The following is a 142,639-nucleotide window of genomic DNA, read 5'->3' on the forward strand; positions in this document are numbered from 1 at the left end:
GACAAAGAGGAAGCAAATACCCCACTTAACTAATGGGTCACTCATTCAGATTTTCTACCATGTGTAACATTATAGGGAACCTACATATTCTTATTATGGTGCTCTACTATATTAGCTATGCATGATTCACAGTTTTAAAAACTCCTTCTTTATCTGGCCCTTTATGCAGCTCTTCAGTTAAGCCTCTGGCTGAATCCAAATGTCCAGACTTCACTGCACTCGCAGACTTGTGGACTTTACAGGCGTCTTCCCAGGAAGTCTGCGAGTGCTAAAGGCTGTCCAAACCCGTAATTCATCAAATCCACAAGGGGCCCCAAGCAGACTTCCAGAGAATCCACTTGGGATGCAGAATTTATCAGACTTTGCTTACCCATAATTCTGCAGCAATAGGATATAAAATGATGATGTAAGAGAAGATAATACCGATTATCATTAATAAAAGTGATACTGATAATAATAATAATGATAATAATAGTAGTAGTAGTAATAATAATAGGCTATGTAAAATATTTCACACACACTTGCTTTTTCACTTTTGTTGAATAAAGTCAATTATGTAGTGAGGTATAAAGTACACACAGAATGAAAGGCCCTGAGGTTTAATAACTTGGACTTGTTTATTATAATGTTAAACTAGATAGGCAACAGTTGGTTTTATTTTCCATGGCCAAGTCCTGTCTCAGAGTGCAATTTTTATTCCTTCATGGCCCAGTACCCTGGCAGACTTGATGTGGTGATGGTGAACACGTCACCGCACATGCAACTGAAGTCCACTTGTCCTGGAGGCCTGCCAAGGGGCCACAGTATCAACGTCTTGTTAAGCTACTGAAGATGAAAACACAACATTTCCTGCTTTACTGCTTCATAATAAAATATATTAAATGACTGAATAATGGGAGACTTTTATCATTAGGAATTTTACAGGGAATGAAATATGTTCCTCACCAAATTATCAGTGCTTTGATAGTGATAAAACAACATATGGAGCTCTTTGTTCAGTGTCAGCTGGGGCTGAAAGTAGAAACAAATGTTCAGAGCAGTCTGAAGCAGTCTGTTTTTTGCTCAAGGGATTACCTCTACCTACGTTTACCTAATTATTTTACACTTTGGCTACGTTTAATATGAATATCTGACATTGTAACATTACATATATGACTGAAAATAAGGAAAAGGATAAAAGGTCCCATTTAACTTCTTTTAGCTAATATTGCTAATAAACATAATAGGTGTTAATGTGTGTGCTTCGATGCCATTTTACCCTAACCCTGTAATATTTATTTAATGCTTTTATATATTCTTTGAAGTGTATTGTTTTTCTGCAGTTTTACTTTCACATTCAAATTCTAGGCTTTCATTTTTATCGGGTAGAAAAAGCTTCAGTTCCCAGATAACCTTATTCTTTTTAAAAGCAGTGACAAGTTGAGCTGTAGTGCCCAGACAACATCCTTCATAGAGATAGATAGTTTTTTTTTCCCTGTTTTTGATGACAGGTTGGAGTGAATAGAGATGCAGGGGAGCAGAAATGATTCAGTGTGCAGAAGATTACATGAGGTACATCTTGAAAAGATAAGTTTTCCTACAAAAGAAAATAGGGACTGACTGTTGAATGGAACATACTTGCCAGATAACTGGGACTGATTGATGGATTGAATGATTATATTTTTAGATTTCAACCTTTCAGCATGTGCAGAAAATGATCAGTGTGTGATGGGTGGCCGACAGATGACCTCCAGAGCTGTGATTGGCAGATATTTGAAGCGTTTGGATGTTTTGACACGTAGTTGGACGTGTTTGTCAAGGAGGTGAGAATTAAATCTGTAAATGCACAAGTTCCTTATCACCCTGACAACACCATGATGACCGCTCATCAGGAAAGAAACCCATTACATGTGCAGTAAATACACTCCATGGGAGGATTTGGAAACAATCAAACAAACAGCCAGACAAATACACATCCATAGACTGATTTCCATCCCTAAGCAGAACAATTTCTAAAAAGTCGTATACTGTATTTGCCACAAGCCCCCCTGCAGCAGACTGTTGTGCACTGTAGTATGAAGCCACCTGCGGTATAGTAGCTTCACACTGCTTTGAGACTGTCACTTTCATGTGTTAGTTTGTGTACATACTGTATTTTTAAGCTTGCATACATCCTACCTCTTTTTTTCCGCCACTGCTTCTATCCCCTATTAAAAATGGATGAGAACTTTATTTAGTGTGAGGCAATTCACTCTGCTTGTGAACCATGCCGTTGCTCAAATCTATGAGTTGTGTGTGTGTGTGTGTGTGTGTGTGTGTGCGGTTGGGTTCCTCCTGAGCTGGTGGGGGTGATGAGATAAGTGGATGTGGGGTTACCGCTGGGTTAAACCAGTCTACTGTCAGGTCAGCCAGAGTTCAGAAGCACAGAGGCTAGAAAGCAGCAGACAGTAGCGTAGCTCAGGTAGACGAGACACTGTGGTTTACAAAGACAAGACCGCTGAGGTGGAATTCCCCTACTGAGAGTGGGTTTAGGGGATCGTAATTAAATCCATGGGAAATCTAATCCTTTGAAAATGAAAGTTAAAGATAAGAGCTCACTTCAGGAATGAGAAAACAAAGTAAAATCTTGCAATTTACCAGTGTGACATTATTCTGTCTTCTCCATGGGCACCTATGGGATGAACCACAGTCAGACACTAGCTACAGTACAACTCTGCTGTGATGACAAAAAATGTTCTTCTCTCACAGCTTCTCGCTCCCCTTTTCTTTATTTTACTTCTTAAAACTGAGAACAGGCAAAGTGGTAGCTGTAGTTCTTTTTAAATTGCAATTTTAAAAATACGCTGGTACTCTAAATCAGCAACCAGCAAGTCATCCACATTCAGTGTTTTGGAAATTTGTCACAAGAATGATCAATTGAAGGGTAAAAGTTACTAATGTGTAATACCAAGCATTGTTGGACAAGAGACTTGAAAAATGTAAAATGTTAATCCCACTTATTTTACTCAGGGCTGCTTCAATTACTCATTTATTTGATTGATTGATTAAAGAAAATTTCTCTGCAACTATTGTGATGATATGATAATCATATTTTTAGTATTCAGTGGCAGCAGCTTCTCAAACAGAAAAAACATAATGAAAGTAACCACTAGTTTCAGCCCTAATCTTAGAGATTCATATTAAAAATACAAGAAAACTATTTTGATCTGAGCTGTGTGACATTTTTGAGATAGTTTGCTTTCTATTTTGTGTTTTAAGTCTCCCACCCACATACCAAAGATGAGAGAAATATGCAGATTTTTTTATTTTGTGAAAAATTTGACTAGGCAATCTTCTAACTGGATTTATTCTACTTCTAACTGTGACAGTAGGGTCACATCTTAATTCCTATCTGCATGTCACTCACCACTGCGTTATAAGTGCAATTAGCTGCTGTGAGGCTTGGACTCTTAAGATGGACAGTATGGGGAACAAATCACCACCAGAGAAGAGAGGCGGGGAGAGACAGACAGCCAGAAAGATATGGCGTGATGGATAGAGGGCATAGAACAATGAAATATGCATCAGGGCTCTTGTGAAATTTTAATCCAGACTGTTGACTGGAGGTTGACCCCATTGTGACCCAACACTTGCAGGAGTGAAAATATCCGCTGAGGGAGGCGTGGGGTTGGCGGTGGGTGCAGGAGCAGGGCGAAGAAATTGTGAGGAAGAAGGGAGTAATGAGGCTGGCTGGAGGTGTAGACGGGTAATTTTATCTGTCTGAGTGGCTGAGTGTCTGCTACATAAGAAGCTGGGAAAATCTGTTAGAGCTTCTGAGGATTTCCCAAGATAAAAAAATACTATACTGACTTATACGTATATGCAGTTAGTTCTCAGCCATTACTTAAAAAACATACCATAAAAATATATAACTGAGTTTGTTCTCAAAAGGAAACGTTGGTGTTTATGTGAAATCCTTGAAGAAAATGTCAAACAATGTCATATGTATTTTTCTCCTATAATAGAATAGTTCAAAGGGAACATGAACAATTCTTTCCCAATACTTCCAAACAGCACTAAAACTTGAATCTGGGCTGGTGGGGCTGGTGGGGCTGGTGGGAGGGGTGGGGGGGGGGGGCTTTCATGCACACAAAAAAAGCTTTATCCCTTTGTGCATATAGTAGCAGAACATTTGACCACATCCCCAGGAAATCAGCCTGTCACAGTGTCTGGCTTTGGGAAAAAGATGCTCATATCTGCAAAGCTTGATTGAACTGCACAGAATGATGATTCTGATGATGAATGCAACTCAATTGTGTTTTTAGTTTTGAATGTTTTTTTATTACAGTTAATGCCTGAACTTGTGTCCTTTTTTCCCCTTGGTATTCATTATTTCCATTTATCAAGTTGTTGTGTTACTATAAATACATTTGTGTTTGCAAGCATAAAAAGCAATGTGTGTAGGTTTTAATCATACTGTACATCAGTTAAACTTTATTGTGTAATGTACCTCCAAAGTCCGATCAGATGAGCTTAAGGACCCCTTAATTGACAAATATGTGCTTGATTCAAACTGGATGTATTATTAAAAGTGGATAATACAACATTTCTTTCAAACAAACATGTATGAGTACAGAGCAAAGTTTTGAAAAAAAGTCTTTATTAGTTACATTGTTCAACAATTAAAAAAACATCAACTTTCAAATGAAGAGATAGTCTGTAGCCTCACCCTTTTATACATTAATGTATAGGTGTGTTTGTGTCTAAGATTTTGCAAAGAAAAAAATTAAAGCTGCAAGCAGCAATGGCCGGGCCCTTGCTACCCTGCCCCGCCCGAAACACCAAAATACATCGTAATGCCACGCCGATTAAATTTTTAAATTGGTAAATCAGTAACCCGAAGCTGTGTCAAGCTTCGGTCTCTGATGCGTCAAAGCCGCTGCGTGCTGGAATGGGGAGGGTTGGTGTGGTTTCAGCTGGCCACCCGCCCATTCTACGGCCCCGGTGGCTGCAGCAGGGGTCCGTTCTGCATTTCACCTGATGTGTGATAGCCACTGGGGGCTAGACTGGGGAAGGTTGGCGTGGTTGCAGCTGGCCACCCGGCCACCCGGCCACCCCAATGCCCAGTGGCTGCAGCAGGGGTCTTCTCTCTCGAAAAACGCAGGTTGGGGTGGGTTAGCCATCTTAGCAAACTCTTCCAACCATTTATCAGTTATGCTTAGTTAATATTTATTCATACTTTTACAGTAGCCATATATCAGTTTGCTACATTTGACCTACAATTTCACAGTTTGAATTACTTACTACTTCAACTTATTGATCACAAGGAATTACTTTTGATAACAATCATAAGTTAACATTTTTCATACATTCAGCCAATTCTTCAGTGATGTCTTTTTTTGAAATAGCACAGCTAATCTGTAAATGTTTGGGTTTTTTTACGTCCTTGGGAATCACTCCTGTACATGCACATGTGTTTGTTCTTAAACGTCTATGTGCATCCCTGAGTGTGTGAGTAAAGGTGTGTGTGCTACCTATACCAATGGCTTTAACCGCTCCCTCAACCTCTGGCGCATCGGCCCGTAGCCTCATTAATAACCCGCGCGTTTGCTGAATGGGGCTCTGGCGATCTATTGCGGTCTATTGCGGTGTTTTTGTTTGGCCCTGGTCACAGTGATTCCTGGGAGATGGCAGCACCATAAATCTACAGCTTATTCATGGAGCTAACCTGACCTTTACAGCAACACAGGGAACAGAGGGGGAGGCAGAGAGAGAGAGAGGTAGAGATGGAAACCAAGCGAGAATAGTAGAAAAGGCCAGGAAAAAGAGAGGAAAGGGAGGGAATGGAGAAGGTTAGAAGGTTTAAAGGTAGAGCTATAGGGGGATGAGAATGATAAGAAAGGGAAAGAAGGGATAGAAGATGAGGGGAAGGTGGTGAAAGAGCAAATGCACAATGGAAGAAATGAAGAAAGAGCCGGTTGGGGGAAATGTGCATGATAGAAGAGATAAAAGGAAATTCACGGGAGAATCAGAGGGAGAAGAGAGAGACAATGGCAGTCAGAGGATGGAAGTGGTGGGACCGAGAGGTTATTATGAGACCAAAGCAATCAATGAGTGTGAAAGTAAAGAGGTATAGAGAGAAAGGGAGATGGAGAATTCTATGCCTGTGTGTGCGCTATTACTATGTGCGTGCATCAGTCAATGAACCCCATCTCTCCTGGACCTCCATCACCTGTCACGTCTTTAATAAAGTCTCCATGTTGGGGGTTTTTGGTTGCTCCCAGATGGTCCTGCATATCTCTACATGAGCTGTCTCACACCTGACCAACTAAAGTATAACGTGCTTTGAGAGTAGATACAGCTGTGTGTGGTATCGAGCTTTTAAGTGCGTGTTTATTTCTGTGAGTATACGTGTATTGGGATTTCAGTGCAGCGCGGGTGCACAGAACAAGATCAATTGAAATTATTCTCATCATTATCAGCTCATTTGTTCAGGTGTTTCTTTCAGGTCATGTCACATAAATGTATCCCCATGTGAAGACAACTTTCTGCTAACATAGGTGGTCATTTGTTCATGTCTGGCACTATAGGTTTAAGTAAATTATAAACAGAGTAATGTTTAATGCTCAGTGTTTCTAACCAAATGCATGAAGTGTGCATGTAATATTGAAGCTTGCCAAATGCATTGAAGGAATTCCTCCTGCATAAAATATTTGGAGCTTCAGTGTAGCATTACTACACTTCTTTGCACGTTATCACCTTCAACTGTCAATCAGCAGAATTATATGAAGCCATTCGTATGAATGTGTATTGCTTGTTTGTGTGTGGTACAAAAAAAAGGGACCCACTAAAAATACTGCTCCATAGTTGAGCAGTATTTATTGTTGGAAATCATCATTCAGTTGTCATTTAAGTTAGTACATGTGGTATAATTAATGCAAAACAAAAACACACATAGCAGGTAATTAGCATTAATTAATTTTGCCAGAATATACATGATGCTATTATAAAATTATATAAATTATAACCACTTTGAAATCTGAAGCTCTCATTTATTGCACTGCACCTGTTGTTCTTGTGCAATTGTAGTCACTTTTCCTTGTTAATTATACTTGAACTGAAATGTTATGATTCTAGTATATTTTTGTAAAACTAATTAACTTGTCTTGTCATTTTAATTTAGTTCTTTAGTAAATCACGTTGTTTAATTTCAAAGAATAACCCCATAAACTGAAATGTGCAGCAACTTAAATTTTTGCCTATAGGTTGAACCTGGAAAATGCTCATGATACACCCACACAAACATACATAAACACGAATGCAAACCCAAGCCTACTCCATTACTGTGTCTCATTATTATCTCAACGATACACTAACCATTTGTACCTAATTGCTTTGGCAATATTGTTTCTGAACTTTCACTCCAATTGAGCTCATTAAACTGAAATTGCATAGAGATATAGGTTGATTTGTGAGTTAGCAGCATGGTGAACTGATAACTCCATTCCTATGGAAACTGCTCTGCTCATTGGTATTCTGCACCTGTCTGCCACATAGACCCGTCATAGATCCAACGAGTAAAAAGAAAAAAAGGAAGGGGGGGGGGGGGGGGGGGGGCCATTAAGAAGCAATGACTCCTCTGCTGTAGAGCCATGTCACACACACACACACACACACAGACTCACACTCACACACAGTCTTTAAGATTCCACAGATGAAACACCACTACATACAGTTAGCCAATTAGCTACTACACCATTAGCTTCAATATCAACTTCGCTGGGGAAGAAGTCATTAAGTGGTCTGTGCAGTAAATGTGTGGACATAACTGTTTGTTGTTTACCAGGGAAATGGACTCCAATGTTTGTTTTCAAGTCGTATTTATGGAGGAAGATCCTGGTTCTGTCAGAGGATTATTTTCTCTTGGGTTGTTGTCTTGGGGATCTGGCTGCAATTTCAGCAAAATTAAACGATTTGGAAACTCAAATGAGATCCCCACAGACTGCCAGGAATGGTGGAGGCTGTGGTAAGGCAGAAAGTATAAACACAAAGCATAAGCACACAGATACATCCACAGACACTCAAGCAAGCATCCACAATTTCTTGCATTTGTACATACACTGCACTCAGGTTTACAAGCTATCACACACACATAAACACACACTCAGTTCAGACCTCTTGTGTATCCGTCAAGAACAATTACAGGCAGTCTTCTCGGAAAGTGCCTGCATCCAGGGCCAATTTGTTCCCTGAAAAATTGATAATGTGGTTAAAAACTGTAAAAGAATAATTCAACGTTTTTGGTAAACATGTTTATTTTCTTCTTTGTGGGTCAGATGAGAATATCAGTACCAAACAGCAACTACAATGGTTTGAGGCTGAAGGTGTGAGGAAGTACAGTTGAAGTAAAGTTCAATGCCAACGACAGCTGCTCCATACTGGCTCCAAAAAATTCCTGGCTTCAACTGACTGTAATTTTTTTTTCAGCGAGTCATTATGTTCTCAATCACTAAATTCGGGCCCTCTAATAAGTGCACTGATGGTCATTTTGAAAGTTACTGCTCCATTAATAAGATTTGAAGACTTAAAGTAGCTTTGATGTCTGTCGTGCAGCAGCTGTGATTGACAGTTCACTCACCTGCTGCTCTAACTAACACTAAGTTTAATGTAACTTGTTTAAAACACCTGCCCTGTTAGCACAATTTACTGAAGCTAAAGTATCTAACGTTAGCCTGGGTGTGCACCACTGGGTGTTCTCAATAAGCTAGTGTTGGCGTCGGGCTGAGGTAGTAGGGCTTGTTTCCAGAGTGTGAAAGGCAATACTCAACACTCCATACTTGGAAGGTCCTGGCTCTATACAGAAAAAGATAGCAACAACCATAAGCATCAACTCTGAGCTCAAACCAGCTCCAAAACAATGGGTGACATCACACATACAGTCTATGATCTACTCAGGACAGGTCACCAGTCCCTCACAAGGCTTACATAGATTAGACAGACAACCATTCATGCTCACATTGACACCTACGGGCAATTTTAAAGTCTCCAATTAACCTAACCTAACCTAATTGCATGATTTGGTCAGGGGGAGAGAGCTGGAGTACCCGGAGAGAACCCACGCAGGAACAAGGAGAACATGCAAACTCCACACAGAAGGGTCCCAGGCAGCCGGCACGTTTGAACCCAGAACCCTCTCGCTGTGAGAAGACAGTACTAAGCACTACACCACCGTGCCGCCCCACAGGCAATGATCAATTTGTTAAATAAACAATCAGGGCCACAAGGTGATTACACCTGTGCAGCACTTCTAAAGCTCACAAAGGAACGTGATTTTGTGGGACTAATACGTGCTGTAATGTACCCTAACCCTTTCTCTTTGTGAATATTTAATATGTTTAATCTTTTTTTATTACTCCAATTTAGCTATTTTATGTTTTTTAACTACTTTTAATATGTTATTGTCCCTGTATGTTATTGTTCCATTGCTTGTTTTTTGCAGCATTAGGTTTTATTCTCTGTGTTTTTTTCTTTTCTTTTCCTTGAAAAGCACTCTGTAACTATGTTAAGTGCTGCACAAATAAAGATAATAATATTATTACTGTTACTTCCATACAGAACATCTCTACTTCACTCTGGTCAGTTGTTCACCAAAAAAACCATAAAAAAGCTATTTTTACAATTCTGTTCTTGATTAAAGGAGATATAACAATTACTGAGCATTTAGAAAATAAACAGTCTTCAGCTTAAACTTCAACTTTAACTTTCTCTTGCAGCCAGGCAAAACAGAATACACAGAGACAAAGGTACATAAAACATATAAAATATGAAAATATGTTTATTCATAAAGTGACAACAAAAAACAGTTATATGTTTGCTCCTGCTTCCAGTCTTTATGTTAAGCTAAACTAATTGATTCCTGGCTTTAGCTCCATATGTGATGCACACATATTTGACTAATATTTACATTTTCCGGACAATCAACCTTTTGTGGCCATACAAATGATGCCTATTTGTGAGAAGTAAAAGGTGGAAGTAGCGTGACATTACAACTGCAGTATAGGTTAAGTTGCAGCAACCTTAACCTATATGAAATATTGTCATAATGTCATGTCATTTTGGAAAGCATTGTCTAACAATGTCATCCTGATCAGAAAATGCTCATACTAACTGTTTTTGAAAGCAGTCACAAATGACCTGCCTTGTCTTTTAGGTTCGAGGACTTGTTGCAGTTGCCTGCTCCATGGTAGCTTCCAAATCACAAGGCTTCTGCAACGATTGCCGAGGCTTTCCTATCAGAAATGGGCTATTTTAACCATAATGGCTGCTGAAATAGCATTTGTGTTGAGCTCTATCAAGCTGAAGCCCCTCCAGGGTGAAATCACCTCATTGAAGGGACTGGTCACCGGCTCAATATAACCGCTCCCTTCCCTTCAAACACACCAGTAAGTCGGTATTCTTTTGTGTCTCGCAACTTTCTTACTTCTTTGTCTTGCTTCTGCTTTATTTAACTGCTTCCCTTTCCACACCCTCCATCTTTACCCACATGAATCCCTCTCTGCCTCTCCTCCTTTTCCTGTCCTCCGTTACCCCCGCCCTCCTCCCTTCCTGTCATCTCTCGCTTTCCCTCCTCATAACTTCATAACTCCGTCTTCCCCTTCCGTCTTCTCTTCCCTCTCCTCCATCTCTTCAAAGTCATCTCAGTCCTCGCTGTCATTGCGCTGAGAATTACACATCGCTCAAAGCAGTAACATCTGACAAAACGCTGTTCACTGACATTGTCGGTAGTAACACTTGAAGTGATAGAGAAAGTTCACTCAAGCAGCCATCCTATTATCCCACCAGACACACACACAGACTGTACCTACACTTTGACAGTTGTAGATACATCCAATTTACCTTGTAGTGGCCTCCCGAAGGGACGGCGACAACTGAACAGTTCGTAACTCAAAATAACAAACACAAGCGAGCATGCAATGTATCACACACACTCTTCTCCTCTTCCTCCCTCCCTCCCACTCTGCATTAAGTGCATTCGAGTGGCTGGTAACAGTAGCAGCGTCAGGCTTTTATCGCTGTAATTTGCAGCCATACATCAGTGTGACAGTGGCCAGGGCAGGACAGTGTCGGCCCGCTCCCAGACACTAAACTGCACTCTCTACTGACACACGCCAAGGGCAGCCAGATAATGTAGATGTATGAATAAAACAACACAACTTTGATGTTGCAGATCACAATGCATCATTCATTCACACACACACACATACACACACACACACACACACACACACACACAGTGAAACACAGAAGTGAAGGATACTGTTCATTTACAGCCGCAAGGATGAGATAAGGGATTCAAGGGATAAGCGATGCACTGGTCATGGCTGGACTTCAATCGGGGAGCTTCGGTGAAAATATACAGCGTGCTATTTATGCAATAGCTCACATCTGCATTCAAAGGGAAGTGGCCAAAGGGGGGTGTGGGGGCTATACAGAGAGAGTGAGAAAGAGAGAGGGAGAGCGAGAGAGAGGGATGGTGATACAGAGGATGAGAGGGATAAAATGTCATAGCTGGGGTTGATAGACAGGGGAGGTCCATCCACTCCATCTCTGAGTATATGGAGGGCTAGAGATGAAGGGGAAAGGGAGGGGATAAAAGAGAGAAGAGAAATAGCCGCAAGTTAGAACAGGACTGTATTAGAGAGCATGTGATCGGTGGGAATAACAGGACCGGAGAGAGAGAGAAAATGGGGGAAAGCCGAGGGATTAGGGAGGCAAAGAAATGAGGGGAGAAGTTATAATGGTCTGACAGAACAGAGGAAATAGAGATAGAAATGTGCAGGTTTATGAAGGTGAAGAGGCACAGGTGGATTTGAATAGCAGGCTGGGGAAACAGAGAATGAGAGGATTGGGGGGAGGGAGGGGGTGAGGGAGGGAGGGATTGGTAAAGGTTAAGAGGGATTTTGTTAGATCTGTTTTTTTTATTCCATCCTGACTGATTTTAATGGGGTCTTAAAGTCACCGTGAGGTTACCAAGGCAACTAAAATACGGTGTTGGACTGGTGGCGGGACATTGTTATCTGTGCAGGAGAAGGGACGGAGGAATTATCCAGCTCTGACTGTAAAACAGGCCTGTGTGTGTGGGTGTGTGGGTGTGTGCATGTGTGCGCGTGTGTGTATGTATTAATGTACCTGACTGTGTGTTTATGAGGCATACAGGTGTGTGTTGCTGCTGTTTTGAAGATGTAGTGAGTGGTGCAAAAGTGTGGATGTGTGTGTGTGTGTGTGTGTGTGTGTGTGTGTGTGTGTGTGTGTGTGTGTGTGTGTGTTCTTGTATTTCTATCTCTGTGAGGACCAATTGTAAAAACATCAACATTTATCACAGTTAAATGATCAGCTCTTAGGTTGCGAGTCAGCTGGATTTTGGAGATCACAACATCACAAGATCACGTGAGAATACATCTTGTTAGACCAATCAGCATCATGCCTCGCAAGGTAAGACAGTGATAGATGGTGATAGACAGATGGCTCACCCAATCACCCGCCAAGTATTTTTTAAATGTGCCTGCCCTTTTCCAAACAGTTTCTATGGGCTACTTCTCAGACGGTTCTGTGTAGCCAACCATCTGGTACATCAGGTTAGTTCATTTCTACAGAATAGACACAATATGTGGATTTGCTTTTACATGCCGCTGAACTTGACATGGTGCTTTTTTCACTTTTAAAAAGTTTTTAAAACTTTGGTGAGCTTCAACATGTAAATTTGCACTGTTGGCCAAATGCATATCATCTTCCCACAGCAAAATGGGAGCACCAGAGAGCCAAAAATTGAATTAGCTGTTCTGCATAACCTGCAAATTGTCTCTATGGCTACGTTCACACCGCAGTTAAAAGTGACCTGAATCCGATTTGTTCGCTCAAATGTGACCCATATCTGATTCGTTTCTGACAATGTGAACAGCACAAGTCGCATTGAATCTGACATTTCCAAATCCGATTCAGGCCACTTTCAAATGTGGTACTGAATCGGATACATATCAGATTTTTTTGAATGCGACCGCAATCTGAACAGTCAGATTGCTTTTAATGCAGGTTTGTGTTGTTGTTATTGTTAATGTTATTCTGGAGCAACACACAGCTAATACTTCACTCTTTCTCCTCTTCCTCCTTTTTAACATCACCCGCTCACAAATTTGCCGGCTGTTTTTAACATTAGACCATAAATGAGACTACCAGTAACTTCACCAGCTGTTGCTGTTGCTATGTTCGCTTCCGCCATTCTGTGCGTGACGTCATTAATGATCAACTGAGTATGCGGGTCACTTCAGGAGGCCACATTTAAAAGTGTAATATGAACAGCCAAACAAAAAATCGTATTTGAGCAATAAATCGGAATTGAGCATTGAGGCCTGCGGTATGAACGTAGCCTTAGTCACTGAGCTTCCTACACCTCCTATTTCATGAGAAGCGAGCTATGCTGTTTTTGGGGAGAATGGAAATTGGGAAGATTATCCTTATTGATCTTAGTACTGAGACTATTTACTAACATGTAAGTGTGATTTATAACCTTCTGGGGTCTTAGTTTAGTTTAGTACTTAGTTTCTATTGCTCACTTTAGTAATTGCTGCCAAGTCCAACAGAACAAGAAACACAAGTGTTCCTTCTGCGGTATTTATATCCAAAATTGTATACACAACATGTTTTTCACTTGCTGTATACTTGAAGACTATTTGGATAACAATTTCACAAGGTTGACTGTGCTTCTTTCTCCATTTTACTTCTTTGTAACAATGTTGACATGTTCCTGCATCTCACCATTTAACCGCTCAATTCTAAAGTTATTACCAATATGGCCAAACTACAAAAAACAAAAACAAGGCCCAAGTTGTAATAAAATGAAATAATCCTTTATGTTTAGGAATGCAGAGTCTTTTAAAGTATAGAAGTAAAATATGAGAGTGCAGGAATGTATTTTGTTTGTTTTTGATGTATCTTTGTACTGTATACACCTTGAACCTGTGTATTTTCATTGGTTGTGTGCTTGTGTGTTAGTGTAGAGGCATGTGTGTTTTTCTGTGTGCAGGAATGTGCCTTGTTTTTCAATGTACCTGTGTAGGAGCCTTGCTTGTGTGTGTGCACATGTGCGTGAGTGTGCTGTGCGTGTGCGTGTGCTGTGCGTGTGTGTGCAACCATGAATCTGTCTGTCCGTGTAGCTGTGCTTGCACTATACGACAGAGTGTGAATCATTAGAAGCAGCAGAGCCATAAAGCCCAGAGCTGTTAGGCAGGATGGCTCCTGGAATGATCACAGGGCAGCTGTACTTCTATTTCCCAGCCAGGCAGCCATCACTGTGGGAGGCTGAGGAGCTGCTGCTGCTGTGTTTGTGGGGACCCAAGGGTTAGCCAGTATATAGTCACGCCTGACAGCACAGCCAATGGCCATAACGTCAGCGACAATGATTGAACACATGAAATATGTGCTCTTTGTCCGTGGTATTGGACAGGGTGGAGGTTAGAGGTAGGGTCAGGGTAAGGGTTAAGGCAAGAGGAAAATTGCCTGTTTGGAAAGAAAGCCTGCCTCTCTTGCTCTGCCTCCATCTTTTATTAGTCAGTGTTGAGCGCTCGCCACAGTGACAAACAAGACATTTGTCAGATTAGATTTCTTCTCTTCAGCAGAACTTTGCTGGTTACTCCAACAGAACACTGTAATATGGAGATATTAATAATGCATATAAGCCCACTGCCGGGCGGATCTATATAATTGCAACAGACAAAACATTCTTCTGATACTCACTAACGCAGCATAATTTTGAATAATAAGATAAGCTCATTTGGCGTACTTGGGATCAAAAGACCAAGCTGGCTATGATGGGATCAGCTACTCTGGTTACTGGTGGGGTAAATCAAACTTTCTCTTCATTTTGACCCTAAAAATTATACATTTTTAATATTGTGCATCTTTATTGATGCAAAGAAAGTCTAGATAGAAAATAAAAATACAAAGTAGATGTCTGGATTTGGCCCATTTTGGTGGGTCATGATCATCTGCTATATTTTGCCCTTTAGACATAGCTCGCACTGTTACATGCTTTTTGCTGTCCCTTTCCATCCATGTTTTCCCTCATATTAGTTATATGACATTTTGTGACAAAGGTGGGTTTTTTGCCATTTACCTTCTCCTTGAGATGGAGAGACTAAATGGAGACTCTGCAGAATAGTGAATGAGAAACAACATTATTATTGTTAAGTGTTTCATAAGTAGTTTTGCAGGCAAGCACATCCATCAGAGCTCCAGGGGAGGGTGGGTGGAGGGCGTGAGAGGATGCTGGAACCTGATATGAGGGGGCTACACAGTGGTTTGGTGGTTGTAACTGCCTTTATCTTGACTGTTGATGACTGGAGATAGTGGTGCAGAGCACAGAAGCTCAATAGTGCCATCAACAGGTGCAGGGGGGTAGTGCCGCCCACAAACCGAGTCTGAACATTCATTGGGGCAATAGTCAGTGAGCTCTTTTGGGTTGTGATGGTGAAGATTTATCATAAATATGATCAGGTCATAAAGTGAAATATGCCATCCTCTCTACAAGGTGAAGAATATATGAGGCTTGGGGATTAAGGTGAAGATGAGGCTGGCTTGAGTCCAACCTATTCTCTGCCAAAGTTAGAGTATCCTCTGGCCTTTAAAACACACACACACACACACACACACACACACACACACACACACACACACACACACACACACACACACACACACACACACACACACACACCTTGGCGTTATCCTGCCTATAAGCGAGGTCAAGGTTAGACCGTACATCTGAAATATCACTGCCAGACTCCCCCACCCCATCATCTTACACACTCTCTTTTTACCTGCCTCCTAGTCTCTCTCTCTCTCTCTCTCTATCTCTATCTCTCTCTCTCTCTCTCTCACACACACACACACACACACACACACACACACACACACACACACACACACTGGACACACAACAAAGCAAACATACTACAGCAGAGTTTTTCGTCCATAAATAAGCGTGGTCCATCCATCACGAGGCCTCAGCGGGTGCTGAGTGCCCTCTGGCTAGTTCAACCCAGCAGCCCCAGCAGCAGCACACTGGGAAACGGACAAAGAAGGTCATCCCAAACCTCCACAAGGAGAGGGGTAATAATAATCATCATTCCTCCGGGTGTATCTGTGTGCGTTTGAGTGTGGTTCCCTTGCTGCAGACGGTGTGAGCAAAGAAAAATGGCCTACAGTGTGTTTTAAAGGCGTTCTTGTTTTTTCTCTCCATCACTTCATAGTATAGATTTTCCGTCTGTCCGACGCTAACTGTCTAACAGAGTGAGTGTAGAGGCTTCAGTGTGTGTTGCATGTTTCAGGCCAGTCAATGCAGACAAGGAGATGGAGCTCATGTAGCGCTGCAGGGAACAGAAACGGATCCACCCCTCAGATAGCACCACCTGGGAGATAGAGGAAATGTAGGAGAGTGGAAGGTAAAGGGTGTGTATGTAATTGTGTGTGTACGTGTGTGTGTGTGTGCGTGCATGTGTATGTGTGTGTATGGTTCTCTGTCTACAGTCTGTCTGAGTCCATACAGATTAACGTCCAGTTGAAATCATATTTAATCATCCCTCTTTACAATTATATTAAATTGTTAATAGTCTTATATTAGAATAAAGAAAAAAGCTCTTTGTAAAAAGCCAAATATTTTGCCCTCCTTATCTATGTTAATGTATGCTGACACTCACACGTTTCAATGCAATGCACTCCAGTACACCACCATCACCCACTACAACCTCAATAATGAAGACAAAGTAGAATCACCACCTTTTTGACAATGTCAGCAAAAACTGAAAATGTATAAGGTCTGTAAAAAGTAGAATTTATGGCAGAGCTGTTTTATTGGATTGCATTAGATTGCACTGGTGTTCCTAATAAAGTGCTCAGTTAGTGTAAATCCTCAGTTTAGCAAGATGATACAAACCACTTATTGGTCTACAATATATAATAGATGAGACTGTGTCCCCAGACCTCAGGGATGGAGTTTGTTTGTAAAATATAACATAACCAGTAGGAATTATGGCCTACAATGCAAAAATAAGAAGCCGTTTGAAACAGACTTTTCCTTTAAAGTTAATATGATTAGAATATGAACATTTCTGGCTTACGCACCCACCTGCAATACTATCAAAAATTACACCATAGCAAGCACAATGCACACCGCTCACCCTGCTCACTGTTCTTTGCTAATACTGTTTGTTATGCTGTTATGTTAGAAAATATTGACCTATTGTGAAGGGACTGCAGATGGAAACTTAGCCACAGTATAAGGTAATTATTGTACAGTACATCACATAACATTTATGCTTAACACTGTACATGGTCCCAATAAACAAATTACTAGTGCTACCTCCAACCCTCACAGCTCAGAGGAAACTGAGATTAAAAAAAGCCTAAAGCACCACTACCCCCCTGACTCCCACCCTCCATTTGAACATGCTATAATTGTACACAATTTCTACAATTGTCTCAAAAATGCTTTCCCACCAAAACTAATAGTTCGCTGTTTGACACAAGTAGGTTGCACCTCAAAGCATCAAAACGGCACTGCTCTGTTAAAACTGACAGAAATGGTTCATCCTCTTTTGTCTCCGCAGACTAATTAGAGAGTAATCGCTGTCAATTAAGTCTGGGAATTTATGCAACATGACACATTCTAACAGCGCTCAAGGGTCTGGAGTATCCTCATCCTGATCAGAAACTTAATGTGGTGTCCTTCTTATTTATAGGGGGCTCTAACCTTTAAAACTGCAGGGAATGAGTCCAGGAATGGCCGGAGACCTCGGGGATTTATGTCCCCTAGTAAAATAAGATTAGTCTCAACCTTTCTGAAGCACTCTCTTCAGTTCAATACTATGCTGTAATTTGTTCAGCAGATAGAGAAGATTAAGGAGAAACTGATGTCTGATACCTCCATTTAAGCGAAAATTTATATTGATTATCCTGCTTTGGTCCAAACATGTGTTTCATTTTAATATATGTGAATGACTTTTAAAAAATCAGATAGCTGTTCCCTGTTTTACTGGTGTCCAAGGACATTGTAGCCTACAGTTCTTTCAGTACAATGTTACTGTTAAATGTACCCTTTTGAAATGTTAATTACACTGTGTGCCAAGACTTGTAAGGTTCCACTTTTGTTCAGAGTCATTTAAAATAGAGGGTGTTCTTTTCTTTTCGTTTGGCAAAGCTAACATAATGCTTAAATAAATATCCAACTCCTCTCCCTCCTGTGAACACCTGTTTGTAAAACGAGTCCCCGCAACCACTGGGAACCTCTTATTAGCAAGTAGCGCTTAACAGATGTTTGGAAAAGCTGCTTGTGGCTCTCACTGTTGCTTTATGACTACTAACAACCTAAATGTGATGCTTCTGTGAGATGATTTTTAAATTGAAATACGCTACATTTATTTTGCTTTAGGTCCTCTTCCTCTCTTTATAGTTTACCTATTAATGAAAATGATGTGCAATATTGAATTTTGTTTGCCTTTTTAGCCCTCCAAGGGGCTTTTCCATTGCAATGTATTCCTGTTTCATTCCATTACTGACTTACTTTTAGCAACCAATACAAATGTATGGGTATTTTATAGAGAGAGTCCAGTTTTTTAGGTTAGTGTATTTAAACATGGATTTTTTTTTTCTTTTCACTTGCGGATTACGGAAGCAAGGGGACTACTTTGCAAACAGTTACCTATTTACGCATATAGCAGATACAGGACAATAATAGAATTCATTTGAAGACATGATTTTGGCCACATGGTGAATGTAAGCCCACTATTCACTCAATGCTCCACTATGTTCACCAGCTGGTTGTTAACTTTGTTTGTTTTTTGGTGCTGTGTAGGTAGCATATAGTGTTTCTTAAATCAATAAAAACAGCTGCCTACTGCAGCTAATAAATGATGCCAGTAATCCAAAATATTGCAGAAAACCAAACGGCAACTTCCAGGGCTGAAAAATGAGACCAACGATGAAAGTGCCAAAAACTGCAGCTACTCAAATGGCCATTCCCCATAGACCCCCATGTTAAAATGCCCAACTTTACAGCAGAAATAAACATGTTTAGAGCCTAGTACAAAAAAAAGGTTTTGGTCTCCATAGCTAATTTCCCCGTTCATGCCAAACTGTACAGCTCAGCCATGCTTAAAGTTATGCATAATTGAGGGCACGGCCACTTTGAGTGACAGGTGGGTGCTGTCACAGTCAAGTCGCTACCACAGTGACAACATCAGTTAGGTAACCATAATCCCAGATTCACAGAGTACAAGCGTAACTGTAGCCTATTACTACTATTTCAATATGTTTTCAGTTCATTAAAGTTAATTTTAATATTGCTGTCTAAAAAAGTCAGTGTTTGGTTGACTTAAAGAATCAGATTAGCGGTTTTTTTTTCTGCTAGCAAAAATTATCATTAGCATTTTCACAGTATACCATAGACTTTAAATGCACTGTGCTAACCAAACTAGCAGCTAGTGTTATGGTCCGCTCCATGTGGCTCCAAAAATCCAAAATGGCGACAGTCAAAATGCAACCATGAGGCTTCAAAATGAGAGTCCACCCATGGAGTGGGTGACATTATGGTGACTACATCCATACATTTTTAAAGCCTATGCAGAAAACCAAAACAATGAGCTGAAAGACACTTTCTGTGTCCTCAGTTTGTTACTACAAGTGACACTTTTCATGGTTATATATTATTATTATAATATTTATATTATAAATACTGATTATTGCCTTTGTAAGTAGGACTATTTTTAAGTGAATAAATTGAACTGAATCATTTTGTATTTTCTCATTGAAATTTAACTCTTGACTTTGTGAACCAAGATATTAGGTAAATTAATGATTGAGTAAAATAATTTAATTGTAAGCAGAATTAAATAAAATATCCTGATCCATACAGAGATTTTTTTCTATTAAATCTAAACGATTGTGCGGCTTTGAAAAAGGCATGTACTCTCTGAAAACATTCTCTTTTATTGTATTATTCACAGTTAATTGATCCTTTTATTTCCAAGGTCAAAATGTCACATGTTACATTTTACCATGTATTCATATCTTTACAGTGGCATATGTTGCCTGAATGTGTGCTTCAACATGTTGTTTGAACACATGCTGTGATAAAAAGCATGCAGCATGTGAAACCAGACTTACACTTGCCTAGAAGATAACTTATCTTTTAATAGTGTGTATTTCCACTTGTGCGGATAAGGTATGAGTTGACTAATATATACTATAATATTCCTTTTAATGTGAACAACTACCTGATATATTTTTTCTACAGTTCCACAATGAAGAGGACATCCTTTTGTCAGGGTAAACATGCTGCTGAATGGATTTATGGGCTGTAACATAAAGTATATTTAATGCTGATTCAAACATTATCATACAATTGTAGAGAAAGAAACACAATAATCTTGTCATGAAATTAGATTTTTTTCAATAAAAAGACTAATAGACTTTAAGGGTTTATGAAAAGGCAGATATGGCATCAATTGAACTTGGGAAATTTCATTCTGAAGGCTATTTTTTGGCTGATATTTAAAATCTAACAGCGCTGAATAAATTGTGTTTTAATTTTACAATTCAAATCAGCCATTATTTTGTCGTGGGAGTCAATTCAACACTAAATGAGATTTTTTTGTGTCCTTAAAGAGTACCCTTGGATTAATAAAGAACCAAAAGTCCTTTATGCCTGCATTCTCATTCAATGAACTGAGCTGCTGGATATATGCACAGGAAGCACTAAAAAGGCACTTTATAATGGTTCAAGGATACTCAGCCTTGAAGAACCTAATGTATGCCTCGCTGCCAGTGCAGAGAGGACGGTGGGTCGAAGCACTCAAGGAGAGCAGAGCACAGTGTGAACATACAGAGTGTATTTACAGTGGAATAGATGGCAGATGAGATGAGGTCTGGTTTTAATAGAGCAGAGACCTGCTTTCACAGCCATCTGCCTTCAGAGGCCTCAGAGGAGAGGTGCCAAGGAGAGGTGAGGAGCAGAGAGAGAGTCTGTGTGTGAATAAAGAGAGGGATTTTTTCTCCTTTTTTTTTTTTTACAAGGGGACCCCATAAGAATAGAATTCTTGGATGAATAGTCGCCTGTGAGGACTGTGCTCAACACCTCATTAGCAAAAAGCTTATTTTAAGGGTAAAAGGTAAGTCGTCAGGGTTATAGCCAGAGCTGCATGTATGTGTGTGTGTGTGTGTGCGTGCCAACCCAGTCTCCTATAAATTATCTTTCTTTGCTGCTAATTATGTTTCATCATTAGCATAATTAGTTAGTCAGTTAAAGGATAAGGGGTAGGAGTCGGAGCCTGAATTGATCCTAATTTATAGTTAGTATATCCAAAGCATGATATATTGTATTCTGTGTCATAGACCTCCATGGTTGTCCAACAATTTTATTTTTTTTAAAAACACATCAGTGAGCCACGTTGCTGCACAGGGTGACATGTTTCTTCATCATAAAGATAATGGAGACAGTAGTATGTTTAGATACAGCTCCAAAGTCTAGTAATAGCAAGCATGTTTTCAGTCTACAGAGAGTTGGTTCTGTTGTAAATTTCTTAAAGAACTTCGGCACAAAGTTAATAGGTTGCAATATGTGGCACAACAAGCCAGCAAAAGAAAAGAGAATCACATTCCCATGCACGCAAAGTGGCATCTGCCATTACAAAGAACTACTCTCTCATGACTGAAAACTTGATCACTGTTATTGAAGTGCTATTTGGAGCCATTTCTAAACACACTAACATGACCATAATCATAAGGATAAAGTAATATGTCACCCAGTGCAGCAGTGTGGAGGTGTTTTATTTTTTGGGACAAAAACAAAGGTATGTATCAGGCTTTGGATACATACACAATGCTTGGCAGTAGGTCAGTCCATTCTTGATTTGGCTCTGCACATGAGATTCATTGACAATAAGAATAATATAGAAAATTGCCAAACAATATCCTTTAACATATTTGGCAAGTTGCAGAAATTATGATACTTAACATATCTTCAAAATGTTGACCGAAAATGTATTTTGTTTGTTTCCCCTCATATCTGCTCTTTCAATAATATGACATATAACACCACACTGTGTGGTTGTGTGTGGATATTGTATTGACGTATATTAAATACAATCAAGTGATCTTTCACTAACCCTGTCCTGTGGTTTGTTTCTCCCAAACCACCTGTCATCCATTTTCATGTAATATATAAATGTTACGCCTCCCCCACTACAAAAACTGTGTATAAGGCCATAATTAAGGCAGAAATTGCATTTCCTGTCAAGGCTTAAGAGGGGAAACAAATGTTTAGAATATAAACATAACTTCTGGGATATACATAGTTGATGATGGCACACGTGACTGCTCCTTCCATCTTTAATCTTCACCTTCACACAAGTGTACACCTGATATGTTTTTTGCACACATCTGCAAATATCATCTATATGTGGCAGACCCATGACTTAAAAATACATGTTTTTTGTATTGAGAGCATGTGACATATTCATGAACATGCTAAGATGGCTTCTCTGTTTCTGTTGTAGACACACACATTCTTTAAAGTAGGATACTCTCTGTAGTCGTACTGGTCCCTCACAGCTGTGTGATGATGACATCTCTCACACACACACACACACACAAACACACACACACACACGCACACACACATTCATTCAAGGCTACATTCTGTACCTCCACATCCTCTCTCACATTCTCCAGCACTGGTTTGACAGCTGTGGAGCAGCTTGCCAGCGATGTCACGCAGATAGAAAGCTTTTAACACAGAGAGGTGTGTAATATTCATAAGGAGTGCTCCACTTACTGTGTAATAGACGTCGGCAAGTGTGAGTGTGAGCAACACTGATCTGGTCCTTTGGTGATGTGGTCTGATATAAAATTAATGCTAGTAGTGTGAGATAGCTTCTACCCTGTTGTTCATTCTGCCCCATTTCTCACATGCATCACACTACCACATTACAGCAGAGATGTTCGATGAGAGCTTGTTTAGTGTTGTATACCACAGCAGGGAACTGCAACACTATAGTGGAGAGCAGTAGTTTTTAGGTGTACTTTAGTTGAGGTTTGTCCCCGCTGGGCACTCACTCATACACATAGAACTTTCCATATATAGATATAGGGCAGTGATAGATTGGCTTGGCAGGAAAACAAAGTCCACTATCGTTTTTGCTAGGCAATTTGGCAGTGATTATCTAAGAGCACAGCTGCACTAAAAGTTTGTTTTCTTTGTTTTGAACCATGGTTTAAAAGTTCACTTTGTTGCATTTTTGTAATTGGTCCCTTTATGTTCACAGTGCTCATTACAAATGAGCCAGGGCTTGTAAACAGAAGTCACAAATAGTTCAGCTTTATTGAAGAGTTTTGCTAATCTGCCATACTGCAAGGTTGGAGATTTAGGCGATATAGAGGAGTCTAAACAAATCCACGTCTAACGTAAGGAAAGCAATTACCTTTCCTGGTGCACATGTCATTCAAGTACATATACAGATATAGCTGATTATGCACATTAGTATGTCCTTGGTTCGTTTTGCTATACTAGATCTTCCAAGCGTGACCAGTGCTGACTATCAGATGTAAAGACAGGTGACAAATTAAATAAAAAACTTGAATAAATGAGTGGAAAAACTGACAGGAAGCAGATGGTTTCCCACAGGGCATGACATCTTGATGAAAATAGAATGAATTCTTATGGCCTTATATCAACTCTGTTGACCGTGAAGATCACTTGTATGTGATACAATGCAGAGTTCACTCCTTTTCTTTTTCTACAGGAGATGAATAAATCACTTTGCAAGGTGTAGTTGGATTCCAGGTGACCGACGAGTGATGTGCAAAAAGAGAGTTAAGGAAAGCCGTAACAAATTTAATGATGATGTACTGTATGTTCAGTTCACTACAGGACACTACAGACCGGAAATCTGAGTTTACAGAGTGGACCTGCAAACATAATTTGTGACACTACTGTGTACTCTGAGCTTTTTTGTGGAAAAAGGCAGACATGAATTATTATTCAAAGCACAGTATTTATATATGTTGTGAAACATGTCTGGAGGGGATCTTTTACTTTTCTCCAAAACAGGGTGAAATCCGCTACGTAGTACCACAGTGATTTGCCAAAATCTGTCTGCTTACAGGAAAGAACAGAACAGACTCTACTTTGTTAAATGTTTACAGGAAGATGTTGCAAATCTTTAAGGGCAGTGTTATTCACTGCAGTCTGGTATGGCAGCAGCATCAAAGCCAGTGGAAGAAACAAACTCAACAAACTGATCAGGAGGGATGCTAGCTTGTTTTGGAGGACCTGTCTGAAGCCTTTGGAGTGGGTTGTGGACAGGAGAGTGCTACACAAGGTGTTAAACATCATGATAAGCCACTCATTCAGCTTCATTGACCAGGAACTCTACAGGAAGTGATTCCTGCCAGCTACCATCACATTGTTCAACAAGTCTCCTCTGTATCGGGACAGGAAATCTCACCTTACTTCTTCATGTAACAAGGACAGACTGCTTACCTGTGATCCATCTGCTGTTAATCCTTACAGTCTTAGGTGTTTCCCTTTTGCAATTTAGAGCTTCACTATAGTATTCATTATTCATATAATATACTACACACATATATATATATATTTAATCTCCAGTTAATTTCTCTTTAATATTCCAACACAATTCTGCACCTCACTGAAAAAGCTTTTAGCACCTTGACGTGCACTAATGTGCAATATGTTACAGTACTATGATTGCACAGTATAATTGTCCATTTCAGCACAATAACACAATTTCAGTGCTATTCAGTGCTATTATTTTATTCTGTTTTGTGTTCCATTTAGATTATTATACTGCAGTTTATAATACGTTTGCCTTTTCAATGTATTTGTTTCTCTTCAACCTCATTTGTTTTGGTGATTTATGTGAGAAGGCTGCTGTAACACTGTAATTTCCCTTTGGGATTAATAAAGTGTTCTATCTATCTGTGTCTCTGGAGGAACAAATCATTGTAGTTTCTCTGATTGCTTGTTTGTAGGCCTATGACCCTTGCCTTCAATATTACACATACAAACAACAATAAAATATGCAAAGCTACATAAATTGTAGGAGAACACAAGCTTGCAGCTGCAAGCAAAAAAAAAGGCAAGCCCTACATTTAACTACTTACAGTGGGTCTTAATGGGAATGTGACTACATACGAAAACTAAGTTGGTGGGAAACTGAGGTAATGTGTGCTTTTAGAAAATGTTTCAACATGAGAAAAAGGTTTGAGTTACGATCTACTTGGTAAACATTCAAGAGGTGGAAATCACTAATCTTTTTGGTGATTTGAATCACTTATTTTAGTTCAGTCCAACGATTCAGACATTCACTTTTACATGAATGTTAAGTGGGCACAGTATGGGTATTTTTTCTATTTTTGTTCAAGAGTGTGGTATTTCAATTTGAGAGCATGATTTATTGATTTTATGTTCAGATTTTGTAAGTATTTTCCAGTTGCCCCTACTTGCATGCAGATTTGCTCTGCTTCTGCTCACATTGTACGCTTGCACTTGGACATATTGTTGTTTGCTCCAGCTTCAGCTCTTCTCCACGCACTCAGGCTGCTTCTGTGCACTCATGAAACATCTGCTCTCAGATTTCAGCTCTGCTCTCGTATTTTTTGTGCGACAACCCTGTCAAATTCCCCAACTATTAGAATCACAGGTGTAGTGTTGGCCAATGAAATGACAATGACTGCATGATTTTGAAGATAAGAGTTACTAAATCTGAATGTGAAATCAATAAATCATGTTCTTAAACTGAAAGCTCTTGAAACAAGACAGGAAAAAAACCTCATAGCCCATCATCATTCACATGACCCAGTGTCCAGTGCTGAGTCCAATTTGTCACTTCCAGTTCAGTACAAAACCTATACAAGCACTGCACTCATAATAGCTCAGCAGTTCTATTTATGGCAGTGGTGTCAGATTATGATTGTTTCTGTAGCTTTTAATTTAACACTCTGTACTGGGGTAACACACTGTGAATGCCAGCTGAGCTGACAACAGCACTCAGTTATCATTGAGGGAAGCGTCTCTGCTAAAAGTGACAATGTTGATTGTGTTTAGTCAGTTCACTTTGAATAATAGTTGATTAAGAATATGGCTGTACCTCAGGAGGTAGAGCAGGTTGTCCTGTCTCTTGTCCTTGGGCAAGATACTGAACCCCAAATTGCTCCTGATGGTTGTGCCAGCACCCTGTGTGATAGCTTGCCACCATCAGTGTGTGTGTGTGTGTGTGTGTGTGTGTGTGTCTGTGTGAGAGAGAGAGAGAGAGAGAGAGAGAGAGAGAGAGAGAGAGAGAGAGAGAGAGAGAGAGTAGCAGAGACATTGTTAAATACTTTGGATAAAAGTGCTATGTAAGCAGAAAGGAGAGACTGGAGGAAAATAACAGAGAAGAACTGTTCATTGAGTTAATGGAGCTGATAACACACTAACTGCATGGTCAGTGTGTATGACGCTAGTTAGCTTACAGCTAACTTATGTACAGAATACACAAGACTGCACAAGTAGCTTATTGGTCTATGTTGGTCCTTGCTTTCAGTCTGAACATACCTTTAGACAGATAGCAATTTGTCTATGGAATGTAATTAGGAAACTATTCAGTTGTATATGACTGTAATTTGTAGGAGGCGGTGTTGCCAAAACACCAGAGAATCCTTGCCAAAGAGCACAGACACTGTTCTGGAGGCTGAGAGTGACCCCAACACTTTATTTGTGTTTTTACAATGTTTTTTCCTTTAATTTGTGACCCTTCTGTACACCTGTCTCTTTGTACCCATTGACCTTTTGTGGTTTGTCCCAAAACAAGCTGCACTTTGTTCTTGCCGTCTTGTAGGCAGACTAACATCTGCTTTTTCAGATGTTTTTGTACTGTTACTTGGAGCCACCTAAGTTTGGATCTCATTACTCTCACCTGGCCAGATGAATGACATTAAAGCAGTAAACACTCCCGAAATTGGATCCAAACATAATTGTGAATGCAGCCTAAATTAGTTTTCTGTCTGTCACCATCTTTTCCTCAACATCACCCTTTCACTCTCACTTTCGCTTTCATTTTTCACCACAACCCCCTCTCTTCCTTCCTATCCTTCTTCTCTCTGTTTCCTTCCTGAGCTCTTTCTTTCCTTCCCTGCTATTTCCCTCAATCTCTCTGTAACTAATGGTCCTTAAATACAGCTCCGGCTGTCGTGGCATTGGGACTGAATCACAACAATCATGAGTTATTATCAGTAGCGTGCTGACTGATTGTGCTAATGTCCACGCTGATCGTATTAATGCCAGGGCTGATTGGAACACATCCATCATAATATTCCTGGCAATGAAGAGGTAATAACCGGCATTATCCTGATAATGAAAAAGACTGTTAGGCTGAAGATTAAAACTAAACAGTGATAACAAGGGACTTCATATTTGGGAATTACTGAGAGCATAAGGATAAACCGCTGCTCTTCTCCTCCCTCCCTTGCTGTTTCGTCTTTTTGATGATGTCCTTGCCTCTTCTCCTTTACCTCTCAGTTCATCCCATTTACTAATTGCCAACTAAATGCCTCATTTTGCTGCTTATACATCATTTCTTTATGGCCACTTCCTTTACAATCATCCTGTTCTTCACCATCCTGCCTACTTCTCATCTCTTGCTTTTCCCCCCTCATTTCCCTCCATTCCTTTTCCCCCTCCTTGTCTTTCTTCATTTGCTTTCCTCCCTCGTTTCTGTTTTCTTATTAATCGACATCCCAACCGCTTATCCTACTTCCTCATTTTTCCCAACTGTTTGTCCTTTCCCCCCCGTCTACTCATTCTTCACCCTTTTTTGAGCTTCATGTTCCTTCTTCATTTTTGTCTGTCATATTATCTGACAATCTACCTATTTTTTCTCTTCCTACTCTTCCATTTCCTCATCTTCTCTTGTTTGACAGCCCACCTGCTTTACCTCCTTTTCCTCCCCGGCTTTCATTTTTTTGTTGTATTTATTTTTTCGCTCTATATATCCCCACCTCTATAGCAGTAAGGAGTCCTGTCCGTTTATGAGAAAGCAAGACAGAGAGAGGGAGGGGAGGTGCAGGAGGGAGATGTGGGAGGGAGTTTGAAGAGTTTTAATGAGCCAGCGCTCACACTTATGACAGGACGGGTAAGTGATGGAAAATTAATCTGAGAGAGTGTGTGTGTGTGTGTGTGGGTGTGTGTAGATGTACATATGGGAATTTTGGGGAATTTGTGTGTGTGTGTGTGTGTGTGTGTGTGTGTGTGTGTGTACGTGTGCGTGTGTCTGTGTGTGTGTGTGTTTGTGTGTGTTAGTGCGTTGTTATCCACCGAGAATTCACTGAGTGAGGCTCACCGAGCAGAGACATTTTTAACTTTTGCAATCAATATGAGTGGGTGTGTGTATTCGTAGTGTGTGTATTGTGTGTGTTATACTGATGAATGGCCTGGCTCTTAATGTTCTCAACCACTCTGTGGACTAACTAGACTATTTAATCACCCTCTCTCATCCCCCACCTCCTCCTCCTCCTCTCTGTTTTTGCCTCTCTGCCAAAGCTGAGCGTACTGCTGAGGTTGGACAACACTTATTGTACAATACATTACACCTGTGTGTGTGTGTGTGTGTGTATGTGTGTGTTTGTGTGTGTGTGTGTGTGTTTGTGTGTGTGTGTGTGTGGGAGAAAGAGAGTTTCTGAGCATTAGTGCTGCATCAGTCAGTGTCCAGCCTGCTGGCTCGTACACCTGTCGGCTCGTTATGGAGCGCAGGAACAGATAGAGGTGGCACACGGAGCGTAAATGTAACACACACACACACACACACACACACACACACACACACATACACAAACACACCTGCACACATCCTTGTTATACTTCTGTTGACTTACACTCACTCTCTATAACTTCCCCTAACTTTGTCCTTTAGCACTAATTGCCTGACAGCAGCCATCACCTTAAGTTTCACATTTAACCGTTGACACTTTGCCTAATGAGAAAAGGGTTGCTCACAAATTACTCTTTTACTGAGACCTTAAGAGATGGTGAACATAGATAGCACACACACAGACACCCCCCCCCCCCCCCCCCCCCCCCCCACACACACACACACACACCTGCAGTTTATCTGTTTGCACACGAAATGACCACTTTGTGGTAAGCACGGTGTGAGTTTAGTGTGAATAGGTATATGTATGTGAATGTGTGTGCGCACCTACAGCAGTAATGAGTACTGGGCCATGGGATGCCCAAAGGCAAGGTTCCTTACAGGGTCAGACTCAAGGACGTCTGGCATAGATCCACGTGCCCACCTACTGTACACATAAAACATACTGGCCCAGCAGACCACAAGCTGATCCAGCACCATTAAACAATGGGAGGAAACAACATGCTTTTTGTACATCACACCCACCCGTCGTGTTTTCTTCCATTCTGTCTCAGTCTCTCTCTTTCATGCACACACACAGGCAGTGAAATACCCTCTACCCGTCCCCGAACGAGAGATTCATGCTCCACTAGCAAAGACTCTCAGAGTGTAGGTTATTAATAAGAGCATGCCCTAACAACATTACAGAGCTACTGCCCCATGGAGGAGAGGAGAGGAGAGGAGAGAAAATAGGTGGAAGAAAAGACAGGGTAGGGTAGGAGAGGAGAATAAATCAGGAAAGAGGAGAAAAGAGGAGAGGAGAAAGGTGGGCATGAGGACAGGAGAGATGAAAAGAGACAGGACAGAAGGGGAGAGAAAAGGGTTAGAGGAGAAGAGAAATGAGACACGAAAGAGGAGAGGAAAGAAGTAGAGGGGAGTGGAGGAGAGAAAAGGAAACAAGAAGGAGGCAATGGGGATAGGAGAAATTAGGAGATGAGGGAAGGGAAAAAGAAAAAAGGGGACAGGAGAGGAGAGGAGCCAAAAAGATGACAGGACATGACGACATTATGCAGGAGAAGGGGTGGAGGAAAAAGGTGAACGTGAGGAGAGATAAAATGAAACAAAAAAAGGGAAGAGAAAAAATGTAGAGGAGAGGGGAAAAGAAAGGGTGGGGAGGAGGAGAGGATATAATGAAAGGAAAAGGGCAAGAAGGAGAGAAGGAGAAAGCTGGACTTGAGGAAAGGTGAAAAAAAGAAGAGGGTGGCAAGGAAGGGAAATAGGTATTGGGAGAAGAAAGAGGAAAAGAGAGAAAATAAAAGAAAGGAAAAGAGGTGGATGAAACTAGAGAGAAGGAGACACGATGGGAGGACACAAAAAGACGATAACAGATGAGAAAATAGGAGGAGAGGACAGGAGAGAAGAATAGAAACAAGAAAAAGAAAAGGAGAGGACAGAGGGAAGGAAAAGGAGAGAAGATGAGAAAGGTGGGCCAAGGGGAGTAGAGAAGATAAAAGGGGCAAAGAGGAGCAGAGGAATGAGAGAAGAATAAGAGGAGAAAGGTTGACATGGAGCCAGTAAACAAAGAAACAGGAGAGGAGAGGTGAACAATCGAGAGACGATAGAAGAGATGTGAAATGAGGAAAAACAGGAAGGAGGGAGTAGAAATTAGAAAAAGAAGATTATACAGGAGAAGCGACGAGGACACTGAGACAGCCAGACTGTGATGAGAAGAGAGGAGCCTCAGTAAATGCGCTATTTGGATCCCCCCGTGGCATTATACTGGTTATATTGGAAAAGTCATGATGCATGTGAGGTGCACTGCTGAGGACACAGCGCCATCTAGTGTTTGAGAACCACCGAGCCTGCATCCTCATGGCACACTCACTGTCACCCACACATACTATGCATAAAAACCACACCCCCCCCACCACCACCCCGACTCAGTGCTTTACACTCAAACAATCTTCTGCTAGCCATCATTTTTCAACCTGCTCGCGCATCATTATGGAGGCAACGTGCGCCGTCACACAAACTGATCTAAAAGCATATCTAAAATTGATAGCTAGTCTCATGAGCCTTTAGTGTGTGTGTGTGTGTGTGTGTGTGTGTTACCTCACTGGGACCTTTATAAACACTGACCTTTAAAAACTTTATTTCTAAGGTCTTGGTTGAGGTTAAGAGTAAGGTGTGAATTGAGGTTAGGGTTAGGGTTAGGGTTAGGCTGTCCATAATGAGTGGAAGTCAATGCAGTGTCCCAACAAGGATAGCTGTACAAACGTGTGTGTGTGTGTGTGTGTGTGTGTGTGTGTGTGTGTGTGTGTGTGTGTGTGTGTGTGTGTGTGTGTGTGTGTGTGTGTGTTACCTCACTGGGACCTTTATAAACACTGACCTTGTCAGGACTAATGGGGACCAAAAGCCCAGTGCAAATGAAGCACAACTTTATTTCTAAGGTCCTGGTTGAGGTTAAGAGTAAGGTGTGAATTGAGGTTAGGGTTAGGGTTAGGCATGAATTGGTTATGGTTAAGGTTAGGGTTAGGGTTAGGGTTAGGGTTAGGCTGTCCATAATGAGTGGAAGTCAATGCAGTGTCCCAACAAGGATAGCTGTACAAACATGTGTGTATGTGTGTGTGTTTGTGCTGCTTGGCTTGTATTGTGTAAGTGATCTGGGGAGCGTTATGGGAGCAGAGCGATAAGCCTGGTGTCACTGGCGTCTAATCATACTCCATGTTCCTTATCAGGGGGGTGAGAGGAAGAGGGGATGAGAGGAGGAAGGAGTGGAGATTTAAAGGTCTGCTGCACTAAAAGCGTATAAGGAACTAGAGCCAAGACCCATGTCCCGGCTCACCTCACCACCCACACAGAACAAACCCACCTTGTGTAAGAGGATCCACCACTTCGGTTTAACTTCCCAGTGTGTGCTTGCATTGTGTGGGTACATAGGCCACGTGTGTGTGTATATGTGTGTGTGTGTGTGTGTGTGTGTATGTGTGTTGGGGTTATCAGGAGTGCTAAGGATGGGTGGTAATTGAATAATGACAGTAACGCCTCTGATGGATTACCTGTCACTCTTCTCTCTTCTCTCCCTCCATCACTGTCACCCCTCCCTTCTATGCCGCTCTCGCCTCACAACCTCCGGTCAAATTGTCTGCCGTCCGTGCCGTCACCCGTGCCAGTCGAGATAAAGACGCCCGCAAACGCTTGAGCTGACACGCCTGCATGGATTTACGCTCACATCCTCACACACATTCAGAAGCATCTTGACATTCAACAGTAAGACGCTGACTATTCAGATATTTAGTGTGATGAAAACACTTACAGATACAGCTACACATTAAAAAAAATGACTTCACCTCCATCAAGAACAGCAGTCAAGTGTAAACATACACATTAATGCAATGGTTACATTCACATTTGATATGTCGCTTTGATTCTTATTTAGCTCAAAATACATCAATGCTTTTTCATTAAGATTGAAGTTTTTAGCTGTGTACACTTGCAACCTCTCAACAGGTGCTCATGTCAACACAAAGTTTTTTTTTACTTTGAGTAAGTTTTAGAAGCCTGAAAAGACAAAAATAAATCCAGTTATTTGCAATAGAAAAAAAGAGAAAAAGTTTTGCAATGTACGAATTGATTTATTCTGCTTTCCTTTGACACCCTGCACTATAATCAGAAATACTGATTTCCAAAAATGAGTGCAATAGGTTCAAGTTTTTATTCATCCATGTGCAATAAGTGCCCTTAACTTTCATACATAAACTGCCTCTCTCACACAGCTTTGTTTTTTTCTTTGCTTCCATCCTTTATTGTATCCTGAATCCCATGCATTGTACCAACACTGTCTTCATTTGTGTCATTGTGTTTTTATTTTCATTTAATTTTCATGGTTTTGTGTTCTCATGCTGCCTTGCTGCAAAAACAAATTTCCTGTTGTGGGACAATAAAGATCTGAACTGATCCTGTTAATCATCTTGCAAATCCTCAGATACCTCTTGTGTTGGACCCTCAGGTTAGGAACCATTGTACTGCTAATATAATACCAGAGTGATACTGGTTGCTATAGAATAAAATTAAGCTGATGTAGTAAGATGTAAGCAACATTTAGAAATTTGGAGCATGTGTGACCTAATTGTAGCTTCTTTATGTACTGTTGGGAAGTTTAATCTATGATAATGAGTTGTATTTTCTGAGATGGCTTTGTGTTTTGTACGTAAAAAGCAATAGCTATAGTATACCATACTATTATTTCATTGGACAGTTTTGTTGGAGAATAAGCATAGAGTGGCATGGGGATGGGGACATATTCAAACTAAGTTTTCCTCAAGTACCTGTTAGAATAAGTGTACTTTAATTACTTAGTATTTTGTTAGCCAGGGTGACACTCAAGCTGTTTTTACTTCTCCTGTCACATCTGTTCACTGCTGTTCATTTAAGTGCAAAAATAGAACTAGTAATTACTTTCCACCGATGACATTCGCACGAGCCACAAGCTTGAGAAGACTGTGTTTAGGCTGCATAAGTTATTTATTTGTGTGTTACAGCAAAAATAACCAGCAAGAGAGCTGATTGAAAGTGATTGCAGCTATCTGCTCCAATGCAGTTCAATCTACAGTATCTGCCATTATGAGCACAGACTTTCTCTAAAGGGCATTTTGTCCACGCTGAGTAAAGGTCTGTCTACGTGTGGCCACCAAGAGTATGATGGTGTGTCCCTGATTCATCTGTCTACTTGGGAGGTACATCTCACCACCTGAGTGAGCATTTGTCTCTCTCTATGCAGGCCTTTGTGCGTGTATGTGTTGTTTTTTTATTTTTATCTTCTTCTCCATTACTTCTGTTCCCTAACGTCTGAGAGGAAGCACACAGCACACATCTGAGTGAATGTGTGTGCAAAAGGAGAAAGACTGAGAGAGTGAGAGACGGGAGTGTGAGACGAAACGAGATGATATCAAGCAAATTCATTTCCACACAGATATCACATAGCAGTTTCAGGATAATTAGAAGTCAGCTAGAATGGAAGAGATGATTATTTTCTTTATCATCATTCATTTAATTGGTTGAAGTAAAGAAGGTTTTGCAGCTCTACACATTCAGGCAGTGAGAAGTATTTACATCAAACTTCTTTGTCAGACAAACAGTAAAAACAAACAGCACCAATGTTACGAACCAGAGTTGAATGAGTACAACAGATATAACCAGATGACAAAGATTTCTTTGCTGGCCACTAATGAGGTGAACACTCTCTGAAGAATTGTGGTAGTTTTCCATTTAGCATATTCACAGTTGGGGAGTTTTTGCCATCAAGAGCCAAAACATAACATATATGGTCAACTAGTGAGATGACATGTGGCTATGTTTTATTTCAAAAAGAGGATATTAGGTGTTTGTTCTTTTCAAAGCAGAGCCGTGCAAATTGAATACATTCTTTTGTTTACATCTGTTGTACTAGCTGTAACTCAAAGGACTTCTTTCTAGGATTATGAGGTCAAAAAACACCATTTGATGAGAAGATCATTGTCAGTTTATTGCTAAGCTCTGCAGTGCAGAACGTGAAAGAAAATCACAAAGGTGGAGACGGCAAGAGAAGCTCAGAATTACAGTCTATGAAACATTTTACACTACCCGATTCTCTATGTCAAGTAATCATTTAAACTGGCCGATGAGTTAAGAGCGATTCATCTTTACACTCTTTAATTACGGTTCCTTAAACATGCCAGAAAAATGACTGTGCATTTTTTGACAATAACCATTTCTTCACAGCACATTAATTCTGTAATACTTTTCTCTGTGGCAGTCCTCATAACAACACTACATATTGCATTGACTAATTTGCTGCTTGTAACACCAGCCTTGAACAACCTCCTGTGAGTAACTCTTAACCCCTGTCATTATCTGTGTCTCGCTATTGGTAGCAATGTTTCAGTATTTAAACGACATGTCATAGAAAGACAAGACAGGAGTCCACGTAGCCCCTCTACATGTTGCTACATAGATAATAACAGAAGCAGGAGAGCCAGAGAAGGATTTGGAGAGCAAATATAGGGAATTTCGGGTAACGGAAATGTTGTCACAGATGAGTAAATTATGAAAGCTTTTTCAGAAGATGTAGTCAGGGGTCACTTGAGGCAACCCAAGCCCTAATCCTTTTCTCCTAAATATACAGTATAGTGTAACAAAACACTGTGAACTGGCACAGTCCCGTCAACCACACCAGATGTGAGAAAGCAGTGATCCAAAGTAGTAAGCTATACAAACCATGGGAAAGCAGCAATCCTATCAACACACACACACACACACACACACACACACACACACACACACACACACACACACACACACACAATGACACATAAGCACTTGAACATGCAGACACATGCATACACTTTGCACACACTTTCTCTCATTCGCACACAAACAGTATACTATGCCAGACTGCCAATTAGGGCAATCATAGCTGTGGGAAAAAGTGTACACACAGACACAAGCACACAAGCACACACACACATACAGTAACTGAGACTTCTAAGCTCAAAGTTAATAGCACCCAGTTGTTCAGTGCCAGAGACAGACCCTGTGGGAGGGGGGTGAGGGGGCTACTGAATCTCATACTAATGCAGCAAGCCAAGAAGAACACTATTTCCCCACAAATGTACAGGGTAGGAGCTCATTTTTATATAACAGGATTTTCTTTTGTATGTCTAAATTTTTTGGGGACACTAATGTTTATGGATTAATTCCAACAAAATCCTCTTTTAAAAATGCTTTAAAAAGAGAAAATCTGTCAACGACATAAGAACTACAGCACTCATTAACCTGCGCTTCTTTTCTATACTATTGTTTTCTATTTTTATCCTATCTTCTCTATTTCCTACCCTTTCTTTGCAGTGTCATTTTTAAACCCATGCTCAATTTCAGGGATATTTTTCTGAAGTTTTTCTTATCCGATTAGCCCCTCTTAGCAACGTCCTACCCTGCCAGCCAACATATAAGAAGACGCACTAAGTTGGAGGAGGACGAGGACATAATGATTGAGAACTTGCGGTGAAATGCAAGGACAAAACAAATACAAAAAAGCCAAGCAAAAAAGGATGTGAGATGGACTGACAAAGGGACACAGATGGCAGGGAGGGAAGGCAGAATGGGAGGATGGAGACAGGGGTATGCGGTGGAAGTCTATGCGCTGGATGTCTTCCTCCTGTTCCATCAGCAGAAGCCTGTTGGTGGGAAAGCGCAATAATGAGAACAGCTGCAGTGGATACACAAACGTACACACACACACACACACACACACACACACACACACACACACACACACACACACACAACACACACAAAGGAGAAAACACTCCTCCAACCACCCACTCTTCAGCAGCAGAACCACATAAATACAGTACAAACACACAGAGACACATCATCACTCTTACCTTCACACTCAAAGGCCTGCAGCTTGGTGGTGTAAGAGGGGCCTAGCCAAGAGGTGCAGCTACCCAGAACCCTCTGCAGGTAGTGGGTGGCATCACTGAAGAGCAGATCGGATTCGCTGTAGCCTGCTGAGCTGAACAGACTGAAGCCCTCGCTGGCGTTGCCAAACACATTCTGCAGGAAAGAGAAAGTGTGTGACAGCACTTAATGTATGAGGGCATGCATAGATGTGCGTTGGCTTACATATGAGTGTGTTTCTTTGGGCCTGTGAGGACATGTGCGTCTCTGTGTGAATGCGTGTGTGTAGCCAGGGAATAAGCACAGGACGTATCAGTCATCCTGGCATCTCCCACACACTCACTAAGGAAGAAGGATGACAGTTTAGCAGATACCTATGTTCTGAGACATTTTGATCAATAAAACAGACTCTACAGAGAAATGAAAGAGACATAAACACACATATCTGAAGAAAAACACACACACATTTCAACACAGCTGATGCAATATCTGTCCAAACCCACCTGTAAGCGTTCCAGGTACTTCCAGACGCGGCACTTGTCCTCAATGCGCACCACCACAGCGTTAGCTGGGACGGCTGCCAGGTGGCAACGCTCATACTCATCCAGACCTGCCTCGCTTCCATCTGGACACAGCAGCTTCAGATCCTCAAGCTCCAGATCCAAGGCCCACGATTCCTGGTTCTTACCTTGGCAGGAGAAGAGTGCATATACATCAGATAAATAGTTCAATTAAATTTGAGGTGGCAGCCAGCAGCCAGTTAGTGTAACTTAACATAAAGACAGGAAGCATGAGGAAAACACCTAGCCTGGCTCTGTCCAAAGGTAACAAAGCCACCTACCACCACCTCTAAAGCTCACACACACACTAACATGTTATATCTGTGTGTGTGTAATGTATACAAAAACCGAAAAATCCTTATTATTGGAACTATTTTTTGGCTGGGTGCAATGACATCCTGGAGTCTTTGCTAGTTGTCAGCTCACAGTGACGACAAGACTCCAGGAAGTCCCAGCACCCAAGATATACCCCTGTTTTTGTGTAACCACCCTCACAACTTAGACAGAGCCAGGCTAACGTCTCCCCCCTGTTTTCAGTCTTTGTGCTAAGCTAAGCTAAGCTAAGCTAAGCTGCTGCTCACTGTAGTTTCATAGTTAATGGAAAGGCATGAGAGTGGAATCAATTTACTCTTGAATGAATGAGTGTATTTTCCTAAATGTCAAACTGCTGTGTTTCTTTGAGCCAGCTCAAAAGGTTGTACTCAAGGAAGCAGCATAACCAAGTATTAAGTCTTTGTTTTCTCAAGAAATGATATAATGTAATGTAATGTAATATTTTATTTACATTGCATCATCATGATTTTAAGCTGCCTATTAGCTTGTCGTAACAACTTTAGCTAGTTGTGATTTTGTCCACTCAATCATTTGCTCGTGACTCAAACAGTGAAAATCTCATATAAGCATTCATCTGTATGTTGACTCTTGACATACAATTTTTGAGTGAATTAGATGACTTCCTAAGAGTTTGAAAAGGAAACAAACCCCCATTTAACTAAACAAATAATTAAATGATAAATGGTAGACCACCTTGAAGCCACTTTCTGCATCCCTAAATAACAGCAGAGACCTTCTGTGTTTTCTTGACCTTCCTTAATTGTTCTGACTCCGGACATTTCTGAACCATATGAGAAAGCATGCTTCGTTAAACAGCTACAGTGTTTGTGGAGCCGGCGTCAAACTGCTACAACTCGACTGCACCGGCAGAGTCTGTGTAGCGTGACCACGATAATGATCACCATTAATTTTGGATGTTGCCCAAAGCAGAGGAGCAGATGCAGCAAACAGAGAATTAGGGCGTTTCAGTGCTGGACATAAGTGTCTGCACCTTTGCCTGTCCGTCTGTCTGTTTCTTTTTCTTTCTCACTGTTATTTTCCTCTTTTATTTTTATTGTTCATCTCTCATCTCTCTGTCTCACAAACACACGCATATCATTCACACATCACTTTCCTGTAATCTGCTGCACACTGTAATACTAAAAGAAATATAGTGAAACACTGACATCCTGTGTTGTGACAGGGACTAGCACACTCTGCTGGCACCAGATAACCTCATTATTAATCATTTAACTCATAAAATTATATTATTATATAATCTGTGGTGTAATCTCTAAAATTCTCTGCATAATTTAAGCACTGACCGTCCAAATTGTCAAAGACTGTTGTGTGTTTAACAAAGGCCACGTCACCGAGGTTCTCTGCAACACACCTGAAAGAAAACCACAGGGAAAAAAAACATAATCAGACACATTAAATCTAAGAATCCGTCAAAACATGCATAAAGTGGAAATCAGCACACTTAGGAATAAGTGAGCTCCCTCTGTGGCCTATTGAATTAGTTTAAACAGCTCCTGTGGCCCTTTTATTCTCACAACAGTGATATTATGCAGTCAATGTGTGAAACTGATATTAAAGAGCACAGCAATGTTATTTTGATTTGTTTGCATTCTTTTTTAATGAATGTACTTTTTGTCTGCTGCTTCCGTGTAATGTAAAATTGAATGCCTTATAGTGCAGCTCCTAGAAAAATGACACACTAAAATTATTACTCATTTGTCACTGTTTCATTATTTTTTATCATCACTATATTAGCTTTTATTCCACAGCAGGCAGCTGTAATTACTCACTACTTTCCTTTATGGAGACAATATGCTGAAAAGGATATTAAGTAGGGGAGACACAGAGGCTGTTGTAACAACTACACCACCTTTGGGTGCTATTAGTGCATTATTTCCAAAGTTATGAATGTCAGTGTTGTACCTCAGCGCCCCTGCCTCTCCATAGTGCCTCTCTCTGTGGTTGTTGGCACAGATGTGTCTGTCGTTCTCATCTCCTATACAGGCTTCGCACAGGTTCTTGGGGTTGTTTCCTCTAGGGTCGTGCTTGCGGTCTTTCACACCTGGTACACAGCTGTAGCCAAAGAAGTTTCCGACCGCTGGTGAAGAGGACAGAAAATAAGTGAGTAAATAGCCAAACATCCAGGGGCCACTTCCAACTTCTCCTGTACTTCTAAAAATGATACAAAAATTACATTAGGGCTTTTTAAATCAAAAGATAATGGTCTATTAGTTGGTAAAGGATGCACTATGGGAATTAGCTGTTGATTTTTCTCAGTATTAATTGTTTAATATCCAGTGAGTTGTGTATGAATGAGTATTTTTTAACAGAATTAGAAGACCACAAAGGAAATTGCTTTTCAACTTTTTGTGTAATCCTCAATAATTTGTGGTGGTTATGTGTGACATGCACTCTGTGTGAACATATAATAAAATATAACATATCACATTTTGCAAGGGATAGGATGATAAAGTCCTGGATTTATTTTCATTGTTTCCCTGATATTTTCACAGTCATCAACCATTTAACAAAGAAGAGACATACATGTCTGACATAAAGAAAAGTTACTAAATTAGCAAAAAAAATATAGAACTGATTTTAAAACACTGATAAAAGGTCAAACTGACATGATATAGAGAATGACCAAAGGTTAAACATAAAAAAATAGTGTCCATTTTCAAATGAACTAACTTAATTAACCAACAATATAATAACTCAAAGTTTTATCAAAACTACACATGAATACAACTAATTAACACTGTAGGCAGCAGTAAATTAAAAAAAATCTTTTTAAAGTACAAGGCTGATATATTCAATGTTTTTTTTACAGTCAAAAAGTCCAATGAAAATTCAAAAACTAATTAAGTGTATGTCTTTCAGTACTCACCAGCCCGTGGCACTCAGCCCTGAACCCATTTGTTCCTACTTAAGAAGTTAATTTTTAAAAACTGGTAACAAAAGTATTATTGAATTTCAAATTAAGGCCCATTTAGACTTATTTCCTAAAACAGCTGGAAACTGTAGTTTTTAGCAAACATTCATTAAACAGTGTATTTGTTTGGAACTATTTTCAGCTATAGATTAATAGATGTTGTGCTGTTATGAATACTTAACAGTCTTTAGACAACAGTGAAGATTTGTGGCACGGAGGAGTAAGATATATCAGGCTTTGGTTTCACAATACATGTTTATCAATGCAGCACGTAGTTCATTGTTGGGTTTAGTTTCAAGTTTGTTGAAAATAAGAGGTACGTAGATAAGCCTTTAAAATTTGCTGCTTTCCTCAACCGTCTTATGAAGAAATCCTGATCTTTCAGTGTGTCCCTCTTCTCATCATCACAGCCCCACACTCATCCAATCTCACATTCACAGGGAAAGCTGCACTGTTAACTGATTCTTCTCCTTTAACCTCCAGTCTCGTCTGTCCTTTCACCCCCTTGGTTCCACATAACTGCTTTCCCCCTCCTCCTTCTGAACCTCTCAGATACCGTACATGCACACATCATTCCTCCCTCAATCTCTCTTCCCCCTTCTCACTCTGTCTCACCTCTGGGGAAGTTGCACTGCTCCCCTACACTGATCTGGGAGGTGTTGACCAGGTAGCCAATGGGAACAGTCCACCCCACTGTGGTGCGTATGCCAGGGTGACAGGAGCTGCGCTCGTGCATCTCCAGCAGGGACAGGTCTGACGAAGAGCGACGAGCCAATGCCACCACGTAGTAGCTAATGCCATCTGGAGGAAGTGTTTTGGAGAGAGATAAGAGGGAAAAAGCAAGTGGGAATCATTTTTAAAAAACAGGAGAGATGTGTGAGAAAATGGAAACACTGTACAGAGTGAATTACATTAGATCAAATCTGCTGTAGAACTCAAACCTTGTACTTACCCACTCCATTGTGGGACTCTCCAGCTGCCAGCTCCAGGCCATGACATAGGCTAGCAGCATAGATATCATCTGCAAACATGGAGGCTGCGTCTGCTGTCCCATTCTGAGAAAAACATACTTTTGTTTCAAATGGCTCAAGGATGTTTCCAAACTATGGTGCTGAATGACAACAAATACATACAATTCACAAATGTGTTCTTATAAAATCCCTTCAGTGCCATCTGGAGCTGGAATTATCTTATAATTACACGTACAGTATCAGTCAAAAGTTTGGAAACATTTTCTCATTTAAATGAATGCCAGTCAGTACAAGTTTGACTGGCACCCAGCAGATTCATTATGTCTGAAAACGTATAAAACATATTAAGAAAGTTTAAGACAAGCAAAAGATTGTTGGAGGTGATCATATTTTTCAAATTCAATCTACAACCACTCACCTCACTAAAAGTTATTATTCTGACTTGATTATATTATAAATAAACATGAAAATAACACTGAACAGATACCTTGATTTTGTTCATGCAGTCTCTGCTGTTCAGGCCACGGACACATTGCAAAGTCCCTCTAATATTCCGAGCTGTGGCGTTCCCGGCCAGATCCAAACACTTCTGCTGCTGAGCATCAGATACTACGCACCAGGAGACTGAACAAAAACAGCAACAACAAAAAAGAAAAAAAAAGCGCTTCAAATTAAGTGATATCAAATGCAAATTTGGAGAAGAACACATGTAAAGAGCAAATGTAAAAATTTAAAAAAAAAGTCACCCTCCCTACCTTTTTAAACATTTTAAACATCTCTTTGAGCATGCATGAGTTATTATTCACCAAAAGCCTATTAAATATAATCTACCTGTAGATTTCTGATTGGAGATGCAGTGGACAGAAAGAAGAGGCACAAGGAGGAGGAGGGCTACTGACAGTCCTCTCTCTAGACGCTCCATTTCGGCTCTGGTTGAGAAAACTCCTTGGGATAATCTCTAATACAACAGAGAAGAGGAGCAGGTGGATTTCATTGGAGGCAAAAAAAAGAGTCACATGGGTACCCCCTCCTTCTCTTATAGCCTGGTCCTGTGACAGAGAGGAAAGAGGGGGGAGAGAGTGTAAAAGGTGGGAGAATGAGGCAGGTAGGCTGAATGTAGAAAGAAGAAAACGCTACATTATTCCTCTGTGAATAATCCTTCCTCCATCTCATGACAGCAGTATAGCATTTCCCCCTCCAATTATCCACTGAGATTTATCCCCAGTGGAGAGGATAGTGGAGGACACATGTAGGCTTGGAGCAGTTCAGGTCACCTGGCACAGACCGTCGACCCGGGGTCTTTAATTAAAAAAGCTGCGGACAATGTGTCTCTGTGCTGGATCAGTGTTCGTGGAGAATAGATACTGGCTGGGTCTTGCTCCGACTCACTGGAGACTGAAGCCCCAGGTAAGCTAGAACAAAAAGCAATGGCTATTGTTCACGGCCACGGGACCTAGTGGAGGAAAAACATATTGGCTACTTGACACTGTTCTCCCTTTTTGCACACACACAAATGCACATTCACACTCACTCACTGACATTTTTATTTACAGACGCTGAGCCAAGCAAGACTTAAATAAATCTTAGTAGTTAGAGCTTGTTGAACACACAAATTAAATGAATTAATTTCCTAATACAGCTATTAGTTACAGTGTCATGCAGTCTCAGATCTGCATGATTGGTCAGGAGATTGAAGGGTCATATTGGTTTTCATGCAGCTTTTAAGGGCTCTTTTTTTGTTGGGGGAAGGGTGAGGTAGGGTATCTGATCCTCAGCGTGCATGGATGAAGGAACAGGGAAGCACAGTGGTACTTTCTAATGTGTACTGTAATGAGATGTGTAGTTATCCAAGATATCCAGCGAGAGTATACAGGAAATTGTAAGCCAGTTAAATCTTGACATGTCTTGTCACAATAAATATAAAGCATTAGCTGTTTGAAATGTTTTATTTAGCAAAAGTGCATCCATTTTTATGATATTAGTGAAAGTGATTATTCTCTTGCAATTCACACTAGCTGGAATGTCTCTTGGCAGTGGAAACATGCCAAAAAGAAATGTAATCTTTCTAATTGAATGTATTTCTCTAAATATCTCATATCTAATATCTAAATGCTAAGTAATTAGACTTTTTCATACAGTTAGTTAGTGGGTTAGGATCGATTCCTGAGAGGTGCAAAAAGATTTACATTATGAACTTCATTTTGATGTAGTCTGTCAGAATAAATAAACAGTGGATCATACAAGAAGCCACTTTGATTACTGATTCACAGAGAATCAAGCATTCATTTAAATGTAACCAAAACTACACCATACCAGATCTATATGTAGCTATAAATGTTCCAGAAAATAACGACGACCGAGGCAGTTACACTTATCAATTAAACATATCCAAACAAAAATTCAGTCATATTGAATCACTTTGTAATATCAAAAGTGTTATTTTCAAAACATTTAAGTAAGAAAAAAAACAAGAATGTGGATTATTGGTTTACGTAAGTACACTATTAAATAGTCAGCAAGACAATTATGTCTAAAAACTGTCAATAATGTAAAATAAATTGTATTACAGTATCAGTCATAATCAATAGTTATTATAGGATTAAGGAGACTAAATATTTATTGACATTTTTCATCAGGATTTGTCTTTGGGGGATGTAATAATTAGTGTCTTTGTAGCTGTTTATATTCCATTTGATTACCAACTGAATATTCACCCACACAAACTGAACTGTTATACAATTGTAAGATTTAAAGATTTAGAGTTAAAATTAGAGATTCCATGACTTCTCCCCTGAAGCTGTTACAGTGGTCTGAGTCATACAGTTTGTTTTTGGAGGAGACTCTCATCCACCACCCCTCTTCAAAATCTAAATTTAGGCTACATGGAGAGATTAATGTGACGTAATTTAATGGTATCTATTACCTAATGGTTGTATTTAAAACCGTAAAGTACTAATGTCATAATTTAAAATAATGTTTCCACATATTTGCATAGTTTAGTCTATATATAGTAGATACTTATAAGTAAAGGTTAGCTTAAGTGTATAAGTATTACACTGTAATCAATCCATTAATCTGTAATGCAAGTATCTGAATGTCACAGCATTAGTAAGCTATTAGTGTACATTTAGGTCATTTAGACAGTATGTTTTACATCTTATTTGAACATTGGTATCAGATAAATATAATGAAATAAAATAAAAATACATACCTTAAAATATAAATATTGATTGTGACAGTATCTAAAAACTGCACTAAGTGGTATTGAGTGAGTTGTAGTAACCTAGTAGAAGTATGGTGTTGGGAAGTAACTCGTTACATGTAACTACTTGCATGTTACAGCGTTACATAATTTAATTACAAAATAAATGTTACCGTAATCCGTTACAGTTACTTTGGAAAACATTGATGATTACAAAGGGTTTGACATCTGATATCAAAATTTTGCTCAGAAGGAGGGTTTTTCCTCATTTTTAATATTGACCACATTACTGAATACATATGTTGCTGTTTTTAATTCTTTGAAATCAATTTTTCTATATTTTATAAATAAATCATGATGTGGGCTTATTTGGAGCACACATGGGATTAAATGGTGTCACAGTACCAATTAAGCCCATGCCAGACTTTTGACTTTTTCATAAAATATCTTTATTTTATATTCCAAAATCTACATGAACTAGTGAAATTTTCAAATGAGAGGTACATCCTGCTTTATAAGAAATGATCTCCCTTATAATTTATGTCAGTATCAATGAAAAACACCTGGAATTTAGGTGCTTAATGGGTACACTTACAGTTGAAACAGTTTATTAGAAAATTAGAAAAGTAATCAAAAAGTAATCAAATGTAATAAGTTACATTACTTTGATTAAGTAATTGAAATAGTTATATTACTTAAAACGTTTTAAATAGGGTAACTATAGTAATCTGTAACCTATTACATTTCCAAAGTAACCTTCCCAACCCTGTAGAAGAAGTAGTAGTAGTACTATTAAGTACAGTACTTGAGTAAATGAAGCCTTACTTGATTCTACTTATCCCAGTTAAAAAGGTTTTTAATTGATGTTCAAGTTATTCCCACTTCATAGCAAGCAAAACTAATATCACAGGTGTTATGCTTATTTTCGTCTTCAACCTGTTGGAGGACTCCTCTGTCCCACAATGCATCTCGTCGATAATATTTTGGTGACGTCATGTGTGGCAGTAACAGGCAGTGGGTGGGCTGGGCTGCGCTGCTCACGGCTTCTCACATCGCAAATAATACTAATAACTTCATTCAAACTTGATATACGGACACACAAACATCGCAGAATGAGTTAAAAGCTGTGCTCCGTGTGTGCCAGGTAGGTGGATGTTTTGTATCGCTCGCTTTTTGCCCGGCTGCCAGACTGCCTCTTTGTGCTGTGATACTGCAGCTAGCTTAGCTTAGCTCGCAGCAGCATCAGGCAGCCGTCTGTCTGACTGGCGCCTCCGAGGCGCCTGTGGACGGCCAATAAACCCGCTTGTTAATGGCCTGTTGGCTACAGCAAACAATCAGGCCTCCAGTCTGCGGTGTTTACTAAGGAGAAGCTGCTGATAGCTTTTCTCTATTATGGGCTTGACGCTAGAAACAGGGGCTGTGACATTGAAATGTAAGGTGTGAAGTCAGCTTCACCTCAGTTGTTGTAAATGCTGCAATAACTGTCAGCCAGCAAAGCAACAACAAATGTTACCACTGAAGTCATCAGTAGTAATTAGCTCGTCCATCATAAAGTCATCGTCAAACCATATGATCATATTGAGTGAAGATGAAGTCATTTTCTTTTTAACTACTATTGCAAGTGATCCCATGTGGCTATTTTAGAAATGGTTGCAGTTTGCATAATTAGTTATGTGTATGAAATAAAGATTTCACAGAGACAAACTGAGGACTCTTTAGTTCTGCCATTATGAGATGTTGCTTCCTTTTTGTCTGAAGCATTGGCAGGGATCATCAGTAAACACAGAAGGGGGTAAATGTAATTATCCTCTTTGCAAGAGTGTACTCATTTGAACTCTCTCTGGCTCTTCTCTTATTCCCTCTCTTCTTCAGTGCACTGAAACATGGGTTGTTGCGGTGCCCACGTCCTCCTGCTGCTCTTGCTACAGGCCCTGCAGACATCGGCAGAGGGCTCAGGTATAATGCTCATTCTTTATGCTCTTTCACTGCCCCCTCCCTTTACTATAGACCCATTTTGATCTTTTTCAGGGGGAGATAGCAGGTCAACAGCATACGCCACATAGGAGTGGTATACATAATCTGAAAGCTGGCAATTTGTTTTTCTACTCTAGTTCTCATCATAAATCTGTAATAAACATTATGTTTTGATTAGGCATCAATTCAGATTTTGGGAGTGTATAACGGCTTAAAACATTATGTTGGAAGTGTATGAATGCCATTCCCCTGCTCCATTGTGTCTAGTAACTTTCTGAGTTGATAGACCAAGACCTTGAGAAACTCCATAAAAAATTCATGCTGTGATTTGATACATTTGGAGATTTCTTTTTAGGGTGATGGGGAGCACTTCTATTCTATAAATTGCTCAGAAGCCTGCTTATTGTCAGTACACCTAGAAAAGCCTGCATCCTGTGAACATGTGAATGCTCTAGGTCTGTAGTATGTGGCTGTAAAGTTTCACGAGGCTGTGATTATACTGGAAGTCACAATAAATCATTTTATACAGTGAAGTCAAATTTGCAATGAAATGTCCACTATGGGGAATAACATCATCACACATGAATACAATTTTACAAGAGTCTCAGCTTTCCAGTCATACCCAATTTATGCGCTTCCAAGAGACCAGAGACCCCAGTGTGCAGAAATATTCAAATACACTAAACGCTGTTTTTAGAATAGGTGAAAATAACAAACCTGCATGTTTTTTTTTTTGCCCAAAACTGCATGGGATTAACATTAAGTGGGCATTGAGTTGTTCCCAACAAGTTAGCATGACTTAGTTGTTGCCAGTGGATGCCTTAGGTCATCTAGTTTCTTGTGATATCAGAACCTTCACTCTAGCTTTAAAACTGAGCCCATTTACACCTCTGAAAGACAGTAATGTCAGTGAGGACTTCAGCGTCCTTGTGTGGCGTTAAAAACAGTTAAAAAGTGAGGTTAAAAACAGTTTGCAGACAGAAATGACTCATCTTTTGTCTGTTCATGATTTGCACTCACACCAAAAGATGATGAGTTATTATCTCACTGGCAGCTGTTATTTCTAGTGAGGACTGAGGACTAATCACCCACGTCTATGACAGCAGGGAGTCACGCATTGCCGTGACGCCCAGAGTGATGATTTGAAGCTGAGCTATGTGTAAGGCACATTCAGACACTGACATTTGTTACCATCCAGGTGCCACAACGGCCATGTAGCTCACCACTTTGCAATGTCACAAAAAACACAATAGTGCCTTTTAAGACATTTATTTATATATTTATTAATCATTTTGTGGCATTTTTAACTTTAGTGAACAGGTGATTGTTAGGTCAGATGTGAAACGTGATAACCACTTGGCCACCAGAACGCCCCAGAAAAACAACATATTTCCCAAAGCAAAGCAGCGACAGCTTCACAGACTGTATATCATGATTGCAAATGAAACAAACAGAAAATGAGCTGGCTTGATTGGTTTCATTAAGCACAATTATGTGTTTCCCGCAGCTCTCATTATCTACATTGTGTAAAGCCTCTTTTAGGAAAATTCGTGATCTTGGGTTATACAAATAAAGATAAATAAAAGCGACTTGACTTCATCCTCTGCATCTGGAGCCCATCATTGGCTTCTTTGTATAACTTTGCTGAATAAAATCTGAAATCAGGGAAATGTGATACGAGTGCTACTCTGGCCTTTTTGTTTGTTTGAAATAAATCACTGAAATGTGCGTGCCATTAGTAGTTGCAGTGGAATCTGCAATATGAATGAGTAAAAACTAGATCAGAACAACTCACCTGCTGCTCATTGTTGTGGCTTTTCAATAGGCAGTGTTTGTTATTTTTAGTCTTGTAATCCAGAGTTATTACAATGTCATATCCTGTCAAAACAACTTGCTATGGGCAAATATTTGTTCCACTGAAGGAAAAAGTGATGTTTCTGGTTTAGTGATCATTTGATTAAAGTACCGATATGTAATACATTTACTGTAGCAACACATGAAATAACCATGATATGTTATCAGAGATTAAGAAAACATGCTAAGTTGAAATACTGGCTTCTCCGACTGTAATACTACAGCCATTTCTTTGCAATTTGTGCTCTGGTGTAGAACATCTGTTTTTGTTTTGGCCTGTGTGATTTGGCTTATTCAACCTGCTCGTGGTGCTGGTGCATAATTTTAACACATTACATGCCACTGCCACATAATGCGGTGTCAAGAGTTTGTGGTCATTTCACATATTTCTGTGAGATCAAGTTGACGCCCATTCCGACACCCCAGGTTGCCAGATATGAAACAACAGCACACAAACACAGCGTGCTGCAGCCATGGAAGCAAGCAAACAAACCGGATCAACTGAGATATATTCCTCCCGACCTAAAAACCCCTGAGCTTTAAGTCTGGGGAGAAGGGGACGAGTGGAGACAACTCTCCAATATATTGAATTTGGACTGCAGTAGCCATTTTAAACACTTGCTGTCAGGGTTACTTATTTCTCCTTTACATTCAGCTAGAAGAAAAATGGACTTTATTAGGGTTGTTTGAATCAGAAACTTTGTACATTTGTTATTTGATTATTCTTGTCACAGTTTATGGAGACTTAATTTTGAGCACAGTAAGAGTCCCATCTCCCTGGTGACAATTGCTGGAGGATGACAGGACCACCCACTGCTGCGTGTCTGTCTTATAGTGTGAACGCACAGTCACTTTATGCGTGAGTGAGAAACTCAGTGAGACAGAAGTCTTACTGTCTGTTTTGCTGCCTTAAATAAATCCACATTGTGTGTCTGTTTTTATGCACTGCAGAACAGCAGGAGAGTATAATGAACTCCTATCATCTCTTCCACAGATGGACAGTTGGTGTGTCTGTGTGATAGCTCCAAATGCCTGCAGGCCACGCAGTGCCATGGTACGCGGTGCTTCTCCTCTGTCAATGTGGGCAGCAGCGGGGTGGAGTTTGAGCGTGGCTGCCTGGAAGGGCTGGAGAAAATCCGTTTGCATTGCTCCACAGCTCCGTCCTTCCACCAGGCTATTTTCTGCTGTGCCCAGGACATGTGTAACAGCAACACCACCAGGAGCTATCTGATGTCTCTGCTGCCATCAGGTACATATAAACTAGTAACCTACAAAAAAAAAACCCATCTTCAGTAGAGAAGTAAATCATCAAGCAAAATCTGTTCATGAAATATTGTGGCACTATTCTACTTTTCCTGTTTCTTCAATCTAAATCTATCTCTTGTCTACTCCTACCCACAGTCCCAGAAGGAGAGCCAGTCCGGTATCGTGTAGAGATGCTGGCTCTCTTTGTACTTGGTCCTGTGGTGGTTCTGGCTCTGCTTTCTGTAGTGTCTGTACTGGCCTGCAGGAGGCTTCACCATGGCCGTCTGCAGAGGCTGCAGGAGTTTGACACCGAACAGGGAGCCATAGACGGCCTCATCACCTCCAATGTGGGAGATAGCACTTTAGCGGTAAGAACAACAGACGGTCCTGAAAAAGAAAGCACAGAAAAGACCGCAAAAGAAATAATAATAATAACTTAGAAATGTGGTTAGTTGTGGGTAAACAGTTGTTTTGCCAGCTGTTTACCTGCCTCATCCTTCAGATATCAAGTTTGTTGGGTAATCTTAAAGTCCTGATTAATTCATTCATATAAAATTCTTGGCTTTCAGTGGTTCAGATTTAAGTCAAATATTGGTGTTTTTTAAATATTTTTTTAATTTACCTTTTTTTTTTTAATGCTGTGATTTCTTGGTGCACTCTGCTTTTATAGGAACATACATTAAACAATTCATGCAGACAAGAGCTGTGTTTATTTTTCTATTAATCTTTAGCTGATAAAAATCTGTAGAATTTAACCCTCAAATTTAATTGGTGTAACTTGCAGAGAGCCTGATTATAGTGTTTTGGTCACAATCATTTTCACTATTATTTCCAGCTTAATCAGGCACATCATTTCTGTTGTGACATACGCAACTAAACTGATATCCGTCTCTTTATTCAGGACCTGCTGGATCACTCATGTACTTCAGGCAGTGGTTCAGGTCTTCCCTTCCTGGTCCAGAGAACTGTGGCCAGGCAGATCAGTCTCATGGAGTGTGTAGGTAAGTACAACAAACCACAGTAAACATCCTGCCTGTGGACAGACTTATTAGCATTTACCTTTTTGCTATTATCAAAAGCAAATCACAAGCAAATTCTTAAGTAGCTGATCAGGTATAAGTTCAGTGAGAAACAGTGCTAGACAGAAGTCTTTTTTTTTTAAATTTAAAGTAAGTACAATTGGAAGTAGACCAGTTCATATAAAACCCAATAAACAATAAGAAAGTAGTGAAACAATCAACCGTGTTAAAAGTGTTGAGGTGTTCATGGATGAGCTAAGTTTTCAGGCATGTCTTAAATACACAGAGAGAGAGTCAGTACAGTGTGTGGAGTTGGAGAGATCATTCCACCATCTCAGAAACACAAACAAAAATGGTCTGGATAGGGATTTCATATTTATCAGTTGACTGATTTAATTAAAGCTCTACTGAGGAAATTCATGTCACAAACGAAAAAGTTATTGACAAATCTGTCAATTATATACTAGATTAATTGTTTGTCTAGAATGTCAGAAACTAGTAAACACTCATTAAAATGTTCCCGAGCTTACAAGGTCACATCCTCACATTTTGTTTTGTCTGCCCTACAGTTTAAAAGCCTGTAATTTAACATTTACCATCACTTAAGACAAAGAAAAAGAGGAAGTCCTCACATTTGAGAAACTAAAACAAGTTTCTCAAATGATGTCAGATTTACAAGTAACCTGGGTCACCAACCACAAAGCAAATTGTTTCCATTAGTTTCTTTATAGTCAGGAGAAAGAAACACCTACTCAGCCGCTTATCTGCTGAACATCAGCAGTCATCCTTTGTCAGTCAGTCTTGAGTCATTCACACCACTCACAGACTGCAGTCCTTCACGCTCAGTTTCAATCTGCTGCTCATCTTAGTTCCTTTGAATGACTGTAGCCTGTAACCCGTATAAAGATACAAATCAGACAGAGGTGTTAAATATATACAATGACAGGTTAACAGTAATGATAGTTACATTATTTTTGACTTAACTGTCAACCTATGGACCTATCATTTCCTTTTTCTTTCCATTTTTGTGTCGACTGTTGTTCAAGATTACAAGACTTGGGAGAGGTTGTTGATATAAGGTTTACTCATTTTCACAGTAACTGACAAATTTCAATTTGAGTGTTCAAATAAAAGTATGTAGGTCACATGCCTTGGGATCCTGTTTTGTACCACAGTACCATATAGTACAGTTTGTACCAGTTTGGAATTGGAAAAATGTGGCGTTGTGCTGTTGATACATCAGATGTGTGTCTGTGAGAAATCAGACACTGCCTCTTAGTTTAAAAAAAATGTAAAACTCATAGTCCTGTATATTTATTCTGACTTTCTCTACTTTTATCTCTCCTTTTCTCACCCCTGTTTTCAAGGCAAGGGAAGGTATGGAGAGGTGTGGCGAGGCCAGTGGCAGGGGGAGAACGTGGCTGTTAAAATCTTCTCCTCAAGAGATGAGAAGTCCTGGTTCAGAGAGACTGAGATCTACAATACAGTGCTGCTAAGACATGAAAACATACTGGGTGAGTCTGTTGCAGGAAGAAAATATCAGATTTTCAGATCAGTCAGAGTGAAGTGGGAAAAGGCTGATTCAGGAAAATAGATGTTTCTTACTCTAAAAAATGACATTTTCTTGTATTTTGCTTGAGTTTTATCAAATAAAAGCTTTTTTGGAAGCTAAATCCATCCAGAAGGTGTGTTTTATATAAGGCCTGGCTGATACTAGATTTCTGGGGCCAATGCAGATACCGATATTATATCGATAAACCAGTTGATGATTAATAAATAAATAAATAATACACACACTAACACACACACATTTTTTGCAGTGTTCCCTCAAATGTGGTTATCAAACACATGTGACGAAGATTTGTAATGATATGATATTTTTAGTTAACTTAATTGTATAAAATGACATCAATACATTTTACTGGAAATGTAATAATTATAAATAACTATTTAGAAAAACAAAAGATGGAAAATGAACAAATATACAAAAATGCTGCCTATATAACAAAAAAAAAAGGGTGCATATAGTAGCGGTATATCTGTGATCGGCCAATATTGGCTGATCAATCCAGCTCTAGTTTTACACGTTGCTTGTCTTTTTTAACTTCAGGTTTTTTGTTTTAATTTTACTTCCTTAACGTGCAGCCTACCTACTGATTAAAACATGTGAACAGAGAGGGTGGAAGCAATAATACAGTAACACCTCTGCATCATAATATATTGATTTATTTCTTCTTCTTTCCTTCCTCCAAGGCTTCATGGCGTCTGACATGACTTCTCGTAACTCCAGCACCCAGCTGTGGCTCATCACCCATTACCATGAAAATGGCTCACTTTATGACTACTTGCAGCGAGTTGCCGTGGAGACGTCGGAGGGCTTGGCCATGGCAGCATCGATAGCGTGCGGCCTGGTGCACCTGCATACAGAGATCTTCGGCACAGAGGGGAAACCTGCCATCGCACACCGGGACCTGAAGAGCAAAAACATCCTTGTCACAAAGGAGCTGCGTTGCTGCATTGCAGACCTGGGTCAGTCATTTAACGGCTGATTTGTTTTTATCCACTATTTTTCAGACCTTTCTATACTGCATCTTATTTTGAAATCTTCATTTTTCATAACATGCTTTTTTTGATTTATATTATTATATTATATATTATACATGTATATCATTTATATACTGTTATAATGCTGGCTGTACTAAACATAGTCAAAGTTGAGGCCAGTGTAAGATAAAGACGTTTTTTCATCATGCAAACATATGGTTTACTGTATGTACAGGGTAGATCTTTCTGATATCTTACCTAAATAACATATATTTTTGTATGTTACAGGGCTGGCTGTGACACACTCCCAGGCAGACAACCTGCTGGATGTGGGCAACAATCCGAAAGTGGGCACCAAGCGCTACATGGCCCCCGAGGTGCTGGATGAGACCATACAGACAGACTGCTTTGACGCCTATAAGAGAGTGGACATCTGGGCCTTTGGGCTGGTGCTGTGGGAGATAGCAAGACGCACGTACAGCAACGGTGAGTGTCACACTTGCAGTGAATTTTAAGGACTTAACAGGACACAAGGACATCCTCTGGTACCAGTTACGTTACTTGGATCGGTTCCACTCATTTCTGCCATCTCAATTTCCAGGTATCGTCGAGGAGTACAAGCCTCCGTTCTACGATCAGGTGCCAAATGATCCCAGCTTTGAGGACATGAGGAAGGTGGTGTGTGTGGAGCAGCAAAGGCCTTTCATTCCCAATCGATGGTTCTCTGATCCGGTGAGTAATACTTACATTAATAATTAATTTACCCTTTATTTTATTTGACCAGTAACATCCACCACTGCTGTGTAATCTAGTTTTATTGGCAGATTGCCCTTCAAGAGGCATGACAGATTTGAACCCCTGAGTGCCCTTACACATCTGAAAGCTCCCGCAGTCACATTGATTATGGAGCTTCTCCTCACTGTAGGTGTGTCGCTGCATGGATCTCCTGTTATTTCCCATCCTCTTAATCATCTGTTTTTCCCCCTCTCAGACACTATCTGCTCTGGTGAAACTCATGAAGGAGTGCTGGTACCAGAACCCATCTGCCAGGCTAACAGCACTACGCATCAAGAAGACCCTGGACAAGATTCACAGCTCTCTGGAGAAGGGCAAGGAGTCGTGAGAGGGGAAGAGTAGCTTCAGAGGCAGCTGCCTGATGTCAGGGCTCGGCTCCGAGAAGAGCCCCTTGTTTGTTGAAAGAGAAAGGACGATAACGGAGATGGACAGCCTGAGGAAAGAGTTGTTAAAGTGTCATCCAGCCTCATTTTTCTCTTGCTCTCTCATACTTTCTCTTCCTTTCTCTGTGGTTGCCTTCCACTGACATCCTTCTCTCTGACTTGAAGCCCACACAGACCTGTCTTGTCTGACCAGCCAGCCCTCACTATGGGACATAAATCAGTTGCCAATGTGTTCGCACTGACATGAACTGTGGACTGTTACTGAGTGTGAAGAACATGGATGGCATATTGTAGTATCCCATCCCGATGCTTTAATACCCATTTAAGACTGCTCTGGGTTTGGCCTTCTTAAACACTAAACACTTACAATTCAATTTCTGATCCCCTGCCAGTGTTTTTGGCGTGTGGTCGTGGCATTCTGCTCAGAGACAATCAGAAAGAGATTCACTCATTTAGCTTTATTAGAACATGCCAACGCTCGCCACAGACACACAAATGTGTTCACCTACAAAAGGAAAAGAGCCAATAGAATCAAAAAATGTTTTTAAAACTTTTTAAAAATAGTATGATATTTATGTAATAAATCTCCACTGCTACCACACTACTGAGGATATGTAAGACTGATGTAAGACGGCATATGAAACTGACTGTATACATATATAGGCATTTACTCTACTGGACATTCTGTACCCATATTGTCATTATTGGAGCTAGTAGGAAATTATTTGTCAAATAGTGGAAAAGGGTAGGAAAATTGTTCCCGCTGAGCTTGTTTGGGAAAAACAGGATACAACACTACAGATAACACGTTATACTGGTGGTTCCTGAAGTAGACACATGGTAAGTACCTGCCAATAGGAATTAGTCTGTATCTTATAATAAGAATATGAAATTAACTGATCCTCTTTGCCTGGCACACTTTATAAACTCACTGTGGCTGATTTAAAGTCTTCTGTGCAAGGAGAGAGGATTAAACTAAGACTTGTTTATAGTAGAGCTGACTTTTCTTTCTTTTTTTTTTTAAAGATAAAGGAGTTGAAGTCTTTTTCTGTAGTGAGCTGGGCCTCCATTTACTCCTCATCTCCCATCATGCCACACTGTACGAGCTGCTGGAATAATGAAAAACAAAAACACTCCCATCTTCATTTGGTTTTATTCAAAATTAATTTGAAACTGATGAAGTTGCCTAGGTGTGCGGTTACAGATGTTCACAAATGCTGGTTTTGTTTTGAGAAAAAAATGTTGCTTTGTCTTTTTTATATGTAATAAAACATTTACTGCACTCTTGCCTAATTACTAGCCGACTTGTGTTATGATTTAAGGACATTTCCAATAGAAATTTTACATTTCAGTTATCCATGTAGTAGAGTCAACACTGTTTGTATTCCAGTGCTAGATGTTACTACATGAGCTGCAAGTTAAATGCAGAACATGTGGTCTCCGACAGAAACAGCTGTCCACCAGACAGATTGTAGCCACAAGTGTTTACGCATATTTAAGATGTTAAAGCCCTCAAGGATTCAGTCACTTTCTTGTTCATCGCCTGCCTCCTAGTGGCTACTGATAGGCATAACACTTTACAGAGAATGAGGATCATTCACCTACTTCTTCTCAGCAGTGCTGAAGAACATGGTGATTTGTCTTAATACACTTTAACAGCGTGTACTTCATATTTTATGAAACGAGGAGTGGATCAGAGTAAGGCTACTCAGTGCAAGTATCAGAGGTAGTTGATGCTTAAAGTAACCAGTTGAAACGGACAAAAACTCAATGTCATGTTACTGATCTTGTATAAATTAACATGATTTTTTTTTGTTTAGGAAACATATGGAACAAACTGACATCACTCGATATTTGTAGCAGGTTCTTATGCAAAACATGCAGCAAACATGAAGGGGGTATCACTATATGTCAGTGAAGCTGGAGCTCACAAAAGAGCCCCTGCCTGAGCTCTATATTATACATTACCTTCTACAGCCTTGAAAAATATGGCTAAATGTATCTACAAGAAGACAGACCCCCTGTGGCGCTGAGGATCATTTCAGGTTGTCTGGCAAAGTCTTGTACGGGTTGAGAATGCCTTTAGGGTCCAGCATGGCCTTGATGTTTCCCATCAGAGCGACAGCCTGGCTCGGTTTACTGTAGTAGATGTAATTCCTCTTCTTCAGGCCCAGCCCGTGCTCGGCACTGATGCTACCCTGACAGCCGGCTGTCCACTCGTACACAAACGGCTCGATGGCGGCCAGGAGAGCAGGGTCTTTGGCAGGAGAGGTGATGTTCAAGTGGAGGTTCCCGTCGCCTACAGTAAGAGACAGAGAGAGGGGGGATCAGGTCAGAGATGAAGGGTGACAGTGAGGTGAAAACTATTTAATTTGAATATTTAATGTAAGGTATTGTCTATTTCAGGATATGGTAAAAAAAAAAAAATCATATCTCATGCCAGCAGGCTGTTTCTCCCCGCCTGACATGGAGACTTTTTTCATCCCTTTCCCTCTCGCGGTCTTACCGACATGTCCGTATCCCACCACACTCTTGGCCCGCTCCCCTAGATGCTCCCTCATATCTGTCACCAGCTGGTAGATCCGCTCCACAGGAAGTGAGATGTCATACTTGTAGGTGAAGCCATCATGAGTCAGCGCTTCTGTGACCCGTTCACGCATCGACCACAGAGCCTCGACACAGGAAGACAAGACAGGAAATATGGAAAGGTTGATTGTGTCATTATGTGTCATTATATGCACTTACTTAACATGCCTCTACACCGGAGTTTATAAATGATTAGCTAATCATTTTAACTCATTTTTCAAGAAAAAAGGCCAAAAATAGCTAATTCAACCTCTCAGATGTGAATATTTGTAGTTGCAATTTGTCTATTGTGAAGTTACACTTAATATCTTTAAGTTTTGGTCGGTTGGTTGGACTAGAAAGGCAATTTGAAGATACTACCTTGGGTTTTAGGAAACTGATGGGCATCTTTCTATATTTTCTGACATGTAAAAGTCTAAACAACTTATCAATTATAGAAGAATATAATCAATAGATTAATCATTAGTGAAAATAATCAAAAGTTACCTTTATTTTTGAGTCCTCGGTTGCCACAGTCCCGTCGGTAACCAGTGATGATGACATCGCTTCCTCTAGGAAGTTGTGAAGCTTTTCTCCGTCATGTGTGGGGTCAGATCCAGATGTTTCTATGACAACGTAGAACGGACAATCTGCAGAGTGGAGGGAACAGGTTAGTATGTGCATGTGTATTTTTAATAGTTTCAGACACAGATAATGCCTGTGTGTGTGTGTGTGTGTGTGTGTGCAGCTGTGTACCAGAGATGGGATTGGGAAGTTTGAGGTGCGTATTCAGCAGCCTCATACATTCACTGTCCAAGAACTCGTAGGCTGACAGAATTTCTCCTAGCATGCCTCTGCAGAGCTGAAATGTCTTCAGCAGCTGCTCAAAGGTCTCACAACCTAAAAATAGAGATAACGATGGCACGATTAAGCTGTTAGTTCATAAATACAACTCTAATCTTCAACAATTATGACAATTTCCTAAACTTCCTGCACACAGTTTTGTGATTGAAGATTTGAGAAATTCATACCCAGAAAAACCACATTTACAGATTTTGGTTTTCTTGGACAAAGGACGGAGACTGCGGTAATGACCCCCAGTGTGCCCTCTGACCCTATAAAGAGCTGTTTCAGGTCATATCCTGTATTGTCTTTCCTCAGCGTGGCCAAGCAATCCAGCACTCGCCCGTCTGCCAACACCTGTACATTCATAAACACACGCATTAGATCAAATCTCTCAGCATCAGACACCTTTCCTCTTCAATTTGAAATATCAAAGTTCTTCATGTATTTCCTCCACTCACCACTTCTAGACCCAGCACAGTCCCATGTAAGGAGCCGTATCGCAACAACCGGAGTCCACCTGCATTAGTTGCAACGTTGCCCCCGATGTGGCAACTACCTTTTGCCCCAAGATCCAGCGGCATGATGTAGTCTTTCTCCTCCAGGTAGAGAGACAAGTTCTCCAGGACACAACCAGCCTGGCAGGTCAGAATACCTGCCAGATAGAGAAAAGGATCTCTTAAGGTGATTCACATAAGCTGTATGTATGTATGTATTTAACACTTTTCTTTTGGAGATTTAGTATTTTGAGACTCACCAGAAATGCTATCAAAGCTCATGATGTTGTTCATGAGAGCAGTGGAGAGGATGATCTCATCATAAACAGGCACACTTCCCCCAACCAGCCCAGTGTTTCCTCCTTGTGTGTTCACTGCCAGGTTACGACTGTTACAATACCTACATGGGGGGAGGAGGGTTAGAATAAGACACCTTTAAGCATCGGATACACACCCCGGTTGTCTGTTTATCCAACCAGCAGCTGTTTGTTCTTTACCTGAGAATTTGAGAAACTTCCTCTGTTGTCTGAGGTCTCAGCAACACTTCACTGGAACCTGAAGTGAACATTAATTAATCAGAAATATGAAATACAAACAAGTAGAATGAGTTAATTCAGGTTTAGGCCTCACCTCTCACTGATTTTAGCCAGTCCACATTAGTCGACTCCAGCAGGTCTGGATCGGTGATGGTTCTGGATGGAAGAAGCTTCTTGAAGAAGTCCAGATCTTCTTCAGTTACTCTGGAGAACGGCAGCCTCTCTGGAGCTGCAGCGGGGGACTGCTTCTGCTCATCTGCCCCAGCGTGCAGCTTTCGACAGCAGGCTCCAAACTGCTGTGAATTGGTGAGGAGAACTGGACTGCAGAGGTGTACATGTGAAGGCCTGGCTGTGTTTGTAGATGAGAGGGTGCTGTGGGGGCTCAAATGTCTCAGAGCTGTCTTCAGTCTTAGTGTCCTGTGCAAAATCCCAGCCATGACTGCAGAGGGTTTAGAGGAGGTAAAATAGGCTGCAGAAGAGACACGGGATGAATCATAAGTCTTGTTACACAAGACAGAAGCTCGTAAACCTCTCAGTGCAACAGATATTCTTTTTCTTATTAACCAGGTTGGATCAAGGTATTTGCAACAGCTACGGAAATGAAAAATGAACAACATTAATCTACTCATCTGTCAGCTTTGTAGCTAATCTAAGCTCCTGCAATGAAGTAACACTGTTCTGACGCCAGAAAGGAACGTAGCTTTTGTAATGTAGAATCCAACTTAACAGCCAACATATAGAAATATACTTTTACTCTAGCTCCACTCTACAAATTTGGGAAACGAATTATCAAAGGAAGTCAATGTCAATACAGATGGGTGACAAATTAAAGGAAAAAGCAACATAAAGTGTCTTAGTAAGATGTTGGGTCACTATGTGCCACCAGAACAGCTTCAATGCACCTTGGTATTGATTCTACAGTGTCTGAACTCTACTGGAGGGAGGGATGATATTTAGTTTAATATGACTGACGATTATAAAAATTAAAAAAAAAAAACAGCAAAAACTCAAAGAAAGTTATATAATTATCACAATTGTGAAACAGGATTTGTGACATTTCACAATAATTATCTAGTTTGCAGAAATACTCTTTTTGTTATTGCAGTAGTAAGTACGTTTCCAAGGTGCTTAAATGCTACTAAACTACAGACAAACTGACGTTGAATTGCGTATAAGAAAGCTAAGATTAAATAATTATTATCAGCACTACACTGTTAGGAAAAACAAACACCTTGCACCTAGAGCACAAATCACTCACAGTTAGCTCAATTAGCACAATGTTTGACAATAATTTAGCGGCCAATATGTATCATTACTTACCATAAACGTTCAATTAACAGCCCGCATTGCTGTGTGCATGTGAGTTATGAAGTGTCAAGAATGTGTCTCAAAGTTCAAGGGTAGTTAATTGACTCCCAGAAGACACTTTGTGTTTACAGCTAACACGTTAGCAAAGTGCAGGAAGCAGCTTGGAGTGAAAGGTCATGGACATGAGTACGGTCCAATCAGAAGCAGGCTTTCAAATTCAACCAATCAGCGGGAGCCTTTTATCATCACAATTACTTCAAGTGCAGATTTTATAATAATAATAAAAATAATTTATTTACTCTACTTCCACTTTATTTACTTACTTTTATTTGACTTAAGTTCTGTATTTTGGAATTTTAAAGCACTTCTAATTTACTTGAATAATTTAATTTTTGTTACATCTACTCCATTTTAAAGGGAAATATTGTACTTTTTATTTCATAACTTTAGTTATAGTAAAACTGTTTATGCAGAACTTAAAATGACCTAAGATAATTACATTGACATGCTGCTCTCATTAATGCATCAATTAAAATGAATTAATTTTTTAATATGTAATAATATATCACAGACTGAGGCCTCATGAGTAGTTTCACTTTCAATAAACTGCTGACTGTAATTCTGTTTTTACTTAGGCAATGTTTTGATAATAATGTACTTATAATGGTGTAGTTTACACTGTTTACACTTCACACTGTGACTCTTTTCAGGGTAATATGAATATTTTAGTACTTATAATTTGAAAACCTAATTATTGTTGTCACCATGTGTAAAGCAGCATTTTAATATTGTAGCTGGTCAAGGTGAAAAGTATTTTAGCTACTTCGTACACTGCTCTGTAATTTCATTTGTAATTTGTAATTTGTATTTAAACAGGGACAGTCCAAAGTAAAACATTAACCCTATATAAAACTAGAAGACATGCATTCATAATGATGTAACGTCTTTAATTAGTTGATAGTGTGCTTTGTGTGTAAAATCTCAAAAGAAACTTTGAAAAAAATTAAATAGAAGTTTTGAAGATCAAAAATTGCAAATACTACTATAAAATTACCTCAAACACTGAAGTGCAGTGCTGAAATACATTTGCTATATTCACTACATTACACTAAATCACACTAAACCGATTCTCAGAGATGACCTTTTTAGACATATGTTGAATTTAAAGGTCCAGATGCCTTAAATAAGACACTGATTCTTTACTTATAGTTTCCAAGCTTAGAATTTCTAGTAAATGCACCACTTGAGAGTTTGAGATGTAGGTGTACTATAGGTCACCTCTACAAGAAAACACAATGAATAATTTATTTCCAACTGATGCTAACTTTGAGATTGAAATGAACCTTCACACACATACAGGAAATCCCCAGCACTGCCTCGTACAGAGCTGAGACAGTTTATCTGCTGGTGCCTGACTGGAACTGATATTTATTCCAGTGAAATCAAACATCCAACCTGTTTAATTCATTTACACTCATTCTTTACTTCTATTTTCTAACTTCAGAGTATTATATAATACAATCAGGGTAGTTATGATAAGTGCACTGCTTGAGGTTTTTGACACGCTGGTGAATGAAAATGGCATATAGATTAGGACAAACATACAAAATGAATACACAAGATTTTTTTTTCAAGTCAAACAAAATCGGATTTATTTTCTCATGCATTCTGTAATGTACACTGCATGCAACATCTTTTTGTATTTCATTTCTTTTCCATCGCAGCCTAAAAGTAATACATCCGTAACTTCCTCTACTCTGGTAATTAAAACCAGTTTCAAATTAAACATACTTGAACTCATACTGTAAATTCCCTGAATACAACTTCAAGTTCACATTATATTCAACGTAACAGTCTTCTGTGCTCCAAGAAAATGATGAATGAAGGATAACACCAGTGGAATACTATGAATTCAGCCCTTTGTGAGTAGATAAGGTCTGAACTAAGAACTGACAACACTGACACAGTTTCATTTCATCAAACCCCAATAAGAGGACAGATGTCTCAGGACGTACACATCTGCATTCCAGCTGCCATCTCTAACAAGAAGAGAAGTAACCCTCACTTGCTATTAATATAAGCCGTCTGGGTTTGTGCAGCGTGCATTTATCTTATGCTTCCAGCTGAAAACGTGAACAGTCACATGGCTAACAGAACACATAAGCAAATACTCATGTTTTTATCTCTTTCACAAAACAACTAAAATGTGTGATGTGGACAAGAATCTACAAGTGTTTTTAGGCTTAGCACCTTCCCTTCATGATGATCCGTTTTCATTTTTAAAAGAGCTTTAGTTTTAGATGTATTGTTACGCGTTGTGTCCTTGGCAGTATCATGTCACCGTAGTACCAGCCCTTTGGTTCAAAGAAAATATCTCATATTCCAAGAACAGAACTCATATTAAAGGGCTGCTTTTCCCCGACGTGCCACTGCTGCTCTTCACAAATGACTTCCCAACCTCACTGACATTTCCAGCAGGTCTCAAGAGACTGCATTTAGCCATGCTGCTCATAGAAACCAGCTCGATGGCATTCAGCTCTGCAGCTTGAACCATCCCAGCCTCAGGGTATTTACTGAAATCGATAAGTTCACTCGTCTGTGTGTCAGCGTCTTCAGTTGGGAAAGGAACGGTGCGCGCTGAGTTGTTGTTGGTCGTACTCTGATATGAGCTTCTTTATGTGGGCCAGTTTGCTGTGTAGATACTCACAGCGAACCTTATCCTGGTGGTAGTTGGGGTTGAACTAAAAAAGGGAGAAAACATCAAGACTTTGTTATGACTCCAAAATGTATAGAGTAATTGTAACATTGGGCAAATTTGAAGAAAGTTACCTTTTTAATTTGACGATACTCTTGAAGAATCTTATTATGAACAGTCTGCAAGATATAAACCGTTTAAGAAACATTTTGCCAGGATTTTTTTTTAAAAGCATGTTAAGTCTATGTATATGTAATTTTTCTGTCATGGAAACTGACCACAATCCAAATCCAGTGTAACTGACATTAATTCAAGCAGACGACAGTTTCGATTTCCATCAGTAAAACTTCTTACAGCCATGTTTTAAGTCTACAGGGAAAGAGTGATGCTCAAAACACCAAACCTCAAAGGTTCAGCACTTAATTCAGGGATGTACTAACCTTGTATTTACGTGATTCGTGGTGTAGCTGTTTGAGCTGTGCGTCTAGCTCCATGAACTGCCGCGTAACACCGTCGATGCGGGCATGTAAATCTCTGTACTCGCTGTACTCCTTGTTAAAGTCTTGTTTGTACCTCTGTCTCTGGTCATGGCTACCAATCGCTGCATACGTCCTGTGCAGAGGAAGTAAAAAATCTTCCTTATAAAATCATTTTTTAGATGTGCTATAATTACATTTTCTTCTGACCATTATTCCTGATTTTAAGATAATCTACTGCATACTTACGATAAATAATCCACTGTGTCATTGTCTGCTCGGAGCACATTAGAGTCAAATAACATTTCTTCAGGGTCTGATAAGAGGGAAAAGTTTTGTACAATTAGAAAAAAACACTGAAAATGTGACACTTTCTGTTACAAGCTAACAACTGACAGCACTCACCAGTGCAGTCCAGAGAGACTTTCTTGTTTGAACCCTCTGTGCTGTGATCTTTTCTCTTTTCTTTCCTGTCACTCCACCTCTCCTCCTTAACAAAACAAAAACAAATCACCAATGCATCAAATGATGAGAATATCTGAAGAAGCACCCCATAAAAAAGTGTTGTGTTTTGCTGTTAGTACCTACCCTGTCTCTGTGTTTGTGCTTGCTCTTCTTCCTTTTGATTGTGTGTCTGTCCAGATCGGGCACTATCAGAGGGGACGAGGGCCGATCAGAGTTGGGTTGACGGTGGTCTGCTGGGCCCTCAGGCTCCTCCTGAGCACAGGGAGTTGGCTTCAGCCTGTCAGTCACATCCGCTTCCTGCTGACAGACTGCTGACTGCAAGGAGTCAAAAAGCTTTCGAGGATCAAGCGAGTTCCTTTGTCTGTCATCTGCTGTCGCTGGTGTGACTTCTTTATGAGCCACTTGTTCAGACGGCCTCGATCTTCTTGACTTGACACTGACTGTTTTGCTAGACAAGTGGGATATCCTGGGTTTCTTGCTAACAAGAGGGTCAGTGTATTCCTCTGGCAGGGAATGTTTTGGGCGATGTGCTGGGGAGGAGTTGGGGGTGTCTCGCAGTGGGCTGACCTGGGCCTCGGGAACAGAGAGGAGGTTCTGTTGTGGTTGAAACAGTCTCCTGCACAGTAAACATAATATCACACTTTTAATTTAAATGGCAATAATAATAATAATAATAATAATAATAATAATGATGATTAGGGATGTCTGATAATATCAGCCCTCCGATATTATTGGCCAATATTTACTTAAAAATCAGGAAGTATCGGTATAAGGTTTTTATAACCGATGTTTGTTCTGTGGGCTTTAGCATTTCCGAGCCTGCATGAACGCAGCATGGGACGTTTACCGGCGCACGCTTGATAACAACAACATCATGCTAGACTAGTGGGTAACATCCAGTTTTAAAACCATATCAACAGCACTGCAGGTAAAGTCTAACCTACCTGCTGATTTGGCAATATACAGCCAGATCATTTACGCAAGTGTTCAAACTGAGGTTAACTGAAGGAACATTACGTGCAGAGCCTCAAACAAACCCACAAAATGAACAAAAGTATAACAAGAAAACTCATTGACTGAAAATGGTAAGAGTTCTCAAATTGCAGTACCAGGTTGCTAGAGCTGATTTTACCAGTGTTACTGTCCTGTTGTCCTACCCACACAGGATCTTTAAAGCCGATACTGTTATTAAAATTTCAGAGTTTTAAATAAATAATGGTATATTGGCTCATATTCATTTTGGTGACACAATTTCAAAACATTACCCTGTACTTCAATTTCTTGTCATTTAACAGCTGACATAAACACCAATACTAGTATATCTGCGATGAGCCAATATTGTCTGAAACCAGGTTAAGCAAGAAATTTCACAACATGCCCTGATTTGGTTTTTTGTATGCGGGTGTGTGTAATGAGAGCAAACCGATTTTTTTTTTTCAGCATAATTTTTTTTTTTTTTTTTTTTTTTTTTACAAAGTCAAATGTTCAATGGTGGAAACTTATTGAGGTTGTTTGATGTTACTTTGTTTAATCAGACTTAAAATGAAATTACTTTTAAGATGACGTATCACTACATGTAATAATCATCACTCGCTGTGACACTGACACTGATACTTTCTGCGTCAGAAGTCTCCATCATGCACATTTATACAAGCCAACTAGAAACCATTTTATGTGTATACATTACCAAGAAATCAACATTCTCAAGGAGAAATCCAGCGGAGGATATCACCTTCCTCTAATCCCCTACCCCTATTACAGATCGGATTTCTTGTTTACATGATGTTTGAGAAATCAGGTTACTACAGAGAGACTTAACTGTATTATCAGTCCCTCTGTGTCTCTCATGACATAAACACGGTGTGTTACCTGACAAGGATTCGTTTAAGAAGCTGCTGGTCCCCTGTGGTGTAGCCAGGCCAGTCCTTCTGCAGCTCCTTATACAGACTGTCCTTTAGTACAAAAGCGTTGTCTCTAGTATTCAACTGGCCAACCTGCATACACACAAACATGCACAAAAACACCTGAGAACAGACTCATTTTCAGTGCTCAGAATCCAAAGCTAACCCACCTCTCAGTGTATAATGTTGTGTCAGCTTAATGGCACAAAGTTCAATCTATTTTAAGGACAGTTTAGTTTCATGACTTTCCCTTATGCTCCCAAATGTTTCTTCAGGTGTGCTTCCAGGGAAAACCTGCTTTCAATGAGAACCGTATTTAACTGGCTGAAACAGAAAAAGATTTTACCTCCATCACCACAGAGTCGAGCATGTCACTCTCTGCTGCTGTCAGTCCATCATTCTGCAGTCTCAAGATCAGCTCAGGTCTCTTGTATGGTCTCAGAGCCAGCAGATGTTTCACCCGGTCCCTGAGCGGTCTCTCCTGTATGTCATTCATGCCCTTCCTGTTAGATGCACAGGCGCCCTTCCTCGGCTTGGACATGCCGACCCCCTTCTTAATGTTACTGAGGAGGGACTGAGGGGAGTGACGAGGTTTGGTGAGGCTGGCCAGCGCTGGGGCCGGTGCTCGCACTGTCACCTTCTTGCCTGCAAGGTAGCAGAAAGTCTTACATCAAACACAGAGCAGTCTAAATAAAGCAAAAATATCTGCAAACACGATCTTGCAGAGTTCACAGCAGCCTGATGGTGGCTTCCATCATGAAAGTTAACCTTGTGCTTCTTCTTTCATTCTTAAACGAAAGAGAAAGAGACAGGGTTATATTTGGAACCTTAAAGTTGTGTGTGTAACTACTGCTTTAAACGAGCATGTAATTTCAGTCTAAATCTAGCAAGATCAGACATCAGAGTAGGGTTGCTACTTACTATTGTTTTTGTTATTGATTAATTGATTAATTGTGTCGTCTATAAAATGTCTGAAAAGTGCCCATTTCAAGTCTCTTTAAGACCATGGTGACATCTTCAAATGCCTTGTTTTGCCTGAACGAGAGTCCAAAGTCCCAGGATATACAGGTTTCTATCATGTATAACCATAAAAGATGATCATAAAAGTTTCAAATTCTCACATCTGAGGAACTGTAGCCAGCAAACGTAAAAAAAAAAAAGACTGAAACCTTTAACTTTCTGTTGATCGACTAATCGTTTCGATTCTGCACCACAGGAAAATTAGTAAGCAGAATTCGTCACCTGGAAGTATTGTGGATAAAAAGAACTCATTTCACCTCTTCAGAAAACCCCCACTGGGTTACAACTATGAATACATCTTTTAGTAAGCAACAGTTTCTATCTAATTTCAGAAATAGCTTCACAGCAGCACAAACCTTGTGCACAGCTTCCTCTAAACTGACAAAATCATCAAAGCCTGTGTGTGCATTTACTGACAGAAGATGATGTTGGCCAACATATCTGTTTACAAGGAAGTGGGTTGGTGGTTAGAAGTAGAAAGAAAGCGGTTTTATATATATATATGTGTATGCATATATTTGATGAGTTTGTTCTACATTTGCAGAACACAGAGTCACTGTATATTCAGAAAATAGGCTTTTGTGGAAGTGCAGAATCTCAGCATCCTTTAAAAAATGATAAAACTGTTGTTATACGTAATAACCATACGTACAACAACAGTTACTGTATATGTGCTTGTGTGTAGCGTATAGAAAGTTTACTTAGAAGAATACACACAGGGAGAAAACAAGTCAGACTGTTACTATATCACTGGTTACTACAGCTGTTGCTATGGCAACCAAATGAAATATGGCTGACTGTGATTTTTTGGATATTACCAGCACAATACAGTACAAATGTGTCTTTCAGCCTTTGTGCACATGTGAGTGATTCTGTTGTCCGTATTTCTTACCCTGGAAGCGCCCCCCATGTTTGATGACAATGGCCCCTCGGCTACGTGTCTCCTCCTCAGCTTGAGCCATGCTCTGAAGAGCCTTATCATACGACTCATCTGTGGCTTTGACTGTCATCTTCTTCTGAATCACCCCGAGACATGACAGCTCGTCAGCAGCACTGGAGAAGAAGAGCAGGAGGGAGGACAGAGAGTACAGACAGTGATCTCACAGAGCTTTCAAGACTCTTTATCTATTTCAAATGTGAGATTGTTTCAGATATTTATGTTTTGGTAATGTTCACTATGGTTTACAGTTATAACATCAAGTCTACTTAACAGCCAATTACAGTGGCGATTTCCTCTTATTTAATTTCCTGGAAATTTTCAGCATAACTTGCAGATATTTAACAGTTCATTTTTTAGGACATTTTACAGAATGGATGGTGCAATGTGGTACAATTTTTTAATAAATGGGAAAAATACGTTAAGTTGGTTGAGTTGTAGTTCAATATGTAGTTTTTTCAACAATTTCGTAGAAGTTGTTGCTGTGTAACTGTCCATTATCATTCATTTCTTTTAATGTTTTACATAATATGGTAGAATCAATACACCCAAACTAACACCCAAACTTCTGTCAGTTGAAGAACTGTTAACAAAACTACTTTGTTTTTTCTTATAATTTGTACAAAATTGCTCCAACATCTCTGTAAAATGCCCTAGAAATTAAATGTTAAAATTACATTGAACATTTCCAGGAATTTGTCTTAAATTTAAAGGACCCGGTTAAACAATGAACATCTGTTGTTTATAATATATCATCATATATCATTTTAAAATATGAATATCATTTGTCATGTTTGATTCTGGAAGAACTAAAAAGGTTGCTGTTGTAAATGTTGCAGGACTCAGTAGCAGATTTGATGGATCATTCACAACATTTTCACAATTTTGAGTATTTAGTGTAAATTATTTGTGTATTTGTATGATTTTCTTTGCATGTTTTACCCATTGCTGAGCTGTTGGACGCAGTCAAAGCTTCCATGTGGATTATCAGAGGCAACATTAGTCACGCCAAAGGTGAAAACCTTCACTTCATCTCTATCCTTCAAGCAAGGGATTGTGATTCTCTGTAACATGAGAGAGACAACAAAACAAAAAAGAGATACAGACAGAGAGAGAGAATGAGGTTTATAATATTTAACATTGATTATATGAAAGTTAATTCATTAAAGGCCAGTTTCTTCTCACCCCTTGGTTTCCGTTAAAACAGATGGCGGGACAGGAGGACCAGCCCTGAAGACAAATCAAGAGACACATTATTTGCACGTTGCGTAAATATACACACAAAGGATGTCCTCTCTACAAATGTTTCCGTCGTGCTTCGGTGTGGTTTTCTGATCTGATCTGGGTTTTTTTGTTGTTGGTTTTTTTTACCCCCACCGCTCCTTCAGTTGAGCTCAAGCACCCTTTCTTAGACATGACCCCACATGTTCCAAATGTGATCTTTTGAATGAATATTAACATTATTGACATTATGCAAAGATGGTTATAGATAGATAGATTGATTGATTGATTGATTGATTATAGTTAGATTCGATTTCAAGCCTTGTGATGGTGTCATCTGATCCAAAGTTTTAGCCAAGTTCACAATCACACTGAATGTTTTATCTATTTTGACTTTTCTGCTTGTTTGCGATATACTTTTTTTTTTTTACACTTCCAATTTCAGCATGTGGTGACTTGGGTTAATGATAGCCGTGCACTTTATAGTTGGCTTATAGTAGCTGGTCATTTAAAAATCAGTAATAAAACAATTACTAATGGACTGATCCAATTTTTTCTCTCCCAAAACCTACTCTCATACCTCAACTCTGGTTATTAACCAATACCACTCCTTTCTTTGCCTAAATGTTTTCATCTATACAGTATAATTGACTGTGTATAACCTATTGGAAGCATTTTAATGTAAGGTCAGAGATTGTTGTCCACTTTGTCTGAACGACACTGAAATATTACTCATAGTAGAGAGCATGAATTATAAAATACCAATGAGAAAAAACTATCTGCTGTATTTTCTTGGTCATATTACAACTCTACACTAAAGCTTAGCCTCACTTCAATTTTTGATAATATTTAAGTGCTTATTTTTTTAAATCTATAATACAAATATATGACCTACTCCACAATCTTATCACATACCCTTGGCTGGAAATCACTGGTTAATCATGATACTTGAATAGCATAAAGAGCTCTTTAAATAAATCTAATTTGATTTTTAACACGGCCACAAGAGCTTGCCTTAGGTCACTACAACTTGCTGTTAAAATACAGCGGCTTGTCGCATGAGAATATGATGAAATGCGGTGAAATAACAAGCTGTCATCTTGCACAGGGGGTGAATTAGCCTGCAGGAAACTTGCAGAAATGACAGTCCAGAGCAACACATTTGAAACACGGCTGGAAAAGTATGAATTTAATTGACCTTTTCACTGAGAAGATTTGTGAGTCCACCTGTTGATGAGCGTAGATGAGGTGGACCGGATACATGTGGAAGGGTACTTTGTGTGTGTGTGTTTGTGTGTGTGTCTCTCTCTCTCTGTGATCAGGCCAAGTGAGTTATGAATAGCCACACTTAACGCTAAATAAAGAAACTAGATATGTGTACAGCAGTAATATTGTGTATGTGCGTGTGAGTCCTTACATTGAGTTCTGTGTCAGACGTTTTCCCCCCTTTTGTTTCTTGTTTATTTCATCATGATAGTATTGCACTAAAACTCTGACATATGTCATAAGCTGTGTGGTTTCTCAGCTTTCAGCAGAAACGAGGGTAGCTGTATCTAGTCTTCAGTGAGGAGTTTCCTATCCGCGTTACTAGGAATTGCTGAATTGAGGAAGTGTACATACATGACTATTTCTCTGCCTCAGACTTCCTGCAGCCTCTGATTACTCATTTGTCATAAACTGGGTCAAATATTTGATTTGGATATTTTTTCACCACCTGCCTGTGCTTTCCATCTGTCTCCCCAGAGCTCCAGTAGAGATTTTTTTTTTAATGGCTGCAACTCAGTGTGTGTTTAGCAAAAATAATAAGAGCCCCTTCTCTGAAAGGCAATCCTCCACCACCACCACCCCCCACCCCACCCCAAAAAAATCTCTCCTACTAACTGGTACTTCCCCCCACAGCCTGTTCCCTTTCTTTTCTCTTTGCTCGACTCCCAGACACTGATTAGCATTCATAATACTTGCCAGCAGCTTGTAACCACTTGGCCGGCAGCTTGTTACAAGCATTATCACACAGGGAAGCGTTTCCGCATTGTATTATGCAACATGTATTTCCATTTCATAGCTAATCGAGGCTTGTAGGAGACAACAAACGGGTAGGATAAGTGGTGAACTTCGGCTCAAATGAGAAGCACAAACTCGCCTCGGTAGCCTATTTTAATCACTTTGTTTTTAAGTAAGGGTCCTCTTGACGAAGTGCTGGAACAAATTCAAAACATAAGCTTACACAACAATGAAGTATTAGCGGGTGAAATGTTTAAAAAAAATAACCCACCTTGCCGTTTTGATAGGTGCTAATGGCTCTAGCCGCGCTGTCAGTGAGTTTGACGTGAATAACAGAGACGTTACCTCCGCGGCTCAGTTTACCACTGGACAGACCGTAAGACTGGTTCTCCTTAAGCGCCGACATCCCTCAACAAATTCCCACGCTGCCAGGCTTATTCCGGAACAAACAAATCCGATATAAATAAACAAACATTGGCGAGAGGGTCCGGAGAAAGGCTCCCGCTGCTCCTCCACGGCGCGCTATTCTGGAATAGATCCCATTACGTCATGACGGCTGAGAAGCTCTGATTGGCCCGGACACATAAATAAACCTTTACGTACGTCTTACGTAACCACTTCGCCTCAGACTCACTATATGCTAATTTCCTTTCTTTCACTCACTGGGAATTTCTGCTGGTGAGTGTGAATGAGTAAGACACGCACACACACGCTTCTTCAGGTTTCAGAGTTATAATTGAAGTTTTTGGCTTCCGATTTCCCCTTAAAACAAAAATGGTCTATATTGTGTTTATAACATCCACATTAGGGAAATCCTTAACAAGTCTTGAACAATGGCTTAAATTTAGTTTTTGATGTTAAAAGTACAAATTGTCTTATAATGTGTGGAAGTGCAGGAGTTGAGGCATTATTTTTGTGTAATTATATTTGTTCTGTTTGTTATTTATCATTATTATCTTTATGTTCTCATTCTTTTTACATAACCAAACCAAACCAAACCAACCACATAACAAATAGCTGGAACTATAATGAAACTAATCATAAGTTGCAGTCCTACATAAATGACTTCAGCTCCATTTCAACCCACTGCAACAGTAAAATCCTGCTTTTTCATTATTATGTCTCATGATATATTATGTATGAGTACAACAGTCACATGTGACACTTTTCTGCATTGAGTACTTATTTGAAAAACTTACAACATTGTTATGTATTGGTAATGTATGCATTACTGAAGTGACATTTTCAATGCAGAACTTTTTTTACTTTTAGTATTTTTGCAGAAGTAAATGATCTAAATACTTCCTCCATCACTGCTTGCCAAGCAATTTGAATACAAGAAACTTGTCTTGATAGAGGACCAAAGCTTTACACAGAACAAATACATAAAATTATCAAAATGATAACATAACTCAGTGTTGTGCTTAACATTATTGTATCAGAAGAAGTTTACTATTGCAATGCCTTTTTCTAGCCTCTGTCAATATGATTACAGCCAAGAAAACCTCTTTCACTGTGTGCATTTGGAGACTTGTCTGTTGTTTTAAGACAGACTTGAAAAATTGTGAGGTGATCCCTTATTAAAGGATAACTTCACATTTTTAAAGTACAAATTTAATGTATTTTTAATACATCTTTAAGGAAAACATTTAGAAAGTTATGGGTTTTATTGAAATTGACAGAGGCGAGAAAAAAGCAATGCAATAGCAAACTTCTGATAAATAAACCCATAACTTTGTATACAGTAGTCTAATTTGTTGTATTCTTATGTGGCAGCAATAGTGTTTTTTCCTTAAAGATGTAATAAAAAGACATTAAATTTGTACTTTATTTTGTACTAAATTTGAAGGAAGGATCACCTCACAATTTTTCAAGTCTGTCTTAAAACAACAGACAAGTGAAAGAGGTTTTCTTGGTGGTAATCATAGTTCCTCAAATCGACTCTTAAAAAAAAAGCCCTGCAAATGTGCTTTCACTTTAAATCAATGGCGCCAAAATCCACAGTGTCCACACAGTCATTTTGAGCAAAACTGCATTTTAAAAGTTAATCTTAAGTTTATATGATGCTTCAGCAGGCTGAGTTAGTCATATAAAGTAGATATCTGCCACATTTAAAGTTAAACTCAAATGTTAAAATTAAATGTCCTATTTGTGTCTCTTAAAAGATTGAAATGTTGAAAGATAGCTCCTTCATTTGACTCATTTGGAAAGCTGAAGCTTCATATTTTAAATGTATTTTTGGCTGTGAATATGGGCCACCATCACGTACACTGTAAGAGCATCACAAACAGATGCTCTAATGGCCAAAATGAATAAGATGAATGACTGTAGCAAGAAAATCCTTTTTTCAGTGTTTTCAGTGCTTTTGGGCACAATTGCTGTTTTAAGACATGAAAAATTGTGAGCCCATCCTTAATACACACCTCAATATCACAAATCACCAAAAATATCACAGAGGACTTTACAATCTGTACAGCAATACAGCATCTCTGTTCCTATACTGCAGATTTAGATAAGGAAAAACTCCTTTAAAAACCTTTAACGGGGAAAAAATGGAAGAAACCTCAAGAGGAGAAACAGAGGGGGAATCTCTCTTCCAGGACGGACAGACGAGTAGATGTTATGTGTACAGAAAAGAGCTATAAACCAAAACTAAAAAATACGGCATCGACAAGCAGGATGACAAAGTTATAGATTGATTAATAAAATGTATGAATTATCAGGAGTATGTTGAGCATCTTCTCAACTAAATAACATATTTTCACTGGTTTGTAACATTGCCAATATGTTAGCTTTTCATTCTTGTATTTTTTTATTTATTCTTTACCATTTTATACACATTTTAATCTATTGTATATTGAAAGCACTGTATTGTATTATGTTGGGTATACATATGTGTGTAGAAGTAAGAAACTTAGAAAATATAAATCATGAAAACATATTGCCTGCAGTAACCCAGGGCAACCAGAGGTATTACAGAGGTAAAAAATTGTATCATCTCATTGTAAAAAATAAGCCATAATTATCCATTTGGGTGGTTTAGAAACTTGGTGCATGTCACAGTTACAGGCATTCATTACTTCTATTCATTCATACCACATGAAGGTGAATTAGCACACTCTTGACACCTGCTCGACTTATCTAATTACTTTATTTGATTGATATGGACCTACAGACGTGTCCTCAATAAAGTTTTCTTCTTCATGGAATTGAACATCAAGAAATCTGTATCCACCACACTGGCAAAAAGAAATTGAAAAGAATCAATTCTAAACATTAATATATCCTGTGAAGGATTTCACAGCATGAGCAAGTTTCAAACACCCACTAATTAATTTTTATACCAGACAGAAATGAATGGAAACAAATAGCTGCCTTGAACTGTAGTAAAAAAGCGTCAAAGAAGTCGGTAAGTGTATAGTCTGCTTACAAAAATGGAAAGTACAGAGGCCTATTATGGTTTTTAACTGAGCAGCTAAACAACATTTGTCCTTTTATAGTTGCAGTAAAGAGATATTTTCCTAAATCATGAACCCTTCTTGAATCTGGATAATGTGAGCAGGGTTTTGGAAAGCCAATGAAACACGTCTCTCTGGTCAGACATAGTTAGTCTTGTACAGATTCCTTCGACTCTGTTCTGCTTTTTGCTGGTGGTTTGGATGCAATCTTTGGAAACAGATTTAATGTGGCTCTAAAACTTTGGTGCCTGTTAATTATTTATGGATATAAATCTAATTCTGCTCCACATGCAGATTTGGAGGTGTTGATGTTTGCCTGTGGAGGATTGCAACAGAATTTAACTTGAAAGGCTCTGTTCAGTGTTTTTTTAATCCTATATTACCATGATGGGGAAGTGAAGTTAAAACATCATATTGATGTTTTAAAAGATCTGCAAAGTGTGACTCCTGGGTTAAATATTGTTTTAAATAAAGCAGTAATAACTAATAGTAGTCACACTCAAGAGAACATGGTGTAGCATTGGTGGTACTGGTATAAAAAACAGCTTTACAATGTAGTCATAGTGTAGGTCACTGGTTCATATTTTAAAGACATTGTTGAATTTTTTTTTTTTTTTTTTTTACATAAGGTCAAAATTTATTCATTTATTTATTTGAAAAACTATATTTACAAAGCCCAGCAACTGGGAAATCATACATGGAAGCTGGAGAGCTGCAGTACAGGACTTGTATAACTCCTGGAGTCATTTCTATTGATTCATGTCCACTCACAACATGTTTGCATGTTAAGGATACAGGAAACATATGATCAATATGATTGCTTGCTGCTTATGCTTGCTGCTAATTTTGCTCCAACTAATTGCTGTTTTACTTAATTGCACGTCTGGTATTTGGGGATTGCTAAAATGTTTTCCTGGCCAGTCTCTCTCTCTGGTTCCCTCCCTCCTATTCTACCATTTGAAAATGATTCATGTCAAATGTTTTCATTTAGCAGAAGAATGTGTTGAGTGATTTGCCATCAAAACAAACGGGAGAACAAGTGCGTCACAAATTTAAAAGGAACATAGGAGCTGCAGTGTGTTTATGAGTGTGTGTCTGTGCATCTGAATTTCAGTGCCATCTTTTTTTTGACAGTGTTTGAATGCAGATGGGGGGTCACAAGCAGATGAGGGCTGTTCAAAGCTGACTCATATCAAAGGCTCTGTGGGTCTTTGTAGTGCAGTGTCTGCAACAGGTGACATTTTGGCTCAAAACCATTTATAACTTTGAACGCTCGCTGTGGCCCGAACCTCCCCTCAGCCCAGCAGGTGGTGTATGGAGGGGACGAATCAGGACAGAGGAGTTAGGGACAGAGGCAGTAGATGAAAGTCATTATCACTTGATGTTCTGCAGTTTGTTGTAGGCAAGCAACATGCCGATGCTTCATCCAAAAGCAAAGGTAAAGGTTTTATTACATACATGACATGATGAAAAAAAAAATGGCAGAATGGAATGATGATGATTTTCCTCTACAATGGATTTGAATAAACTCAAGATGGCTCATTGTTTGTAGAAAAGGAACAGATAAACGACCACTGCAAAGCCAAGGTAAGTTTAGTGCTTACTGTGGATGTATATATCTATCCACACTGTCACGTCCATGTCCACCTTTAAAGGATTTCCAATTACATTAGCAACCTCTAAATCTAGACTGAAGGACAATAGATGGTATCTGTGTCCACTTTTTATATTGTAATAACCATTTTATTGAAAGTTAAGAATAACAGACAGATTTTGACCACTTAATTTTACTTTCCTCTCAAAGGAGAGAAACACAATGTTCAGGAGACTATCAGTAAATCATGATTATAATTTCCTTGTAGCCTATATTTGTGGACAGGTAACATGTTGAAATTGTCCAGGGCAGGCTTATGTTTGGCTGTTGACAATTGAGCTTTGTGATATTATAACAGTGGATGTTTGTGACTTTGTTTTGTCCTCTCTCCAGGCCATGGGGGACCCCCTGTCGGACTGCAGCCCCCTCATCAGTGCAGCAGCCTCGAGTAAGCTCCGTCTGGTCCGCCTGCTGGTGGAAGGTGGGGCTCAGGTCAACAGACGTAATCCCAGGGGAGAGACGGCTCTCCTGGCTGCTTGTAAGACTCTGAGAGGGGAGCCTGTTGGACCCGAAACTATGAAACTCCTCACATACCTGCTCCAGAACAAGGTCAGTCTGCACACACATTCAGTCTCCTCACTTCTATTCAGAATGTGCTTAAATGAAATCTTAAATTCAAGATTGATTGATTGATTGATTGATTGATTGATTGATTTAGACATATTTCTAATGCATAACAAATCTGCACCTCAAGTTAGTGGGGTATATATTTAATGAATAGTAAACAGAGTTCTTGATTTTTCCAGTTCTGCTTGTATCCTCAATCCACCTACCAAAGTGTTCCTGACATTTTGGCATTGTAGAGCACAACATAGCGTACTCTGAGGCAAGATCATTATTGATTATAAGGGGGACTGTGCAGGGCCAGGCTATCTTGTAAAGTGTATTCTTGCTCCAGAGCCAGAACACAAAATCAACAAATCTGATCCCATTAAGATGTAAGATGAAAATGTAATTGTGATCAAATGTAACTTTAATGAAACACAAAGCAGCTCTCTGACTGATACGAACATATTGAGTTGTCATCTTCTAATTGAATCTATTAATGTCATCTTTTGTACCAATCAGGCTGATCCCAATGCACAGGACCGGACTGGCCGTACTGCTCTGATGTACTCCTGTATAGCACGAGCAGGGGCCCAGGTGGCATCTACTTTGCTGTCTGCAGGGGCAGATCCCAGTATGGAAGACTACTCTGGAGCCTCAGCCCTGGTCTACTCCATCAATACACAGCACCTGCCCACACTGAAGGTCAGTCAGGAATGAGAAAGGATGATCAAAGGAAGTGAAAATATAGAAGTACAAAGGAAACTGTGTATAGACACTGAATGCCACTCAATTTTGGGCAACCTCAAAACTTAAAATTGGTCAAATCAAACCGAATATATTCAGTTTCAGCACTCATGCATTTCAGGTGTTAATGGATGCATGCCGGGCCAGGGGTCGTGACATCCTCATCATCGCCACAGAGATGGGTGTAAATGGAGGACCAGTGACCAGGCGTTACCTGAATGTTCCCCCGTCCCCTGATACGTCACCGGTGTCCTGCATGTCCCCATCTGACATTGTCCTCAAGACGGGTTCTCCCAACTCATCAGAGGGAGAAAATATCTTTAACTTCAGAGGAACTAGTGAGTAACTAAGGAAAATATTTCACTCACAGTATAAATGATACTTACCCTCCTGCAGAAATTTGTGTCCACTATGTTTTTTTTCCAAAGTCATGTAATCATTGCATGCCAATGAGATTGCACATGACCACGAAAGACAATTTTCACAAAACTAAAAGCAGACATGATGTTTAATGTGATTAATCAAGATTTCAAGTGAGTTTCCAGACTATTGATTTGTTTCTTGAAAGATGGAAAGAACTGAGAGAACTCAATTCAAAGGATAAGTTCACAGTTGTTCAAGTCTTTCTCAAAACAATCACCAGGTACCCAAATGAACGTTGAAACAAATTTTGCTTGCTTTAATCATTGCTCCTGTCCTGTTTAAAAGTTTATCCAAAGATAACATGAGGCTTTGGCAGCCCAAGTTAGTCGTATAAGGTGTATGTCATTCACAATTGCAATCTTTTTTATTAAAGAATTCCCTCGTGTCTCGAAGGACAGTGTTTTCCTGTTGAGCTGTGTTGGAATTATAGTAACAAAAACTTGGACTTGGGTACTAAAAAATATTGACTTAACTGACTAATTTGGAAGACTAAAGCCTAATATTAACTTCAAAAAAACATTTTAATAAATCTCTGTTCAGGAGGACTGTGGATCTTATTGCCCATCACTTATATAAAAGTTCACGATGAAGGGATCTTTTCATGACTGGTAGGAAAAGGATGACTGATTACAGTACCAAAAACATTCAAATTCAAATTCAAAATTACTTTATTTATCCCAGAGGGGAAATTCAATTAGTCTGTTAGCTCTTCTGATGTCCTTTAACACTCACTGACAATCTAGTTTTTTCTGACCTCCAGTGGTTTAACTTGTCGCCTTGCTGCAGTGACGATATGACGTTACTGTTGAGTTTGGTACACTTCTTGTAGCAAAAGGGGAAAAACACACCAACTCCAGTACGGCCAATAAATGAACTTCATTGTGAGACTGTTTTGTCAGCTATTATCAAGAATTAACTTTTAATCTCAGTGATTGATCATTTAACAGCACAATAAGTGAGGTAACCAAGGGACATTTGTGTGTAATCCTACTTCAACAAAGAAGAAAAGAAAACAACCCTTTCAAATGCAATCTCATCATTTTGATTTTCCTGGTTTGTGTAATATTATGTGTGTTGCCTGGTGATATAAAAATCATTACCACCAACAGTGCCCACAGTCTCATTATGCAGACAACGTGCCCCTCCTGGATGTTGTAGCAGCAGTGTTCGACAGGCAAGTCTAGACAGATGAGAACAAATGCCTGGTGGTTGAAATCATTAGTTGAAGGCTCATTCCTGAGGGGTGAGGATGAAAATGTGTTGCCAGGGTGTGGTGAGGCTAACTCCACCAGTGCATTCCAGTAAAATAAGCAACATTTATTGCTACACAGGAACGGACACTAAATGCATAGCATTCAAAGCAAGTAGCATGTGAGTAGATTGGATGTAAGAGGAAACATGTGAGGATGAAGTAATGAACTGGGCAACAACTGGCTTTATGAGATGAATCATTTCAGGATATGAATCAGTGATGGCTATGTTGGTCTGTTCATCAGCCAACCACTTTGGTCCTGACGGAAATATCTCAATAGCTACTGGATGGATAGGCACAGAATTTGGTAGAGACCTTCATAGTTCCCAGACAATGAATCCTATTGAATTTGGCACCACTTTTTCCTCTTGTGCCAACATGACATTTTTGGTTTTGAGTTAAATGTCTAACATGACTGAGTTTTCTTCTAGTTCCTTGACTTCCTTGACAGAATGATGTAGAGTTTGACATTAGAAGTTTTCACATTCATCAGCGTAGGCTACTGTAAATGCTGGCCATCTGTTCTGAAGCCTTTGTTGTTGTGCTTGTGCCATGGGTTGTTTGCACTGTCCACTCTCATACTTTGGATTAGATTCAGTTTTGAACATGTATGAAGTTTCCATTGAAAGTTTCCATTCTGAGGAAAGAGTGATACATGTGAGTCATCCACTTTGAACTTTTGAAATCAAAAATATTTGTATATTTCTGAATTTAAGTAATATGTGATATTAAGCGTTTTAACAAGATAATCAAACTTGTTTTGTGGGAAGATTTATATTTCTGTGTTTTAAACATTTCCATAGGGGATGTTTAGCTTCTCATTTAGTACCATCATCAGGTAAAATTTTAATTTGTCTACTACTTTGATTGGTATGGTTTGGTTGACCAAATAACTGAACCACCGCTGACATTATGATCAGCCTCATCTGTACTTTCTGTTTGGTGTTAATTAGCATATGTTAACTTGCTAACATGTTCCATACAAACTAAGATGGTGTAAATGGTACCTGCAACACATCAGGACATTAGCATTTCGCTCAAAGTACTCCTGTGCAGCGTCACAAAGCTGCTAGCATGGCTGTAGACTCCTCATAGACTTTCAATTATAAGCTGTCTTATTCACTCCCATCAGGTAAAAGAGGAAGCACCAGCAGCAGCAGCAGACTTCCCTCCTGTGAACTCTGTCCGGTGAGCCAGGGCAGCACCCCACCAGCCAGACAGAGAATGTTATCTGAACCATGGCTGGCCATTCACAACCTGGCCTGTCTGAACAGAGCTTATGAGGAGGGTATGAGGGAGAGGAGCCAGCAGGAGGACGGAGACAGAGAGGATTTAAAGAGGGATGAGGAAGAAGAAGATGAGTCGTCACATGTTCATCAGTCTGGGATGGAAAAGAGGAGGGAGATCACGGTTCAAAGGAGGGATAACAGATATGGAGGAGAGAATTACAGCAGCTGCCATGAGGATTTCATCCCGAGGGTCTCTCAGTCAGTCGTCTCCCTCACAGAGGTGTATTCATCTCCAGCAGCTCAGAGCAGAATGGCTCCCAAGAAGAATCTGACCCCTGGAGGATCAACCGCAGACAAAATGACTCCAAAAAGCTGTGCTGATAAACTTCCCGCCTGCCCTCCTTATTCTCAACGCCGCAGGAATACTCTCCCCTCAGTCATGGTAGTGCCACCTCTGCTTCACCTTCCTCCCTTAGTAAACCAGTCAGACTCTCACCTCCAGGTTCCTACACCAGTTTCACCCTCCAAGAGCAGGAGTATGGTATTTCTGCCTCACCCACCCAGCTCCTCCCCACCGTCCTCTTCATCCAGACCATCGGTGAGACCAGCAATACTGTCCTTGTTGCCCCTCACCTCCTCCATCACCTCCCTGGTCGCTCCTCCGGCCTCTTGCTGCAGTGAGAGAAGGTCACTGCGTCGTCACTCGGTGCAGCTTGAACAGATTAGAGGAAGACAGCAGATGAACCATTTTGATCTGTGAGACATATTTTGTTGGAAGCACCGCCAAGGAGCAGCCTGAATATGAACAAAGCCTCATGATGGTATCTGTAAACTATTTCTACAACACTTGCTTGTTTTGTAACCAGTGTGCACACAATATAACAGTAAAATAAAAAGGCAACCAAATAGTCAGCTGAGAAGCATTTTAGCATGATTACCAAAAAAATCACTAATTCCAGTGTCTCAAATGTGAATATTTGCAGATTATAGTCTTTGACACTTTGAAATGATAATGAAGAGAATTAGTTCAATCTGCTAAATACTGGGTGCCTTTTGAAAGTTTTGCCTACTTTAAAGTAATTTAATGTTACAGAACTACTTTTACACAGTAAATTATCTATATACTGAACACTTCCCCCCATAACTTGACAGAAACAGCTGTCCATATTTAATAACTGCACAAAAACAAGAGATTATCATAACTTTGGTTAGTCTTTTAACCCTCCTGTTGTCCTCGAGTCAAGGAAGGTAGGGAGGAAGAAGGAAGGAAGGGAGGGAGGGAGGGAGGGAGGGAGGAAGGAAGGAAGGGAGGGAGGGAGGGAGGGAGGGAGGGAGGGAGAGAGGAAGGAAGGAAGGAAGGAAGGAAGGAAGGAAGGGATGGAGGAAGGAAGGAAGGAAGGAAGGAACAGTTAAAACAGAAGGGGTCAATTTGACCCGGGAGGACGACACAAAGGTTGAAAATGGGAAGTGCATTTAATCCAAGCTGTCAAAAGAATGGACTGTTTTATTTAGCGGTCCCTGACCTTTTTGACATGTAGCCACATATAACTACTCAGGACCCTTCTTCATAGCTTTCATGTGTCTACAAACTGTGAGCCATTCAGAGTAGTTTTGTTTTCATGTTGATGTTTTATATGCTTTTCAGAGGCCGAAAATGGCCACATTTCTCAGTTTTCATCATATTAAAAGCTAATATTTTAGAAAAAAATCATGAAAAACAAAAGCTAAAATATGTGCAGCTGAAGTGTTTTTTATATTCTTCCCTGTCATGTTAACTATCTTATTGGGTTGGTAACCAATGGTTTCATCTGTATTCTGGATATACTGAGGAATGAATTCCAGGCAATCAGTATTCTAAAATCTATACATCGCCAGTATTTTGGCAATTGTGAATCTATATTATCATCATCTTCACAACAGCAGCAAAACCAAGAAATTGAACAACTGGAGCTAAAAGTTTTTGGAGGCAAACCTCACCATATAAATCCAGAGGAAGAAGCTCATGTTCATGGCAAAAGGAGTGAAGTCATTTTATTTGTTTTTAATATGTATCTACAACAAGGGGGACACAGGCAAAAACGACTGACAACTTGATGAAAATTAAAAACAAAAACAAAAAAAAAATTACATTTATTATCAATGCAGTTTTCCCACCTTTTTTTCCAATAAGCAACATTTTTTTGTCTAAAGAAACTTTACAATATAAAGAAACATACGAAGAAGGAACCTCTTATTTTACTACACGAGACATTTAGGATCTGAAACTACCCTAACATGAGATACAAAGCAACTCCCCAAGGACAGACTGCCTCATATTCAATACTGCTTTGTCATCAAGAGGAAAAATGAGGAACTGAACAGAAAAGTCTTTACTCCCCCCCACATTCCTCTCTTAACCCTCCCTACCCCTGAATGTTACAGTATTATACATCAGCACAATAGAAATACAGAAATGATCAACGTTGTGACGGCTTTACTTACAGGACAGAAAGATAGAGAGAAGTTCGACTGCATTTTTATACAACAGTATTTCAAAGTACAGGCGAGGAAATGCCCTATTCCCGCGCTCTCTCTACCTCCGCTCAGCAATAAGAACTCTCCGTATTTTTTTTTTCTCTCTTTACTTTCCCAAACATTTCTCCCACCCCATTTTAAATAGATTTTTAAAAAAATCCTTCATAGTAAAGTCTGTACTCTGGTCCCTGGTGGTTTGGATTGAGAGCCAGTGTCTTGTGTGCCCTGCTTCCGGTTTCAGTGATCAGTTGTGTTGAGAGGGTAGAAGCTGAAATGCAGTGTGATGGCAGCAGACACGCAAAGTTTTATTATGAAAAACAGGCCTCTTTTGCTGCAAATTCACTGTCAAAATGGTGAAAAATATGCCCATTTTTATCTTTTTTTTTTTTTTTTTTTTTTTAAACTACCTCACTTCAACATTTTTCCAAGAACAGAGGCAGAGGAGGGAGGCTTTTGGACAAGATTATGTTTAATTTAAAGACTTTCCAAGAAAATGTGTGTGACAGTGAGTTAGCTAAAGGCGTTCACACACTCAACTACAAAAATTGACCTCCCTCGTCCTCCCTGGACCCCTTGACGCTACAGCCCTGATGCACAGTAAAGCCCCAGGTTTGCCTGTGATGAGGTGAAATAGCATATAGTCTATAGCAGCTCCAGTTTCTGTTTCTCATCACTCATTATTTCAGAGTAAAGACACACCCATCTCTGAACAAATACACACACAGTTGCCCAAATCAGCACATTTCTGATCAACTGTTAAGTTGTGATTTGAAATATCAAAACATGTCAATGATATCAAAATGCATTTTACAGTATTTACAAAAAAATTGAAATCAAAAGATGGAGTTGTACAAAAAAACCAGAGAGGGATGCTGTGTGGCGGACTGTGTCTGTGTGTCGATGCTGGCGCCGTTGGAAAAGTGAGAAAAGGGAAAAAGGACGGACAAGGTCTTTTCTCCAAGATGAGCAAAAGGGAGGGAGGCCACTCGTTACAGTCAACAGAGCAATGCCTTGCCGCTTCCTGAACCTGCTTATGCTCTGACATAAAGATGCCGAGGATCTGATCAGTGTCCCCCTCAACGAGAATTAGAAGTCCTTTCACAAGAAGCGACCGTAAGAAAGAGGGAGCACTGCTTGTATGAGGAAAAAAAAAAAAAAAAGTATGCGAGCTAAACTGACTGGTGTGTAAAAGCAAATCCATAAAAGCACAGACATACAGTACATCACAGTGTGTTGAGGACTTACCAGCGAGTTAAGCAACAAAAAATAATCCAAGTGTTCACTACGGGTCAGCAGAGAGACGATAACGCGGCCTACGTACACGTTGGAGTGAACAGTGACCAAAGTGGGTGGCATTAGTGGAAGCAGCATGAGGGGGGTGGGTGGGTGGGTGGGGGTCTACATGGTTTGAGAACTTCAGCACCTTTAGGGGGTCTGATGATGTTGGTACTGACAGACAGAGATAAGGAGACGCTGCTGACTGGATCTGCATATTTACACAGTTGCTACTAGTTCTGCAGTTAACAAAAAAAAAACAGGGATAACACTTAAAAAAAAAAAGAAAAAAAAAGTAACCATAATTCATAAGACAAATTAAAAAGTACATAAATAAATAGAGCTGTGCATTTCACTGCATGAAGCTACTAAAACAGGAGTCGCTTCTTCTTCTGGTCTGGGTTATTGAGCCTAAAATTTAGATCTTAAAGAAACCTCGGAGAAAGATTTAAAAATGGGCCAATCAGTACCATAATGGATAAAATCTTACCTGTAGGGGGCGGTCTCACACAGAGATAGGTGAGAATATATTTGTGAATTGTTACACAGCAAATAAGTTCTGATTTGTGTGCACATATGCTGTCTTCATCAAAGTCATGTGCCCTTAGAAACAAAAGAAATTAGAACCTAATCTTAAAATGACCATACCAATATCATTAATAACAATAATACAATAATAAAAATAGCAATGATACAATACATACACAAAAAAAGGAAAAAAAAAAAGTTCATTGATCATCACAACACCTCTGTTAAAAATGTACACACAGAGCGAACAATGTCAGGGGGCAACGGGATCATTTCATCCGACCCTCCACTGAATCCGATGGGAACAGCAACAAAACAAAAAAAAGACAACCAAACAAAACAAAAAAAAAAAAAAAAAAACAACAAAAATTTTAAAAGTCCAAAATTGTGTTTGAGAAGCTTCCAGGCAGCTGTTAAGAGACTCAACACCTTGTGTCCTCAGGGGAGGGCTGAGTTATCCAGTCTCCTCTCTCCCTCTTTTTCTCTATTTGTCCTCCTTCCCTTGCTCATTGTCTAGACCCTGACAGGAAGCCAGGGAGGCCGGGGCCGGAGTCAGAGAAGAGGTTCTTCCTGTTGCTCTGTGACTGCTTCCTGTTCAGACCAGTGGCCATCTTGCATGCTCCAGGAGGGCCCGTCTTAATTAGAGTCCCAGCATGCTCAAGGGCCGTCCCAGAAGGCTGTGTGGCCATACAGTTCCCGAGTGAGAAGGGAAAAAGGAGGGGAAGGGGAAAAGGGGCAGATCCCGTATTGGGGGGCAGAGGGTGGGGATGTGTGTGTATGTGTGTGTGTGAGAGGAGGGGAGGAGGTCCAATCCGAGGTAAGGATTGAAGAAAAATAAAATTGGGTGCAGGGGTACAAAAATTGGGGGAAAAAATAAACAAAAATACAAAAAAAAGGAATAAAATAAAATCACACACTCATCGTCATGTTGGGTGAATACTGAAAAGAGAGAGAGGGAAGGGAGAGGAGGGCACAGATGAGTGGATATGTAACTTCACAACATTTAAACACCAGAGGGCGCTCAGACCCAGCCCTGCAAAGCCAGAGGAAGCACAGAGTGGGTCCAATACATCTGACTGAAGTTATCAATTCCACATCATAATCAATATTATATCTGATGATAAGGGCTGGGTATTGAAGGTCAATACTTTTTGTGGTAAGTAAGTATAATAAGTATTAAAAGTTGCATTATCAGATTCAGTCTTTGTTTACTCATTATTTTTACTCATATATTTATAGATTTAAATCTCAACTAAAAAAATATTTGTATCATTGTTTAATCTCCAGATTATTTTCTTAATTGTTTTGTCTATACAATTTAAGAAAATAGTTTTAAAAAATGCCAGCTATAATTTCTTGGAGTTCATGGTGACATCTTCAATTTTTTATCTCATCAACAGTCCAAAATGGATGGAAAAAGTAACACTTTGGTATTGATATTTAAATATTGGCTGTAATTGGCACTAACATTGAAACATATCCAACAACAGCCAGCCCTAATGCTGTTTGGTTGAGTCAGAGTATTAGGGCTCGACTGTAATTCCAGCCTGCACACCCCGTGGCTCTCCAGGCTGAGGGTAAGACACCATCACAATATCACACAATACAAGGAACAGCCCCCCCCCCTCCACCTGCTGTGCACCAACTAGACCTTTATAAAAGATCCTCCATTTGTCCTTACATCTATTCATTTATACAACACATTTAATTTATTCTCATTTGTATTTATCTAAAGAATCACATCACTGATACAGAGGGTACAGAATGAATTTCTAAGTGATTAGTAAGCGGCTACAATGCAAGCAGAACATATGTTGTTAGTCCACTGGGATACTCTAAACAGCCCTGTTTTTTTACATTTTTTAAAACAAACATGCTGTTGTGTGCTCGCGTAAGTTCTGTGAGTGTAGTATGTTTTGCATTTCAAAATGTAGAGTATTGTGTCACTAACATTAGACTTTAAAGACTGTGTTGCTGTACTTCAAACTAGATGTTCTCACAAACCCTAATATTCGAGATTTGACCTGAGTTAGCTATCAGCTCTGATCTTCTGGGGTCTTCTTCGTCTTTCAACAAACTTTTATGTATTGCTATTCTTTTCGTCCATTCTTAATTGCTTTTTTAAATCGGTGGTGTGTCATGCTGCGGACAATGCTGGGAGTCTCCTTCTATTTGGACCTGGTTTGAGTATTTTCAGGTCCCGTTTAGATCAGGTCGCTTTTGAAAGTCGTAAAACTATTGCACCTCAGTATCAAACCTGGTGAGTGATGGATGTATGGCCAACGACGAGTGCTACCTCTCCACTGACAATACAGGATGTGCGTGACTGATCAAATAAGGGCAAGACACAAACTTTATCGAAACACTATCGTAATGGACTCATTCCAACCCTCTGCTTGCATTCTTCCACTGGTATGTCAGGACATTAAGGATAACTGTTAAGGGTCGTGAGATGTAGTTCACTTGCTCTACTTACACTTTCGCTTTGGAATGGGTTCAAGAAGTTCCCGCCCATTTCGCCGTCATCTCTCGGCGTTCCAGGAGGGTTGTTCATGCCCCCCATGTTATTAGGGGAACTCTGGAGGAGAAGATGACAGAAAAAAAACTGATTAGGCTGCTTGACTGAAGTGCACACAGTAAAGTTTTATGAATACTCAGCAAACAAGATAACTTTAGAGAGACAGAGAATTAGATTTTTATTCACCTTTGGCAACCCATCCATATCCCCAGACCCTGAGCAAGCAAAAGGAGAGAAATACCATAGTTCAATGTTTTTTAAAAAGGTAAATTTACCCATCAATTTAATCTGATCAGTTATTTATCCAGATACATTGTGCTGAAACCCACCTAGTGATCCGTTCATGTGGTGTGGCTCCATGGCTCCCATTGCTCCCATTGGCCCATCAGGCCCAGGTCCCATAGGGAACTGTCAAAACAATGTAGAAAAAGCATTGCAAACATTATTCTTCTATTTTCATATAATTGTGACCTCTTCAGCCTGAGGTGAAGCAGGGATTATTAAATTAATACCTCCAGTCGATTCTTATTAAGCTCAGTGTGTTAGAATTATAAGTTTAATCATTACAACATCATCCATTATTATAACCCTGAATCAATCTGCAGCGTCTGAAATGGTTACAAGTTCAGAAAGTTTAACATTTCAAATAACATTATGGGGTTTTCTGTTAAAAATATAAAAACAACAAATAGATCCAGATAGTGTGTGAGACTCACATTGGGTCTGTTGCCTCCCGGCCCGATAGGATTCATCATTGTATAGATGTTTTCACTGGAGTTAGTTGAATCTTAAGAAAAAAACAAAAGAAAAACATTAGTTACATGATACTAGATGATGTCAAAGCTGCGTGAAATGCTAATAAAAATTTGACCAAACATTAAATCAAATACTAAAATAATGAAAATTGACCAAGTGAATAAAAAGTAGACAAATGGGAACACTCAAACTAATAGTGCGTGCTCAGATGGTGGGGAGACACATTAATGCTTGGTCAGTGAGGGAGCATGGAGAGGACATCTATTTAAGTGTTAATGTTGGGGACATAGTTAGGTGACGCACCACCTGGGCTGGGCATGATGGGAGTTCCAGGTGGACCTCCTCCGCCTGGGGGACCCTGGGGGAACAATCAGTGATAGAGGTTAAAATTACACTCATCAAAACATGAATAAGTTACATCAGTACAATAAATTGATAACTTGATCTGGGAGAGCTGTACTGCTTTTGGTTGATTTGAACTCACCACATAGTTTCCTGGAGATGAGGAAGAGTATGCTATCTGCAGAGGGAAAGAGGGAGATAATCAGATCTCAGGGTCAGAAGATGCAAAATGTGACTCTATAAGAGGAACACTTCTAATCTAACACTGTACCTAACCACCTACTGTATGTTTATAAAGTTACATTCTCTTTCACTATCCAATATCTATCTCAGCTCTCCTCACTTCTTTGTGCTATTTATATCCTGCTTACAGTTCAAAGAAATGGTTTCACCTGTATATAGTCATTCATTGTATGTATATTCCTAAAGATTGTTGTTTTGTTATTCTGTGTAAATACATTGAGAGACTGAGAGACTGATTATAATTCTAATAAAGTCAGACACAGTAATTCCACTTTTGTGAAACTAGGAAATGTCAAGTTTTTAGTTGAGACTGTCAGGGACATGTTTTGACTTTATGGTTATTTTTAAGCCATCGTTTATAGTTTTGTAAAGCAAAAAAAAAAATAAGAAAAACGGGGGAAAAGGAGCAGTGGTCACATGCAGCAGTCACAACACTGACAGGAATATTTGTGTACCACTACTATAAACTACAGTGAGAACCTCAGTAACAGTTGCTAAAACAAAGTTGATCATTATACTCTGCACAGGACTACATGTGTGGATTTTATGATACTAAAAGGATGTTCCTCTTGTTTAGCCTACCACCTCTGCACATAAGCTTGTTTCAGCAGGACCACATTGCTGGATTTCATGATACTTAAGGATGTTCCTCTTGTTTAGCCTACCACCTACGCATATTTGTGTGTACATGTCAAGGCTTTCTGACTCACAGAGTTAGCATTAGGTCCTGGCCAAGGCCCTCTTCCTCCAGGACCCCTGAAAAAATAAGACATGGAGAGAGAGAAAAAGAGAAAAGACAAGAATAAAGGGGAAATGGCAGAGATGACAAGGTGAAAATGGAGTGGAGAGAAAAGAAATAAATGGTTAGAAGATACAGTAGAAGCAGACACTGACGCTCAACAACACACGTTTGAGATTTGTTACATTTCATTGGGTGTTTGAGGCGTTTTAACTTACATGTTCATTCCTGGCATGGGACCACCCATGGAGTTGGGAGGAGGCCTCATGCCTCCATAATTCTGTTGCAGACAAAAAAAAAAGTAGTGTAAGAACATACAGAGATATATAATTATTGATTCTCAACAAGATTCTTCTTCTCTTGATTTTGGTGAATCTAATTGTTGAGCTGTCCTGGCCTTGGTTTCTTCTATTAATGATCATTTTCACAAGTATTCCAAGTAAATGAACATCACTGGACTGAAAAGAGCTGCAACATACTCAAATATTAGGCCCTACCTGGTTCGCAGTTTATATTCACAATATTACACATTACCTTTATAACAAATTGTAATGTCCATCTTATGCAGATGATACAGTTCTGTATTTCTTTGCTGACACTGCAACATTCAGCTGCTAAAACTCGTATAACAAGTCTTCGACACATTGCAAAATGCACTTTTTAAATATGAAACTAGTTGTGAAATCAAACAAGACTAAATATATGCTAATCTCTAGAGCCAGAGACACTGTATTGTGTGCATATTACCACCCTATATATTAGGAGAATCTCAGATTATAAATATTTTTGTATCTAGCTGGAACAAAACATTTCACACTGACACACTTGTCAGCAAGCAGTCACAAAAAATGGGATATTTGTGCAGAAACAAAGCTCATTTTGCTATGTTCAGTAGAAAGTGGATCATTGAGGCTGCCTTCTTGTCTGATTTGGATTATGGTGATGTTATCTATAGACACACCTCAGCCTCAACTCTTAAACCCCTAGATTCACTTTATCACTCCACCTTAAGATTTATTACCGGTGACAGTTATTCCACACATCATTGCCTCTTGTATGAAAAGGTTGGGTGGGCATCTTTAACAGTAAGACGTGACAGGCATTGGTTCCTATTTATTTATAAAGCTCTTTATTGGCAACTTGCCATCATATATCCCCTCCTTACTGAACTGGCCCTATAGTCAATATTTAACTAATTCAAGTTAATGGCTAATGCTCGAGGTCCCACATGCAAACAATGAAATTGGGCAAACTGCTTTTAGTTTCTATGCACACCTTTAACACTTGCAACATACATTGAAACTCGAAACAACTGTACCAATAGATACATTTAAAACCATGGTTACAAACTACTCCTCTATTGAATGAAGCTGCTTTTAATCTTGTTTGCTTATGTTCTGCTATTGTTTGTTTGTTTGCTTTATCTTGGTTGCTTGAGTGTAATTATCCTGTTTTGTACACTTGACATTGTACATAAGGGCATGCCCTTGATGATTTTCGGGTTTAAATAAAGGTTGAATGAATGAATGAATAAAACAAATAAACAAGCCTCGGCTGTTCTAGTGAAGAAACGCCATGCGATTTAATCTACTATCTAGAGAGCCTTACTGAGATAACTCAGTTATGCTAGTCATTTTCTATCACGATCACTGCATGTATGTGTATCATCACGTTGAATTGTTATATAAAGAAACACCATTATACATGCTGACACTTTTAAACCCTGAAACTATTCAAACCAGATTTTAACTGATGTTCAATAATACATTTAAGTGTGCATCTTAGTGTATGCATTGGGTTTTAGGTCATACCTGTGGGCCCATGCCCATTCGCGGAGGGTTCATTCTCATTGGTCCACCCATGTTAGGATGTCCTGGAAAAAGACCAGAACCACAGAGTCACACAATGACTACAACACACTAGTGTTCATGTAAATCCACATATGGCTCGTCTCCTAAAATCAGGAATTAAGACATGGCACAGACAATGCTCCATCCTAATCCCATTAGTTGTAACCCTCTGGCCCCTCAAGCTGTAATCTCCAGCTAAAATCACAGCAGACCCCTTTCTTAACTAGACACAGCGACTCACACTGAATCCACACTGAGAGAAATAAATAACCATTGAAACTGAAATTGTGCAACAATCTCTTAGGAGGATAAACAGAAATGTGCTGACTGGAGTCTGGCGCCTCAGTAACTAGTTTATTATGTTATTAGTCAGACAGAAAATCTAAGAAATTCTGGTAACTGATTATTCGTTTAAAGTCATGTGTCAAACAAACATTTGTAAGTTCCAGCTTCTCGAATATGACAATCTGCAGCTTTTAATCATTTAACTGAAAAATGCCTTTATAGATTACACAATAATGAAAATAATCATTAGTTACAGCTCCAGTCAAGTTATCATCCATTATAGACACATTATCTATGCATTTCTCATAATAAGGGACCCTAATAGGCCTGAGAGACTGAGGACTTTCCCTGCTGTACCTTGTGGTCTTGTTGGGTCCAAACTGTTTGGCAGGAGAGGTTGAGAACCCGGGATTCCCCCAGGAGGCTGAGAAAGAAGTGGACATAAAAACTGATTTAAAAACTGACAGACTCTTTGCAACTTACATACTGTGAGTCGTCAAAATCAACATAAAAAGTGGAAAAAAGGCCAAAAAACCCATTCAGTACCTGATTTGGCATTCGGAGTGCAGTGCGCGGTCCACCTGGATACCGTGGTGACATGAAAGGCTGCAGAGAAAAAAAGAAAAAGAGGAGGAGGAAAGAGAAAAAAAGGGAAATAAGAGGAAAAGAGGGACACAGAGAAAACAACGTTTTCATTATTGATAAATCCAAGAGCACTCAAACAGGGAGTAGCACTGAGGACACACAGATGGACACAGTGTGGTTGGAGGATGGAGAATGACACAAAAAGATTGCAAATTCATCAACGTATCGGATTGGAGACAAACAAAAAAAGCACTTAAGCAAGAGTCTGTGTTTTATCATTTTTAACGATGCCTGCTTGCGTGCACAAAATGCACTCAAATCAACTATTTGTGCCTGTGTGTGTGTGTGTGTGTGTGTGTGTGTGTGTGTGTGTGTATGTGTATGTGTGTGTGTGTGTATGCAGGTTTGAGTGTGTGTAAAAGACAGCACTCACACAGCTCCCTGCACACCCTGCTCTCACTGTGGTGTAAGCTGATTCGGCCTGTGGTCGGCCTGGCGTAGTTAGAGACACCTCGGGCCAACAACACCGCTCAAAACCGTAGAGGAAGCATTTCCACACTCTCTCGCACACAAGATGGAAACCAGAAACCACAAGAATGAAGAGCCGGGCTGCCGTAGTTAATGGGCAAAGGCTAGCTTTACCTCCACAGTGGCATCTGTAGCTACTGTTCTGGATAAGTGTTGAAACGCACACTGACAGAGGATTAAAGTTGTTTTAAGGCTGAACACACTGAATACAGTCTTGTGTAGCTGCAAGTTAGTGTACCAAAAAACTCTGATTGTTGTCTTTACATGTACGTAGTGAACATACATACGTGCACATATGAGTATGTATGTATATGTGACGTGTCCATAGTGCCTGTTCCTTGTTTTATTAATAAGCTGCTAGAACAAGAAGGCAAGGAGGGGGGGGGGGGGTAGAGGTGTATGTGTTTGTCCATGTGTGTGTGTGTATTAGGAGCGGAGGAGCAGATAAGTGTGCAACCCCCCACAAGCTGCTCCGGGGGAGGGGCAAGGAGTGAATTATTCATCCCACACAGGGACAGCCGATTCTGGGCCTTGAAGAGGACCAAGGCCTGCTGCCTCTGGATCCACCACTTTCATAAAGGAGCTGGCAACTGGAGGGGATAATATCTACAGGGAGTTAGCCAGAATGAAACTAGAACTAAAGGGGCTCGGAGGGAAGGGGGGGGGGAAGGAGAGAAAGTGTGTGAGTCGTGAATGGAAGGAGGGGAGAGAAAGCAAGAGAGAGGGAGAAAGAGAGCTTGTGTGCGAGTGAGGGGGAGATTTAGAGGGAATGAAAGAGAAAGTGGTGTTTGAGAGAAAGTGGTTGCATCTTACCTGGCCATGAGGTCCCATCATTGGGTTGCTGGGGTTGTGTGGGGGGGGCTGTGCGTGGGGGGACTGCTGAGAGCCGGGTGGTCCCTTTAAGAAAGAAGAGCGATATCAGAGAGGGGAGGGGCCAAAGGGGGTTTTACACCTGGAGGTATAACCCGATCAAAATTATAAAGAAAGAGGGCGAGAGGGGAGGAGTCAGTGGGGGAGTTTTTAGGTTGAGGAGGAAGAAGAGGGGAGCAAAAGGTGGAAGAAAAATGGGCAAATTCTCTGAAATCCGTGGAAAAAAAGTATATTATGTAGTCATTAATAAAAAACACATGTTTAAAAGCTTCAACAAAAGCCCAACAGGAATAGTTTTGATTTGCCTTTTAAGTCCAAACAAGTGTCAGAACTTAGTATTAAACATCATTTATTTGTGGTTTATTCTCCACTCCTATCCATTACATGTGTGGCTTCACTGCAGGCGATCCTCGGGACTCTCAGGTCAGGCGACCAGATGTAGTTTCACTCTACACCACATGGGGGCAGTGTTGCCAAAGGCTCACTGCAACAGGACAGGCAGCAGCAGGACAGGCACTAGTGGCAACTTTAAACCACAAAGATGATACTGACGAAAACAAGTCAAAATTTGGACTTTTTCCTGCTTATTGTACGCCTGCTTCAGTATGAGATGGTATCCCTGCGCACAAAGAGAGTAGTCCCCCAGCATCTCCACACACTGCTGTGTTATTGCTGACATTTCACCCCAAGACAAGAGGTTAACGACCCCTAATAAATAACTCATTATGCAACAGTCTCGCTTCCGCTCCATCAGAGCCTTCATCTCCTTTACTTTTTGTCTTTCCCATTGTCCAAAGTAAATAAAGCTGGCCAATTTTCAAATGGCAAATGGAATTTTCCACATAGGCATCCGGACACTCACAAACACACTACATAATGGATTACTTCATTTCAGTTTGAAGCATATTTGTACCTTCAGTTAGCCAATGTAAGCTTGTCTGTGCTTCTGAGGAGTAACTTATAATTAGATTTGTCAATATGCCTAAACAAGCTTCAGTAAGTCCAAACATCTTATTTACATCTGAAATGGCACCAATCACAAATGTTTTAACACATTATGTACGGCTTAAGTAGGTCTGGGTATCAAATCTCAATATTACTTCTTTTTGGTAACAATGTGTGTCTGCAACACTGAGCATCTAAAAGTTCCCAAGAACTGAAATGTGGCATCAAATATCTGTTTTGAATCATCTTAGTGATTCACCGACTTTCTCTACCAATACCTCATATCAGGGTATCTTCAGATCCAGATTACCAATCCATTACCAGTGCTCTCTTACCCCTTCATTGAAAAGCTACTTTACTGCGTGGAGCTCTTTGGGATCTTTTTTATTTTTTAATGCAAGGTAACATGACACTAGCAATTGCTGTTGTGCTAAGAACCGAGTTGTGTCCCCCGTCATGACTTTGCCTCAATTAATATAACTGAGTGGAAACACTAAATTCTACAATGACAGTGAAGATCCTGCAAAGTGAACTGATACAGCCAGAATGTGTTTAATCATTTACTTATTATTTGATCAGATGTTTATCAAAATTACTTTAATAAAAAATGTGAAACTATTTTATTTGGACAAAGTTCTTATGTTAAGACAACCGTTAATATTTACATACTTTGTCTTCTTTTGTTAAATGTCATGAGTTTTTTGAATAATGACATGTTTATATTACTGACAGTAGAGTATTGTAGTGTTTAGATATAGATAGAGACTGAAACTCAACATGGTAACAGCGCTGGTATTCAAAGGTTTCAAATGATACCCAGCCCAAACTATGACCATGAACCATATTTACAGCAAACAACCAAAGCTCTCTGGTATAATAAGGTCCCTTGAACACAACATACACACAAACACACATGCACGCACACACACACACACACACACACACACGACACAAACCCTCGCCCAATCTCACTCCCCCACCAATGTTATAAATAGCACTCCATGCGTCTCTCCTCACCCTCTCTCTCTCTCCCCACCCCTTCCCCTTGCTTATTCACAGTCGTACTCTCACTAGTCCCCCCCCCCCTCTCACCACCACCACCACCACCACCACCACCCTGCCTCCATTGCAGCAGGCAAACAATGGAGTGGTAGGTAGCCACAGAAACAAACACCGGGCCACAATCCTGGTGCCACTGATCTTTCACATTTTATTCCTCTCACCCCTCTTCATCTCTCTCCATCCTTCCGTCTCTCTATCGTGTCACTCGCTTTCTCTCTCCTACTCTCCTCCACCACCTTATCGTGCCTCCTGCCAAATGCCAGTGCTGTCCATCACACCACTGCTTCACAGAGGATGTGTGTGTGTGTGTGTGTGTGTGTGTGTGTGTGTGTGTGTGTGTGTGTGTGTGTGTGTATATGTATGTATATGTGTGTGGTGCTGTGTTTTTGTTTGTGAGTGTGAGCGTGCACGCACGTTTTTGTATATGTATCCATGTGCGTCTCATTCTGTTCACTCTACAAACAGCCATCTCCCACACTAAAACCTTTCCCTTCACAGAGCCGGGACAGGTCAGAGACAGAGATGGAAGATGAAGATGGGAGAGCGGGGAGGATGAATACGGGACAACTGAATCACCGATCGGCCGAACAGCACAGCGAGAGCAAGCCATAGATGAATGAACGGCGTGAGCTTCAGAGGCTCTGGTTGGTGTAAATATCAAAAGTGGAATAAACAGTGTTTGGGTTAATGTGGGGAAAGAAGGAAAACGAAGTGGGAGAGTTGAAGACCCAAACTGTAACTGTGGCAATTTATGATCAAACTACTCTATCGATTTTACAGTGAAAGACTTAATTACTGCAGCTAGACAGATACTGGACTTCTAAAAGCTAATACTAAGATCAATGAAAATGTAATAACAAATCGGCCACTATTCTTTTTTATTAAAATAAACTATAACCATGCCATCTGTGATATGCATCTAATTTCACATATTCTACATACAGTTGAACAAGAAACTTTGTGATTCATTATCATTTTTTAATAGTGTCATAAAACAAGACTGTCTTTAACTTTATTGAGGAAAATTTCAAGTCTGACCTACAAAAAATATTAATTTATGCAGTTCACTGCACTGAAATTCTTTTGCACATCTGCCAACATACACAGAGATACAGATCAATCTGTGATGACATGATATCAACCGATTAATTACAGTCTGAAATTCTTTTCCTGCATTTTTTGGAAAACACTGGAAGGATATCAAAACCAAAGTTAGATTTGATTCCTTTGGCTGAAAAAAGAATACTCATTTGGTATGTTATAATTGAAAAATTAAGTGGTGGAAAAGTTGGATGTCATGGTCTTAAAATTTCCTTTAGGAGAGACTGCTTTGTAAAAAAAATGGACAACAAGACACATTTTCACATCTATCATAAAAGGAATTTAAAATATTGCAAAACATTAGAAGTCCAGATGTTTTTAGGGGAGTCAGAGATGAATGAATGGTGTGGAGATAGAGATATGGAAGAGAAGTGTGTGTTGTGAGGCAATGGAGAGATGGAGGAGTAAACAGGAGATTGACAAAGACGGGTGAAGTCATACCTGGAAGAAGCCTGGGGGCATGGGACCGCCTGGCATGGCGTCGTTGGGGGGCATGTTGCCCATCACTGGGCTGGGTGCTGCTGCTGCACTCTGAAAAGAAAAAAAGGGTTATGGAGAGAGATTAAATATGATGTTTTGTGTTATGTCTCTCTCTTGTTCTCTCTCTCTGTGCTCTACAGTAATTGTAATATGCACTAGCTATCAAATTACTATAGGGGGCAGTGTCTGCACCTCCAATCACACCATACTCCTGCCCCCCCCCCACCCCCCCACATCTCATCTAAACCATAATGGTTAATTCAGAAAAGTGTCTTCTATTTCAAACTTTAAACTGTTCCCTCCTCTCTGTGAAGAGAGGAAGAACAGAGAACAACATAGGATACATCAGCTCGTACTGTGAGCCAAGAACAAATTAATAGGAGGGGTTCAAGGAGAAATACCACCATAATGTTATTTCTATGCTGCAGGAGAGACCCAACTATGAAACATTTCTTGCAAAACAGTGAAGAGAACAGACTGCAGCTGTCCTGCTATCTGTGCTGACGATGACTGTATATTGATTTCACACTGAGCTGAAATTAAATAGGTGTTCATGAATTAGGTAAATCACATAAATACAAATACAGTGTGAGAGTCTCTACTGTGTCTTTTGCTGTCATTTAGGATTTTGCTCCTCTGCTCTCTGTGTTTTGCTAAGGGCGGGGCTTAGCTCCACACAAACACGCACGCACGCACGCATGCACACACGGAGCGGAGGAGAGACAGACAGCGGAGGGCACAGTGAGCCAGGCAAGTTGACTCATTATGTTACTGTAAGTACAATTAAAACTTTGTGAGTAAAAAGCAAGTAAGCAATTTATTAATGTAATCCATGCTGAATTTGAACAGACAACAAAAGAGGGCCCTTTAAATCATGATGTTATAGTAACCATCCTCTAAAGCCTAATTTAGAGGTTCAATGCAGGGCAGAAAAGACATATTAGTCCACACAGTCTCAATGACTGATGTGATTATACTCAATATACCTCATAAGAGCCACAGCACTGTGGTCCTTTTCATTATTTTATGTTATGTAATGACAGGCAAAGGTTTAACCACTTGGGTTGATTTCATATTTCTGCATAAGTCACTAACATTTTGTTCTATATTAATGAAACAAATGGGACATTAAGTGGACTGCTGCAAATATGATTAAGTATAACAATCTTGGCACGTAGGTGGTCGAGTGGTTAGAGCGCATGCCACGTACGCAGCTGAGCCCCGGTTCGAATCCCAACCAGAGGTCCTTTGCTGCATGTCACACCCCCCTCTCTCTCTCCCATGTTTCTGTCTGTCTACTGTTGAATAAAAAGGTGTCTATGCCGAAAAAAAAGAAAAGTATAACAATCTTTGGATGATCGTCACACACCATAAATGCAGAGATTCCACTTTATTTGGTGTTATTAGGAGTTATGGTAAAGTTGTATAGTAATACAGGCCACTTAAGTCCAATTTCATAATTTAATTTATTCAGTAATTCATTTCCATAAATAAAACTATTGCTTATCTGCTCTGGTGACTTTAAAAAGGTATATCTGGGTCAGTATTCTTTGAACTTGACTTAAAGCAGAGACATTTGTTTTCTTGGCCAATATGAAATAAATTAATTAATAATATGCAGAATTTTTATATAACATCCACTATATTCCTGGTTAAATGACTAGAAGCACAAATTAGAACAGAGTATCTGTATATTAGCTTTAATAGGTGTTAAACAGATATTTTCATATTGTAAGTATAGTAACATGTCATCAGTGTATAAGCTGAATTTGTACTAAATGAAGAACAGCTCGTGCAGACCTACTGTCTAAATTATACAATAGTCAAACAAATACATCCAGAAGCTTTCTATTAATGTTTCAATAATCTTTCATTTAAATCGGATCTTGAGTAGCTGTTTAACTTTTGGTAATGACATTAACACAACATCTCTGAACAATAAGGACGAATAAAACTAGAATCTAGGATAGAAGAGGGGGTGAATGATTCAGCCCGGGAGTTAAATATGATATAACTGTATTCTTGTCAACACACATAGATGGAGACGCATGTTCAAAGTGCTTACATAAGCACACCAGAACAAACACACGCACGCAAGCAAATGAACACACACACACACACACACACACACACACACACACACACACACACACACACACACACAAAGAGTTGCATCACAGGCTCATAAAGTGCAGCCCTTCAGTACAGAGAAGCAGACTACAGGACCAGAACAGGGAGGGGGTTTAAGACCCAGGGGAGGGAATCATTCCCACAAACACACACACACACACACACACACATCCATCGTTCCACCAGCACGCACACCTAACGAACACACTTCATCCATGTGACACATACTGTATCCTTGGACAACGATGCATACTACCAATTACACACATACACAAACACACTTGCTGCCCTTCTTCTCCTGAATATCTGAAACCACCACATATTTAAAAAAAACTGAAAAAAAAAATCACACACATACACACACTCGCACTCAAACACACCTCCCCCCATCTTTATGCTAATTCTGCTAGTGAACATGAGCAGGCCACTGAGTCCCTGGGGAAGAAGCAGGGTCGGCTGCCTCTTTCTTTCCTTCTCCTTCCTTCCTCCCTCTCATGCATCTCCCTCATTCTCTTCTTCTGAACACTTTTCTCTCCATCTTTTCTCCTCTCTGTGACCCCCCTCACTGGTGCACACACTCACACACCTTCCTTGTGCCCCAACCCCTGTACTATTCCTCCCCATCACAACCTCTCCTCCCCTCAGCCCCCCCAGTAGGGTGTCAGCAGCTTGCAGAAGCTGTTGCTATGGAGACAGGTCCTATCTGCACTCTGTCCCCCTGGCATCCCCCGCTCCAGGAGCGCAGAGAGAGAGAGAATAAGAAGATATATACGAACGAGAGAGAGAGAGAGAGAGAGAGAGAGAGAGAGAGAGAGAGAGAGAGAGAGAGAGAGAGAGAGAGAGAGAGAGAGAGAGAGAGAGAGAGAGAGAGAGAGAGAGAGAGAGAGAGAGAGAGAGAGAGAGAGAGAGAGAGAGAGAGAGAGAGAGAGAGAGAGAAAGAGGGAGAGAGAGAGAGAAAGAGGGAGAGGGAGAGTGAGGAGTGAGAGTGAGCTGGAAGATACAAGAGTGAGACAGAAGAGCAAAAAAAAAAGATAATGGGGAAAAAAACAAAAAGAAAGGAAAATGACGCAGGGATAGAGATCTTTGTTCACAATCAATCACTTGGTCACATTATTGTTACACATTATTAATGACCAACTATCTGCTTGTGCTTTATCCAATTTGCTGATTGAAATCGAATGCAAACTGAAAGCACACAGAAAGCGCAGTTGCCACCAGCGAGGCGTAAGGTAGATTTAGTATGCAGTCGGTCTTTATTAAAACCAACTGGCCCGGGGAACTACAGAAGGATACAACAGAGCTTTTTTAGTTTTTGTAGAGGCGCCCACAATATCGCCCATATCTACCTTTCCATTTCAAGTCCACGCTCAGAAGTGGGAGACTGTCACAAAACCTTGTGACGAGACTGTCTCCTTGAATCAGAATAACTTGAAGAAAGTAAATCTGCTGAAATTTGTCTTGTTGACATTGGTGCAGGTAAACAATGACTGGAAATGCAGGCAGAACATACTGGTACAGGGACAACAGGCTCATACCTTTATGCAAAAGAACAGAAGACAGTACAATCCACAGTAGACATTAGTGCTGCACTAATTAGTTGATATAATGAACATGGATTTTTGTAGTCGAGTTGAATTATTCATTTCCAGGCTGGATGTATGGAAAAGAAGAAGTCTGTGAGGAAGTACTTGGTGGCAGCACAACTTGAAAAGGCTTTAATGCCTGACATGCAGCAGGAAGGAGAAGAATAAGTTTCTTTCATTGACGCTAACTGAAAGTTCAACAAAACCCACGGGACACATTTTCAAATGTCTGGGAATATTTACACACTATACTTTAATGGCCTTCCTCAGCAGCGCTACACAAACACAGGGTCGAAGCATCCTAGAGCCACGTCTGCACAGAAATAATATTACACAAGTTTATATGTTACCTGGCTATCAATAATACAGACCTGAACAGTAGCTCATCATTGTGGCCGGTTTTGGGTGGAGAACTGCTGACCAAAGCAGTCTTTTACAGTGTAATATAACATAGTCAATGTCTTAAAAATAACATTTAAGAATTTAGACACTGGTTCACTGTATTAGGAAAAACTACACCAACTTTATACTCTTTAAAAAAAACAACAACTTTAAAACAAATAAAAATAAATTGGTTATATGTCTATGAATTATGATTTTCTGTGACATTAAAATGGAAATCCTCATCCTCAATAACACAAAAGGTATTCAGTTTACAATAATATAAAACAAGAAAAATCAGCAAATCCTCACACTGGGAACGCTGGAACCAAAGACTGTTGGGCATTTTTGCTTAAGAAAAACAAAAAAACGAAATAATTGTAAATCATAATAGTTGCTGATTAATTTTGTGCTGACCAATTAATCGACTGATCATTGCAGATCTAACATAGGAAGATAATTGTTGGCTGCAGCCCTAAAAACCACTGAAAATAAAGTAACTGAATATGTTATTGAAACAATTCAGTTGGTCAATATAATGTTGAGGTAATTTTACTGAAGCTTCCTGCAGGTCAGAAGAAGGGGGGTGGGGGGGTGGTTATCTGGTTTGGTCTGCGGGAGGCAGGTTAAGATCTTTCTTCAGGCAAAAAACTGCAGACATGCAGCATGAACTTACAACCTTAGATTGTGATGATAAACATTCACTCAGCTTCAGTCGAGACAACAAGCAGCACGGTGTGATCCGCCCCCATGTGACGCCACGATGGCGGCGTTATGGCAAAATATTTTAAACTCGCTGACGTCTTAATCCACAGATGTGGCTCCCTGCGAGGACACCATGTCGTGCTTGCTTTCTCTCTTTAGTAAGAACCCCCAATGTTGATGAATAATCTATCAGAGAACAAAAGACTAATGATCTGATTGGCTGGTACAGTACAGTATGTAGATGGGCTGTACAGAATAGCATTGATCCCTCCCCTCTCCATTTTACTCTCCCCTCTCCCTCTCTCTCACCCATAGGACTACCGGACAGATCAATAGTGCTCAACACATTATTGACCTCCGCCTGATACCTTTCACTGGGATAGACAGAGACATAAACACTGGATGGAGAGAGGAGAGGGTAGGAAGAGACAGAGGATGTATCGGTGTGTATGTGTCTATATTTATGTGTGTCCCTGCCTGGAGAGGGTACTAATCTACATTCTGGTTCACACTGATATGTACCTCATCACTGTCTCCTTGACCCGCTGTCCTTAGCGCACACACAGAGAGGGTGGGGGGTGGGGGTGAAGGAGTGAGGATGGAAGAGACTGAGAGGAAAAATAGCTGACTGTGGTGATCTAGCTAATTTATCAGTCCAGTCAAAACAGTGTGTTTCGCTCTGGAGCAACAGGATACGGCTGCTACTCTCACAGTCACGTCTGACAAACAAATGCACGCACAAACACATGCACACACACGCACAATCTCTGAAAGCCCAGCTGGTCCTTAAAACTGGCACGTCACACACACCATGCACGCACACACACACACACACACACACACACACTTCCCCAAATGCTGCTGCCAAGGTAGCAGTACTGAACCAGACAGGCGCACTTGGGCGCACACTTGGGCACACACACATGTGTACACACACACACACACACACACACACACACCGGATGACAGCACTAATACATGCTGCAGACACAACATCCACTTAGCCAACACTCCAGAGAGAAGGCAGAGAGGCCTAAAGACATGAATATGAAGAGAATAAGAACAACTGTGAACCAGAATATATCTTCAACTAAAAGGAAGGGGACAAATTTGGGCACAGATGTTGAAGAATACAAAAACAATATGATTATATGTGTTGTCAAAATAAGAAACTTCCTAATTTTTCTTGCTGTATAGCTCTAGGGTCAGAAGTCAGGACAGCGCGCATCAGCTTATTTGGAGTCAGTACATCACTCACTAGGCTTGAACCTAAAGAATACAGTATAGACCTGTGGAAGGTGCCTTGATAAATAACTAAATTCACAGTTAATGAAAACAATTTCAAAATAATGTTTGTCCTAATGTAGAATAATCCTACTTATGTCGAGCATTAGGTTCTGGCAGTGCATGATTATAAATTTTTTCACAGGAAAGCTTGAAATCCTCACTTTGTATTAATTAAATTAAATTATTGATTAAAAAAAAAAACAAGATGTCAGTCTAGAGTGGTTTGTTCAGTTCATTGGGTTTACATGATCAATAGGATGCATTATAAGCTAATTGTATCATACAATCAAATCAAGAACAGTATTTCCCTATTTATTTCCCTATTTCCCTTCCAGTAAAATTCAAATCTCCAAACTATTCCAATGGACAGATCTGAAGTCTTTAAAAGCTTACTTTGAACACAGTTATAAACACAAATTATGTACTTTTACAATAAGATGAGGAGGTTCAAATGTGCCTTATGCTTCCTTCTTGCCTTATGGTTGGCTATGCTGTGCTATGTTGAAAAAGGGGGTGTGGCTCTACTGCAGTCCACTTTAGATGACACGGAGCACTGCGACTAGCTTTCAGACATCCAATCAAGTAAGTAAGAGCATTTCAGTAGAGTCAAATGACAGCAATCGTTTTTTTTTTTTCTTTTCCACTTCTGGTTAGTAATTCAAACCTTCAGCACATCATTGTAAGCAGTAAGAAATGCTAAGTATCATTATATATAATTCATTACCACATTTGCTTAAATCTAATAAAACTAATTTCAAGAAGAGAATAATTGCACAAGAAAAATGAAAGTTTTAATAAATGTAAGGAAAATAGTGGTTCTTATATTTTTGTAAAATAATGAGCCCAAGCTAGCATCCTCTTTTTTTCCCCCCACATAGGACACGCACATCTCCTCCATTAGCCCATTTAAAAATTTAAAAAATCCCATCTCCCATTTCCCTTTCTTGCTCACTGTTTTGACATTTACCCATTCAGCTCCATTATCAACTACCTCAAATGTCTCTTCTTGGTTGTGTGTTCATGTTGCCTACACTGCCCTCTTCTCCGTGGCTCAACTAGGCATTGTGGGTAAACAGCTAGATTAGCCAATCAATCTTCTCTGGGGAACAGAGGTAGTAGAGGTGATGAGGGAGGGAGGAGGGGTCACACACATACACACACAGACCGAGAGAGAGAGGGAAAGAGAGAGACAGAGACAGAGAGAGAGAGACAGAGAGACAGAGAGACAGAGAGAGACAGAGAGAGAGAGAGAGAGAGAGAGAGAGAGAGAGAGATAAGGCAAGTGAGATGAGAGGGGGTGAACTGCTGTGTTGGCTGAAGGAGAGAGTAAGAGATATGGTAAAAGGAAGGAAGGAGGGAGGAGTGGTGTAGGGGAGGAATGAGCGCCGAGAAACAGGGGGAGGAGGGAGCAAAGATGCACAAGTGGGGGTGTCGCAGAGAAACCACAAGCTGCGAGAAAACATGATGTGAACAGGCTGGAGTTGCACAAAAGAGACGGAGGGAAGAGTGCAGAGGGAGTGTGAGAGAAGTGACAAACGTAGGCAGATGTGAAAAGGAGGAGTGAAAAGCAACCAGTGCAGGTAAAAAATACAGGAAAAGTGTGATGATGGAATGAGGAGCTGACGAGAGATGGATCAAAAATGTGCAGGTTAACAACAATGCACGTACTGATGGCAGCAGAGATTTAACATAACCGTCTTTACATGTCTTAGCCTTAGTCTTATTTTAGCCTTTAAAGTAAAGCAATGCAAACACTCATCAGGTTTCACATAGTACATCTATGGAGGTGTGAAGGCCAATGCTCCCCATTCATTTTAATAATTGAGTTTTTAGAAGGTAAAACTCAACAACAGTAGTTCATGAAAAACAAAGATCCAAAAAGAGTAAACATAATTCTGTGAAATGTATGTTTTTTCTTTTTCTTTTCTTTTCTAATAACTTATCATGAGAATCTTTCAAGGACCCCAGCCTCCCACTTTGTTAAATGATTTGAATTGGATCTTGGCATGAATTGGGTTTTTAAAAACATGAATAAATCTTTCAAAATGTAACAATTTCCAAACACATTTATGTTGTCTTCTTTTATGATGCTATCTGGATTTAAGAATTCTGGCAAAATACATCAATTCCAAATGGTTAATTAAACCTGAAACCTAAAGGACACAAAGTATTTCATTAATTACAGTAAACTGATTTATGACATGATGTTTAAATGATGTTCAGCATGTTGTAATATTGTCTATCAATGCAGGAAACATTGTGCACGCTGATCAACATGATGATTAATGGAAGACTAATTAGAAGAGCATTACAGACCAAACTTACACTACCATCGGTCCTATACACATTGACTCTGCACCTAATGTTTGGTTTTGTTTACTTTCCAATTTCATTTCAAATAAATAAGAATATATTTTTCAAGGTGCAACAATGAAATGGTTAAAAGCAACAAAAAAAAATGAACAAGTAAAGTCTTTATTCAAAAAGGTACTGTATGTTCAGCCGTTAAGCTTTAAATGATGAATGAAGCCTTAAGGACTGACTAAAAATCTGCATAAATAGATTCTTTAAAAAACACATCAAAATAATGATATGATCCCCATGTGAAGGAAATACGCTCTCCATCTGTTCAATAAAACTTAAAACCAAATTAAGGTAACAGTCTAACAACCCCTACATTACTTTTATAACCAGTCTCAGGACTTGACTGTACCCATAAACCTTTGCTGCGACTATGCATCCAGCAGAGAGGACTGTGATAATGCCTCTTAAATGCTGCCTTGCAATCTAGCAATCTCAAAAGACTAAGAAACTCTTTTGAGGTAAGGTGAAATATTTTTTCTTCTTCCGATGCCTCTAAACGCCTCGTTCTTTTGAAACCAGTAGAAAGGACCTGTGCTCAGAGACTAGCCTCAGGGGGCTGGAGCCAAAATTAAACCGGTCCCGTCTCCTTCGCTTTATCACTGTTAAGAGCAGACAAGCAACCATGTAGCACACCCATCTACATTTATACAGTCACACACACACACACACACACAGAGGGTTAACTGGCACGCTGGCACTGAGGGTGTGAGCCCCTCCACCCTCCTTCTATGGGCTGGTTGCCAAAGATGCCCCTCGTCCAAAAGCACACACACACACACACACACACACACACACACACACACGCTAACACACACACAAATCCCTGGCTTAGCCTCGGCCCAGTGCTGGGATTACCGGATTAGAACTCTATTCCATTATCTCCCCACACTATACAGCGCACGCACACACACACACACGCACACACACACACACACACAATGCCACACTGTCTTGGCCGGAGAGGACAGGCTGAAGACAGACGCACAGTGTCAATCACGACACATGACATTTACACACAAGAGGATACAGTTACAGTTTCTCCTCACAGCTGAGAAGAAACTCTTATTTACATTATTATTGAGCAGCATGGTGGGGTTGACTTCAGCTTAAACCCTGGTGACAGCACGCACAGGCTCCAACGGCAAAAGGCCAGTAGAAGTTTACGCAGGGCAAGTTGACCCAATCAGAGCCATGGGTAAATCCCTTTAAACACGCCCCCCCCCCCCCCCCCGCCAAACATCATTCATCTATCATGCTCATCGTCACACTTACCTGTGCTAGAAAATGTTTGCGAGAGAAACATAAAAAGGCTACGAAAATGAAAGAGAGCTGCTTCTGCTTTCGTGGAAGTGGTGTGTAAAAGCGCATTCTTTCTGTTCAATCCACACTGACCCCTGCGTTCAGTGTCAGACAGAACCGGCCGTCAGTCAGCTGCAGCTCCAGACCAGCAGTTGGCTAACCTGCCTTCACCGAGCTGACCGAGAGCAGAAGTTTACTGAACCAAAATACTTTTCATGTCAGCTCCACGGGAAGAAATCGTCAGCGTTAGTATGTATTGATTCATTGATTTTATTTCCCCGCCTGCTGTAGTGAGTGAGAAGGAATCTGCCCGTAGTGAAACAGGCGAGCTCTAACACAAACTGGGACCTTTGATCAATCAATGTTGATTCTGATCATTTTTTTAAAAACACACATACAGTGGGATGTTTATGAGATATAAACAGCTGTCTGTACAGATTACGCTCCACTAAATGTGACAGAAATATCCTCGGAGCGTAAAAAAAAAAAAAAAGCAGGGGGTCTCTTCAGTGTGGATTGATTAGTTTAATAAAAATCAAAGTGTATCTGTTCCATGAGACACGTGAGTGATGGATGTCAAAAATGCTTCTAAAAACACTTACTATGTGCCATGAAACGTATCAAGAGAGACTGGAGAAACCATCTCAAAGCAAACACACTCTCATCATTAGTCTGGAGGGTCTAGACATTGACCAGTTCAACTATATGTCTGTAGTGGACAGGTGACAGGTGGCAGGCGGAAGCAGACAGGAGGAGCTTGGAGTGAACACATGAACACAAATAAATGCCATTGTGTTCCTTCTCTCACTGTTTTAGTTTTAACAAGAACATTTCCACAGATGTCAGAGTTTATAATCAAGGTTTGTCCATACTCACTGAAATGTTATGATCATAAATTCTCTTCTCTTCTCCCTATTTATTCCATACTGTCTGGCTTTATGCAAAATATGGAAAAACCTACATTTATACACCATTCATTTACTGATCCAATGTGTGCCTAATTTCATATTTTGCATATCTGTGTAATAAATCAACAAATGTTTGCATTTTTTGGCTGCCGGGTCAGTGATAATAAATATAAAAGATTTTTTTTTTTACCTCTGACCTGCAAGACATGAAAAATGTCTCTTTCAGGCATTCAGAAACATTCAATAATTCCTCAAGGATGCACACATTCAGAGTGCATGATGTAAAAGGTATGAGATCTTATCAGATATGATGATTAGGTGGTTCACCATTTAAGGCTCAGGTTATAGAGGTTTGTGTTTTCAGCCAGCAATAACTTCCATCTGTGGCCTTTCTAGCTTCACCATCATGTACTTTTTAATGATGTTTCAAGTGGCTGTAAAAAATCATGCTGTTACTTCTCAACATAGCAACTATGGAAAAACATGGCTTGCAGAGTAGCTGCAGTATGACCCGTTTAGTGTCATCATTGCCTTTAAATCAGCAAAACTTAACATAACACCACATAACAAAATCTACCTGACCACATGGGAGAAGAAGAACCAATTTATTATAAGTGGAGTTTGAAAAAGATTTTGTTTTCTTTTAATTCAGACTCATTTTGTTCTCTTCTTTTTTTTCCGCTTTTTTAAAATTGGCAGGTTCACAATTTTTCAAATCTGTCATGAAACAATACGTAGGTTTGTTTTTCTGTCATCATTCCTCCGCTTTCTAACGCATTGCACTGCAAAATCCGCAGTCCTCCTTCTGTGCAAGAATGTATCTAAAAGTTAATATGAAGCTTCATCAGCCCAAATTAATCAAATCAAGTGGAATCTCTCTCTATCTTTTGAAATGTGCAGCCTTTTTAGGACAAATTTCCCTTTTCCTACAGTCCCTCCACTGCTGCTCAACAAGGAAACGCTGTTGGGGAAATTTCCACCAAACAGACTTACTTTGTCTAAATAACCAGCGAAGTCCTTTAAGACCAACTTGAAAAATGATGACCTTATCTTCAAGTTTTTTTTGAAGCTTTCACTACAACATGTTTTCAACAGATTTGTTTTTCTTTCCAAACCCTTCCTTTGCAAAGTTAGCCATGAGGTATAATAAAGTCTTGTCATTTATTGATGCAACTTTGCAGCACTTAGTTTAATTCAAGACATTTTACCTTTCTACCACAAATACGCCTAAAAGATGTAGAAATGGAAATTCTGATTATAATATGATTATAATTGCTGACTTACCTTCTGGTCAGCTCTAGTTTTAAGAGAAACTACAAAAAAAAATATTCCCAATATTTTTAATGGATATATTCCATGCCCAACTGTTCTTGGGTAAAGCATCATCTTCTACCTGTTTTTATGTGTACCACTTCAAAATCCTCCTACAGACTTAACCCTACTGTTAAAACATAAACAGTGTTGTGTGTGTGTGTCAGGCAGGTAAATACCTGAAAACTGGGCTTGTTTTTCTGTTAAAAAAAAAAGAAAAAGAAAGAAGTGGGTGCAGTGCTTGTCTGTCACTTACATAGTCATGGAAGGCCTTGGCCTCACTCGAGTGCTCGCATGTCTCCCGTCGGTCTGGAGCTGCGCAATACAAGTCCCAGAATACACTAAAATGGAGGAGGGGGGAGAGAGAGGAGGTCAGAGGTTACCAAACAGAGCAATACAAGCAAATGTGTGACAGCTATTCATAACCCATTCACACACACTCACTATCTCCCTAGCGCTCTTAAACTGCCTCTTACACACTTGAGCATCATTGTAAGAGGGACACAATGGCAGTGTCACCCCCTCAATCAACCTCTCACTCACTCAAAAACACACACACACACACACACACACACACACACATATATTACCATACTTGTATGAACATTTCATTGACTGCAAAGGTTTCTCAAACTGTTACACTGACTGAACCATAAATATAAATTTAACATCCTAAACAAAATACCTTAAATACCTGCTTATACAAGTGTGTAAATGGTTTCCATACACGCTTCTGTTTAAGTCTCTTTGGTCAGAGAAAGTGGAAAATCATAATCTCTCACACACCTAACGACAACTGTAACTGCTCGTGTGCCACATGTCTAAGAGGTCCTAATTGGATCAGTCTTTGTGTATCGATTCAGTGAAAGTGTTGTAAACCAAGTGAAACGGGGCCATCGTTAACAAGAGGGCTAATCGCACTTCACATGTTGCAGCAATATGCAACATACTGACATGTTGAATCCCAAACATCTGGATTTTTTTTTCATACATCTGTGCACTTCATAAGACATCATGAAATCTCCAACTCATTGTTAACTCTAGTCTGAGATGTTTGTGCATAGATGTGGAATTAAAGGATATTTTGATCTGAAAAGTCAACTTATTCTCTAAGAGGTCAGACATTCCTATCAGTTATAGAGCAGCACAGGTGATAAGCATGTCAGTGTTGTTGTTCAAGTACCCACAGTTCAAGTGAAATGTGTATCAATGAGAGAGAGAAAAAAAGCAGCTTTGCTTTAAGCTGTACTCTCTGCACATGAGCCCATACAAGATGACACAACTTTAATTATATTTCTTATATGTGCAATGAAAGAACCTCTAGATTTAAGTCCTTAATTGAACAAGGGATCAAACTTACTTAGAGTTACCCTGGCTTGTGTGCTTTCAAATTATTATTCTGTTCATTCATTTTCTTTTTATTAAAACATGTCCTTGGTCTCATACTGCTGATGGTGCTCTATAGGCCCGATGTTCATTCTTCTGAGTCAGCAGAGCCACCCCCTGAGGTGAAAAGTTACACTAGATACTGTACTTTCTTAAGACCATTTAAGGGTGTATTTACAAGTCCATAATTTTACATCCTCTGGTTTTTAAATATTTGTTCCTAGGTAATATGTACAGTACTAATTTCCCACTAAAGTGTTCTTAAGCAACACAGTGAACCAATTGGATTCATTATCACATTATAAACAATACTTTTTGTACTTTCCATGACTTAGATAAGAGCGGTGAAGATCATGTGATCACATGCAATAAAACTTTTATGCAAATTCACCAAGACAGCTTAGTATATTTTAAAAAGCTTTAGTTTTCATATCATGTGTAAAGAGTCATTTAAATAACTGTTAAATCCCCCAAGACAAAAAACATGTACAATCTAGTGTAAAGCAGACACAGTTTGGAGTAAAACAAGCCTCCTGCTCTGGCTCAGACTCTTCATTTGTCTTCTTAAAATGTAACAGGCTCTACTTACATCAACTTTTTAACAATTTACTAGTTAAAGATATAGTATCATTACATAGGACCTAGAGCTGCAACGATGAGTCCATTGACACAAAATTATTAAATGTTAAATTAAGATTTTTTATAAATTCCTTCCAGCCATTTTTAACAACAAAATTTGAATTGAAAATTGAATAAAAAAATAAATACAGTTCTCTGATTCCAGCCTATGAAATTCAAATGTTCTGGTTTATTTAGTCTTCTATAACAAACTGCATATTTTTGGTTTTAAAATTTTAATCAAATTTTTTTTTGAGTAATTTGAAGAAATCTCTGTTAACATATTTCATCATTTCCAGGTGGCTTCACTCAAGAAAATAAATCTAAATAAATGAAAAATAAATGAAAATAATTGTGAGTTGCAGCTTTAATTGGAACCACATGCTCTTCCTCAGCAATGATCATTCGGGCATTTAGATGCATTAAGTCCTCAGACAACAGCTTCATACACTGTATATAGGGCCGGGCGATATATCGATATTATATTGATATCATGATACAAGACTAGATATTGTCTTAAGATTTTAGATATCATAATATTGTGATATGGCATAAGTGTTTTCTCTTCCTGGATTTAAAAGTAGCATTACAGCAAAGTGATGTCATTTTCTGTACTTTAACCATTTAGTCATTAAATCCACATTACTGATTATTATCTATTAAAAATCTCATTGTGTAAATATTTTTGTGAAAGCACCACATCCCTACAATACTAACGCAATATCAATATCAAGTTATTTGGTGAAAAATATTGTAATATTTAATGTTGTCCATTTCATCCAGCTCTAACTGCATCACTAACAGACTTCTAATATGCCCGCCTGGGTTAAAAAAAAAAAAAAAAAAGACAGCAGGTAGGAGAGAAATCTGATTACTGAGCAACTGCATGTGAACAGTAGAAGTGGGTTTTACAGTAATATGTTTATTGCGGATGTAAAGGTGTGTGAAATCCCAGCTTATCCTGATTTCTCCCAGTAATCAGGTTTCATGTGTGCATGTAAACAGAATGAATGTGGACTACAGGTGACAGTGATGTCCAAAAATAAGTGAAATTGCTGATCGGTGTTTAAGGTGTTGACCCTAAAAGGTCAAATTTTAGCCAGGGGGCAGAAATGACAGGAGGGAAGGAGATGGTGGTGGGGGGGACAGTGGAGGGAGAGGTGACACAAAGAAAGCTGGAATGCAATGGGTTAATCTGCTAAGAATCCCTCTCCCACGTGAACAAAGGAGAAAAGTGGGAGGTGGGGGGCACACAAAGGGTGACGAGAGGGTTAGGAGGAGGAGGGGAATATGAAAGGGGGGGGGGCATTCCCTAACCATCTGGATCTATTGTTTCAGGGACGGGGGTAAAGGATGGAATACTGGAGGAGGGGAAAAGGGTAGAAGACGGGGAGGGAGGGGGTCACGCCCTCAGTGAGTCTGGTCAATCCCAAGGCTGTGACTGTGCAAGACCTCCCACCTTTGAAAGTCATTTTTAGTCATTCAATCGCCACTTTGATTACATTTAATTAAATAAGTTAAATAAATATGTTGTTTTTAAGCCGCAAGAATATCTGAATGTTAGCATGTGTCAGTTCTATATAGAAATATTTGAATTATTTTAAAAACCTTGAAGACCATGAAAGTGCAAACGAAGCTACGTTAATGACATGAGGTTAGGGCTGGGTGACACGGACAAAAATGTTCAAAATCAATCATCTATATATCGATAATTATCACGTTAGATGTCAAATCAGTATTTCTTTCCATTTTTGTTTCTGAGTGAAAGTTGAAGAAACCAGAGAGTTAACTGTGGTTAAACTATTCTTTATGGACAGAACATGACAACACTCGCCAAATATCAGAAATCTGGAGCACAAACCTCAGGCGGAACAAAACAACTACGATGATAAAAGATTTTTGACAGCTGAGTCAGTTACACGTCCGGTAACATGCGATAACATAAGCATTTAAATTCCCCCCCCAAAAAAAGACTACCAGCATTTTTGCTCTCAACCCAGTTTTTTTTCTATACTCTTCATCACTGTGGTTAATTACTCACTGTACATTTAAACACACACACACACACACTAGTTCTGCTCAAGCACTCTAAGCTCTCACCATCTTTTAGCGACTTTCTTGCTAATCCCACAGCTGTTTACACGCTATTCAGATCTAGCAACTTTAGCTTACCTGTTCTCTCTCTCCTTCTCATTGTAATTACATCCAGCTAACATTTAACTTACATTTGTTTTATTGCTATTTAGGAAAATTGTATCAAGATAATTATCGTTATCGTTTTATCGCCCAGCTCTAATGACAGTAATGAATGACATAGGAGTTATGTAAGGACACCGGAGCCCTATCAATGAGTGTGTGTGTGTGTGTATAGAGGAAAAGAGGGGGGTCATACACGGCAAGCACATTTTGAGACATGTACTCTAAAAAGTGTTTACACGCCCAAGCAAATACAATGGAATGGCTTATCAAAACAAACAAAGAGAGCGGCAACTGCTCGTACTGGAAAAAGTGAAAGTGACACTTACCACCACCACGAATGGAGAAATCCAGGGGGCTCCCCTAATGTAATGTTCTTCTCCCATCGAATCTAGAGGAGAGGAGAGGAGAGGAGAGGAGAGGAGAGAAGAGAGGACACTTGAGACTAGAGACAGGATTATGTCTGCAGATCCACGGGGTTAAGAACATATAATCAGTCGGTCTCAAACTGTCAATGGCCTCGGACGTGATGATAGGCATCTTTTTGGTTCTGACCATCTTTCTGACTTTCTTCCCTCTCTGTCATATTCTTCTTCTTCTTAAATGTGATGTAGTTCATGGATCCAGAGAGTAAAGTAAAGTCATATAGTCTTTTCATTCACCCACTGTTAGCCTGTCTGCATCACAGGGGCTTGGTAAAGTCTATATAACATCTGCAATGTCCACAACAAATGTGCAGGACTAAACTAAAGCTACAATTGGATGTTGGCTGTTTCAATTGTTTTTACACTTGCACTCTATCATCATGTGTAGCTTGGTTCCACTGATAATGTACAGTACATGTGGGAAGGCTACAAGTTTTAAATCCACTATCTATTATTAGATACTACTATAACAGAGTGATGGTATCTACAGCATTACTAACACAGAATGGAGCAGATTTTAGGATGTGGGTTTACTAATTGGTGACCATTTCCACAATAAGCCCAAAGAATCATACAGTTTGAATACAGTACTTTATATAATGGATAAAGTTAAGATGCCTACTTACCTCAGACAGGAAGGTCTGTGCTGACTTCTGTGCTCCCACATGTAGCAGGTACTCGTACACATATAACGCTAACCTGAAAAGTAAAAGGAAAACAATGTTAATGATCAAATTCACTTCCTCAAAACAATATGGTGTCATAATGTCCCAAGTTGCAATTTTTGTTCCGTATTATATAACTGAAAAGATTAGATTTATTTCCGGGTGGTTGACTTCAGTATCCAGCAAACACATGACAAGTAGACTTTTCAACTATATCCCAGAAACAGGAATCACAATCCCAAAAAGTTAAAATCAGGAACAAATTTAGGATCTAGAAAACTTATCAGCATACTTTAGTGTTTTAATTTTTTATTTAATTTTACTACAACTGAGAAAAACGAGACCAATAACTGATTAAAAAGCAGCTATGAAATTTGAGATGTCTCAAGAGGAAACACACTGCCACACGCTAGAATTCACTGTTGTGTGACAGTGATGTTTGAATGGAGGTAGAAAGAGGTGCAAAAAGAGATTTTAAAAATACTGTAAAAAGGTGTCCTTGAGTAAAGATAAATGGGTATTTTTTCTGGTAACTTAAATAAGCTTACTTAAACAATTAAAGGAAAAGAGTCCATTTCCTTTTCTCTTGTGTTAGATTTTAATTATTTTTTTCTCAATTAATAAAAAGTCTTCTGTATTACTGCTATTTTAACATCAATAACATTAAAGAATATCCCTTCATAGTCCTAATATTGATACCAGTAACAACCACTGCTTGCTTGAAGACATAATGGATGCCATGTAAAAGATGCCATGAAAACAGGAGGACTGTCATCCATAAAGTGCTACCTGAGGAGCAGAGGGAATTCGGGGATCAGGAATTACAGCCCAGGACCTAAAACTGGCTCTATGTTCCTATAATTAAAAATACAGATGGACCTCTTAAAGGATTTCTGGGTGTCTAGGAATTCCTCAAATCAGAAAAGAAACTGAAAAACTCTCAACCTGTATAAAAAAAATATTCTGCTTTGCCCAAATACACCACATACCGACAGAAAGAGCCACATAAAATGGGAATTCCCTCTAATTCCAGCAATACTTTTTTTTTTTTAAAACAAAAAAAACTCTCGCCAGACTTTTTCAAATCAATGCTATTATAACAAGCCAGCGACACTTGAGAATGGCAATCCACCAGGGTCTATTAACAGACACAAGAACCATGCTGTGGAGTGGGAAACCCTATTGGCCTAACATTGTACTCCTAACTCCTTCACTTAGTCATGTTTAATAGGCTGTTAATGGACCATCAATCGACCGGCTGCGTGGATATGACAGTACCCCGCGTGCCCAGAGCAGATTTGACAGGCCAATATGGTCCTAATGAGAAGGACAGTAGCTCAGTGTCATCGTCCCCATCATTAGTCAATGGACTGATCAATGAAACATGGTTTTGAGATAATCAGGCTGTTGTGCAGTTTGTTTTTAAAGCACTGACAGCCCTTTTGATTATCCAACTGCTGTCTTCTTTAGCACTATGGTGACGCTAATGTCTATTTTAGCCCCTTAATATGATATATAGTTGGACAATAAAACTTTTTTTAAGAGGATGGTGATAAGCTTTTTACTGTTACCATGTTCTAAAGTAATTAAATATGATAAATTGTCATAACTTTAGCTGAATTTACATATTTCACAATTTTTTATAGAGCAAACGATTAATGGTTTGACTGAGAAAATAATCAGCAGATGAATTGATGATGACGATATGGGGAACTCCTTAGAAGATGCATGACAACTAAGATCATTTTAAATCAATCCTTTCCTGACAAATGATCAGGTGACCTTGCTTAGGATTTACTCTTCTAGGTTTTACTTTCATCATATTTCTATTGTATTTTTATTTTGTATTTATTGTTTATGCTTTGTAGAGGTACTTTTTATTGCACCGCATATTTTTATACAGATCAATTAAAAAAAATTAGCTTAGGCTATGAATGCCGTAATATGTTGCATTCAGTTAATATTTCATGCTTATGTATATGACCCTATGAAAACAAACATTAATAAATACATTTACATAAAGTAAATGTCCACATGTGGGAGAGTGAAGCTCGGCACACTTTTCTGTGAGGTTCAAAATAAAATGCTCACATGTTTAGTTACTATTGCTGCTAAATGCTCAGGAATCGAGCTCCAGATGAGGAGAGAAAATGAAACGGCAACAACAGCTGTGGTGTGTTACAATGTGCCTGACCTGTTCTTACTACTAATGGTATGCAAATGTTTCAAATATTCATTGTTAGTATGCAAATTTAGTCTGTAAAAGATATGAATAGGCAAATAGACAAACTGTAGTATGGAGCCTATAGTCCATACATGATCACACCATGTCCTTCAACACAGAAATAACCCACTTGTTGGACCATTTCTAAACATCACCTTCAGCTGGAGTGGCAGCAGCTGGCAGGTTTAAATGTATTTTTCCGAAGAATTTATATGATTAAATGTGTTTCTAATTGGAGTTCTAAACCAGAAACCAAAGTTCTCATCGAAATCGGTGTTACTTCGACGTGAAAGACTTAGTAGTCTGTGGTATAGGGGTACAATCACACCTCATTTGTTTAGTATTTGGTACTACAGAAAAGTAGAGTTGTGATAATTATTCAGGGCATTTTCAAATTTGTGTTGTTTAGTCTGGTTAAACTGGATTCTGGTTTGTTTTTTCCCCTTGGTACAATTCATTTAGGCACATTTGAAAATTGTGCAGACCAAAACAATGGTACCCAGACCCTTTAGAGGAAGTGGTCTTGATTCGGAACAAAATTAATTCTTTAAGTGTGATGGTTTGTTTGTGGTGGGAATGTCCAACTTCAATCCAACCCAACTATTAACAAAAATAATAGTTAGTGAAATGAGCAGATAGCTAGAGAGGGAATCAAGAGCTAATCTGGACTAGCGCAATAAAGTACATTTCATTTTTGGTATCTGAACAGATGGGAGCTTCTTCCTGTGTTGACATTATTGCTGCAACCAACCAATGAGCTAAGTGAATTTTCTCACATGGCTTTCAGTCATGCATTTTGGATTGTTTGGTTTTTTGTGTGTGTGAAAAAACACAAACCAAACCAAATGGAAAGCACAACAAGTTTACCAAGTCAACTGATGCAGGCCAAAGTGGACAGACTACACACACACACACACACACACACACACACACACACACACACAGCTGTAGATTAACAAGTTTCCATCAGGCTCCCCTTATTTTTACACCAAGTCTCCAACTTCATCTATATCTATGTGCAAAAGTGCAAAGGTCTTTCACCACTACACATCCTGAACTACAGAAAATACTGCAGTCACTATGCATGGTCTTCAGCTGTCCCTCTATACACCATTTCAGACCAGAGATATAGGACAAGATATGAATGGATCAGTGTATGTACCAAGACTCTTCTTACTACTTAGGCTAAACATATGCTGCACACTACTGCACACTACTTTTGCATTTCAAGTTGTAGAAATTTCAAGAATATCAAAATGACTTCTTTCTTATTTAAAAGGAGAGAAGGAGTTAGAGATAAAGAGATGGAGATGGGGAGCCAACAGAAACTGAAACTTTACTTGGTACTTGTGTAATTCCTTGTAATTCTTCAGATTATCTGTAACATGCATCTGAATACAGTTTCAGCCTCAAACTCCTGGTGAACAATGAGTAGAGATTCAACTGTGATCCAATATTTGTTGTATAAATGGGTCAATGGCAGGTTGACCATACATTCAATAGACCTACATCTTCTGTATAAAAGGGATAATAGTTTTGATGTGCAGTAACTGAATGCTGGGTATGCACAGGATGGTACTCTACTAGAAAGGTAATAAATAACTGAGGGGGTTTCACCTCTTGAGATTGTCACCAAGATAAGAACATGTGTAGACAGACAAACTCAGAGGTAGACTTTAATTCTAAATTTCCTGATGATCACATTTAATGATTTTACATCTATAATTCTACACAACAATAGCGTACTAAAGAATGACACCCTGGCTGCATCTGCTTGCTTAATTAAAACACAGGTAGTGGGACAGAGGACAAATGACTGATACTCTTCAAGACTCAGGTCTGCTGAGAGAGTCACAAAGCACACACACACACACAGGCACACACACAGGCACACACACAGGCACACACACAAATACACTTGACCACTTCAGCTAGGGGAATCTGACCACTTTCGGAGGCTCCTGGCAATTTGTAGGTCACAAAGCTCTCTGTGACCGCTGGTGTAGAGTGTAAGTCACTGCCACTCGCAGGTCAGTCTAGTATTGGGCCCCACACACATCTGCACACTACACACACACACAGATCATGGAGCATTGCACCTCAAGTACTTTGCTGTTTCTAATCACACATGAACACCTATAGACTCTTTACATCCATACTGATATTAACAGTTTTGAAATAACTGAACACTTCCAGAAGTCTTCAGAGTACACCAAATGCTTCCAATATTCAGAGTGTTTGTATCTCCATGTGCACTGCAGTTTTACTTGCTTGCTTGCTTAATACATGTACAAGCCTCCTGTAGGAGTTTGACTTGTAGGGAATAGTTAAGGACTTGGTCTTATGTCTGGGGAAAGGAGGATCACACTGCAGATCTCCCCCCAAGAGGCCTTCAATGAAATTTTTATGTGTGTTTTTGTGTGGGTTGCGAAAGGGGCTGCGTGTGCATGCACCTGGCATACTGCATTATTAAAGCTCAGAAGCAAGCTCATAGAAAAGGAAGAGAAGTTTGAGGAGGAGAAAACGACAACGACTGGGAGAGGGAGAAGCTACAGAATTGCAGAGTGCAAGGAGAGGAGGAAAATGAGTTTTGACTGGAGCATAAGAGGGGGCATGCCCCATTTTTATAGAGGAAGAAACAGTAGGTGGTACGGGGGATCAGAGGAAACGTCAAGTCATGATTTAGAGGAAAAGAGGACAGGGCTAACAATTGAAGTATTATCGAACTCACAGGAGCTGCAATTTTTTGATCAAAAAGGTAAAATGTGTCACAACATACTATTACACATGAAGTATTGTGGTGCTACAGAGATGCCCTGGCCTACAAATCATATTCTCCAGACGTAAGGGAACATGCTTGTTTGGTACAGATCCCAGCAAAAAATGCCATCATCATTTTTTTTTCTCCAGTGACAATAAAATGCAAAAATCACCACTCCGACTAAAACTGTGATTTGTATAGCAATATCTGTAAAAATAATCACAATATATATTTTTTAGCTTATTGCGGTGGTTGTTTTTAACAGCCAAACTCTAAAATAATATTCAACTGGCAGGTAGAAAACCTAAAAAAATTCCTCCAGTGACGGCAAGTTCCTAGCTTTTAAGATTGGTTTTACAGCCTCGTAGTACCAAAGTTTTACTCAAGACTGTTAGAATCACACTCAGCTCACCCTCATCCTCATCTTCTTGCATGCGGAAACAGAAATGTCATCCTCCATCACACCATGTGAGGTAACCTCCTGACCTCCCTCTCCAACATTCCCTCTTATATTCTGAGATGGGACATTGGTGCATGCATGCGCTCACTCCCATACAGTGAGAAGTCTCCCTGATGTACACGACCGGCACACCTGACACCCAGCCCTAGGCTCCCAACAAAACCCTGTCTTTAAATGCGGATGAGTCTGCCCATCATATCGCCCTCTTTTCTGTCTCTCTAAACTCTGACGCAAAGCTGAGAGCAGCTGTTTCAGTCTGTCTCAATAATTCAACACTGGAGCGATGGGATGAGGAGCAGCAAAAGGATGGGAAGCGAGAGTTGGGAGAAAGATGAAGAAAGACGTTAGAAGGGTGATGCACAAAGGAAAAATGAAGACTATCCCAACAGAGTTAAGTAGGGTGTGAGCTTAAGGTAATGAGGCACCTGCTCATCTTCACGGAAACATACATGTGAGTCTGACATTTCTGTCCCATATCAGATCCCAGCCCAACCTGCTGACTGGTCCAGGGAGTCAGAGTGAGCATGTGCTGGTGTGTACAACCCATCAACTATGAGGAATAAAGCCATAAGCGCATATTTACCTCCAGTTTGTGCAACTGAACAGAAGCTATCATAAACCATTAACACAGTGCATTGGGCTCTAAAACAATTAAATCTGGCAAAGTTTAATGAACACACATGCAGGTCTTGGTTGGCTTTGTTACCAGCGCAGATAAGCTATTGAAGTTGACTGCTAAATACTGGCTTCTAATTCTCTACTAATGCAAAGAGGTTTGTTGGATTTATCTTTGAGATTAGATTTACATTTGAGATTTATTAAGTATCTGCTAATTGCTTAAGTGTATGGAACCGTGAGGCATGCATCTCCTGACTGAACAACAGTCATCGAGACGGTGGCATGCAGACAAAGGGATTGGAGAGCTATACCGCTGCCCAAGCTAACACCACCTAAGTTTCCCCACAAATGAGCCGCTGAGAAGCCTCTCTGTGGGTCTGCTACACAAAGCACTGGCGGCAATTACACGCAGTTTATCCGTAGCACTCGTTCGCACAACTCGAGTGGGGGGGTGACTGAAGAAAATCTGTACGGGCCACAAAAGTTATGAGGCGCAGCTCGTACTCTTGCACGGAGACGGTGGCAGCGACGGTTCTCCACTCACCCAACACTCACACATTGATACAATGTAACCAGCTCGCTCGGCGACTGAGTGCCGCTTTGGAACGTGGAACCATTCTAGAACACGTCCCTGCGCAATTTTGTAACAAAGCTCCAAACAGCTGTATTCTATTTTTACCTGCTGCTTGAGCGGGGCGACACAAAAGCCAGCTAGCTACAATGCACGGCGTCACTACCAAATGCATTGTTCCTCTCACTGGGGCGAGATGGAAGTAAAGTGGGATCCCCATCCAACGCTCTTCACACACAATTCAGACGAAACGCGAGTGCACATTTATGCATTATTACTGGAAACACGTGCAAGCCACACTCCCCCTTCCTTTTGTAGAAGTGGTGCAACTTTAGTCGCCAAAACCGCCACTCTCTTGGAAAGAAACAAGAAAGACAAGAGTGAAACTGGCAGTGAGTGTAGCTAGCTGCCTTGGGCTAACTTAGCAGCCATGCCTGTGTAGTTGGAGGATGCAAGAGGCAACAATACATGCAAAGTGGCGAACACAATAAATCAACTAACACAGCATCACTTTTTGTAGCTTGTATGTGAACAAAAAGAGCTGGCTGAACATGCGTTCCCCCGCTGAAGTGCCTGAGCAGCCTCACATCAGTTAGCAAGTTTAGCCACCTAGCACAGTCTTCTTGGCTGGATCTCTGTTGTGACAGTGCAATAATGTACTTACTTTTCTCTCGCTTGGCTATCGGAGGGGACCACAGCTCCTTTACCCTTGCCGTACATCTTGGAGGCTGTTCTGATACTTTATTTTATCCCACTCGACACCTGTCAAAGAAAGCTACCAGGAAAACCTACTATCTCCATAGCTACCCAGTTAGTGTTGTCTCCCTATCTCTCCCTTGCGCTCTCTTTGCTCCGGTTTCCTTTTTTTCTACATCCCCAACATTGCCCACAAATCAGGCAGGGTTTCAGCCGGGGGGAACTTGAAACAGTCCACTGGTGGAGCTTTTTTTTTTTCAATCGCTGTTCCTGGATTCAGCTCACGCCCCCCCTGTTGTGAGATGGTGGGGGCTTCTTAAAGGCACAGTGTCTCAGTTTTTGTCGACTTCGCTCAAGTTCAAGTTCTCTTCTGGAGGCCTTCAAATTCAGGTTTTACATTACATTTGAGTTCATGTTTAGTAACAAATTGTCACTGCTATCACTATTGATGTGTCACCCCTCTATTTAAGTTTAAATTATACATGTAATTGCTTAATTTCTGCCCTAATGTCACTCCAGAAGGGCACTTCAGTGGCCCATATGCCCTTCCTGATGTAGCCTGTGTGCCCCCAAAGTGCTCCTGTGTTTAGCCCAAGTACCTGTCCTACAGTGTGGACAGCCATGAACTCAAACACTTAATCTGTTCACAGAAGAGGTGCCTCTTGTTAATTTTAACCCCTGACCCTTAAATAGTCCTTGCACACCACTGATAAAAGTTATCAAGTTACCTGATATTACATAACTGTAAATAGGAGGCCTTAGGACTTTCATTGTTCTCATATTTGTCTATCATTACATTTATAAGGACAGCTGCAGAAAGAACAGAATTAATTCTGCCAGTGTGTACATGGTCTGGAGTCACAAAATATATCTATTTTAGGTGTTCTCAGAAGAAGATTTAGAAGTTTTGGGATGCATAACAGCTACCTACAGATAAATTAAACAATATGGACAAAAAGATTACTCTGTTGTCCATATTGTTCAGTTTTTGTTCTTACTTATTGACTTGTAATCATTTGGAACTTACAGTTTTGACAGTTTCCTTTGTGGCTCCAATGGTTTCTGTTTTTACTGAAGAACAGAAGAACAAATGTTTCAATTTCGAGACAGTAAATGTAAACATGTCTCTCAGATAGAGTACACATTTCATTCAAGCTATAAACACTTGCACATTGATACTTTGATGAACCAACAGTAATAATGTCAGCAAATCACAATAAATAATTAATTAAAACAAAATTTCTCTTGATATATTAAAATACCTGTTTGGGTACCTTAGTGTAAAATAATTAACATAATAATTCAATTCTTAATATATCAGCCACTCCCAAACCATTTCTGATGATCACATCCTGCTCTGGTTCTGTTAGTGTTATGTTCAGCTGAATAATCTGTTCAATAAAGACTGATATAATACACGATGATACGGCTATTATATATTCACTTATTTAGTGTCCAGGTATGCTGTTGGTTGTAGCTATGTGTGATTCTGTGTCATGTCCCTTTAAGAGTGTGTAGAGGGCAGTTGCAGAGTTTGTGTGTGCATATGTGTGTGTATATGTGTGTACGGCAGGGACAGGCAGTGTGTTCTGTTTTCGTGCTACTAGCTGTGGGAAGGGCACAGCTGACTGTCTGTGTGCATGTGTGTTTGTGTGCACGCTGGTGCGTGTGTGTGTGTGTGTGTGTGTGTGTGTGTGTGTGTGTGTGTGTGTGTGTGTGTGGAGACAAGCGCATGTGTGTGTGCACGCGCGTGTGTGTGTGTGAGTGTGAGAGAGAGAGAGACAGAGAGAGAGGGGAAGAGAGAAAGAGAGAGAGAGAAAATACATATCTGTATGTGTGTGGTAGGGCACACAAACACCTCATGATGAGCTGACATAATATCAAAGACAGGATGAATAACAGAGTAAGAAAATAGAGAGCAAACTCGAGTAAAAAGCATAATTTTTCTAAACAGGAAGAACTGTCCTTGGCAAACTAATATGTGTAACATATAGCAGCACTGATGCACTGAAAAATGCAATAGATATAAAGAAATATGATTTTACAAGTGATGCACAGTACAATAATATATAGCTCTACAAAATATGTACAAAATGAAAAATGCTTTTGCATGTGTTTCAAAGAATGCCCATACTAGGCCATAAAAAGTAGAAGTGTGAAATACTTCCACAACAACATTTTTGTAAAGATTTCCATCCACGCTGAAATGCATAAACAATGGGAAAATCTCTTCTTCTTTGTCCTGTTTTGGTCGGCAAACAACCAAACTGTGCATCACAGCCAACAGCAAGGCGTGGGACAGACACAGCCTGGTTATACTCTGTCCAGTCTAAGCTGGTTAAACCTCCATTCAGTCTCCTGCCCTCCAACCTCCTCTATATTATGTTTAAATACAGCTGAACCCACAGTTTAGTTGCTCTCCTTTACATATTTTTCGGTTTCTTGTGTCAGACAACTGAGCAAGCATAAATAGTGATTTCTGGCTCAGTTATAGAGTCATTTTTGTACTACTACATCCATATATAAATCAAATATTTATATGATTTATGATCTCAGAATCTGACTAGATTAACACAAATACACCGTAATGACTGATGAATGTTGTATTGTGCAATGTGTGCTATACTTACTGAATCAGAATAAGGAATTAAGGAGGGTTAGAGGCGACAGAAGGTTGGTATCTTAACTTCGCTGCCACACAGCCCTCAACCAGACCTGTGTCATAATTTACTAAGAGCTCTTTTCCCCGGCAACACTCTACTCAGGACACTGTTTTCAGGAGGCTCAGTTTTCACGTGTAAAAATGCAGACTTAATGTAGATGAAGACCAAAGTGCAGACCAAAAGAGGCATTTTCAAATTTTGCTGGCTTGATGTGGACAGGAAGGATAGAAGGTGATGGTGTAAGTGATGAAAGTGAAGATCTTTTAAGCTCTAGACTACAAACTCTATCACTGTCTCATTATAGCAAGAATATCAATCCAAGATCCCAACGATCCCCAGGAGCACTGGCTCTTTCTCCTTTGCGCTAAATAACACAAACACCATCATTGTGTACTTTGTCTTTCCCTCTTTTTCCCCTGTTTTATCAAATGCATATGAGCAATGTTCTGTTTTTCTTTCACATGCTTTCCATCCTCCCATCTAACCACACAACAGTTTTGCCAGGTGAATGATGAATATCCTATTTGTCCAATAGCTTAGCCCTTAGTACCATGTTCAATTGAATGATTCTTAAATGTACAATAATTTTGACGTCATAGTTTAAAGGGGACGTATCATGCACATTTCCAGGTGTATATGTTTTATTCAGTGCCTGTTCTGGAATATGATTTACAGTTAAAAAAACAAACAAAAACTCTGCATTTATCTTATACTGGCCCTCTATACAATCCCTCAGTTCAGCCTCTGTCTGAAAGAAGCCGTTTTAGCTCCTGTTTCTTTAAGGCCTGACTCCGATATGTCTGTTTTGGCAGATTTTCAGCATAAACAAGGAGTAGTAGTAGAATTTCACTTCTTTTTTCTTGTTCTTTACTCAAAATAGAAACTTCTCAAATACAGTCGTACATGTTCAAGCTCGAATCTGATCCAAAATAGGTGAGTGGACAATGCAACAACCCATAGTGATGTCATCAAGAGTAGGAAGTAGAAGTAACTTTGCAAACAAAGCTTTCAGATCAGGATGAAGCCCTGGCTTTTGACTTTCAGGGATCATTTTTAAATACTGTACTGCACCCCTTATGTAGTATTGTACTCTGACAATGCTTAACATAGAAATAACATAACATAATAATGTAAAAACTGAAAATCACAAAAAGTAAGACATAGCCCCTTTAAGTTTCAGAATTTTCCATGTTATGGAGCTAGTTTGAAACCATCCTGATTATGCAATAATGGTCAGTAATGTACTACAGAAAATCCTGACCCCTGATTCTGCCATTTAATCACATCTCTGCAGATCTCATGAGGCAGCCACTCTTACCACTCACAGCCTCTTATAAAGCCTTTGTGACTGTATTTTAAAACACTTTTTGGTTTAAGTTTAATACTGTTTCATTCTGTATGGTTATCTTCGAGCTTTTACACTTTGGATGCACATTGTGTCCTAACCTTTGGCACACATTTATATATTTTAAGTGGCAAACTCATTTTTGGATACTCTGGATAGTTCTCCCTAACAATTTTTGTCATCTTAGTTTTCAGGACCTGGAAACACTGCCCTCCAAGCTTCCAAACCATTATCATCCCCCTCTCCATCCCATCCTTTCTCAATCCCTCACTTGTGTCTCCCTCTGGTATCTCTCTCTCCATCTCGCCTCATCACTCTCTTCTTCCTTCTCTTCCACATCATCGTCCTCTCTTCTGACCCACTTTCCTGCCTTCTCTCCACCATCTCCCTCTGTTCTTCCTTGTGCACCCACATCCTTCATCTCTATCTCTGTCTCTCCTCCCCCTTCCCCTTCTTGCTCTTGCCTGTGCTGTGTTCATGCTTCTCCACCCTTCTTCTTTTCAATGCTGTTCCTTCTGACTCTTCATCCCTCTTCTTCATTCCTGCCTCTCCTTGAAGCTTCCTCTGTACCCTCACTCTTCTTCTACCTGCATCTAAATCCCTCCATTCTTCCTCGGCCTCGTTCAATATTCTCTGCTCCACGTTCTCTCCCTCTTCTCTCAGTCTTTGTCCATCTTCTGCATTCTTGTCCTTCTTCTCTCTCATCGTCTATCTTCTCCTTTACACCCTCCTCCCTTGCCTTTTCTACATCTGTCCTTTCCTCCTCCTCTCCTCTGCCCCTCCCATCTCCTACTCTTCCTCCTCCTCCTCCTCCTCCCTCCTCCCCCTTTCTCCTTCCACCATGAGTCATTTCATGCTCCCTGTGCTCCCCTCACTACACCACAGAGCCACTCAGGACAGACATTCATCAGTGGCCTGAGATGATAGATGCTGCTCACCACAGCTCTAGCAGCCAGTTAGCCTGGGGTGATGCTTTATGCATACAGATATCACCTGGCTGTAGTCTTACTCTTCAGTCAGAATCAAATACACACGTATGTACTCAAGTCTATATTATGCACCAATGCAGTGCTGCCTGGTGTCTAAAACTGTGTGGAAAGAGAAAGTTTGGTGCATGTAAGAATGTGTGGATAAGTATATTTACACATTAATTAAGTGCATAGAAGTGTGCATGCTGTGTTGGGATGGATTTTTATATGTGTGTACACGTGTGTGTGCTGTAGATTGTTAGGTATGTAAATTCCAGGGGAGTTAGGTTAATTGGGTCTGAAAAAGAGGTGGGTGTGTCTCTCTCCTCTATGACAGGCTTATTTACATAGCAAAGCTGTAATTACCCTAACGAAGCCCCTATCCTATCATGGAAAGTACATACACACACACACTCACACACATGAGCGCGTGCAATTCCCAAACAGGTTTGAGCTCAATCATGCCAAACCTGTATTTTTCATCACTCCAGATCCCTCTCAGAAGCGTTCCATTCACATGTTCATTTCTAATTGAATGGCATCCTTTGCAGCACCAATCAGTCGGTTTGTTGGAATTTCTCTATCAGAGCTCATTGGCTTCTAAGAGAGACGTGGGACCTGTTCCAGCTCTTAGCAATCACTTCCTTCCTTCTCCCCCCTCTGTATTCTTTTGTAAAAGCAGTCTTTTGCTTTGTGAGAAAGGGTTAAAAAGGTCTGCTTAATGTCATATCAATTTAAAATCAAAATTATAAATGATTGTTTAATGAAATGAGAAGATGTAAGAACTGCTTTCACTTTTCGGGGAGTCGTTATCTATCAAAACTAGTTGAAGGTAAAATTGTGTCTCCCTATAGTGAGACATATTTGACAAAATTCACCCTCCAACTGTTGATGGTTTCTTATGATCAGTGTGCTATTTTTGGATAATGATATTTCTAATAAAATGATAATCTAAGAGGTTGAGACATAATTAAAAGAAGATAGGACGCAGATGAAAACCTATTTCTGTAATGCAAATGTATGTTCTTGTGAAACTTTCTTCTCAAATACTTGGCAAATACAAACTTATTCAGATAAAATAAGTGAAAAAAAGTAATTATTTTTCTTGAACTAATTACAACTTGTTGTGATGTACAACCTGTGATGATTTGTCACAAGTTTAGGCATCGCTTTGCTCATAAAACAAAAAGGTTGCACTGCAATATTTCCTCCAGTGATTTCCTATATTTCTCAGAATGCCTTTTGCCAGCCCACTGTTAATTTGATTGAATTAGCCAAATTCGGTCCATGTGGCAAGAGCAATATCAAAAAAAGAAGAGCGAGGAAGTTTTTCTAGTCAATAGAAAGCCATTGTATCCTTTCTACTGCCAAATTAATACAACAGAGATAAACAGAAAGGTCTGGTCTCCTCCTTGTCTCTCCACAGACCTCATTTCAACAGGTCACTGGAGTTACTTCCAATATTACCCAAAAGTGTTGATATTGAGGTTTCTGAATTATAGTGGTATATAGATGTATAGAGTGATTATGAATTTGATTTTTGGAAATCCATTTTGCTATTGGGTCTTTTAACCACTTAACAGACGCCCCTGTTTTTTATGCCTAAACAACATGCCCAAGTTGTGAGCAGCACAGATCCCACATAGTTAGACTCAGAGATGTGTCTGGTATCATTGGAAAGGAAACACTCTCAGGATTCTTGTAAAAGTGTCTGTGTGATTCTGTGACTTACTGACAAAGAGTGGCAGAGGTTACAATGATGGGGTTGTTTACTCACCCATAGGTTTGCCTTTACAATGACATGTGTAAAGACATTCAGGGACCTCTCAGCGAGATATAAACACAATGAGGCCACAGCCACAGGTCTTGGCTTCATGCAGTCCAAATTTGGAGTCAAAAGACCAAAAGATGAATTTTTCAGAATTATTTTTCAACAGGTATGTCCATGCGTTTTCCTCAGGTCCTTTTTGGAGACTCCAAATGGACACTTGGTTACCAAAGCTGTATAACCGCAGTCAAACACCTATAACTTCACATCCCCTTTGCCTACAATCAAAATCTTGGTCTCTAATGAAAGCTGACGCCATATTATTATTATTATTAATAATATTATTATTATTATTATTACATATAACCATATTTGTTTGTTTGGCCATATCTATCTATCTATCTATCTATCTATCTATCTATCTATCTATCTATCTATCTATCTGTTTATTTTGGTATAAGTCATATGTTAAGAAGAAGACGAAGAAGAACCAACCGTGTACCAAAATGCCGTGTGCGTAATGATATATGGTTCAACTCTTTTACGCACAGGGCGCATGCCGGTTACGCTTGGAGTTTGTTTATTTGTTTATGAACAGCCAAACATGATAGCTTAGTGTCATCAAAGTCCTTCTAAGGCTTATTATAATGTCTCTGGTGTCATACACCGTTGGAAACCTCTGACTATTGGCTAAAAGGTTATCAACTTCATTTCACCAAATATTTCCATAGGCTAGAACAGCAGTCAATCAAAGCCATGTCGTCATTGTTGTCGGTCACATGTCCTCATTGGCTTTGGAGACATGTACTGCCTAATCCTAAACACCGATTGGCTTGTGTGTGGTGTCGGCAGAAGCAGAAGAGGCTCACGGTCGTAAACATCTAGTCACTTGTACTCTGAGATGGACGTGCAGGTCAGGAAATGACGTAAACGGACTGTATATGGTTTGTTATTTGTGTTATTACGTTACGTGTTGGACTAAATACATGGACATATTGAAGAAAGTATTTCGGTTTTATGGAAACGGATTTCCTATTTCACAAGAATGGATATTTGGCGAGCTGTACAGAAAGTCCTGAGTCATAAGATGAACGCTGTGGATAAAGGGAAGACTTTGAAGGTATGTAGGCATTATAGCTTTTCTTACTTAGCTGAGTGGCTAGCCAAGCTAATCGCTAATACTATTACGGCTGTGAGCAACCATATAAATCGTGAGTGGTCTTGAATGAATCAGGACAATCTAAGCTTTCCAACGATGTATGGCATGAATATATATGTTTAAGGGTTGGTGTTTAAAACATCCAGAAGAACTTGTGGCTACCTCCTAACATCCGTCCCGTCCCGTAGACGGAACAACGTGCGTTAAGTGGTTAATGTTGTTTTTTACTAGCTTGGCTAATGCCAGACTGCATCTCAATCTCATGTGAGATTGAGGTAGGATCCGGGGAGGAGCTGTTCATTTCCTCCTATTTGAGGCGGGATAAACAAATGTCGATCAAATGCTTCTGTACACTACTGGACAAATGTACAGCCAATCATATCAACGATACACGATGACATATTCAGAGCCTGTAGGGAGCAGCGCAAACGCATCCTTTTTATGAAGGAAAAATCATGTAGCGCAAGTTTTTGTTCTATTTTCAAAGTGAACTTGCCTTCCAATTTATTTAGCACACAATCTACTGCTGCTTTGAATGGTTGCTGCATCTCTGTGGCCGCCATGCTGGATGTAAACAGAGTCGCTCTACGGTCGTCATTGTCTTGAGCCCGCCTCCCCGTTCTGTGATTGGTTCCCTATCTCAGGCGAAGATTTTGTCTGGCCATGGTGGCCATGATACATTTCAGAGCGAAGTAGAATCTCACTCGAATGAGAGCATGGGTATACCCAGGCTAGTTTTTTACTGCTTTGAGAAGCATTGCATTGTAATAAAGTGCCATCACAACACTTCAAAACAGCATCTGCATTTGGCTTACACTTACACTACTTGCTTCAGGATTCAATGTGTAAATGACTACAAAGCATCTAAATTATGACAAATACTATTTTTCCACATCAGCTGTAATTGACAGAAGGCATAGCAAAGTTATAGTGCTCCAAAAAGGTCAAGAAAAGAGATGCTGGTGTTGATAACAAGGTCCTGTTAGCAAACAAGGGTCCCCACAGAAGCTTCTCCCACTGAGGCTTCACTCACCAAGCTCACTGAAGATGGTGCACCAAGCGACAGGCCAGTTTCACGCAGGGAGCAGGTTGTAATTGCCGTAGAGATAGCCAAGATAGAGATAGAGAAATGGTGCAAGAAGGGAGATAGATGAGGCCGGAAGAGAACGAGATGCTGCACTGCTGTTCAAGGTAACAACAGTGCGTGCAGGGCCATAACTGGGCTCAGCTGGGCATTATTTGACTGTCTTTATTGTTACCTTGTTCAGTTCATCAAGTCACCACCCAAGGTTTTTTGATTGTTTATTATGGACCAGCTTTACCTTTGTTTGCTCAAGATACACCAGAATCTATCAGTTTCTTTGCTGAGCCAAACACTGGATCAATGACAGTCTACCGTCCACAACATATTCCAATGTTGTCTGAATCTTCTGTATGAAAAGATCACCTTCATCACATTCACTGGCCTGACAGGGATTGCTCATATGGTCACACAAACCATACCACCAGTGACGAATTTCCTCCCCTTACATCAAATATTGATTGCTTTGAAATCAGAATTGAACATCCAAAGGCCCTTAAAGATAGGTAAAGAAATATGTAATTCATCATTAATTGGAATTGTAGATTTTTAATGCTAACCATGTTTTATTCTTTTATTTTTTCCACATGAAAAAATCTTATACTAGTTATAAGAAGTGGACTACAGTCAAATATTTTATTATGTGTAGTTCTGCAGAAAGGATTACTATTTGATATACCAATCTGATGGTACATAAAATGATTAACATTTTCTTTGAAACTCCTACATTAACTTAATTTCAAAAACACAGCACAATGTATGACTTTACCCATTTGTATAACAGTGCTATAAAAATAACAAGGGTGAAACTATGTTGAGTTTTATGCTTCAAAAGATTTTAGAAAGACTTATTGGTATTTCACAGAATGCTTGATTAGTGTCCTGAACATATCCACATCCTGGATGGGCGACTTCCCGTTGGATTTGTAAAGTCCCTGAGATAGAGAACAGGACAAGATAGTAAATGTGTGCTGCCTTGATCATCATGTCAGGTAGCATTGTGTCCAATAAAAACAGACAGGAGGATGTGTATGTAAGTTAAATCAGTTCATCAGTCCTGCTCGCTTTTCTGTTTGAGTCACTGTAACTGAGTACTTACTGTGGCAGCTCAAATGAACAACTGGCTACAACTTACAGTAAATGTGACCCGGGTATCACACACATTACTCATGAATAGCAGCAGCTCAGACTAAATCACATCATAGTCAGTCTTGTGACAACTATTTGCTCCCTCATCTTCCAAAATCTACCTTTCTGTACTGCTCTCCACCCTGCATTGACTGTGGACTCCACCTCAGTCTCCTGTGAATGTAAATAAATAATTTGGGATGAATTCTCTTGTCATGGACCTAACCTAACCATACCTAACTGCAGATGCTACATAAAACAGATATGAACTATAAATGCATTTCAATATGACTGCAATGCAGTGTTTTGAATGCTATGTTCTACCTGAAGTTCCTGCTCTGTTTATGGTATTGCTTTGTCTTTGGACTTCACCTCAGTCTCCTGAGATTGCAAACAAATCATTGCTGATAAATTCAGTTGGCATGCACCTCATACTTAACAAAAATATTTACATATATAATAAATTATATGTTTAAATGTTAATTATTTTCATATGACTGTAATGCAGTGTTTTACATTTTGTCCATTTTATCTGAAGTTCCTGTTTTGTGTCTGTGGACTCCTCAATCTCCTGAAATGATAAATGAAACATCTGTGATTCATTGTTGATTCGGGTTTCACTATGTTTGCATGGAATATATAACATGACAGACAATGTATTTGCAGTCTCTGAACAAAGTGAGCTGTACCTTAAAATCCTGCTGTTTCTGGGACTGAGGTTCCTGCCAGCTGAGGGTAGACATACCTCGCCCTGGAAATGGTTGATTGTGTCCACTCCCTTACAGATTAAATCTTAGTCTCGTTGGACATGGAAGATGATCGTTTGCCAGATGATGAAGTCTGCATAACCTGTTTTGCATTCATACATCTGCAGCTGTACCTGTAATATAAAAAAGTACAGCAGAGCCTCCTCCCACAGCCACCCACACTGCCACAAACAGAAAATGTAGCAAAGCGTTACTTGTTGTTTTACCTGGGTGTAGTAGCTGAGGTTGATCCTCAATGACAAAGTGTCCAGATGCCCTGTCTTGTCTGTGGGCCAGTGATCAGGTGAAATATCACAGGCCCACTTCAAGGGACACTTTGCTTCAACCACTACTTTCCCACAGCAGTAACAAGATGTGCATACATCACAGCTTACACCAATGTAGGACTTGTCTTTGCACACTCTGAAGCCTGCTTTCAGAACTTTGAAGCCCTTTTGGGTTGTATCTCATTTGATATGGTGATTGAAGTTTGTGCTGTACGTGTGGTTGTTAGGCCTAGGACGTACTTATACATTTCGCCTCTTTCTCATGATCCCTACCCCAAACAATGCCTAGACATGTTAGCTGGTTTTCAAACAAAGTCTCTACCAAAGTACCCATTCTGTGGATGTGTCCATCACCCTCCCAACTCTGTTGCCAAGATGCATATTCTACCTGGACTTTGGTTTCTTCTTCTATTCCTTCTATTTCTTCAAACCATGGCTTTGGCCTGAAATAATCTGTATAACCCATAAAAGTGCTGAAACTAATTGGAAGTCCTCAAGTGGCAGACAACATTTCAATTAATGTTGTCTGCCCTATACTGTTTTTCTGACTCCCATCTTTCATTTTGTTTTGTCTGTATCGAGCTGAATGTTCTTCACCATGTCAGCCTCAACCTTTTTGATAGAGACTTTGTTCTAGGTACAGATCCTGGTTGGTGCATGACTTGTGTAGCTGCTTCAAACTCTCCAGTTTTCTTAGCAGCAACCAAAGTGTTGTAGAACTTATCAGTGAATCTCCATGATGACTTGACTTGGGTCTTGAAAACTGTAATGTCAGCAGAGGGTTTGTGGTGCAGTACCACATCCACCTAGCCACTGGTGAAGAACTTATATTTTTCCAGGCATTTGTAGTTCTTCATTTGACTTGCCAAGTAAATCCCTATATAAGAGTTGTACATTTGTTTTTTTAAGATAGGATAATGAATAAAACTGTTCATAGATCATACAATTGCAAATCTGATTAATCTGGCCGAACCCCTGTCAAGCATGTTAATGTTAGCATTAGCAATGTAATTAATTTACAGAAACATCACATTTGGCAGACTACCCAAACAACAAAATAAATTCTCCTAACAACAGACAAAGTGACAGATGTCATATCATTAAGAGGAGAATAGATAGTCATATGTCAGGATATGACACACATCCTCTAACAAGTTACACTAACTCCTAGTTTGTTTTCATCTGGATTTGTTTTTGTCTCGTCATTAACTCACCTCTCATTTCCGATCCTGCCTTGCTAATGCCATGCTCTCAATTTCTACTAATTCCCTATACCTGGTTTTCCCCACCCATTTCCTCACCCAGGGCCGGCCCTAGGATTTTGGTGGCCCCAAACAAGATTCTGTTTGTGGCCCCAAAACACTTCAGACACAACCACCAAAACCACCAAATCACATACGCTGCTCATAACTGAATGAACATGACCACCCACACTAGGCTTTATTTGAAAACAAAAGTTTATTCAAATGTGTGAAACGGATCGATAGGTAGTGCTGGTACTGGATGTTGAGGGGTAGCAGAGTATATAGAAGGAGCAGTTATAATCTCTGGAGCTGCAGTCACATCACAGGAGGGAGGAGATGACCCTGAAGTCTCTGACCATGTTCCCTCAGCAGCAGTCATGTCAGCTGGCTAGGTAGATGGTCCTGGTGCAGTAGAAGCTCCAAAATATTTAAATAATGCAAAGAAAAGATTATACAGTAGATTATTATTATTATTTAAATATAGGCTGGAAGACATTAAAAAGGTACATTACATGTATCTTCCAGACCTATATATTAACCACACAACAAATACAATTTTATCAAAATATTCAAATGATCCAGTTATCTAAATATGTCAAAATATGTCCAAATATGATCTACAAATATACAATTTAACATAACCAGAACACTAATGGTTAGCCTGAAACTATTTGGGGCATTATGGACACACAATATGAGGAATATAATGAGGCCTGTGAGTCTTAATAGTTCTTATAACATCCTTACCCTAGCATTACCTACTGTGTATCTTAGTTACAATGGTTACACACTGAGTTTGTTGCTGTGGCTGTAAAACAGTGAATAAATAGTTTGAGCGTCATATAACTACAGCGAAATGACTCGTGTTTCTATAAGCAGGATTTATCCATCTGCCTGGTAACATCTAGAAAGTCTGAAGAGCTGCATAATTAAATAATTTCTTCTGTGTTCAAGTTAGCAAATAGCTAACCGGAAGTTAGCTTCTCAACCTGGCAGACATACATTCATCCAGCCAGTTCAGGAAAGAGGAAAGTTCCACAGACTGAAGATAGCTGTGTCCCAATTGTGAACTACAGATGTTTATATGGCAGTGAATCGGTATTGTGTAAACTCGTTCGGTAAGGGCTTAAATGTTATGGATTATCATTTATATGTATAATCCCGCACTGCAGTGTGAAGAGCTGGCAAAGCATTAAGTCACACTGATTGTGTGGACCCTAGCGGTTGTGGCCCTAAACAACCACATATACATTTATGCCACGGGCTGGCCCTGTCCTCACCTGCAGCCAATTTGCTCATTAGACCCTCAGTATATACAGTAGTCCATTGTCAGTTGTTTCCTGATAGCTTGTCTTTTTCTGATAGCGTTTCTTGTTCTGTTTGTCTGTTCTGGCCTTGCCTGCCTGTTTTTGGACTTTGGATACCTGCCTCCCCCTTGTCGGATTTGTTTGCCTGTAAGACTGATCACCAGTTTTTGACTCTGCCTGAATTTGTTAAGTAAACTGTACTTCCCTTGCAACTTGCCTGTCTCTTTGTTGTGGTTTTGCGTTTTCATCTTCCAGTACCAAACATTACCCATGCAGCCAATGGGTGTAGTCATTTATCTACTTCGATGGAGGCAGACTGAAAGGGTACTCATCAATACCTATTTCATACATTTTTCTCTATAATATAACCCTGATTGTTGATTAGGAACGACATAATTGTTTGCCTGCTAGTCATAGGATTTTGGGCTCCTCATAGCTAAAAACATCAGCATGTTGATGGTAGGTTATAGCTTCAAGCACCACTGTGCCTTAGTGTAGCCTCCCAGAGTCACAGGCATGTGAAGTCAAGTGACAACTACTATAGCTTGAGGCTGAAGCCAGTGCAGAAGAACCTTTAAAGTGCAATGCCACAGATGGTCAGATGCTGGCTCCAATTGACTCTCACTCAACTTCAACTTCTCAAGAAATATTAATTATCTTCAAGTCATTATGGTCTCAATCTCTAAATTCAAGCCCTACAATAAGCGTGTTGTTAGTCATTTTATTGTTCTGTTAATAAGATTTGAGGACGTATAGTAGCTTTGATGTCTGCCAATGTAGGTGTTGATTGACAGTTGTGGTTGACAATTGGATTACTAGGACTAAAGTCACAATATTTTAGTATGTTTAATGTTATATGATTTAGATACATGCCCTGTTAGCACCATTTAGCTAATGTAGCTAACGATCTGTGTTTCCAGAGTGTGAAAGGCAACATCCCGCATTCCTTATTTGGAAGTTCCTTGCTGTGGACCATAAGCTGCAACTCTGAGCTTCAAACAGGCTCCAATGCAAACCAATGGCTGACATCACGCCTCACTACATCCATCGTAACATACGATCTATGCTCTTAGTCTTGATCTGCTCCCAAACTCTAGAAGCTGTTCTGGGAATTTTCCTCATCTCATCAACTCATAGATTTTCCTCGTTGTAGTATATTCTGTAAATACACCACTGAATAAAAAAATTGACCAGAGCATGAAACATTAATCAGCTGTTGTTTTTGATGGTGTTTAAGCATTTTATGGTGTATTTTTCCTTTAAACCATGTGCGCCAAAACCACCACCTTTAGTACTCCCATCGCCTCCCTGGGTCTCTGCCCTTCCCTCTCTCTGCACTTCCTATTCCAACAGGAATTTAATCTTTCAAGCCATCGTTGTTTTTCCTCTCCCCTATTTTTACTGCTGCTGCTGCTGCTGCTGCTTGGAAGACCACAGACTGCCTCTGTATGCTGATGCCCCCCCCCCCCCCCACCCCTCCTTCTCCCTCCTTTTCTGAGCCTGTCTCTCTCTTTCTGTATCTCTATTTGTCTAACTCTCTCGTGCTCACCGTCTTTCTCCCTGTCTCTCTTTCTCTGCTCTCTGTCCTCATCTCTCCCTCCTCCTCCTCACTTGTTCTCTTCTCTACTTCTTCACTCCTTCTCACCACTCCTGCTCCCCCTTCACACACACTCCTTTCCTTTTTTTTCCTCCCTCCTGGTTCCCTCCTGTCTGTCTATCTGCTGTTTCGTAGCTTTGCTGTACGTGCCACAGATTCAGATGGCAGTCAAATGGTAGACGGAGACAAACCCGGAGACACATGCATGCAATTACATGCTCACACACACACACACACACACACACACGCAAATGCATATGCAGACTGGCAACTGCACGCATGGCCAGGCACACACACACACACACACACACACACACACACACACACAAATCCGCAAAGGCACACACACCTGCGTGCACATTCACTTTTACAAATACACACTGTGGTGTCATACATTCAAGCATTTCAGTCACCTCCCTCAGTCAGTTTAGAAGGGAGGATATTACTCTTGGAGCACAAAGCTATCAGAAAACAGAATGCAGGAAATATTAATGAGAACGGAGACTTTTCTGAGAGATTAAAAATGAAGAAAGGGGGAATTGAGGAATAATTTGGGATATGGTGCAGTGAAGGGAGAACAGTATGAAAAGTAGTGAACTTTTCAGGTGTCTGTGTGCATGTTGTCATAAAATATGATACGATGTGTGTATTGACAGTTTTTGTGTTTGTGAGCGGGAGACAGCGACACCAAAAGAAAAAGAAGGAGGGGTGGGGGGGTGGCAGAGAGGGAGAAACAGAGAGGAAAGAGGTCAGTCTCAGCTTATGAAACATTTTCTACCCTAACCCGGCCTATTTCTGACAGGGCAGGACTGTGGACTTACAGTCAGACACAGAAGTTCCCAAGGTTGATAGCAACATGCCTTTAGGGACTGACACATATAAACACACATGAGAAGAATTCACACACACATACTGTAAATAGAAAAAAGGAAGTAAATGGCCTTACACCGTATCTAGCTGTAGGGACCTTTTTGAAACTAACAACTCATCTGAGTTTTTGAAAAAGAATACTAAAAAAAGAGTCCATTTAACCCTTTGTTTATTTTCTCTGGTGTTGTCACTGCATGCTTTTTGTGTTTAAAGGAATAGTTCAACATTTTGGGATATAGGCTTCTTTCTGTGAGTTAGATGACAAGATTGATACCACTTTCATGTCTCAAGTTTGTTAAGTATTTAGCTGGTGCTGAGAGACAATTAACTTAGCTTAGCATAAATACTGGAAATGGGAGGAATCAGCTGGCATGGCTATCTTCAAAGGTATAAAAACACTCCCACCAATACATACAAAGCTCAATAATGAATATTATATCTTGTTTAACATGTATCTTATTTGTTTAATCTGTACACAAACAGTAACAGTGGCAAAAATGTCCTTTAACTGCTTTTTAGGGAACAACAACTAAGCATTACAATGCTTTTACACATACAGATGCAAAGTAGTCGGCAGTCTCTTGCCTCTCATGAATCTGTAGTTCTGTGTGTGTTGCATTGAGCACGTAATTTGCATACTCTGCACTGACTGGACAGTTGTTTTCTAACACAGCCGCTATAATGAACCAACAATGTTGGCGATGTTTTTCCATGCGCTATCATTCTTTTAATGGTTTCCTGTAGCTCATTAAATACACATTGTAGAAGAACCTGAGATGGTGAACGTCAGCTTTTTCCATTTTGTTCAAAGTAATTTCATAGAGTGGGGTAGTAAACAACTCTGTGCCTCCATTTCAAAGGAATCAAAATGAGCCTGATTGGCTCTTGCTGGTTGTCGCTCACATTGTGTCTGCGGACATTTAAATGAAGTTGAGCTTTTCTCAACTTTCCCTTGCAGTGTCACTGGACACTCTTCGAATCTCTCTAGCCCCACGGAGGGCAAAGCTGCAAAGCCAGGGCCAGGTCTCAAAGACAATAAATAGCAGTCGTTGCTGTTGCAGCTTTCAAGTCCATATCTAAATCGCCAAAGTGAGGTTACCAGGCAACCAGCGGCGACACCATGTTACTCCTACGGAAAAAAAGTTGTCATTTTACATTGCTGTTTGTGTGTATTAAACTAACAAGATCTGCTAATTAGGAAATTTTGCAGTCGTTGGTGGGCTTTTTTTCCCTCTGTACAGAGCCAGACTAGCTGTTCCCCTCTGCTACCAGTCTTTATGCTAAGCTAAGCTAAGCTAATTGCCTCCAGTGCTTAGTGCACAAACAAAGAATCCTTAATAAACATATTTTACTGAATGTTAAACTATTCCTCTAAAATACAAAATTTAAACTGCTATGTTTTATTATTTGCGTTCCTACTCAACAAACAACAACTGGATATGAAGACATGGCTATGGAAATGAAGTTTAGAAGGTGACATGTATTTTTAGGGCTTGGTTTCATCTACACCTGTGGCTGTCAGATGACTGAACATATTCAGAAAGTATGTTTACTTTCATATTATATCTCCATTTTGTTTAATCATATGTTTACATTATGATATCATGTGTTAATGTTCAGACTCGCTCCTTTGCTGGCCTTGCTCATTGAATCAACAGCCCTGAAGAATTATCTGGTCCAGTGAGAGGACTTTGTGTGAATGCAGTGATATGAACAGGAGGCACTTAGTTCAGACATGTTAAAATGAGGATTTTTTTTTTTTTTTAATTTTTGACAGACCAAATTTAAGGTTCCTGTTTACTCTAATGATTATTCCACCTTGATACTTAACTGACACAAAACTAATTTATTGGCTCCTTAAAAGAGGAACATCATATGTTACCTTGATCAAAGCCCCTAACCTCATTTGCATGCACCTTATATTCTTGTAACTCTGACTAAACAATATTGTGTAACTTTGTTTTTCTTCCCTTTTCACATTTTCACTTTGTCAGTCAGTTAACTGTGTACACCCTTCAACCAGTCAGATTTTGTCACAACTTCTGTTAAAATCATCTATGTCAGTTTTAAAACAAGTCCTTTCTACACAGTTAGCTGTCAAAACACAAATGTGAAAGGACAGGAATGTACATCAACAATAATGTGATTCTCATAATTAGATGATACAGAGATAATGATAATGTTTAATTTTTGTGTGTCAACCCAAGACTGTAGTTTCTCATAAAACTGTGTTAAGAAGGAAATTCTTCTTGTATCACTGAAAAGTATTATAAGATACAAATTCAGCTTTAAAAAAAAAAAGCATTGTTTTCTCTCACAGTGAATTTAGAACCAAATCAGTCAAAAAGTAAAGCAGGATGTATAAAATATTAAGCAGTTAAAATACAACATAAGACATTAAGGTTTTCACCCACATATGAGAGGCAAGACTTTATTCAATACACCACAAAAGCAAAAGTCATACATTTGGTATGGATTCAGCAATGCAGCAGTTTTTCTTTTTTCTTCTGCTTTTGTGTGAAGAATTCACAACATAAAGTGCTCAGAGTCTTTTATTTACATTTGACCTGAAAGCTCGCGACAGAAACATATGTTGACTTGGATGTCAAATTGGATCCAGATTGCGTGTCTTCTCAGAGACGTTTGAACAGTTACAAGACCTTTTTTTTATGTTTTTATCAGAGACACAAACATGAGTGTGTGGTGGTATAATTGGCTGCACAGACAGTCTACAGATGTTATTTTCTTTCAACTAGTAGAGTAATTTCAGATGCTGTTTTTCTGTCACCTTCTAAGATGGAGAATGGTGTGTTCTGCATTCTTTTCTCAAGTGTCCAAGGAGATGTTGCTCTCTGCAGCCCTGAGATAGCTATTTATACATTAATAACTGTGGTGATGATTTTTCATTAATTTTTGAATGCATTATGTTGCCATACAGTAGCTCAAGAGGCTTTACTTATTCCCAATTCAAACCTTTCTTTTAATAATATCCCCAGTGTTCCCCAAACATATTATTTCAGCTTCTTTTCTGAGAAGTGATGTTTTTGTCTGCCAGTTTGATCTGTCTCATGGTTTTAACACTATAGTAGAATCTTTCACCAAATTTTCCAGTGCTTTCTCTTCTTTTTTTTTTTTGCAGGTGAGACATTAGATTTTCCATATTCAAATAGCTTCTTTGTGCAGTATGTGTTTATAGAAGTACATTTGGGTAAATCTGGGTCTTACCTGCATGTCCACAGAAGAAGAAAAAGCATCGGAAGATTTGGTGAAAGAAAGATTCTACTTTAGTGCTAAAACCATCAGATGAGGGGGGGGGGATCTATAATAGTTCAGGATTATGACAAATACTAGGAAGAAACTATCGGAAAAATCAGCTCAGAATCAGTGGAGACTCTACACTAAGTTTTCAGAAGGAGATGTTTGTGTATCTTGAGAATGGCCATGGGAACAAAATCATTTCTAAGCAAGGATTTCAGTACCTGAAATGTACACATCCCAAACGCTCTGTATACCCTACCAAAAGTGCATAAACCTAAAACAAATCAGAATAACTATCCAGGTCGGTGGTCGTTTGGATTAGTTCATTGCAAGAACCGTTCTCAAACTTTACAGATTATTTTGTCAAGTCATATGTGCAATCATTACCGTCTTACATTAGACTTCATTAATAAGATCTCAGAGTATTTCGTAGCAAGTCTTAATACAAATATTCCCCACCAGGAGGCTTATCTCGACCTGATCTATGTATTGGCATTTTTGAAGATAAATTCATACATAATCCCACAGAGAACCAATTTATTGTTAAAATTTGCAAATGATATTGATACATTGATGATGACATCTTTTGTGTGTTGGAGGGGGGGCATGAATGAATTACAAGAGTTTACAAGACTTCTCAATGACAAAGATTCCAATTTAGATAGAGTTCATTTCCTGGACATGTGGGTTGAGAAGAAGTCTGGTACACTCTGCACTACTCTACACAGAAAAGATACAGATCGAAACACCTTACTGCTTGCCAATAGCTATCACCCCACACCTCTAAAATAAGGTCTACCAAGAAAATCAGCTCTTTAGACTCAGACGACTTTGTCACAACACAGAGGATTTTATTGACAAATCGGTAGATATGAAACAAAGGTTTTTAAAAGAAGGTTATCCATGGGATTTTGTGGAGGTAGCCTATCACATGGGCTTGCAGAAATTAAGACATGCATTTTTACAAAAGAGAAAAAGAAATATGTTTAGTCCAACATATATCCCCAACTGCCACAAACTGGGCGTTACTATTGAAAACCATTGGCACATAATATCATCAGATCAAGCAATGTCCATGGATTTGAAAGAACCACCATAAATAGTCTATCAAAAGGATGTTATGTCAGAGATAGCCTTCTACATGATAATGTAAAATAAATGTTAAAGAGTACATAGGCCTTGTTAAAACCTCTTCAAAATGGACAGACAATGCGCTCAATGTAGTAATGAGGTCAAATGCAACAACTTTACTCTTCCTTATACTGAGAAAAGAGATCAGAGATTACACAATATCAATACATTTTAGTGATGTAAAACATGAAATCTCATCATTCAGGTTCCAGGCCATTGAAAAGATGAAACTGACAGAGAGATGGAAGTATTGATGAAATTGTAAATAGAAAAGAAATATACTGGGCATTTAATTTGCAAACTTTATCCCCCAAAGGACTGAACAATGAGATTCCATGGCATGTTATACTTTAAGGAGCTTTGGAATAAAATATAGCTATTTATGGTGCAATCAAGGTATATTTTTCATATGAATGCACAACTTTGAATGACTTATGAAAGATGTAAGGCTGATGTTTCATTCATTAGATACAGTATGTAATTTCTGTAAATATTCTTGTAAATAGAGAATGTACGTTTCATTTTCTTATGTGTGGATGTGACAGATTGCACAAGTCACAGTCAATTATTAAGACACACTCCCACAGCAGAAAAATGTCCCATACCTGTGCACACAGAATGGGCAGAGGATTATCTATTTAAGATCATTGTGGTGAGAATTGTTTAAAATACTGCTTAAGAAGGTCCACAGTGACCGAAAAGTTAGCGTGATCAATAAATTGTAATGCTGAGCAAGAGCAGAATGCAAGGTCTTCCTTTCTCAAGACTGAAGTGATGTTTGGGTGAATGTTGTTTGGGTTAGGGTTAGACATAGTTGGATGTGCAAATATCTCCTTTGAATTTTTTTTTTGAAAAAAATTCAATCTTTAGGTTTTTTCAACGAACCATTAGGACAAATGATTCAACCGCAAGAGCTTTATGACCATTAAAGTCTTACAGTATATT

General features: G+C 39.7%; 6 protein-coding genes across 7 annotated transcripts; 2 read left to right on the forward strand and 4 right to left on the reverse strand.

Moving 5' to 3' along the window:
* Positions 1-32,030: 32,030 nt before the first annotated feature.
* otomp (otolith matrix protein) lies at positions 32,031-42,065 on the reverse strand. Its single transcript, XM_053335127.1, has 9 exons — positions 41,975-42,065; positions 41,631-41,767; positions 41,125-41,227; positions 40,788-40,973; positions 39,164-39,338; positions 38,545-38,612; positions 36,851-37,035; positions 36,332-36,503; positions 32,031-32,119 (listed from the first exon to the last, which is right to left on the reverse strand). Exons 1-9 carry the CDS (start codon positions 42,063-42,065, stop codon positions 32,031-32,033), a joined length of 1,206 nt encoding a protein of 401 aa, XP_053191102.1.
* A 3,295-nt stretch (positions 42,066-45,360) lies between these two features.
* Positions 45,361-55,194, forward strand: acvr1l (activin A receptor, type 1 like). The gene is made up of 10 exons (XM_053335386.1): positions 45,361-45,489; positions 46,218-46,301; positions 49,168-49,422; positions 49,575-49,786; positions 50,320-50,419; positions 51,805-51,951; positions 52,691-52,966; positions 53,270-53,467; positions 53,583-53,713; positions 53,973-55,194. The coding sequence occupies exons 2-10, from the start codon at positions 46,229-46,231 to the stop codon at positions 54,102-54,104; spliced, it is 1,524 nt and encodes a 507-aa protein (XP_053191361.1). The 5' UTR covers positions 45,361-45,489; positions 46,218-46,228; the 3' UTR covers positions 54,105-55,194.
* A 99-nt stretch (positions 55,195-55,293) lies between these two features.
* d2hgdh (D-2-hydroxyglutarate dehydrogenase) lies at positions 55,294-60,064 on the reverse strand. 2 transcript variants are annotated; one of them, XM_053335385.1, is made up of 10 exons: positions 59,921-60,064; positions 58,695-59,039; positions 58,562-58,619; positions 58,325-58,464; positions 58,029-58,222; positions 57,756-57,924; positions 57,481-57,624; positions 57,232-57,374; positions 56,666-56,831; positions 55,294-56,458 (listed from the first exon to the last, which is right to left on the reverse strand). In XM_053335385.1, the coding sequence occupies exons 2-10, from the start codon at positions 59,035-59,037 to the stop codon at positions 56,196-56,198; spliced, it is 1,620 nt and encodes a 539-aa protein (XP_053191360.1). In that variant the 5' UTR covers positions 59,038-59,039; positions 59,921-60,064; the 3' UTR covers positions 55,294-56,195. The 2 variants fall into 2 exon arrangements, with proteins under 2 accessions (XP_053191360.1, XP_053191359.1); XM_053335384.1 differs by having other exon boundaries at positions 58,695-59,069.
* A 1,323-nt stretch (positions 60,065-61,387) lies between these two features.
* Positions 61,388-71,121, reverse strand: LOC128375267 (RNA polymerase II elongation factor ELL-like). Its single transcript, XM_053335570.1, has 12 exons — positions 70,896-71,121; positions 68,588-68,632; positions 68,345-68,466; positions 67,358-67,518; positions 65,792-66,090; positions 65,414-65,538; positions 63,668-64,160; positions 63,485-63,569; positions 63,329-63,395; positions 63,044-63,215; positions 62,738-62,782; positions 61,388-62,649 (listed from the first exon to the last, which is right to left on the reverse strand). Exons 1-12 carry the CDS (start codon positions 71,028-71,030, stop codon positions 62,521-62,523), a joined length of 1,878 nt encoding a protein of 625 aa, XP_053191545.1. The 5' UTR covers positions 71,031-71,121; the 3' UTR covers positions 61,388-62,520.
* A 4,951-nt stretch (positions 71,122-76,072) lies between these two features.
* On the forward strand, positions 76,073-80,693 carry LOC128374909 (ankyrin repeat domain-containing protein 34B). Its single transcript, XM_053335129.1, has 4 exons — positions 76,073-76,285; positions 76,805-76,987; positions 77,151-77,367; positions 79,837-80,693. Exons 1-4 carry the CDS (start codon positions 76,073-76,075, stop codon positions 80,691-80,693), a joined length of 1,470 nt encoding a protein of 489 aa, XP_053191104.1.
* Positions 80,694-81,938: 1,245 nt separating this feature from the next.
* On the reverse strand, positions 81,939-121,266 carry zgc:110158 (uncharacterized protein LOC553590 homolog). The gene is made up of 18 exons (XM_053335579.1): positions 121,111-121,266; positions 113,774-113,846; positions 113,052-113,113; positions 108,779-108,863; positions 96,516-96,605; positions 92,910-92,993; positions 91,530-91,589; positions 91,341-91,407; positions 90,660-90,721; positions 89,067-89,128; positions 88,820-88,865; positions 88,009-88,044; positions 87,828-87,882; positions 87,485-87,555; positions 87,098-87,176; positions 86,955-86,983; positions 86,727-86,828; positions 81,939-85,189 (listed from the first exon to the last, which is right to left on the reverse strand). Exons 1-18 carry the CDS (start codon positions 121,164-121,166, stop codon positions 85,160-85,162), a joined length of 1,149 nt encoding a protein of 382 aa, XP_053191554.1. The 5' UTR covers positions 121,167-121,266; the 3' UTR covers positions 81,939-85,159.
* Positions 121,267-142,639: the final 21,373 nt, after the last annotated feature.

This window comes from Scomber japonicus, chromosome 16, assembly GCF_027409825.1.
Source record: "Scomber japonicus isolate fScoJap1 chromosome 16, fScoJap1.pri, whole genome shotgun sequence".
NCBI lineage: Eukaryota > Metazoa > Chordata > Actinopteri > Scombriformes > Scombridae > Scomber > Scomber japonicus.

Coding starts and splice junctions, on each gene's coding strand:
- otomp (XM_053335127.1), bottom strand. CDS start 42,065: ATGGAGCGTCTAGAGAGAGGACTGTCAGTAGCCCTCCTCCTCCTTGTG. Junction 40,974..41,124: donor AGAGTCCCACAATGGAGTGG/GTAAGTACAAGG, acceptor CACTTCCTCCAG/ATGGCATTAGCTACTACGTG. Junction 37,036..38,544: donor AGTCTTTGACAATTTGGACG/GTCAGTGCTTAA, acceptor TCTCCTGCCAAG/GTAAGAACCAGGAATCGTGG.
- acvr1l (XM_053335386.1), top strand. CDS start 46,229: ATGGGTTGTTGCGGTGCCCACGTCCTCCTGCTGCTCTTGCTACAGGCC. Junction 50,420..51,804: donor CAGTCTCATGGAGTGTGTAG/GTAAGTACAACA, acceptor CCTGTTTTCAAG/GCAAGGGAAGGTATGGAGAG. Junction 51,952..52,690: donor AAGACATGAAAACATACTGG/GTGAGTCTGTTG, acceptor CCTTCCTCCAAG/GCTTCATGGCGTCTGACATG.
- d2hgdh (XM_053335385.1), bottom strand. CDS start 59,037: ATGGCTGGGATTTTGCACAGGACACTAAGACTGAAGACAGCTCTGAGA. Junction 58,223..58,324: donor GAGCTTTGATAGCATTTCTG/GTGAGTCTCAAA, acceptor TCTATCTGGCAG/GTATTCTGACCTGCCAGGCT. Junction 56,832..57,231: donor CCGAGGACTCAAAAATAAAG/GTAACTTTTGAT, acceptor TCCTGTGTCGAG/GCTCTGTGGTCGATGCGTGA.
- LOC128375267 (XM_053335570.1), bottom strand. CDS start 71,030: ATGTCGGCGCTTAAGGAGAACCAGTCTTACGGTCTGTCCAGTGGTAAA. Junction 68,467..68,587: donor GTTTTAACGGAAACCAAGGG/GTGAGAAGAAAC, acceptor CTCATGTTACAG/AGAATCACAATCCCTTGCTT. Junction 64,161..65,413: donor CTTAAACGAATCCTTGTCAG/GTAACACACCGT, acceptor TTTACTGTGCAG/GAGACTGTTTCAACCACAAC.
- LOC128374909 (XM_053335129.1), top strand. CDS start 76,073: ATGGGGGACCCCCTGTCGGACTGCAGCCCCCTCATCAGTGCAGCAGCC. Junction 76,286..76,804: donor CATACCTGCTCCAGAACAAG/GTCAGTCTGCAC, acceptor TGTACCAATCAG/GCTGATCCCAATGCACAGGA. Junction 76,988..77,150: donor AGCACCTGCCCACACTGAAG/GTCAGTCAGGAA, acceptor CATGCATTTCAG/GTGTTAATGGATGCATGCCG.
- zgc:110158 (XM_053335579.1), bottom strand. CDS start 121,166: ATGTACGGCAAGGGTAAAGGAGCTGTGGTCCCCTCCGATAGCCAAGCG. Junction 87,883..88,008: donor CATCTCCAGGAAACTATGTG/GTGAGTTCAAAT, acceptor TTGTTCCCCCAG/GGTCCCCCAGGCGGAGGAGG. Junction 86,984..87,097: donor CCACATGAACGGATCACTAG/GTGGGTTTCAGC, acceptor TTGCTTGCTCAG/GGTCTGGGGATATGGATGGG.